This window comes from Gobius niger (genome assembly GCF_951799975.1).
Source record: "Gobius niger genome assembly, chromosome: 12".
NCBI classification, from domain to species: Eukaryota; Metazoa; Chordata; class Actinopteri; order Gobiiformes; family Gobiidae; genus Gobius; species Gobius niger.
In genome coordinates this window covers 15,315,905-15,443,005 of record NC_136863.1, presented here as the reverse complement: position 1 = coordinate 15,443,005, position 127,101 = coordinate 15,315,905, and the positions used below count along the sequence as shown (strand labels likewise).

Below are 127,101 nucleotides of genomic sequence, written 5' to 3'. Positions count from 1 at the left end.
AAGAAAATCTTCAAGGTCTCGTTCCAATTAGCACATCAAGTCGGGATTCATAACTGAATTCAAAATTATTTCTTTGGGTCAGGTCAGACCGATGTCCTACCACTTGATTAAAGCAGAATAAATGAGCTTTTTCCCAGTGTTGTTTGTTTATGCGGCAGATCTCCAGCAGTGATCACAGATGAAAATGCTAAAGCTACAGTCGTTCTTGTGAGACTTTTCAAATCCAAGCTGGAACGAGGAGTCGTATTTTGTGCCCATTTCTCTGCATGATAACAACCTCATTGTCCTTTTGGCAGTCATCGCTTGCCACATGGTTTATTAGCTTTAGTTCATCTGGTACTTGGCTTTATTTAGCCCCCATTTGCCCCGGTTAAATTCTTAGTTAGGTCTTGGTTAGATGTTGCCTGATTTAGTTGTTTGGTTTTTATATAGTTTGTATATTGCACACTCTGAAGCAGTGTTTCCCAGCCACTGGAACAGGGACCTCTACACAAGAATTACAAGAGCACTCTGGAGGGGCACCGGATAATAAGATAAGATAAGATAAGATGATACTTTATTGATCTCACAGATGGAGAAATTGCATTCGATGAGAGAGCATCCGGCAGCAGCACCCATTCAGTGCGCACCACTCTTTTTTTTTTTGGGTGAAAGATCGTTGTGTCGCGGCCGCCATCTTCACTGTTTTGGTCACAGGAGGAGCACTGGTTGATGGGAAATCCGTAGACGATGACCACGGCGGTGGAGCTCTTGCGCTTGGCCACGATGTTCTTGGCCACACAGGTGTAGTTGGCCGTGTTGGACAGACGCGCCTGCTTGATGATCAGGTTGTGGTCCACGGTGATGTAGAAGTTCCTGTCCTCGGCCGGGTCGATGATCTCGTTGTTCTTCAGCCACTCCACCCTCATGACCTTGGAGGATGGAGAAACTGTAACTGCCCTCTGTCTCCTCTGATCATCTGAAACAGTGCACCGCCTCCTGGGCTTGTCCCCGTCTCAGAGCATGGTGTCCTGCACTAATAGGAACTATTGCAGATATTAAAGAGTGAAACTGGATACAGTATATCTACAATATTTTCAAAAGAAAGTTTGAATTTGGCTTTAAAATCTATGAATTTCAGCTTAATTGTAACACAGCACACTATTTAATAATGATCAATCTGATAGTTGATCACTTTATGAAGAATAGTGGCCCGCGAGGTTGGCTCAAGGGCACCACAAGCCAAAACAATGATTGCGCCTTAGTTACTGACATACCTGTGCAACATTTCATCTACTGTGAGAGCTTAAACCCCTCACAGTAGGCACTAACACAGAGACAAAGCCGTGCATCTATTTCATGAACGTTGCATCACAGTCCTGTTGAACTTTGCATATATAATACCCTATGAATAAACAACAAGACTGGTCAGCAACTCTAAAACACAGGCTGCACACAAATATTTTTCAACATTCTCCAAAGAAAAGTCAGTGAATAAACCAAAGGATAAAGGCGCAACACTGAGGCCATTTACTGACTGTTTTATTGTGGGTATAGCTTATCCAGATACAGTAATAGATGCACTACTGGCAACACCATCTATTGCATTTCTTCATTGTATGTTTTGATTTATTTTCCTGTCGGAAACAAACACAACATTCAAGGGAAAAACAACACAGACATCATAGCCATGTTAATAAGATTTCTTGAGCCCGCCGTGTCAGGCCGTGGCAGCATGTATAATTCACCAGGTGTGCATCTCCATACATAACGGTGCTCTCTGCTCCACAGTCATCCCCACCATAGATATATTATTTATACCAGCCAAGTCCATAAATCTTTAATGCCTTTTCGGAACACCCATTGGGGATGTATAATTCAATGTTTTGCTTCAAAAGCCGTCCTTTTCATGAAATCTCCCTGGAACATACTTTCACCAGTGTAATCCTTTGTGTTATTATGTAACACGTACAGTAGCTGCATGTTGTTTAAACGGGCGGAGCCACTCTGATGAACAATTGTTAAATGAATTAAAACAATAAATCGTTCTAATCCCTGCTTTTGTCTCTGTTTGAGTTTATCCAGGTTGAACTGACATATATTTTTGGTAATCAGACTCCGGCATTAGACATCGATATATGGATTATAGTTAGTATGGATGGGTAGGTTAGCGTTAAGGATGACTTCCCCCGGAGCCTGGATGCTGGTCGTGGTATCGGAGATCGGTGAAGGATGAAACAGAGTTAAGCTGTGGATAGAAGAGGCAGTGAAGGGGTGGAGGTGGGTCACAGTACAGCTGGGAAGCGGACGTGCCATGACGCTGGAGGCTTAAACGCAGATCCGAGGGCGATGATGAGACAAAGGTATGGCTGTGCGGAGTGTGCGCTGATGTACTGAGGTGGAGGTGTGACCCTCGCAGATGCGATCATCGGCTGGAGGTAGGGGACGCTGAAATTAGTTTTCCAGGTTGAATTAATGCCTAGGCTTCATAACTGCAACGGGCTGTGATGTCATGGACTTGATGTTAAGATCTTCAATACCGATCATAATTTGATATTGAGGTGGCAGGAAATGCAATCATGATCTTCATCACATTACTGTAATGTGTCCCTTGCATGATTTTACAAAATATACTAGAAAAATGCATGGATGTGTGCAAACTGCAAAGAAGAAAGCTGCATGTAGCTGTTGTCGGCTATTGAATTGTGCTAATCAAACTATGTAATGGTAAAATGTGCAGATGTGAAGGCAGGTGTATCAGCATCTTTGTATTGAAAGTCATTATGATCAGTGACTGTCCAGAATATACTCCGCTTAAGCCCCATAGTTACACAACTATCCTGAAAATAAACTCTATTCTGACATTTTTTTCTTGGAAACAGAGCTGATGGGAGTTCAAATGCTGCAAACCCCTGTGGCTCAGCAAATCTTTAAACAAGTCTGAGACAAAGAATTACATCCCCATAAGAAAACATTTCTTCTGAATGCAGCATGTTCCTGCACTTGTATCGCCACACGACTGGTGGCCCAGTGATGATCACAGGGCCTGAACTGCTGTCTGTGAAGCGGCAGGAGACGCGTGTGAGTGAGAATACCTGATGGTTCATGAAAAAGCTCGCTGGACGCCCTGCTGTGTGCAACCAGCTTCACAAACAACACTGCTGTGGTCGTCAGAGGTTGATCTCCCCATGTGGCTGTTTACCCTGTACCCATTAACCGACGGGGCTGGACTGGCAGAAACAATCGGCCCGGAACTTCTGGGTCAAGACCGGCCCACTATAAAAATCAGTCATACCATAGACGCTGGTTTATGTTCTTCCCAGTGGGTGGGGGTCAGGGTTGATCTCACAAACTCATGGTTATGAGCCCCGCGCTCTACCTCGCCAGGGTGCCCAAAGATTTGAGTGGGTGCTGACTGAAGTACTCCAGCCCCGCAGCACCCATGGGATCGGCGCCTATGAGTCATACAGTATTCAATGCAATAGTCGAGGCCATTAGCGATACAATAATCCCTTGAACTAAACCAGTACAGTATAAGCTGCAAAACCAAAGACAATAGCTGCATGTTGTTTCTGCCGAATTCAATCGAACACCTCAGAGCACTCACCACTTTAATCTTGTCATTTACAAATTGCTGCAACTTTGGAAAAAACATCTAAACAATCTTAAAATGCGCGTTTCGTTAAGATAAGATAAGATAAGATAAGATAAGATAAGATAAGATAAGATAAGATAAGATAAACCTTTATTAATCTCACAAAGGAGAAATTCACTTGTTACAGTCGGCGTTACTTCACAGTCTTATTGTACAGTCTGACAGCAGTGGGGATGAAGGCTTTGCGGTAGCGCTCCGTCCTGCACTGAGGGTGTCTCAGTCTGCCACTGAGAGAGCTGCACAGCTCTTCTACAGTCCCGTGCAGTGGGTGAGAGGTGTTGTCCATGATGGAGGTGAGCTTGGCTAACACCCTCCTGTCCCTCACCTCCTCCACAGAGTCCAGGGGGCAGCCCAGGACGGAGCTGGCCCTCCTGACCAGCTTGTTCAGTCTGTTCTTGTCCCGCTCTGTGCTGCCCGGGGCCCAGCACATGGCAGCGTAGTGGAGAGCAGAGGCCACCACAGAGTCATAAAAAGTCCTGAGCAGAGGCCTGCTCACTCCGAAGGACCTCAGTCTCCTCAGAAGGTGGAGGCGACTTTGGCCCTTCTTGTACAGGGCGTTGGTGTTGTGGGACCAGTCCAGTTTATTGTTGAGGTGAACACCCAGGTACTTGAAACTGTCCACCTCCTCAATGTCCTCCCCCTGGATGTTCAGCGGTGTGTGCGGTAGTGGCTTCCTCGTGAAGTCGATCACCATCTCCTTCGTCTTACTGATGTTCAAGCACAGGTGGTTGCGCTAACACCAGTCCACAAAGTCTATGATGACTGACCGGTACTCCAGGTCGTTCCCCTTAGACACACAGCCCACGATGGCGGAGTCGTCGGAGAACTTCTGGAGATGACAACTGTCCGTGTTGTATGTGAAGTCCGATGTATAGATGGTGAAGAGAAACGGTGAGAGGACGGTGCCCTGAGGGGCCCCAGTGCTGCAGACGACCACCTCAGACTCACAGCTGCGCAGCCGCACATACTGTGGTCGGTCCGTGAGGTAGTCGATGGTCCATGCGGTGAGATGTTCATCCACTCCCGCGTCCTCCAGCTTCCCCCGCAGCAGCGCCGGCCTGATGGTGTTGAAGGCACTGGAGAAGTCAAAGAACATGACCCTCACAGCGTTCCCGGCGTGCTCCAGGTGCGTGAGCGCCCGCTCCGACAGGTAGATGACAGCGTCCTCCACTCCGATGTTGGGTCTGTAAGCAAACTGCAGCGGGTCAAGGGTGGGGCTTACCACAGAGCGGAGGTGGGTGAGGATGAGCCGCTCCATCGTCTTCATCAGGTGGGAGGTCAGGGCGACTGGTCTGTAGTGGGCCGGTTCCCTGGCGTGCGCTGTTTTAGGAACTGGAATCAGACAGGAGGTCTTCCACAGGACGGGGACCTTCTCCAGGCTGAGGCTCAGGTTGTAGATGTGGCAGAGGACCTCGGAGAGCTGGTCTGCGCAGGTCCTCAGCAGCCTGGGACTGATGCCATCTGGTCCTGCAGCTTTCCCCCGCTTCAGTCGCCTCAGCTCCCTCCTCACCTGGTCCGGTGTGATGGAGAGTGAGGGGGGGACCGGTGTGGGGGTGGACTGCCGGGGGTGGGGCAGGTGCTAGAGGAAGTCCGTATGATGGGGGCTGAAGACGTGGGTGCAGGGGTGCTGGAGGCAGGTGAAGGTGGTCGGGGGAGGGGGGCAGTGTCCACTGTGCTGGAGACGCGTGAAGAGGAGGGAGTGGGGGGAGAATCAAACCGGTTGAAATGTTCGTTGAATTCATCCGCCCCGCGCTGGTCTCCATCAGCTGTCCCTCTGGCACTCTGTCCAAAACCGGAGATGTTCTTCAGTCCCCTCCACACGTCCCGTGCGTTGCCCTGCGCCAGCTTCTGCTCCAGCTTCTCGCCATAGTCCTTCTTGGCCTTCCTGATCCTCCACTGGAGTTCGTGCTGGACTCTCCTCTGCTCCTCTCTGTCCCCTGAGTTGAAAGCCCTTTTCTTTTGGTTCAGGAGGGCTTTAAAGGAATAGGCCACCGTTTTTAAATACTGAGATATGCTCTTACCTCACTTTAGCCAAGTTAATATATCCCCGTCTGGTCTTTGTCCGTGCGCTCTGCCAGGCAAACTGAGCACATACGCAGCCTCTCCCACATGTCACATAGCTCCAAAAAAGCTCACGATAGAAGCTACCAAGCTCTTCCACGTGTTCCCTATTTAAATAAAGTTACGTGAAGTGTTTTCATGCGAAGTATATTTACACAGAAATGTAACGTGTCGATTTTATAAGCAGATAAAAAGGGGGACTATATTGTGAGGCGTAATGATACGAGGAGCAAAACGTCCGCGCAGTAACTCCTAAAGACTTCCCCCGCTCACTTCCGTCAATAACCTTTAGGAGTTTGGAGCTATGTGACATGTGGGAGAGGCTGCGTATGTGCTCCGTTTGCCTGGCAGAGCGCACGGACAAAGACCAGACGGGGATATATTAACTTGGCTAAAGTGAGGTAAGAACATATCTCGGTATTTAAAAACGGTGGCCTATTCCTTTAAGTTCAGGGGTCACCCAGGGGTGGTTGTTGGAGAAACACCGTACCTTCCGGGTTGGTACAGTGTTTTCCACACAGAAGTTGATGTAGTCTGTGATGCAGTGGGTCAGGCCGTCGATGTCATCTCCATGAGAGCTGCAGATCATGTTCCAGTCTGTGGTCTGGAAACAGTCCCTAAGTCTCTCTTCAGCCTCTTCACTCCACACTTTCACAGACCTCTTCTGTGCTGGCTCCCTTCGCACCCTGGGTGTGTAATCCGGCCGCAGTAGGACGAGATTGTGGTCTGAGCGTCCGAGCGGGGGGAGGGGGGCAGAGGTGTAAGCGCCCTTCACGTTAGCATACAGAAGGTCCAGGGTCTTATTGTTCCTTGTGTGGCACTTAACATACTGCGTGAGTGTGGGGATAGTGGCGGAAAGAGAGGCGTGACTAAAGTCACCGGTGATGAGCAGCAGGGCGCTGGGGTGACGCATCTGGGTCTGGGTCACGGTACTGTGGATGCGCTCACAGGCTCAAGGAGGCTTAAGGAGGTTCCTCTCGCGACTTTGACACAACCAAATGATCGCACTGTAGGTTTAGGTAATAAAATGGTAAAACTCACCGCGGAATGGAAACTAGAAGCAATTTCCCAACTGCGCGCACTGAGACATGGGGCTGGAGGGCAAGTCACCTGACAACTCCCAACATGCACTTCTTTGCATACATTTGTGTAAAATGTATAACAAATAGAGACTTGAGGCTCTGTGAGTCCTAGAAGGTGTTACAATAACCACGTTTCACTTATAATGGCTTATATGATGTGAGGTGTAGGAGTAACATTTTATCTGAGAGGCCCATTGCTCATTATTTTCGAGATTATATGGGAACCAAGAAAACATGCCAACAGAGGGGTATAAAAGGCGCCAGATGCCTCTTTTGGATATACTGTGTAATTGCATCCAAATAATGAGGAGCGCGTCAGTAGAACATGCAGCAGCTCTTGTGGGCCAGAGATACGGGTCTGATTTCTTGTCAGGTCAGACCGGCCCCAAAGTACATCGGCCCACTGGAAAAACTCCCAGCATAGCATTGATAGCTTATGTTTTAAACCTTACCAATCTGAACAACTCCTGTAACGCTGTGTGGACGTCTCATCAACAAGGACAAGTGTTCTGGCCTAATGTCATGACTGACTGAAGAATTGCTCACACATTCCTGAACATGACCAAAAGCTCATGCAAGCTGTTTTTTTGTTAATAATCTCTTCAGCCTCTTTAAGTTAGCCCACCCCCCATCCTGGCCCTACAGCCTTGTGGCTGCAGCCTTGAAGATTTATTTTGCGTCCTCACTGTGTTTGTTTGCAGTGGAACTTCGACAGCTGAGGTCATCGGCACGTGCTGCAAGAAGCTGCTGCCGAGGCTTTGAGCTCTGAGGAGCGATAGGTGTTGACGGTATAGAAAAATGCACAAAGAGCCGGAGATGCGTTGGGAGTGGACGTCAGAGGCATAGGAGTCATAAGGTGAGATTCAAAAATGTTATTGATTATCTGGTTGAAAGCAGAAAGATACATTTCATTAGGTCATTTGTTAGTTACAAAACATGGTTGCACATAGGCACATGGTACAGTCATATCAAGTCCATGGCGTGCAGACTTCTAGAGCAATATAACATTTGACTTCTACTTTGGGAATATTATTTTGGAGTACGAATAGACCTACTCACACTTAAGTTAAATTAAAGGGTGAATAAATTCAATTGACAAGGCTTTGTGTGTGATTTTCATTTTTCACATAATTTTACATAATTCTCAATTCTTCAACAGCAGTTTGTTAGACCTTCGGTAAATGGTTACTCAATATGCTCTAGAAGCAGCATTAAATCTACGACTTTTATTTAGGTACGGCTACGTTTTTTTCTTTACCAGTACTTTAATGATACTCGGTTTTTGATACCGATACTTGAACGATACCATTTCCAATATCTATACTAAAATAATGGACGTCAAGAGCCAGAAAACATAACAATAATGTGTTCTGCAAATTTACAATAACGGGTTCATCTCCAGTGTCAAGAAATGTGTGAAAATTAGGAAATCATTTGGGGGAAATTGGGGGTGATTGTGACAAAAATGAGGACAATTTGTGTGAAAAAATGTTGCTATGAAGTGTGTGTGATTTGTTTTATGTTTTTATTGAGCCTCCTTGACAATCTAAAGTTCAATTAAGGCAACTCCCCTGTTAATCTTTTACATAACCTTTCTGCTGAGTAAATGTTGTCTTTTTACTACTACAACTCTTTTTTACCTTTGAACCTTTTATTTCGGGAGGAGCTTTCTGCCGCAGCTTTCTAAAGCTTTAGATCTCTAAAGTCGCACTCAGTGACTGCACACCTGTGTCTGCTGCAGGTTAGGACACATGACAGGAGGCGCATGTGGTCACAAGGAGCAAAACAATACTTGCTACTTAAAAGTAAGGTTCCATCCCTTTTTTTAATCTACAATGAAAGCTTAGAATGTAATAATACAGTGTTTGTGCGTTTCCTTGACATCTGCTCGCCGAGGTCAGAACTCATTCTGTTCTGTTCTATACGAGGTGAACTAGACATAATTGTAATCCTTGAAAACCTATTTCACCTATACATTTTATTTTTTATACTATGGTATTTCCATTGAGCGTTTGCTTAAAAGTACTAGTCCATGGGCAGACCAGATACCTGTACCAGGCAGCCAAGGTGGCAAAGGCTATCAATGATTTTTAAGTAGGTCCATGTCTGAGGTTTTTATATAAGGGCTAATGTATAGAACGCTGCTCATTATCAGGAAAATAAGAACCGACAGGACGAACCGGTCTTGTTTCGCCCTGAAGCAAGCGGATTCCAGAGTGACTGAATGTCTAGCTGTCACCTCACAGCAAGAAGTTCCTGTGCTCAATATCCCAGGCCATGTGGGACCTTTCTGCATGGAGTTTGCATGTTCTCATGTTCCTCCATGTCCTATGAGTTAATTTTCTTAATTTTCAAGAACACTTCAGTACTAACCTAGCTTCTGGCTCAAAATCTAGAGATGGTTCCCCAGGCAGCGCAATGGCTCTGCTCCGAAAGGGTTTCTCTGAAGCTTGAAGGATGAGTCAGATGCAGAGGGTACATTTCGACAAATACAAATTGCATGATAAACTGGACTAAAGAGCACTGAAAACATTCTCAGTAATGGAATAACTCAAGAGAAATGCCATCAAGTGGACTGAAAAGTGAACCACACAAGGCGCAGACTTGATCTCCCAGACTGGGTCATCTGGATAGAGTGTGTAATGTAGAAACAAAGAACACAAAGCACACAGTGACACCAGGAAGGTCACTGTGACGTGTCTGAGTTGTACAATTTATGATATAGTTTATATGATACAGAATTATTGCAATTTTTATAAATGTAATTTCAAGGTGCATTGGACCTGTCCTGGACAGAAGGTCTCACAAGCTGTTCCAACCTTTGAATGGCAGATATAGGCTTATTTCTACAGTAGAGGCTCATATGAGATGGACATTCTTTTACTTCATGGCTCACAGCAAGGCCTTGAGCTGAGAAAGTACAAACATGTTATTCAACCCTCAGAGTCTAGAGAGTTACCCAGTATCAGACATGTGTGTCTGTAATGTTCCTGGAAGCCTCAGTGTTAAATGTAGTATAACAGTTTTTTTGCGAGAATGGTGAATGAAGAAGTATGGTTACCATGGTAATTGTTACAGAGTTGTACATGTGGGCTCAAATGAAACATGAAAATGTCTTGATACCAAATAGTGGCCATTGGTGTACATCGTTATCTCATGGGCTGGAAATGGCTTTAACCAAAATATGGACCAGTGTCAAATGCAACTTTTGTGATATAGCAGTGGTACGGTTTAAGAGCTGAAAACTCTGATAAATCTGTAACTCTGAAAAGGCTATCATACAAAAATAAAAACCTCAAACGGACCTACTTAAAAATCATTGATAGCCTTTGCCGATATGCCAGATTTTGGAGTTTGACCCATGGAGAGAAGGGAAAAGCTGCAGACCCGGAACCAAGACAGAAATACTGTGAAGCGAATCCACCGTGATAGTGCGCCCTCTCCTGGTAAAGACGGATATACGACGGCATTAGGTCTTGGGAAGATTGATTTTGATCAACTCAACATACGTGAGTAGACTTTAACCGAGCTTTTCGTTTTTTGATTTCTTATGAACCAATTTTGAAATCGTAGATGCGTAATTGAAAATTAGTAAAAACAATTAAAAAATCCCAAAATGCAATTGCAGGCTGTAAAGTAGCCTATATATAGTTTATTCATAATGATGTATTAAGGGTACCTTTTACTTTCTGTGGCAAATTATTGCATATTTTAATTTTAAATAATCTTGGCCTGGACACTCTTGAGATTTTTAATCTCAACGAGTTTTATCCTGGATAAATAAAGGACAAATATTTTTATTTTTTTTTAAAGTTGTGGCATCATTATTAATGGCACATTGTTGCATGTATGTCATTTCAGACTAGTTTTGACCGTATTATTATTATAATCATTATCATTATTAGCCCAGAATTACAACATTTGATTTTTACACATTAATGACATCAGTCACAAATTGTATTTTTTACTTTGTTATTGCATCTGCAAGCTAACATTATTAACCCAATGATTTCTCTCCTTTCTTTACTGATTACAGCAATGGCCTGTTACCACAATAAACATTTTATTTTGTTCCAAAATATTGTCTGTCCCTTATTGAACAAATGAAGGCACTGTCCTACAAAATACAATGAAATATTGGAGTAAAACATACAGTTTTAATTTAATAAAATAACCCAAATAATAGTACATGTAAACTAAGTTACATGTCAACACTAAATTACACAAAATAATCCCAACAATACAACTGTAAAACATGAGCTAATTGCCGTCGTATATCCGTCGTTACCAGCAGAGGGCGCACTATCACGGTGGATTCGCTTTTCACGGTATTTCTGTCTCGGCTCCAGGTCTCCATTATTGCCCATGGACTATACAGCAGATTTCACTTTTATACTTTTAAGTGTTGTAGTTATTAAAATTATTAAAGATTAGATTTCTTAAAATAAATACCTTCTCTATACTTTAATTCTGAGGAGGTCACATTCATTTACACAGGTGCATGTACTTGACTAACACTGTGAAAGCATTTTACATTCATGAGTAGTTTTATTCCACAGTACTTTTCACTTGAAGTTTAGTAATATCATTTTCTATACGTTTCAGAAATATAAGTTTTGTCTGTCAGGTTAAGTCAACACATAAATCATAAATCAGTTACTCACTACTTTTCGTCTTTTCACCAAATACGTTGATACTTGAGTTATTATTGATGACTTACTACTTCTTTTGAGTCAAATCTAAAATAATTACTAAAGAGTAAATATTTAGGCTGCTCTTTTCCCCCTGCAGACCTAAACTTTTGTGTATCTCTTGTAGAAATGTAAAATGTTGCTGGAATAGCGACCTTTGGACATGGACTTGAAGAAGCCGGGGACGAGGGGCGCTATGGGCCCTCCGGCTGATGTTCCTGATGGAGGCTACGGCTGGTTCATCGTGCTTTCCTGCTTCACAGTGTTTGGCCTCACATTAGGGGTCATCAAGTCTTTCGGGGTCTTGTACATTGAAGTTCAGCAACACTTCAACTCATCAGCCACAGCAGCGTCCTTGGTCACATCCATCATTGTGGCGACAGTTCATGTTGCATGTGAGACAACGCGAGTGAGCTTTAAAGCAGAGTGATCGAAGTACTTGTTATTCTGTATAATCACCCATTATAAAACATTTTTTCCAAATTAATAGGAAAATTATCCCCTGGTTTATTAGATCTGTTCACTCAATTCAGTGCTCATCTCCACCATGATACTGTGGTGCTATAGAGACTAGATAACAGGCCTTTTTTGTGTTGCATTTCTTACGTTTGTTTTCTGCTAGATGAATTATGATTAGATTGGACATGTAATTCTGTTTTCAAAAGGACATTTTGTTTCAAAGCTCTTACGTCATAGATACAGACACCACTAATCTTTTGGGAAACACAATTTTCCACTCTTTTAGCCTCTTTTTTTTTAACTTATTTATCACAAATAAATAAAGTCAAGTGTAAATGGGGCCCATATGGATATTTTCTCACAGCAGATTGTTCAGTAGAAGTGAAAAAGCGGCAGTCGTAGCCAGCGCTAGCTAGCCGTTAGCATTAGCACGACGAACATGAAGCACCATGTTAGCATTCTCTGTTATTTATGTATCTATGGGCTGTCCTCTCCATGTCTTTGTATCTTTATTTAGTAGAAAACTATATTCATAATTCAGCGTTTGTTAAAGTGTTTTTTGAATAATTAGAGAAAGTTTAGATTTTTCTCCAAATTGTTTTCCCCTTAACTGTTTTCAAACATGACCATATATGGGTGATTCCAGAGATGCCGTCTGTATTGTTGTGTTGAAATGTGCCTTACATTACATTGCTTTAAAGGAACAGGCCACCGTTTTTTCCATACTGAGATTATGTTCTTACCTGAGCTTAGACGAGTTGACACGTACTTGTCTGGTCTTTGTGCATGCGCTCCGCTCAGTTGTGCAAAACGACCAAAGATGTTGTTAGCATTTAGCCTCTCCTAATGTATTCCTTTACAAAGACCAGACAGGTACGTATAAACTTGTCTAAGCTCAGTTAAGAACATATCTCAGTATGGAAAAACGGTGGCTTGTTCCTTTAAGCGCTCCATATGTGTGGCTCCTCTACCCACCATACCAAGAGTGTCCTGAGTTAGCATCAAACTGAAAACTGGCGCCAGTAAGACTATGGTGTGAGACAATGATACACCGAGGGAAATAAAGCAAAGGTCATAGATAAAATTGCATAGATAAAATTTCCCACAAATAAACTTTAACACAGATACCACTGTGGAGCACGAGCGAACCTCTCCAACTTTTCTATACATGTCAGTGTCTTTTAACATTTATCAAACCCTTTTTTCCATCAGCTTTACTTGCAAACCGTGTCAACACTACTTCAACGCTGCATGCCCCCGCTTTTAAAACCTACTCATAAACAAAAACAAAACAAGCTAGATCCAGTATGAAATTGTATTGCAAACCTTTTGCTCGACTGTGATATACTGTATACAGGAAATGCTTTCACTCTGTTGCCATCATTAAAAACGCCATGAATAATTCCTCAGTCACTTATATGTTCGATAGTTTCCTTGCCTTTACAGTCGGAGCAGTAAACTACAGTACATTATTTGTTATGCATCTGTGTTACAGCTCCATTAGCCTCCGCGATCAGCGCCCGCTTCAGCCCTCGCTCGGTTGTCATGATTGGTGGACTCCTCTGCAGTGTGGGAGTGACAACTGGGTCATTTGCCAGAAACATTTTGGAACTCTGCTTGACAATGGGCTTTGTCAATGGTAAGTCGATTAGTTACGGTGCCCCATGCTAATGAAGGCGCCTTTAATATAAGAAAACAAACAGCGCTGTATTATCCAATTCATGTGTTGTGTTATTATGTTGTATGATACTTAAAGGGTTAGCTCTGGCTTATGTGGTGACTCAGTCTTTCTGTGTCATCGGTAATGAATGGATCTTATCACAGGCCATAAACTTTTTTGAATTCACTTACAGCACTACCGTTTAACAATACCAGTCTGGTATCGAACAAAAAGGTTTAGGTACTACTAGTATCTAAAAAATAAAAGTAGCGAAATGTATGTATGTAGAGTTCCACAATATTTACATTTTCATACGTTTTCTCATCATTTGCTTCTCTGCAGGTTTAGGGAATGCTTTAACTTGGATACCCACAATGACCATGGTGGGCGTGTACTTTGACCGAAGGCTTCCCCTGGCCAATGCTCTGTCCAGTGCAGGAGAATGTGTGCTCACGTTAGTCTTAACGCCCTTGTCCCAGTGGCTGATTGACATTTACTCTTGGAGAGGCGCTATGCTAATCCTGGGCGGGCTGGAGCTTAACCTGTGTGTGTGCGGGGCACTCTTGCGACCTTTGAAAACTGGCAAAGACTTGAAGCATGCAAAAGAAGTCGAGGCTGAGGAAGGGCACCAAGAGGACCAAGGGTTCTTTAAATCAAAAATCCTCCCGTATGTCGACTTTACCTTGATTGCTAATGCAGATTTCATGATGTACTCGATGTTCGGGTTGTTCGCTGCGCTGGGTTTCTTTGCCCCAGCCTTGTTTCTAGTGCCATTCGCCCGCAGCAGAGGTATAGAGGAGTACCAGGCAGCAGCACTCATGTCCATAAACTCCGTTCTGGATCTCATTGGACGACTGTCCTTCGGATGGGTGGCAAACATGAGAATCATAAAAACAGTATGAAAGCCTTTTGTTGAAGCTCAGTTCAATCAACCATGAGTGAAGCTATGCATGGAGCTTGAATCTTGTAGTTTGTTTTCCATCGACTTCATGACATATGTTTCATAATCAGGAGTTAGTTCAGAGATCAGTGGTCACCATTCGATTTTGCCCTTGACACTTTAAAGGCCAGCAGCTCTTGCAAAATTAGACTCTATAGGAAACTTAATACATACATTAGATAAATATTTGGTTTACACTGAAGCTTCATTTTAAGAATTGTAACCAAACTGCAAATGGGACCAAAGATCTGCATATGGGATAGTCTGAGCAAGTGCTAGATGGCGCTATCAAATGATTTGGCTCCTGGGCTTCCGATTGGTGATCACTGTCATAGCCAATAGGCCTCTGTATAACTCTTAAATATATTTCAGGATTATTGACATAGTGCCTCATTTCCTAGTTATCCAGAGTGTTGTTGATTTCTGGAGATATTTTGTTTTTAATTCATGCAGTCCTTTATTTGAAGAGTTTAGTGGCGCTAGGCTAGTGCTAGGCTAGCGCATGTCTGTGGTAACAAGTAGCCTGCATTAAAAACAGTCTCCACAGTGCACTTGAGGCAAATCACTTTTAACGCCAGACCACCGATATAAATTTTGGTGTCGATAGAATAATTATAACCATTATGCATTGAAATTATTCTTATTATACTTATACTTATATTTGAGCAGCATCAGCGTCGTGGTTCAGCTAGGCAGCGGAAGAGTGATCTGCTAGAAAATAGTCCCTCAAAATGCGATAATTCATTTTCATGCTAGGTCAGTAACATTTCAAAAATGATTCTATCGACACAGACATTTATATTGGTAGTCTGGTGTTATAAGTGATTTGCCTCAGGTGCACTGTGCTTGGGTCAGACTGTTTTTAATGCAGGCTACAAGTTACTATAGACGTGCACTAGCCTAGCACCACGGGACTCTTCAAATATAAGGACTGCATGAATTAAAAAATATATATATCTCCAGAAATCAACAACACTCTGGATAACTAGGAAATTAGGCCCTATGTCAAAAATCCTGCAATATCGATTTATGTTGATTTTTAAGAAATGTGATTCATGATCTCCAAAAAGGAGGGTGAAACCAGGAAAAAACAAATCTGCTCCCAAACCACCAGATGGCACCAAAATTTAACACACAAACAAGTTGACAAAACTGTCTTATTAAATAAACTGCAAATTTACTTTTGGCAAATGCTTCTCACATGATATTGTATTTGCCCAAACCTAATCTAGGATCACAATAACTCAACTCTCTTCACCTGTGAAATCAATAATATGCCATTAGGTTGTTTTTTCTAACAAAACGACATGTAGTGGTAACTTTAGTCTGTTCTTCATACAGGTACACCTTTTGGTAGTAACAGTCATTCTCCTTGGTGTAGTCCTCCTCCTGTTCCCACTGGCCTCGTCCTACGTCGAACTAGCCGCCTGCAGTGCTGCCTTCGGTCTGGCGTTTGGTGGCACCGTGGCCATCCACATCACCGTGCTCGCTGAAGTGGTGGGGGCACGCAGGCTGGGCAGCGCACTCGGGTTCTTCATGCTAATTCGTAGCTTCGGAGGCCTGCTGGGTCCGCCCATAGCTGGTGAGAGAAACACGCTTTGATTTAAAGTCAGCCATATGTATAATAGACTATGCTGTAAAAATCCCTGTGATCCTTTCAAGCGTTACACCGGGGCAATACGATTTTGTCAAGGTTGCAGTGTCAAATGTGGTGTAATCTAGTTCTCTGATGGGATTAGGCTTTCTGCATGATCACCACAGCCGACTGAGCCTTTTTACTCCACAATGCACCTTTATAGCGCCTTGACATCCAGTTGTATTAATCCTGGATTTTGTCAATCTATTACACTGAGGTTAATATATTCAGAAAGCAATTTATATAGTGATGCTAGGACTGTATTCATTTCATGGGCTGTTGCGTGTGAATGATGAGTTATTTTGTACCTTTTTCCCAGCAAAAATATCCATGTGTTGGTGAATGCACAATGAATGATGCAGAACTCAAAATGACAGATCAAATTATAGGAGAGGAAGAAATAGTAATTGGAAACTAGGCTACCTGTCTTTCTCTTCTATCTCAAACCAAACAGAGATGGCCACATTGATTTTTTTTTGTTCATATTTTTTACACTGACTTTTATGTTTGATTAGAATCCTTCTAAAACCAAGGGTCTGACCAAATCATGTAAAATTGCTCTCACTGCCCAAAGCAGCAGTTTATCATGTGTGAAGTTTGACTGAAGCTTACAAATCTCAGTCATTTTTCTTTTCTTCTTTCCTGTGTGAGGCGACACCAGGTCAGAGTATTTGAAACTGGAGGACTATTCCATTATTGAGGTTATGACCCATTTTCACACACAGCTCAGTGCGATCAGCAGCGTGACTTTGGCAGCCAGGCATTGCACCTCTGCCAAAAGGTCTGCTGGCTCTGAGCACAGCCACCTGTATATCAGCTGGGCAGGGAAACCTCCACAAAACTCATCACACAGTTTCTGTTGTACTGTCCTTTTTGTGTTCACTGGATATTAGGGCAGTAGAATAATTTATAATTTACAAAATCGCATATTAAATGATTGGAGTTAGTATTTAGGTAATAATTATAATGTCTTGAAGGAAACATTAAACAACAGGCTATATGGACAACACCTCCCACCCACTGCACTGGACTGTAGAGGAGCTGAGCAGCTCTTTCAGTGGCAGACTGAGGCAGCCTCAGTGCAAGAAGGAGCGCTACGGCACGGCGTTCATCCCCACTGCTGTTAGACTGTACAACAAGACACTAAAGTAACATGTATGCAGATATATACATGCAATAATCCCTGTATTTACATCACTTATCTGCGTCACTTTATCAACCACTTGCACTATGACTGTAACCTGCACTGCTAATGACTATAACAATATAACAATCTGTTATTATTTACTGTTTATACTTTTTGTCCAAACAAAGTCCTTGGTAGTCATTGTATCTAAGATACCACTATTTACTATTTAATTTTTTTAATTTTTTTTTTAAATCTTATCTTGATGATAAAGTTGTGTAGATTAATGTGTATTCAGTGACAAAAAGTTATAGTCAAGGTCCCCCATGCTTTCTTTAAACTCTCTAAATTTAGATTTATTAGCTATAGATATATTAAAAATCTTCAGTCTCAGACTGACCCCAAAGAGGCCCAATGCAATTATCTTGAGACACATTTATCTTTGCACTATTTATAACACGGCCGCTCCGATGTGCAAACTTATTTACTGGTCCTCCTCACTGCTTTGAGCCTGTCCACACTTTGAAGACCACAGGCCTGACTGATGTAGAGGATGCATCAAAGTGTGCTAATTATGTTTCCTTGCAGGGAGGCAGGCTTCAGCATCAGCAGTAAACCCTTTGGGTAAAATGAATCTTTGTACAATCTTCACTTCCGCAGCCTTTACTTCCAGAATGAAAAACATTTGATCTCGCTGATTAGTGCATGTATGCAGTCTAGACACTTACCCTGTTTCTCTTTAGGGTCCTTTATAGACCAGATGGGTGACTACGGAGCAGGGTTCTTCATGGCCGGAGCGGCTCTCATCATCTCTGTCTTCTTTTTGATTCTCTTGGAGGTCAAAAGTCAAAGATCAAGCTCTAACAAACGGGGGGAACCTAAAACCAAGACAGCATCAGGTCACAAAGCTGAGGAAGAAGCAGAGGTGGAAAGATAATTATTGAATACATGTGGACTATGTTGAACAAAAGAATATTAAAGAGTATGCTCATGGAAATCCCTATGACACAAATGTGAAAATAGTTTTACATACAACATTTTGTTTATGTTTGGAAGTCTGGAAATGAAAAGAAATGATAACTATTGAAAAAGAAACCAGTGTGAATGATCTGTGTAAGATTACAATATCAGAATCCTATGACTTTAGCTCCCTCCAGTGGTTAAACTAAATCATTACATCCTAGATAATAGCCACATATACACACATAATTAGTTTAAAGAAAAGAGATAAGGAAACTGTTTTATATGTAGTAAGGTCAGTGACTGTTCCTAGGTTGAATGTGTTCTTAAATATACAAAGTCACACACAGTTTCGTAGTATAACAACACAATGGGGAAAATGGGGAAAAATATTACAAAAAACAGGGGGAAAAAGGCCCCATGATCCCACTGAGCTTTGATAAGGAAACTGTTTTATATGTAGCAAGGTCAGTGACTGTTCCTAGGTTGAATGTGTTCTTAAATATACAAAGTCACACACAGTTTCGTAGTATAACAACACAATGGGGAAAATGGGGGAAAATATTACAAAAAAAGGGGGGAAAAAGGCCCCATGATCCCACTGAGCTTTGATCTGGCTGACAAAGCCAAAGACCAAATCCATGAAAAGTCCGGCCTAAACCCACAGCCAAGAAAAAGAGTAGCGGCTGTATATATCATGTGGGATATGAGGCCTGCTGCCCGGTAAAACAGAGTATCAAATCAGAGAGCATACTTTCACTCTAACACAACTAATGCTCCAAAGAGTATTCATAAAGCAAAACATATAGTCCAGTCACCTTGTATTACAGACAATCAGCACAGTCCACACACCCACATGAACGCTGCCCTACATGATCAGGCATATGAGCAACATACAACAACAACAGTAGTCGTAGTAGTCTTTGTTCTTCAAAGATCTTGGGGACAGTGAATCTCCACAGTTCAGAATTGCTACACCATTTACTAATAATAACCACTTCCTTCTCAGGCCTTTCCCCCCCGAGCATATCTCACGTACTTTTACTTCAGCAGCTACATGCCATACGGACCTTTGCCCTCTGTGTGCCCTTTGTGTGTGGGAGTGCGCAGCAGAGAGATAACTCTTCTTTTGCAAACCCATCATCTCGGATCTCGCATAAGTGCTCCTGTATGAGCTTTGAAGTCCACAGCCATCACTGCAGCTACACCTCCAGGCATCACTGATCCCATACTGGAAAGGGATGGGTCAGGGTCACCATGGAAACAGCTGAAATAGCATTTAAATCTTTTTGTCTTTCTTCTGAGCTGACCCTGCACTTGAAGGGGTCATGTTGTGGAATGCAGCGCGACTGAGCACTGAGTGAAGGGAAGCTGTAGAAAAACAGAGATGAGGTAGTACATAGTAAAAGTAGTACTGTTACTCTGACTGCTATAGCTACTCTGCTGCTAGCACCACTGCGACAGCCACAGATGCCTATATCTACACATCTAAGGGCATCATGCCACCAATTATCCTACAACCAATAAGTGCTATTACATCAGACTCATGGACAAAAGCAAGACCCAATAACTCAGTTACAGACTCGTGAATGTAATCTGCTCTATTGCACTATGTGGTTTGTCCGCACTCATATTTGCTGCTGACACTCAATGTACCTGTAAATACACTCACACTGTGGTTCTATGTCAAATCGTTGTTGTCTTTATCACAGTTTGAATTTAATCTTCTTGCACATGCCCTAATAGTCTTATAGTCTTATAGTTTATTAAGTTATATGTTTATTGTTTCCTGTTGCTCAATCGACAAAAAAAATAAAAAAAATCCTAGTTGTGAACCTGTTCAAAACCATGGCAATAAAACCAATTCAGATTCTACTAACGTATCGCAATACTGACAACTACCACATTTGAACCACTACAATCAATTTCTATTGTGTATTATAGGGTGGAACGGTGGCACAGTGGTTATGGCTTTTGCCTCACAGCAACAAGGTTGTGGGTTGAGTCCCAGGACAGGTGATTCATGTTGTTAATGGTTACGTTTATGTCTGCAAAAAACATGTACAATGATCTCCCTTCTGGGATCAGGACTGCCATGAAAAACAGACTCTAAATCTCAGTTAGGGTTCTTCTGTGCTTTGCCGGTTTTAAAGTTTGTTTTCTGCACTCCTGGCCAGAAGTAGTTTTAAAGGCTTGAGTAAAACATAACATCGGTCCTTCTATTATATTTTCTTCCAAGGCGAGTGCACTAACTACTAAAGTGAAACAAAATTATGCTCAAGTTAAAGTACCTGAAGATTCTCTTGCCAAAAGAAAGTCAAAGTCTTGCAACAAGATACTCCACAGTGGCGAAGGTGGAATCCCAAATTACAGTTTGCAGTCAAAAAGAGAGGAAAAGTGGAGTGAAATACTATGGCGTGTAAAAAGTGCAGAGTGGTGGTTAGACCCACTTAAGACGTAGGCAAATCCAGAGGCGGTCTTTGTGCTGTTCAGGATTGTTAGCAATGGGAGGATAATGACGGCTGTGGTGAAGGAGAAACAGTTGTGGTTTAGGCCCGGTTCAAATCCTCACATCAGAGGAGCGGGGAAGGCACAGGGGGTATTGGGAATGCTTGAGAGTGCTGCAGGGTTTCTTTGGCCCGGTGAGCTAACGAGGAGACCAGACCAGAGCCACAGCTTACACCGACACAGATGGCAACAGGTCAGAGTCGTAAAACCAAGAGAAAGGTTTATCACGAATAAGAAAGTGCTAGCAGATGAACATCACTCTGGGGTTCATCATGTTTGTAGCTTAACTATTTATTGGAGCATATTTTTAGACAGTATTTTATCTATTATCTATTAACAATGTTACTTTACTTCCTAGACTGGAATATTTTTCCACTAATTTGTGTATGGGGGGCAACATGCTAGTGTTTTGATCATGTTTCTGTGGCGCAGACTTGGCCCCGCTCTCTTTAACCCCTTAACCCCCGCCTTACCCGAGCACATTATGCCCAATTTGGCTTTCCCCAAATCCAAAAGCTTCTTGAAAAGAAAAAGTGACAAAACAGCAATGAAAACGAGATAAAATGATGGTGAAAACGCAACAAAACAGTGACAAAAACATGACAAAAGAGCCACAAAAGAGCAACAAAAAAGTAAAACAGATTATAAAACAGAAAAAAAAAAAAAAAAAGAAAAGCAAAAAAAAAAAAGACCAATAAAAAGTGACAAAACACAATAAAAGAGCATCAAAAATGTGCCAAAAATGTTTTTAAAAAAAAGTTTTTAAAAAAGTGACGTCAACAACGTGAGAAAAAAGATCAATTTAGATCAATTCTGTATCTATCTTTCAAATGTAGATACAGGGGGTATTTGCTTGGCAGATGGGGCCGATTTTCTTCATTGTAAAAAGACCAAGGGCCGGACCTGCCAATTTTAGCCCAAATATTACAAGGAAGTGACTTTGTTGTTTCAGCTCATATCAAATTATTTGTCTTTCCCATTTTTTCAATTTCTTGCCCAATGTTTGCCCCATTTCACCCAATTTTTTATCCTTTCTTATTTTTCCCTTTTTTTTTTTACCCGTTTTCGCAATTGTTTTTTCCTTCTTACTAATTTTCCCAAATTGATTCCCTATTTTTGCCCCTTTTTTCCCCCAAAACAATTTTGACACGATTTTTTCTTATTTTTAGCCACATTTCCCCCCAAGTTTCATACATTTCCTGTCATTTGAGATGAACCCGACATTGTGTGCAGATCTTCCACACATTATTATTCTGTTTTCTGGTTCTAGACAACACATATTTTAATATAGCCTAGATATCAGCTAAAGCATTTTTCCAATATTGAACTGTACCCAGCCCTATACATGACCTAATTGGGTGTTTTGTTTAGAAATTTTGAAAGATTTTACTGTATTTTGCACATTTTTCGAGTATTCAAAGTGAGACCTCTGATTTGTGTAGTAATATCATCTTCAAAATCATTAAAAAAAATCCTGAGGGCTATGCTGGAGGGCCGGATTTGGCCCTTGGGCCTGACGTTGCCTATCCCTGGCCTATAGGCTGTACACTCCAGTCAAGATGCTTTTGGATTTGGATAAAGCCAAACTGGAGAAAATGCACTCAGTTAAGGCAGAGGGTTAAAACTGGCGCTGGGGCGGGACCCATCAATATAAATCAGGAGCTGGACAGTGTTTAACTCACAGTGGGAGAAATAGTTTGTAGCTTGTGTTCAATAAGACGAGAGGAGAGCGAAGAGGAAGCGCGCCTTGTAGCCCACCGTGACTTATGTGTTAGAGGTAAGCAATGCAATTTGAGAAAACATAAAATGAATTCATGTTTGCACTTTTTCACTTTTCCATCCATGAAACTCTGTCACGTTTACTCAGAAAGGGATTTTTTTCTGTCAAAGTTAGACATATACCAATACCGTTGCAAAATAAGGTCAACGTCACTCAGCAGCTTCTAGTCGGATTGTAGTTTATTATAGTTCTCAACCTTTTAATTTGAATAAGTTCTGCCTCTTCATTCAGCGTTGCATAAACGTATAAACCATAGTTCAGATGGAGGTATGTAAGCTCAGTGCTTGTTTAGTCTACTGTATGGTGGTCAATCATCTCTTGTATCAACACTCTGTCATCTAGCCCGCTGTTTGTTCCTCTAATCTCGCTGCCGTCTTTCCCTGCAGCCCACACACACAATATGGCGACTGTTCAAAGGCTCAATATGTTACTTTGAAAAGCTACTTGTAGACACAGAGGCATAGTGTGAGATAGTATTACAGACTTCTGCTGATATCCAGTTGAAATGAATGGTGCCAGTCATGCCCGCATTCTTCCATCGCAGTGAGAGAGAATGTATGGGAGCTGTCCTCAACAATGTCCCCGCAGTACATTAGTCGGTGTGTACGTGGGACTCTCAGGTTGTTCAAACACTTCCATTGTGCTCCTCGTAAAACAGTCATCGAGCGAGTCCTCAGATGCTCCAGGCCTATGGCTAAAGACAAGCTAAAATAGAAGGTTTTGATACTTTGAAGACCATAAAGTTACACAAATTGTTTCCAATCCACTTTATTTGACATTCATGGAGGTCAAAGTACTAGCGGATGCCACAGTAAGGGCTAGCAGATAACACTGATGTTAAACCAAAAACGGTGCTTTGCTTTTATATATTATCATTATGTCTACAGGGTGTTGCCATGGCTACTGACCGCACAGGATTGATGTATACAGTAAAAGATACTTTGCTTTTTCTAGCTCCACCAATCCTTACTAAAATAATAGAAAACAGGGCAAGTATAGTCAAATACTAAATACAAGTATATAGGTGCATAAAAACTGTGGAAGTAAAACTATAAAATAGAAATAAAACATAAACAATAGACTAAAAAAATACATCAGTCTAAATGAATGAAATTGAAACACAATAATAAAAGACATCCAGGTACCATACAACTCATGTGTTGTTAAAGAGAATAAAAGTGAGTTTCAATTGTAGACTTGTCAAACAAAGTAACACATGTTGAAGTGTGTTACATTGGTGAAGAAAATATTGTGATAAATTACTGAAGACCATATTAAATCATTAACATTAACAATCACAATAAGTTTTTTGCAAACCCAAAACACGTATTAAATGAATTACTTTTTTTTAATGTGAAGCACAATACAACCCATGTTCTTCACTACATTAACGACCTATGTTCAAAAGTCTGCACTCATAAGTTCACAAAAACGTTTCCACAAGTGCAAATATAATTAAATAAATGATAAGCCCTCGGTAGTGATTGCTTATTTGTAATATCTTGAACATATGCTGCTTTTTACATTCATGTTTTCCAACTGGGAAACCTTGCATACTTGCTGTACTAGTATCACACTATCTGCCTTTTCTTACAGCTATAACTTACAGCTGAACTATGACCCAAACAGCTTAAACCAAATGGCAGAAGATCCTCTCCTTATTCAGTAAGTTAAAACCTGCCTGCCCTTTACAAACATGAAGTATTTTCTCTAATCACAATTACAATACTGATCCAAATTACTGGATGCAACCTACTCCACATCAGGCCTATTGTTAGTCTATTACCAGTTACCGCGCGTACTTTAAGTCATCCTTATAAAGTTGATCACAGTCTGTTGGTCAGTGTGCTGAACAAAATATACTTAATACCATGCTATGTCTTTGTACGCTTCTTGTTCAGCCCATATTCAGTCCAGATGGCCCAGACTCCATTATCAAACTCACATGTGTTCTCATTTGATGGTGCAATCCATATAACTATGCTTGTTTAATTGTCACACTGAAGCGTGAATTCAATCAGGAAGAGCGTATTTTAAACCTCATTATGTCTTGTCACATGTCTGTCAGCCAATTACCGCTTTGATAACAACAAATGACTTCCCAATTAATTGATTCTCTCGCTTTCTTCATCCTGCTGTTGCAGCTGCCGCAACCCTATTCGGCCCTATGTCCACCACAGCAGCAGAACCATAAGCCCTCTTAACCTCTCCAGCCTCTTGCTTCACTGACTTCTCTGCGGTTGATTTGCATGTTAAAGAACAACAAAAGCATAAATAACATGAATATAAACTGATCAACAAAAAAGAAATACATGCCACTATATCAATTCAGATGTACATAAGAGACTTCTTGCTATTTGTCTGCATTCTTTGCTTATTGGCAAGTACCTGTATTTGTTTTGACGTCCATATGGAAGGGGGGGATTGTAATCTATTGCGCAGCCATATCTGAGCCTAAAAGTATCTCATATAGCAACTTTCTCATCTTACTGTGAGGCTGGAATGTTTTTGTTTCATATCAAACGGGGAAAAAAACAAGCCCCCAGAGACACTTGCACACACTCCACCCAACAGAAAGAAGGAAAGAAAAAACTCTGGCGCATCAATGTCTCTGAGTGGCTCAAGATGAAAGGGATTTCTATCGTTAGAGAGTAGAGTCTGTCTCTGATCGCTTGAATATTCTTATCTCAGCGTTTTCCTTCCTCTTTCACCCATCAAGATCTTGTTTGTCTTTGAGGACACTGTTTACATGCATCCGTAAGGGCCATTCGAAACAGAACGTTTGTCATTTCCTGTTTGGTCATGGCAACAATCGTGAGCCTGCTCGGATTTACAGTATATGTGCTGCACTGTCTCAATGTGTTTAGCTTAGTGTGTGTTTGTGTACGTTCCACATTTAACAACTCAGTAAGAGTACATGGATGATGTGTGTGGGAACATGTGTGGGAATACTGTGGGTCAGTGCTGCAAGACGTCCAGCTGGAATTTCACACGAGGAAAATGAAAAACAGCACAGACTGATAATAAAGTCCAGATCCAAATATTATTATTCACGCTGGATTCATTTTTTTGACTCTATGGACAGAGAATGGCGTTCCATGTGTTGCATGTCACCAGAGCATGTCTGTTATTTGCATTACACACACATTAATATATGGGGCTAAGCCCATTTTAAGGTCATGCAAGGTGCATGACCTTAAAATGGATTTCTTAGTCGTTGATATTCATGTTTAAAGGAATAGGCCACCGTTTTTACATACTAAAATATGTTCTTACCTCACTTTAGACGTGTTAATATATCCCCGTCTGGTCTTTGTCCGTGCGCTCTGTCACGCAAACGGAGCACATACGCAGCCTCTCCCACATGTCACATAGCTCCGAAAAAGCTCACGATAGAAGCTACCAAGCTCTTCCACGTGTTCCCTATTTAAAAAAAGTTACGTGAAGTGTTTTCATGTGAAGTATATTTACACAGAAATGTAACATGTCGATTTTATAAGCAAATAAAAAGGGGGACTATATTGTGAGGCGTAATGATACGAGGAGCACAGCGTCCGCGTAGTAACTCCTAAAGACTTCCCCCGCTCACTTCCGTCAATAACCTTTAGGAGTTTACTGCGCGGACGTTTTACTCCTCGTATCATTACGCCTCACAATATAGTCCCCCTTTTTATTTGCTTATAAAATCGACATGCTACATTTCTGTGTAAATATACTTCGCATGAAAACACTTCACGTAACTTTATTTAAATAGGGAACACGTGGAAGAGCTTGGTAGCTTCTATCGTGAGCTTTTTCGGAGCTATGTGACATGTGGGAGAGGCTGCGTATGTGCTCCGTTTGCGTGACAGAGCGCACGGACAAAGACCAGACGGGGATATATTAACACGTCTAAAGTGAGGTAAGAACATATTTTAGTATGTAAAAACGGTGGCCTATTCCTTTAAGAGAGGTACTCAGCCAAAAAAAAAGTAGCCACATCAAAAAAGGTCACATGCTCTAATATTTAATTTAGCTTTCACTACAGCACACATTCACTGTGGCATTATAAGCTTCTGCAATGTCAAAAGATCCAGTGTTAAATTAATTAATTGCAATAATAAGATCTTGTATTGTATTGATGATGGGAGAGTGTGACCACTGCGCAAAGCCTTCTCCAGCACATCCCAAAGATTATCAGTGGGGTTCAAATCCTGCCTCTGTGTCGGCCAATCTGGTGTCTCAAGTTCCCTGAAGCACTATTTCACAATGTGAGCCTGATGAATAATGTCGTCTTGGAATATGCCCATGCATCAGGGAAGAAGAAATCCATTGATGGAATAACCTGGTCATTCAGGATGTCCAGGTGGTCATCTGATCTCATCATTCTTTGGTTTGATCACATAGTGTTGCTGAACCTTGACCTGCCCAACTGCAGAAAACCCAGATCACTACAGTTAGTTAAATCCAGGTGGATTTTTTTTTTTAGGTCAGTGATTAAATGCAGAGAGAATATCTTCTGCAGTATTCCTTTGATGGTGCAAGTTTAAATGCTATAACTTTGATGAATATTATTGAGGATCACGGCACTACTAATAAAAATGATCAGAGGTTTCCTCACCGGATGGGAATGTTTTGAACCAGTTAGTAATGGACAAAAAGAGTGAAGCAGATCCCTGGAGAAGCTGCTTCTAATCCTGCAGTGAAGAATAAAGTGAGTGAGATCAGCTAAAACATATTGACATATCATTTTAGTATTAAGGTCATTTTTAATCTTAAGGTTGATGCCAGACATTACAATTTCACAGCATCAAATTGACTGGATACGCTTATTAAAGGAACAGGCCACCGTTTTTCCATACTGAGATATGTTCTTACCCGAGCTTAGACAAGTTGATGTGAACCTGTCTGGTCTTTGTGCATGCGTTCAGTCACGTAAAAAGACCAAAGATGTTGCTAGCATTTAGCCTCCCCCAGCATATTCCTATGGACCCAAACGGCTCCTAAGGTGTTAGAACGCCTTACAATATTGTACATCCGCTTTGAAAATCTATGTTTAATTGTGTGTAACTATACTTGGATCATGTAACTACCCATGTAACTGTGTTTAAATGGGGGAAACGTGGAAGAGCTTGGTCGCTTAACTTCACCCCCGTTTGGGTCCATATAATATGCAGGTTGAGGCTAAATGTTAACAACTCGTCTAAGCTCAGGAAAGAACATATCTCAGTATGGGAAAACGGTGGCCTCTTCCTTAAAGACATTTTTTTTCTTTATTTTTGGTCTGTATTTTTAGATCTTTATTTATATAGCGCCTTTCACAGACATGGTCACAAAGCGCTTTACATGAGACAATTGTACATTCACTCCACACTCGGTGGTGGTAAACTACGTTTGTAGCTTCAGTTTCCCCTGGGGGAGACTGTCAGAAGCGCTTTCGCGACTACACACGTCTGCGCCAACGGACCCTCTGACCACCACCATACATTCACTCACACATCATTCATCCTGGCCTATTGTGCATGTTTTTAGTGGTAGGGGAAACCGGAGTACCCGGAGGAAACCTACGCAGACACGGGGGGAACATGCAAACTCCACACAGAAAGGCCCGTCCAGGTGGGAATCGAACCCGGACCTTCTAGCTGTGAAGCGAGAGCACTAAGCGCTGCGCTAAAACAGGATTTAAAACAAGATTTAAGATTAAATCCTGTTTTAGTTGGACTTTCGGTCTTTTCCAGTCCGGTTTCAGACTTGACTTCACATTTTCAGATCCTGGCACTTGTAATAAGATGTTGGAATAATAAATATTATGTGAGCTAATACTGAGCGTGAAAAGTTGAGCTCCACTTCCTCAGGTACTAATGTCACGATAATAGCATACTTCTGCACAATGCTAATGCTAACTAGGCTCATCGCTCCCATTCATGTTGGCCTTGCTCGTCATCCACCATCACCCACTATCTCTCCCTGTATCTTCCCCTTTTGTGCGTGCTCGTTTTTGGGCCATTCTTTCTGCACGCTCTGCCCTTTGTGTAAGTCAAGCTGGGGGCCTCTCAGTAGTTTGAGCCCCGTTCCTGTAAAACTAATAATGACCGAGATTTGTGCTGGCTTAGCATTCTTTCACTGACCGTATAGGGGAGAGCAGAGTCTAAGACCGTACTGAGGGGGGTGGCACATCATTTTGGGGGAGTCCGAGTTTGTTGTGAGAGAGACCAACTTGGAAGATGAATATATGGAAAGAGAAACAACAGGCAGTGAAGCAGGGGATATGCGGAAGCCCCCCCGTTTCCAGCACCACATGCTTTTCATGGGTCAGTGCCACCAAAATCACAACTCATCTTCTGAAAACATTATGGACAAACACAAGTTCGTCTGCAGCTGCTTGTGCATTCCAATATTCACTTTTGCACCAGGAAGAGTAGAGAAAGCCAGTGTTTTGGACACAACAGTCAGCAAGTTCTTCAAAACCTATACTTAGGCAAGCCGTTTGTTTTAGCATAATAACAGATGCAAGTGACAGTGATTTAACATACATACACAAACACCGACATGTTCCCAGCACTGAATTACATTCACGGTAGGCAAAAATACTTTAAGTACTGCACCATTTGTTTACTTATTATTTGTTTAACGGATGAAAATAAGTTCTTTGTAATCATAGTTAAACTTTATCAAAGACGAGCCAAAAGCTTTACAGCACAGTGAAAACAGGGTATTAGGATGATAACAGGACACGCAAAGGCAATATATGACTAACCATAGCCGTAACCCAGTAAAGAGACAGTATTTTCTTGACAATAACATAGAAACAGTACTGCAAATTGCCTCACCCGTGCTTATCCTTAAAGGAACAGGCCACTGTTTTTGCACACTGAGATATGTTCTTACCTGAGCTTAGACGAGTTGATGCGTAACTGTCTGGTCTTTACGTATATGCTCAGTCACGCAAAAACAGCAAAGATGTTGTTAGTATTTAACCTCTCCACTTCGACTTTACTACGCCTTACAGTATAGTACCTCTTTTCTCTGCTTAGAAATCGACATGTTTAATTTCGTGTGACTATTCACCATATTCCAGAGGCTCGCGTGGGCGCCGCCATTAATTGTGCCCGCCCCCTTTCTCCTATCTGTTAACATGGGACTGGAGAAGTCCACATAAAATCAGTTACTACACGAAAACAAAGCCGTTTTTAGGCCGCTCAGAGAAACGGTGCAGTGTGGACTTGTTGGTGCAAATGAACATTGGCCATTTTACACAAATCAATCTACTAAACATCAGATTCACCCCCGTTTGGCCCCATAGAGGAGAGGAGGAGAGGCTAAATGCTAACAACATGTTCGGTGTTTTTGCGTGACTGAGCGCACGCGTAGCAACCAGACCGGTACGCATCAACTCGTCTAAGCTCAGGTAAGAACATATGTCAGTATGGAAAAACGGAGGCCTATTCCTTTAATAATTACCATGCTATTTCCATCTTATTATCGTACTGTAAAGTAAAGCGCAGCCTCATGATCCCACTAATTGACTATTTAAGGACAGTGAGTGCCTTAATGGGAGCTTCTTGTCACAACTGTAAACTGTTTGCCAATATATTTCCATCCATCCTCGAAAGACTGGCAAACCAAGCCAGAAATCACAACCACTGTACAATCTTACAATCTGACTGAGTTCCGTTACTGCATATGTGAAATCATATGTCACACTAATGTTTAGGGCAGCTTCAGCCATATTTCATTTGTGTTTTAAAGTGTTGTTTTGACCTTTTTCGGGACGCATTGTGTTGAAATGGTTGGTTAAAACACATTATTGCAATACTTCAGACAGTTATTGAATATTGCAATGTTTTCCCTTACTGTGCAGCCCTAATACTGTTGTTCCACTTACTCCAGGATCACCAGATGTGAGGTGCAGCTTGCTCTAAGGGGAGGTCTCACTCTCCCTCACCCCACACACTCGCTCTCTCCCCCCCGTTCCCATGTGAGACTGTGTGTGTGCCAGCAGACACTTCCAGCTCTGCTCTCTCCGCTACTGATGTCTCGGCAGCTGCACTTCCTCCCTTCCCCTCCCTAACCCTTTCATTTCTTACCCCCACTCCATTCAGCCTCTCTCGACACACTCACTGTCACTCTTTGCCCCACGCGTTCCCCCGGCGGACAAGAAAGCCGAGTCTGTTTGGAGAGGGGGGGGGACAGAGAGAGCGAGAGAGAGGGGGCTTGTGTAATCTGCGCAGCACACGAGCACATGAGAACCGGCAGCAGCAGCAGGAGTGGAGTTTTTAAGCACTGTACCGGACAAACTGAACAAGGATTGTAAAAGAAAAGACAAGAGAGGGGCTATAGGGCTTTTGGCACGGGACGCACCATGGCACACTGTTTGGTGCTGTTGGTGTCCCTGTTAGTGCTGACCACGGGAAGTGTTGGCCGGAGGATCAGGAAAAGAGGACTCAATCATAAGGTGAGACTGCGACTTGAACTTGTGCTTTCAAGTGCTGCAATTGTGCAGTGTAACAGTGGTGTCCCATCCGCAGAGGGCGTGTGGATGTTCGCACTGTAGGAAAACTTTTGGGGCTGATGTGAGAGGCAGCTGAAGTAACCTGAAACTGCAGTGTAAATCTGACTGGACGTTAGTGTGGATTAGAAAACAAGCTGTGGACACAGTCTGCGTACCTGCGAATGTGTTCTTCGGAAATCCTATATCAGTGGCAAACATTGAAGTGGATCACAGGACAGGTTGCCTAATCAAACTACCTATGTATATTTTTTTCAATGTGAACCACAAAAATACACTGGTAATGGACGTTTGGAGTTCACGGACAATATAACAAGTATTTCCCAGCCCAACCCTATCCTATCTACTTGTACTAATAGTTGAAAAATGCACTGAAATGCCGAGCACAGATAACACTTGTCTTCTGAAGCGTGATAAATGTCCATTGACAGGTGAGCTTTCCCATTTCGTGTCAGAGATATAAGACTATACAAAATGCAGCTGGTGTGTGCGAGCCACTGCTTTCCTAATTGGTGCCTACAGTTGATGCACAGTGCGGGTTTGGGTGAGAAACGTGGGGTTAGGATTTTGAACTGCGTGGCCTCGCTGACTAATTCAGTTTAGATCGGCTGATTTAGCAAGCCGAATAGCAGTTCACTGAACCATAGAGACCTCTTAAAAACCAGTGCCGAATATGCATTTGATTACTGAAGTGCTTTCCTTACTAGTTTGCCAGAATGTTGCCATTATACAGGTTTTCCCACAAATTCCTTTAATGTAGCCTATATGCTTTCTTGTCCCAATCCCAAAAGAGTTCTTCAAAGCCTGTGTAATTGAGCAATGCTGAGGCGTCTGCGTGCGCTATACATTTGTCTCTTTTCTTTTAAACCTTTTCATCTCTGCAGCTTTTGTTCGTTTTTTTTTTTTTTTTTTTCAAACTCTGCATCCTCATTCGTAGACACACAAATGTGCACTCGGAATCTCGTATCATCCCGCCTGTGCAGAGAGACAAATTATAGTCACAGGGGACTTTGTGTGGAAAATGAGACCTGAAATGTAAATTGCTTGCTTACAGTATCAAGGCCAACAGCAGAAACAGCGTTCTTCTTTGGTCTTGTGATATTTGCAGTGTGTGCAAGATTTTACCAGAACAACTGCATTCTTGAAGCCATTCTTTGTGGTTAGAAAGCCGTTTATTGCGAAGTCTGGCTGAAGGAAATGGCCGTAGGAATCTTGTATAACTCAAATGACTGCCAGAATTAATATTAAGATCCAAGTGTGGGAAATTGGCAAGTGGCAAGTCTCTGGAACTGTTTTCTCCTTAAAGCAGATGTTGTACTTGGTAGGTTTGCCATCTTTTTATGCATAACTGAGACTAGAAGCAAATGCATTTCAGTTCTCCCCACATTGTCCACAAAGTGTAAAAGTTTTGGCAGAAAAATCTGAAAACACAAATCAGGTAAACACAAATCAGGTAAAAGGAGGTTGATTTATAAGATACCGATTAAAGTGCAAATACCAAGAGCCAATGATTTTTCAGCACAATCTTAGCCCAAAATACCAGTCAGATTTGAACAGAACATGGTTATTATCATACACTGTTGTTATATATATGCAGCATGTTGCCTAGTTTTCTCTGACACTACCAGATAATCGAAGCTCGCTAATGCAAATGACTTAAAGCAGTACTAAGTAACTTATTTACCATAATAAATCCTTTCCGTAGTGCCTCTGGGGGAAATACAAGTGTTAGTGGGATGATTGGGGGGTCTTTCATCTCCCCCGGTGTCTCTGGCCAGAAAACCACAATTGCAAACTTCGCTGCCTCCAGGTCGGAGGCCCCAATACACACTAATAGAATCACGAAGAAGAAGCTAACAGGCTAACGGGCAAAGCTAACTGCGGGCTAGGGCCACTTAAACAGTATTTACAGCCAAGTTAAGTGAGAAAAAAAATATCTCATTGTGTAATTGGATGTACAATACTCTCTCCCTTTGTCTTGTCTATCAGCGTAGTATTTAGTCTCACGCTCAATTAATGGGTAAAACCCACAAAATGCTACGACACCTGCAGTGGCACTTATCGCCTCTAGGGGTAGACTGCAAACAGGAAGGACTTGAACGCAGAAGAATCGGGCATGAACATCTGTTACTTTACACATTCTCAAATAGAAATATTGGAGGCAGCATATTCTGATAACTTCCTAACTATGCAATTTTGCCCCAAATTCACAGCACGCAGGGCACACATGCTCACACAAAAACAGTACTTAGGACACCTGCCTAGGCCTGCCAGAGCGCTATCATAAATCTGCCTCATTCATTCAGTGAGATGTGGGCGCCTCAAACAGCACCTGATGATGAGGGCCGGTGCACACACTTCCTGGGCTGGGGCTGGTGCTAGACTTGGCCTGGGGCTTCAAAGTCAAACATAACAGACTTCAAAGTGAGACCTTTAAAGCGGGAGGCGATATAAATCAAATCGCTCAACGAATTAGTAGAGAAAGCGTACATGCTTATAGTCTGCATCCGACAAAGCCAATGTTCAGTACAGTATTGTGGCTATGAAAAAAGCCTTGAAACTAAAAGGCTTTAGTCATTATGGCTGAACTGGTTTACATAATGAATGAATAAATAAAACTAAAGCAGAAATAAACAACGACAGAATAGTTCATGTGGGTGTTCCTCGTAATCCTTCAGTTCCCTGAGTTCACATGTGCCTCAAAGCAGGAATAATCCTCGTCAGATGATCTAAAGTCTACAGTTTGAACTCACTTGGCCCAATATTGTGTACTACTTGTGGCTTTGTGTACTTCAGCCGGTATAGTTGCATTATTTTACAGTAAACTTACTCCAAACAAATGTAATGGTGCATACAATGACCGTCACCCTCACTTTAGGCAATACATGCTTCTCCTCAACATTTACTGGTTTCTGTCAGTGTGATTTACAGCAAATATTCATGCACTTTTTGCATGCACTTCAGGACTGCTTTGATGTGGATCATTCCGCAGCCGGAGATTACTGCCTACATTCCTATCATTCATGCAAACTTTTTTTGGCACAGTGTCCTAAAGGTGCTGCGTGTGAGAGTGGGTCTTTTCTGTCAATCCACATCTGCTATTAACAGGAAATTGGCATTGACAAACCAAAGACTAACCAGATGTGTGCTGTGAGCTACTTGCATGCAATGCAGACCTGGCAGCTATGAGATGAAGCAGTGTTAGCTGTTTACGCGTAGTGGAACACATCCTTGACCCTACATACATGCATGTCTGGGGCGCTCAATAGTAAGTGTGCGAGTAACAGAAAATTACGGCATCTGTCTAGGATCTGCAGAATCATGACAGGGGTGAGCGGCGCAAGTCACGGTGCCAGATTTTTTAGCCTGTTGTGTGGCTGCTTTCCTCAAATTCCCCATAAACCGCAGGGAAGGAAGACTTAAAAGAGCCAAATCGAGGAGGAGGAGACATCAGTCCGGACAACTTTCCCATCATGTCATCGCTTGTCAGCACTTAAAAGAAAGGTGCTCTGGGAGGATCAGAAGAATGCATTAAAGGAAATTATCAGACAGACAACACAAGCCTGAAAGATGTCAAGTGTCAGTCAGCAGGGTAGCACGGCAGATGTTGAGAAAAGAGCGATGTAGGACAGGTATAAACCGACACAGAAGGCTCAGCGGGCGAACAGAGTCAACACACCAGGCTTTGTCCGTGAGACCGACACACTTGACCTTCTGTGTGGACATTAGCGAGATCGGATGTGAGACTTCAAGCAATTATCTAATCGCCCGTTCCTGTGTCATTAGTAGATAAGGATCATCGACTGAAGCCGGCTGTCTGTCTGTGTTTTGTGGTTCGTTTTTCCTCCGCTTTTGCTGTTCACTGTTGTGATTAAATCAATCTCAATTTGTAAGTAAATGTCGATCTAATAAGACAATTCAATTTATGTGATCAACTGCAATTCAAGCTGCAGTGCCTTACTTCTTGATAAATCCATAATGGAAAAAGCTCAATATAGGTGTGATAAATACCTTGAACTTACTAAAGCACAGTAAACACCCACCCACATTTCTATACAGATTGAATATTTAAACAATATACATCCCCCTTGGGAGCTAACAAGTAATAGGTTGCGAAATGCAGTCTTTGAATTGAAGTAAAGGGAATGTCCGTAATCATTATTAAACTCGCAGTACAGTGATATCAATTTTGCCCTCTTGCAGGATTTTCTGTTGACAGAAAGGAAAGAGGCCACTGAGTGCTGTCCACAGTGTATTATAAGCAATCGTAAACCTGGATGGGCTGCTGAAGATCATTTGGTGAAGGCAAAAAAACAACAACTAAACATTACCAATCACTTAGCTGAGAAACATACACGCACTTATTCCCATGAAGAATCAGGAACAAGGAATGCACTGGACAAGTTATGAATGAGTTTGGACAACAAAAACAATTTAAACCCTTCTTTGTTTTGCTAGCTGGGAAATTTAAGCGCAGGGTCTTTAATCAATGGTAATCATTTGTAGCTGCCAAAGTGAATTAGTCACAAATTGCAAAGGAGTTACACAGCCCTCACTTTTGTTTCCCCAGTCGTGTGAGCGTGTGGTTAGCCTGCCAAATAAACAGTGCAGTTTAACGATTGTGTGCAGACCGCAAGCTCATTACCTAATTACTAATTTGCTCTGAAAAATCAAACCCACCCGTTTGTTACACAGACAAAGCGCCATGGATTGCACAAGGAGCTGGCTTACACTGACATTCACCCTCAACGAGTTCGAGGACATAAATCTTTTGAGTACAAAGTTTGGACTTGTCACTGACGTAGCATGAGGTCTCAGAGCAAAGGAGATAACCATCACTGTTTAAAATAACAGTCTGAACAAATTTTCCATTGTGTCTTCTCTGGGCGAGTAACTCTATCACAAATCACATAAATGTCTTAATTTGTGCAAAGCTGAAGCAAATTTTTGGAGTACTGTGTTAATTCTTTTTTGTATAAACCGGATAATGTGACCCAGGTGAAGGCAAAATCACACATATGCGCTTAAAGGAAACATAGTTTCTCTCCATTTTTTTGTCTTTCTGTTTGGACTTCATCCAAACATTTGAGAAAATCAGATTCCCTCTGCTTTAGGTGAGCATATGCAATGTGTTACGTTGATTTTACGGTTGACCTGTACATGCTAAGGCTCATTTTGTACCTATCAAGCAATGGATGAAAAAAACCTAACCCTAAACACATGGCTTTACAATACACTGTGCGGGGAAACCCAGAGCAGCTGTGGGATTCTCTGCCAAAGTGATACTTAATACCAAACATGCAGTTCAGCAGCAAGCATCCAATAAACTATAAAAACATGAACGTGTCATACACATAACATTAGCAAAGCCTTCCGAAGCATGGCCAGACTGTAGGAAAGTGAATGTGTTGTGTCTGTATTGTGCAGCTAGGGCTCAGCTCGCAGTTCTTTGGCCTACTTTCCCTCTGAAACTCACTGGGAAGTGTCAGCTCCCCCACTGTGCATCACCTTCTCCATTCAGGTCAAGCTTTTTCCTGCACCCAGACCAACCTCTCCTGACCTCTGCTGGTAACACGCCGCCATTGCGTTATGTGTCTTTCAAGGATTACGAGTACCCAAACCATCCCCAGTCCACGCAGCAGAAGAGTGACCGGTGCCCCCCGCCCCCGCAGATGCTCCCGGACCGGGCCTGCGAGGTGCCCGGATGTCGCTCGGACTCAGAGTGCGAGAGGCACAAGCGCTGCTGCTACAACGGCTGCATCTACGCCTGTCTAGAGTCTGTGCAGCCACCACCAGGTCACAACATACTGAGTTTACGCTCTCCTTCATATGACTTGATTACATTTATCTCTGTATTTAAGGGATGCAATACCCGTATCACAAGACGCTATTATATCATCATTGCGATAGTCTGGACAGTTATCAAATACTGCCATTTTTAAACCAATAACTAATACCTCCTTCTTTGTGTGCTGCAGTTCTGGACTGGTTAGTTCAGCCCAAACCCAGGTGGTTGGGAGGTAACGGCTGGCTGCTGGATGGCCCTGAAGAGGTTCTACAAGGTCAGTGGACACTCAGTACGATTTACACTAGGCAAAAGACAGATTGATATTAAAGGTGCATTATAATTATTATTATTACTATTTATGTGGGGGAAAAAAGTTGATATTTGTGTGCATTAAACCTTGTAGTGACCCAGTTCTGTTTGAGTAGTCAGCATGGTGCCTCTACTTTCCATCACATTGGTCTCTACAAAGCTCCAGGATCAATTGTTTGGAAGGTTTTCACTGCTGACGGACCCTCTCACCAGAAAATCGACAAAACAAGTGATCCTGGAGTGTCCTAGAGACCACCGTGATCGAATGTAAAGGCCCCACTAACCACTGATACAGCCACTGGGTCACTACAAGATAACTACCGACAGATATCAACTTTTTTTTCTGCATAAAAAGTTCCATAATCAAACTTTGAGGTTTATTAAGTGCTTGCTGTTAATGTTCAAATGTGTGACAAATATTGCAGATCATGCCACTTGACTTAACTTGAATGAGTAGATTTCTAGAACACGTTTCTAGTAAGGAGACAAAAAATAGTCTTATGTAATGGATTGGGAAGTAAAAAAAAACCCATTAATGAACAGAGAAGTGCCCAGTTATTGCCCTTGCTGGTACAATCATGGTTTAGAAAGGCATAACATGGCATTCTTGATTACATAGCTAGATTAAGGTGCTTGGCTTTTTAAAATGAGCAACCAGAAAGATTTCTGTAAATACTGGAGATGGTCTTAACCAGACAAACCAGCATAAGGAAAGAATGAAGGACCAGGTGAATACCAAGCTAAAGCCGATAAATACTCTCATATGCTCTCTTTTTGCTCACATGTGCTCTGTTTACCGTAGCTGAGGCCTGCAGTACAACAGAGGACGGAGACGAGCCCCTTCATTGTCCCACCGGCTACGAGTGTCACATCATTAACCCAGGGAACCCAGCGGCTGGCATCCCAAACCGCGGACAGTGCATCAAGCAGCGCGGCAACTCTGGTGAGCAAGGCCTCGCTGTGGGGCAGTTATTGGCATTGACCAGGCACAAATCATCTCCTATTAAGTGTTGTGATGATCTTACGATTATTTGATCCAATTAAAGCCATCTTAGATATGTGTCTTATTATACGCACTAATGACAGACACAGGGTGTAGTGCCAAACCGTAGCAGCTGTTTGAAGCCTGGCCGGGCAGCTCCTGGCACAGCAAACCCAGCACAGCGCCAAGTCCCTCCCTGTGAAATGAAAGAGCTTATTATTAGCAATGCTGATAGCTTTCATTATGAATTAAACTCACACTCTAAAAGACACTGTAATACGTTTATTGGTGGGCGAATCTCAGCGTGATTTTTTTTGGTTTATGGTTTGTGTTTTATTTTGAAGATTTGGGTCATAGTGCACATTTTAAACACCAGGTACAGGTACATGAAAGCTGAGAGAAGAGGGAAACTGCAAAAAAGACTTCCGTAATAAGAAGCCAAGGAGACAGGTTTTTTTGTTGTTTGCAATTACAACCATTCAAACTGCGAAAGGTTCATTGTTTTAACTGGGAGGTTCTGGAAATAAGGATATTTCTAAGTAGATTAGTGATTGTTTTGTTACTATTTTCCATAATTACAGATGGACGCAGTCTGAGGCACAAATACTTCAAGGACTACAAGGATTACTTAGGCAAGACAAAATAAACATCATGTATCACTGATGTATTGTGTACAATGTGTCTAATATTGAGCTTCATTTCTTTAAGGAAGCAATACCAACAATGCAGTAGGCTATGAAAAACATCACCACAAACACCTGGGATAAAGTAAGGATTTCAATGTTTTAAAATATAATATCATTGTATAATAGCCTAAATAGCAGTTTATACATAAGAACATTCAACAGAGAGAGATTAGTGAGAGAAGTCTATGCTAAAAAAAACAACATTTAACCTCATCAGAGGGCTATGATACAAGCAAAAAAAACATGCAAGTTGCTTTTGTTACACATGACCCATTGATATACTCCCATTGTATATCCTAAGTGGATTATTTTGTTTCAGACGATACTTATATTACCTTAGACACAAATTGAAATGAAATGTCTCTTGCCTTTTGTATGTAAAACAACTCTTTTTTTGTTTAACCCTTAGGTGATCCACTTTAGTCTGGATACCAACAATAACTCAACCCCCATGGGCTACAACTGCGCTGAAAGCTATGCTGCTACCTCCATATCAGAAGATCCACATCCACAAAACCAAAGACTTCCTACTAAGGGGCTGAGAAGACATTTTTACCCAATCATTTACATTGTGTTTGTTTTTTTGCTGAAGAATTCTCAAGAAAAAAAACGTGTTAATTACATTTTTGTTGGTTCCAAATGGTGCTCATCTTTTATACTGTCTGACTATGATGGAATAAGCTCTTCGATACAAAGACACACAAGCTATAATCTGAGTGTATAGGCTAACTGGTGCTTATCAGTATAAATAAACAACTTTGGAGTCTGTGCTTTGCAATTAACATTCAAAATAAAAGGATATAATTTTAAATCTATTTCATGTGCATGATGCTATTGTCAGATTATATGATGGCTGCTTGATAAATTGAAGGATTTGTGTTACACTAACGCCACGAGTAACATTAGGCATACTTTTCACATTTTCAATAGAGTTAATTCGAGTCTAGTTACCTTTCCTCTTCTCTCTGTTTACTACTTTAACTATGGCCAACCTGAGTGACAATACACTGGCCAAGCTTAGTTCACCTTCTTTGAGGAATAAGTTACTAGATCTACACTACGGTTTGTATAGCGCTCAATGATCCAGGGGTGTACCTTTATTGTAGCAAAACCAGCCCATGACTATCTTTTTAAACTTTTGCCATAATACACTACTGCAGCAGCTCTCAAACACATCACATAATATTTAACCTTCTGATTATCACCATGCACAGTTCAAGTGAAAATAAGAAACCAAGTCTAAAATGGTGTCATGTCTAAACCAGGAAAAAAAAAACACTTTAAATGCATCATCAAAGCATAAATTAAAGGATCTGGATAAAGTATATCTAAAATTGCAGATGTAGCTTTAGCCAAAGACTGGACTAGGCCAGTATTAGTAATCTGAAGTGACATGTCTGGTTACAACAGCTATTGCTGCACTGAGTTTATCTTGCACACTTGTGAACTGCGTGTGGAAAATGTATAGCCCAGTGGGTGCCTGGCTGTGTACCTCGTGCCCTCTCTTTCCCCTTCTCTCATAGGCCCACGCTGTTGCGCGCTCATGCACGTGCCTATTGTAGCACCTGCCGAAAAACTGCGTCAGAAAAAAAACCTGCTTAATTGATGGCGAGTACTTACAGTGATGGCTGTTATTGTGTTGGGATCATGAGCCGGTGGCGGTCACGGTACAGCAGCAGACTGTCAGCGTGAGCAGTGACTGTGACTGTGGACTGAGGCCGACAAACGCAAGGCCTTTTCGGGATGTTGTTAATGACCGCGTTACAACTGCCTTCATCCTGTTGATCTGTCACCATGAGCGCGCCAAACAAAGCACCAGAGAGAAGGTTAGTGGGCTTACTGTCTCACTGGGCTGCAACTTTATTCCTGTGGACTTGGCTTTATTCACTGTTAGAACTTTACAGCCTTAACGTTGATGAAAAACATATTTTGGGATATAAATATTATCATATCACTGTTCCTTTCAACTTTTTTTTTCCATTGCCAAGGCTTCCTCTTTGTTTTTACTGAGCAGTGTTTAATAAAGAGTGTGTCCAGAAGATGTCACTGTAGATCACAGCCCTATATAGTAAATAGTAACAGCTGACGTGATGCAATGTAGCAAAAATATATGTAGCCTCACATTATCTCTGTCATTCCTTTAAACAGATTTCTTCCTAAAAGTAAATTGGAGCGATTACTAAAGGACAGAAAAAGAACGTTTCCTCTTCTGATCAAGGTAAACCCTTTTTATATTGTACTGTTTTTCTGGTCATTCACACAGTATGTGCTTGTATTTTGATTACATAAGGTTCCAAGTAAGTATAGGCTACACCATGTGTTGACATTCAATAAATGTCCTTTAAGTGATTTAGTACAGTCAGCAGAAGTGATTTATTAGAGAACACTCTGCTCTGTGTTATGATCCGTACTACTCAACCTACTCCAGACGGTCTTTGCAGACGTAATAGACAGACCATCAAATATAAGACCAAAGTTGACCACTGCAAACTCCATAAATATATTTAAAGAGACTGAGATAACCCTGTGGCCCGCATTTACCTCTAAAGAGAGGAACGGTTTTGCAGGTGTGGACAGACCAAAACCACATACCATAGTCCTTCATGTTGGCTGAGTTTATTAAAAAGATGAAAACAATCCTCAGAATCTGGGCAGGCTGTCCAGTCTATTTGAGGTTTCTTAATAGCTTCCTTATTATTCTAAGACTAGTCACTATATCAATGGACATCATTTGCGTCATGGCAAACTGCAGACGTAAGCGACTGCTCTCCTCAGCGAAGCACAGAGACAAGTACATTTCAGGGGGGGTCATCTCAGCAAATGTCATCTGTTCCTTCTACATAATTTCTACCTCATTGTTTGGAACAAATTCTACAGTAATTATTTGTGACATATTGTAAACATACACAATGATGCAGTGATCCTTTACTCTAGTTTTCCGATGTGATGTTGGACTATAACCAACAGTATTATTTTTATCAGAGCAAACATGTGCCCATTGACCCCTGTGGAAGTGTGTGTATGCCCCATTATTGTGATGAACCCTGTCCCTGATAGAGTTTCTCATCACAGCTTTGTGCCTCGTTGACACCAGAGCCCTGAATTAAAGCCGACTATTTAGAAAGAAGGCTCTCGTCCAGTGAATTACTCAGTGATATCATTGTTACCGGGCACAGAGTCCACTGTGCCATTCAGCCCCTCCCCATAAGCATGGGTCAGACCAGCGCCAGGAGAAATTTTCTATGTATATCCACAAATTATTCATGCATGTGTGCGTGCTCAGTTATCCACATAGTGTTGTTGTAATTCATGCATGCAAACATCGCTGCATGTGACTGTGGTCACATGGTCCAAAAGTGTTTATGGTGTGTATAGCTGTTATAAGCCCCTTCCGCCCAACAAACGTGTTAATGCAGGGCACGTTTCTGCCCCACTCACTTTAGCTCCACAGTTTGTTTCCATGGTGAGGTGGTTCACGGTCCCTCTTTCTAGATCAGCTGGACCAGAACCCTCCAACAAAAAGCTGTTTAAAATGGCTAAGAATGTGATGCAAACAGCCACCCGGGGAGTTTTGTTAATGAGTGCCTGGCTTGTTCACGTTTGAGTCATGCAACACAAAGCTGCTAACCAGAGTATGCCAACGGCCGCCCCCATCACACCCAGCCTCTCCGTCCATAGACTCTGCAGCATTGTTGTGATGTAATGTATTCAGTCCAGATCTATTTGAAATGAAATACACATTATTAAGATTATTTCCCAATATTCAAAATGAATTGTATATTGCAACAAAAAGCAGAATAGAGTAGGGATGTTGGCTTACGGTGTGTGTTGGTAATTCGTCAGCCCTCAAGTTGGGCTGAGCCACTTACCATTAAACCCTTGTATTGAAAAAACATTTGACCAAACCATTATCATTTTTTTCTAGCCCACAAAACAATGGCAGTTTAACTTCTTTCGTCAACACCTTTTGGACTAATTACCAACTTAACCACAGCAATTTACTTTCATTGTTCCAGTTCAAAGTCTTTCCACTGTCAGTCAGGCTCAGACAGAGTGATCTTTTGTAGCCAGTGGTTTACAAAGGTGTGTCACCTTGCAAAGCTTGTTGTGTGGACAGCTTAGAAGTCAGAACTGTAGACAGAACCAGCTGACTGAAGGGACATCAGAGTATCAAAGGGGTGCAAACAGAGATTATCGCCATCAAAGTATATTGTGGCGCAACTTAATGAGGGGGAAAACGTTTAATAATGAGCACACTTTTGCACCCCTGTGGAACCGCAGACTGTAAACGGGTGAACGATACTAAGCTCAGTGGATAAGCCAGAGTGATTTAAACCGTATGAGGGGCAGTATATGGTAGTCATGTGTTTGTAAGGTGCGTGGCCCCTAGGTGCCTGAGATGCCGGCCCATCATCACTCAGCAGAGGCCTGGCCCGTGAGCTGGGCAGCTCCATCCTCAGGCTGTCAGAGCTGGCAGAGCCTGGTCTGGGGCAATCAGGTCAGCAGCGCTCACATGACAACACCTCTCACGCTGGTATATTTCCCACAGCGCCCCATCATACATGCTTTTTAATCAGGGAGATGAACAGTTGATCTATGAACATTGTAGCCGCGCTAGCACTGGCACTCGCGAGTTAGACCACAGTTTGCAGCTGAAACTCTTATGTTCAGTGTCAGCATGGGGCCCTGGGTCAGGTCTCAGTCCAGGGATGTGAAGGAGCGACAGGCCCGAGATGAAAGGAAGATTAATGAGGTAAGGCTTCCACCGCCACAGTCATTCGGACACAAGTAGGTCTGCAGCTTATTGCTCAGCACATTTCTTCTTTGTTGACACAGATTCCGGGTTAGACAAAAAAGACATGCACATTTTCAGTTTAGTATAGTTTTACTCTTCTTCTTTGTGCCTCAGAATTGATCATCCACTATGGGATTCCTCATTATATTCCCCTGGTCAAGCAGAGAGTAAGAGTTTTTATTTGCTTGGCACATTAGCATGAAATATTGCCTTCTATTTACAATGAATATTTACGTATTCCATTTCTGCAAACAAGGCCAGAGACTATTATGTGTGACCTAGATCTGAATCTGGGTCTGATGCGAAAGGCAGACAGCTTTGTTTGTTGCGATTATTAGTTTTATCAGATTTGAGACAGAAGGGATTACACTGACTGGCCCAAAAACGAAAGTATGCCCGTATTAAATGAGTCGAACAAAATAATGAAAAGAGAAACGACAGTTGAAAAAGGCTATCTTTGCAATTTCATGTAATGATATAACATCTATTCTAAATTGGTCATATTCTGAACAGTCTGAGAGTGCTGGAGTGATTCAAGACTCTTGTTTGATCTTTGTGTGCCTGGGAGAGTCAGCACAAAGCAGTTCCAGTAAATGTCAGGGCCTGAAAGTGCAGAGCAGACTGTTTACATCAGGGACCTGGCTCACTCCGCCCCACCAGTGCTCTTTTTCTTCAGATAAAACTATCATTTTTATCCGCATTAGTCTTTGAGGATGATGAGTGCGATGGTATTATCTTGTTGGTGATTGGCTTTTTCATTAGGCTTGTAAAAGGATTTAGTATGGCCTCAGTGAGTCTTCTGTAAACGTGTGAACTTGACCTATATCTAACACGGCGACCCGCTGTTACTGAGGACACCCACAGTGCTGTGACTAAAGGTGCAGAAGCTTAAGTCCACCTGCCAGCTGCGGTCAAACTACCCAGAGTGTTCTTTGCCAAACAGCACTGGACACTGATACGGTCTGCTACGGCTGGCAGCACCTCTCTATCTGCCCCTTCATCTGGCACATGTAGCATTAGGGCAATGGCTCAACTAAATGCACAGTGATGGATTATAGTCGCCTGAGAGGTGATGAGCTTCAGAGCGGCTGCTGCGGCCTGCACACCTGCTGTTCACTCTGTTCACTCCGTCTTCACAATGAGGAGCTTTGGAGCAGGTTTAACCCTAACTTTAGCTCTGCTCTGTGTCTGTGAACTTTGTAGACAATAGTGTCTACTTAGATGTCCCAATATATTTGTGTTGGACATTGCTTGAATAACAAATAACACATACTATCCTGTTTCCTTGGGGCTCAAGGCAGCAAGACAAGCTGACAGTGCAGTAATAAAATACAGTAGCATGGCACTCCATGCTGCAAAAATAGACACATTTTTTCTGTCACCAAAACCTTGTGATTTACTGATTTTATTTTTGGTGGAGGGAACTTGTGCTAGTACTTTTCCCAGATGACATGTGTTAGGGAAACAGTTGTTAAACTTAATCTCTACAGCAAACACATGTTGAACATGATTTCTTTGGCACAACAATTACAGGAATGTGGACTATGAAGGTTGCAATTGCAACATTTATTAGTAGACTTTTTACGGCTATAATACTGTGGCTGAAACTGATTCTTCTTAATGCATTGTATTTAGTGAGTACATTTTCATGCACAACAACATGCATGTGAATTTGCATGTTGAGATTAAAACCCAGTTAATAAGCATAATAATGAATCCAATGTGTATTGCTATCATTTCAAAACTGTTGTGTATTTATTGCTATAAGAACTAGGTTGGAGGTGTTCATGTGACAGAGGCAGCCACATGGTGCTGGTAAACATATGTTAAAGAATTGAATTAGCTGTTTGCCTTTTAACGTTTCATGAAAACATTTTAAATTTCAATATTGTATTTTATTCCGGTGGCAAGTTTGGATTCACAAAGCATTGACACTAATCAAAATGTCTTTTACAAAACATTTCCAACATTTTCCATGTAATTGTTCTTTTATTGAGCTGCTGCAGCTGCTGCATTTTATTTTCATATTTTGTTTGACCTTTATTTAACCAGGAAAGTCCCACTGAGATTGGGAATCTCATTTCCAGGGGAGTCCTGGCACCAGAGAGGAACTTATTGTACATGTTATTCGGGGACACTGGAGTCACAGAGAGAACATGCAAACTCCACACAGAAAGGCCCCATCCAGGTGGGAATTGAACCCGGGACGTTCTTGCTGTGAGTCATGAGCACTAACCGCTGCATCACCGTGCCGCATACAGCAGGCAGAAGGCCAGGGGCTGCCGACCGCAGGGATAATCTTTCACACTGCAGCAACACTGTAGCATCCACACGAGTTTGTGGAAGCAGCGAGGCAGGTGCAGAGCGATGAAGGAGGTGATAGGAAGTAGCGATGGGCTGTGGAATATAACCCCAAAAGCATAGTCTCCAGGATACAGTGGCAGGTTGGGTGCTCAGGGGAGGCCTATCAGACTTACTCTCTCGTCTGACTCCTCTCACCCGGGAATCAGCTGTGCTTGCTTCACAGTCTCTCTCTACCTCATGCTCCCTGTGGCCTAAACAGCGGTAAGTAGCTGCCCTTACTGATGCATCAGCTCAGGATGGGTCCCTTGTTGGGCCCTTTGCACGTCACCAACACCCGCCTAGACAGTGAGCACTGCCTCACTGAGTATGACAATGGAATCAGCAGCTTTGTGTACTGGCAGTATGCATCCTTCAGGAAAACTGAGGAGTAAGACAACTCAAGGCAGGACTTAAAAGATGCTGCAGACAGCAGGGTTAAGAAAACCAGCAGCAAGAACATTGGATCCACTATCGACACATGCTTTTTTTCACGAGGAGTTATATGTTTTGAAACTCAAAAGTTCCTTGTCCATTGACTGATGAGTGTCTGAGGACTGTGTCCAGTGCTTGTGGGAGAATGGGGCAGCTCCACCATGTGGCAGGATAGAAGCTCATTGGTCTGCTGTGGCCCGAGCCTTCTGGGCTGCTGTCGCTGGGGCAGAAACAGGGTGCAACCAGAGGTAAGTCTGTAGCATGGCTTAATGTTCATGAGGTCACATCAATATGTACTTGTAATGGGAAATGTGTTCCCTGCATTTGACCCATCCTTCACATCCGTCGTAGTGCGCAGTGTAGCACTCCATCCTTGAACTAAAAATCCACATAACTTTGTGAGCAAGGCCTGGATAAGATTGAGGATTGATCTAAACGGCATCAGTCACTCACCACCTTTGTTTTGGCCATTTGCATGGTTGTCTTTTCAGTTGATTGTAACGCTTCTCTGCATCCCATTATGATTGTGATGCTCTGTTACCTGGGTAACGAAAATCCACAGTAAGTATCCCATGTGTAATGTGCCAAGCTTTACCGCTCCTGCACAGGAAATGACTGGCCTATTCACTGTGGACTATAATGGTTTCAGGTGTTGGTTTGTTTCTAGGTTATGGAGCTAACAGAGTATGGCAAGTTTACTTTTAGCTTTTCAGCCTAAATAATATAGCCTGACTCTTTACTTAATTTCCCTGAAGCTATATTTCTTTCAAGCTTTGTCAGAGAGGCGGTGTCAGAGGTTATACTGATCCTTTTGTGTTTGTGTCAAATTTGATTGAGGCTGAATCATGGGATCATTGATTCAAGAATGGAAAATATTTCTGGAATAGCAGAATAGAGACATTCTTTATTTTTATGCATCTACAAGAAACTGAGTATTATCTTTGGCTAAAATGTTGTAACATGGGCTCATAAAACAGAGGCCACATGTCTCTATTCCAATAAACATAAAGAAATAAGAAAGACATGGTAATATTGCTGATAATATTTATACAACTTTTGCTAATTCAAAGTATTATAAAAAAATATCTCTTTTAACTGAATAGATTGTCTGTTGAGACGCATTAGGCACCCTGTAGCCCATAAACAAATACAGTAACATGACAATACATCCACTGGTTCTAGTATACAACTTCCTCAATAGGCTGTGCTATCCTCAGAGTAATCTTGCGTTATGTAAGATAAAAGCCTTGCATCTCCTTATGCTTATTAATCAGGCCAGATTTAAAGGGGCCTCCAGGTTCTGAGTGCTGCCTCCCAGTGAAAGGTCTCTTCACTTTGTTGGACTCCTCCAACAGCTGGAGTCAGCCACACTCAGTCAATGTATTTATTCTTGCCCTATTACTTTATCACAGTTATATTTGCTCTTCACTTGAGAACAGAAATACATGGCTGGTTTATTTTTAATAGAGGGCAGGGCATGAGCTTTCCTTGTTTGAGAGCCTGGGGCCTGATTACTGAAGTAGCCAACGAGGTTGCATAAGGGTTATTAATCATCATAACCCCATCTCCTCGTCTCCTGGAGCAAACGAGTTGTGTGACCCCTGTGGTGAGGACTAGGGTTAGATGTCGTCTTATTAGACACTGCATCATACGGACTAAATATGCTCACATCACGTGTCGCACACTCGTAAAAAAAAAAAAAAAAAGAGTTCCTATAGGCCTATATATATTATTTTTCTTCCTGTGGACTCTGGTTTCTCCTCAACAACGCGCTTCTGCCGCTTCCGACTTGTGAGGTGGAGAGCAGTGCGCTACGTGCGTGCGTCGGTGTTCGGCGTCGGTGGTGCGCGGGGAGCATCATTCTCACAGCGCTGTGGAGGTGGACGAGAGCATACGATTAAAAAACAAATCTATATCTGGAAAGCCCCAGCTGTCAGCAGCAGTAACCTGAACAGGTGGCTGCTCAGTATCTTAGCGGCGCGCGTCAAGGCGCACGGACCCTCAACAGCTTGTGGTGCTCACTAATCTTCCCTCTGACGACAGCGCATTTACTCTGCCCGTGTAAAACCGGAGGCTCGGCAGGTTTGGATCCCCGACGCTGTTCACTCATCGGGAATTACCCCTCTCTCTCTCTCTCTCTCTTTCATTTACTGTTCATATGCAAGTTGGACTCAAGGGAAGTCTTGGATTTGGTGCGGACTTGCATACAATGCTTCTCCTGTGGATTGTATAATAATCACTTGGGTGTCCAGCAGCTGCACAACTGACTCAAAACTCAGCATGTTGCCAGAAATAAACAACAAGGTGAGACAATGACTTTTATTGTTGGATTAGTAATTCATGAACTTGTAGCCCATTGTGCCTGTTTGATGTGTTAGGGTTAGTGTTTTATAAAAATGGAACTGCTGAAGTTTTAGCCCTGTTCTCTATTCTGTCATTTCAAATGTATTTTGTTCTGGTACACACTGATAAGTGTCACCGTTTTTACATGGGCCAAGAACCTATAGTTCATTTGCTCTGATATGGTTGACAGTTGGAGGCAAAAGTTATTTTGTCCAAAACTCTTTTCTTCTGACGGTTTCCTTGGTGCTAGGCAAAAATATGATCCATTTCTATTTCAGTCGTTCTGTTCAGCCCACTTTCAAAAGTGGTCCTGTGTTGACAGATTCTGTAAGTCTATATGGATTCGGCTCTTTTTTCACACTTTACACTGTCGCCAATAGAAATAGCCTCTGTGTACTGAAAAGGCACATTTTACTGTCACCACATGACATAGAAACATGTTTGTATGCACTTTATGGAACAGACACCTGCATGCATGAAAAATAACAGGTCCGTCCGACCGCAATGCTGTAAGTGGACACACTTTAACAGTCTGTTTATGTTTACCTTACTGTGGCTTTTATTGCTTTGACCAAGTGACCCTGAACTTCCTTAATGAGCTCACATTTTTCACACTCTGTCGCGGAGAGGATTCCACTCAAACTTCAACACACGGAGCTTGAAGACCTCCAGATAGATAATAAACAATGAATTAAAGCACTAAGACAAGGGTTCCACAGAAGAAAAAAGTGTCTTTCTTCGTGATATCACAATCAAATGGGCGAAGGCAGGCTGATTGGGCTGAACCAGGCCTTAAATAGGAATAAACCTTGATATAACTAGAGACAAACTAAGCAGAGGACAAAAACATTCAGAAAATTATCTGAAAATACGACTATGTTACATGTAAGTTTGTTACAGTTGCTCATATGGTGGAGCGGATTATCTCATGACCAGGAGGTTCAAATCCCGACTCCCTCAAGCGCACATTGTCGTTGTGTGCTTTGGCAAGACACTTCACCCATCTTGCCCGTGTGCAGTGGTGGTCAAAAGTATCTGTACTTTTAGTTGAGTAAAAGTACAGATACTACTGGTCAAATATAACAGCAATAAAAGTTAATGTTGCTCAGTAAAAGGAAATACTTGAGTGAAAGTACTGAAGTATTCAAGCACCAACCGGTTTAAATAAGTGTTATGAAAAAAAAATGGCTTCAAAAACACAAAAATCGTGCTCAAAATCACTACCCGTACGGCGCACCTTCCTTGCTGTGGGTCCAAGGCATTGACAGAACATCCACACTATCATTCTGGAGTGTGCATTTTATGGCTTTTAAAATAAACAAAACACATACTCTTACTCTTGACTTTGGACTCCTTATAGAAATGAGTTGGAGTTGAAAGTATTATATTTCTCTTCCAAATGTAGTGAAGTAAAAGTAGTAGATGCCGCTCGACTGAAGTACAGATCCTCAAAAATTCTACTAGAGTTCACTAGCCTACTACAGGTTCATTTGCGTCATTTCGATCAGTCTACCCCAGGACAGCTGTGGCTACAAAACTTACTTAGTGTTAATTCTATAAAGTAAGCAAGTGGCTGTGCTAGAAATGGAATTCACCTCAGACTTAATTTTAATGTTAATGTTAAATTGTAATGTTAATTGTATAACATTTACAAAATTAAATCTGAGGTGAATTCCAGAAATACTTTTTATTTTTGTGTGTGTGTATTGGTTCCCTTTAGTTTTATCAGTCTCTAAAAGGAGAAAGAATATTACTTTCAGACAAAAGAACAAATGCAATTGAAATGGATCCAAAAACTCCACTGTAAGTCCACGGTTTGATGTCAAAGGTGTCCAGTGGCTCAGCGCTCATTAGCCAGGCTTACAGCAGCTGATGTTTGGGGCAGCCAAGCTGCCATGCCGTCTCTGACCTACATGCCTTGTTCTCACACCCTGATACTGAAACGTGACTACATTATTTTACTGTTACTGTGTTACCGAGGCCCAAAGTCAACATAAAGGCCAAAGACAGGGAGTGGTATTTTGAACCACTGCCCCGGGGAACCCTACTGTTTCTTGTTAGGAAAGGGTTGGGTCTTTTTTAGAAATCGGTGCAGTATTCCAGTAGAATGACTTTTACAAGTAAGTAATAGCCATCTACTGTAAATCACCACATGAGTAATAAATGCCACACAGGATACAAAAGCCAACCCAGATTTCACCTTTACCGCAGATCTGGCCTAACATCTATGTGTAAGATAAAGTTATACACATACTGTGAAAGACATTTGTAAGGAAATATGAAAGTAGAAACAAGCTCATATTGTCATTGACCAGTTGACCCAAATGTGGCAGTCCCATATTTTTTATCCCCATACTCAGCCTTGTTTTCCCATGTGTTCTCATACACTGATTAAACCGGCACGTGTCAGACGCTCCCTGCACAATCCTCCCAAATGCTACTGTGTGTTTTTTTTAGAACATCCCTCCGCTGTGAGGCTTTGTGCAATTTCCCCTCTCACCCATTCAGTCAAGTGATAAAGAGAATCAGTCGCACGTGTGCACTTGCCCTTGCGTCACAGCTGCACAGGTATAAAGCCACAACAATGGAAGCTTTCGTGGTTGTCATAACACAAATGTGACCAATGCCAATACAAAAAGTGTAAGAAGTTTCTTTTTTTTTTCCTCTGTACAGGCATCAAGACCAGAGGCTTTCCCTCATCCACACAGAATTCTCACAGACGGATCCCGCCTTGGATTGACTCGGCCATGCTCGCAGGTCAGCACTGTTTTATCTTAGCAAGTTCTCTTGTGGTCCATGTTAAACTCAGTTGTAACTGTGAACATCTGTCAGTTTCTTGTGCGTGGTATTGTGGTCTAGCGCATCAGACTTCTTCATAGTGCGAGAAGAAGGATACAAGCATATCTTATTCAGGCAGCATGCCCCGAGTCATGTACCGGCACGGAGCTGTATATACTTCCTTTGCCGTTGTGGCAGGTGCACACAACTATATTTAGCCCTATCTCTAAGCATCATAACCAAGTTGGAGAATCCTGAGCAGATCTCAACACGTGACGAGGTTAACATACAGCAACGTTTTTTGTTTTTTTTTGGAATGTCATTAATAATGAAATGAATGCATCTATTATATTGTTGATATGTCAACCGTATCAAACTGATGGGACAAGCCACAAATACACACTACGATGGTCGCATCTTTGGGTATTTTTTTCCAGAGCACTTGGCTTCTCAGGGAAGTCTAATTTTGCCGTCTTTAATGGGTCATAGCCTTGCAAGGCTGGGACACGTGTAATCTTGCTCCAAGAGCAAGCAGGATGGCAGCTTGAGAAAGACAGTCTCTGCTCATCACCTCCCCCACAGAGAGGCCGCAGACAGGCTTTGTGCCGCTCTCTCTCACCAGGGTCAGTAATTCCAGCGGCTGCCTGTGGGGGGTCCAGGTCACCTGAGCCTTCACATACTGTGGACGTCGATAAGCTTGGGCTGGTTCCAAGTGCAAACAAATCAAAATGCCTCTCTTCATAAAGGCTCAAACAAAATGACCTTGAATTAGTGCCTGGCTAATTTAACAGAACTGCTTATGTGTTTCTTGCAGAAGTTTGGCCCCAGCATTGGGACACTGCCTCAGCTCGAGCCCCCAGTGGTCCAAGTCGTGGTCAGTAATGCCAAAAACCAACATCAGCAGACAGACAGCATCCTGCCCCAAATTCCCACCAAAGGGGCTCTCAGCAACATGACACACATGGTTAGCATTTGCATTGCCACAGTATTGTATGTAAATGCTATTATTAGATTAGAATATTATTCTATTTTGGAGATAAGGGGAAATATTGTATGTCAAACTGTCATGTGAAAGAGAATTTATAAAGTTGCTTCTTTATTCATGTTTTTTATCAAATATTTTGACAGGATGAAAGGCCAAAACCAGCACAGCAGTTTGCCATGCGATTTGGAGCAACATTGGACAAGGTGCCTGTTTCACGCAACAAGATTTTCAGCAACAAACTAGAGAAAGAGAAGGCGTATGAAGGGCTACGGCTCCCAATGACACCCACCGGTATGTGCGTGTGTAGCATAGGATTATTTTAGAAATAAACTAAATATATCCCACTGATTCACAGTCCTTAGTCTTTGGCATGCTTTATGAGTATGAATTCGATCAGAGTGACTCATGCGGCCCTCCTCTTCATCCGCCCTGTTGCAGAGGCACTAAAGAACTTCCAAGACCGCCTGACGGAGTTTGAGCAGGAGGAGATCATGGACTACGCTGAGATCTGGTACCTGGGTCTGGGCGCGCAAAAGATTGAGGGGTCACAAGGGACACCACAGAACTCCGGATATGACGATGAACACGGCAGCTACATACGGGTATGCTATTTCTACTGAAGCTAAATGAAGTGTATCCATTTTTCTGTAAAGCTGTAGATGTCACGTAACACTATGAGTCTACTTTAAGAAATTACATAATTCTCCTAATCGATAAACTATTTTCTGGTCTGACTCATCCTCTCATGGGTTATCTGGGTTTAAATTTCCCACAAGTGATATAAGAATGCGCGGTACACTGAAATGTACATGAACAGATGCCTTCATCTGACCCTAATCCCTCAAGAGCCAACTTAATTGCTGACTTCATTGTCCAATATGTTGCTCTAAGGTTAAAGTCCTTGGTGGTTTTGAGTCTTGTCCAGAACAACTTTATGGAGGCATCAGTGTCTGGTACAGTTGTATAAGAGATTAGAACACTGTGTGAAATACACCGTGTATTTCAGCGCTATAAGGGCATGTACCAGTGCAACTTATAAAGGATCAGGGCTTTAATCCAGTCCACATTTATTATTTATACTAACACTTACCAAACACTTTCATATTCAACTTATATGAAAGGTTTATTTATCTGTGATTACCAATCTCTCTCGATAAAGAAGGGGATTTACAAAAAAGAAAACAAAATTCTACTGATGTATTACTCTTATGTGCATGTTTGAAGTGCAGTGTTTCCGCAGGGCACTACAAAGCATTAAAAGTTGCCAAAATGAAGGCCCTAAATGTCATTAAAAAAGCATTCAATTTGATTCAAACTGGCATTTAATTAAAATTATCACCAACAACAAAGCTGCAGTTGTGGTCAAAATTACTACTTTATTTTTTGCTAAAAGGTTGCTGTTTTTTTCCTCTGTTTGATGAAATATTTGCAAATCCTAAATGAGATATGAACACATTTTTTTTCTGCGCTTGTGCCATTAAAATATAGTCATTATAGACATTTTAAATGGCATTAAAAACATTAAATTTGACTTTCCATCAGCCTGTATAAACCCGGAAGTTGTACGGGAAAACTGATAAACCAGGTGGAAATTTACACAGAAACGGAGAGAACAGAGAAACTCCACGCATACTAAAGGGTTTCATGTCCTGGGATCGAGGCGCGAACACTGACCACTGTGCCATCACATCATGAATAGAGGATTATCAAGAAACTACCAGAATCCCTTGAACATCCTTCCTTTTTAACGACTATGTGCTTATATAGCAAGAAAAAGATGTACCGTATTTTCCGGACTATAAGTCGCTCCGGAGTATACTGTATGTCGCACCAGCCTTGGCAGCTGTCTGAGCAAGGACTGTTTACAAGCCTCTCCCGGAAGCCCATTGTTCAAGCACCCATTTGTGAACTCATTCCTCTAGCTGAGGCCATTTAGGTTTTAGCTCGCGATTAGCTTTTTTTGTTTTCTTCATTGCAGTAAGAGTAACCTCCGCTTTTCACCAGTCCCTCACACGTTTCTCACTCACCCAACACTTTTTCTCTGCTGCTTGATGATCGTTTTTTAAATCTTCAGTGGTACAGGAGTAACTGATACTGGTACACAAGCCGAGAGCGCCCTGTAGCGGTTGTCAGTATGAAAATTACAAACATGATTTTAATATATAAGTTGCACCTGAGTATATGTCGCACCCCCAGCCAAACTATGAAAAAAACTGTGCCTTCTAGTCTGGAAAATACGGTAGTCTGTATAAACAAACTTAATAATATATTCTTAATTATATTAATCTCAACATTTTGTCATAAAACTTTGTAAAAAATGGCTAATGCTATGCTTAATTTTCTGATGCTTTTGTAGGTGCTGCATGACCACATTGGATACAGATTCGAGGTCCTTGAAGTCATCGGGAAGGGATCGTTCGGGCAGGTCTTAAAATGTCTCGACCACAAGAACAACGAGCTGGTAGCCATCAAGATGATCCGCAACAAGAAAAGGTACAGAAAATATGAAACTGATTCCTTCAATTTCTGTCGTAACCTTTCTTGCAAATCCTCCGCGAGGGAGGTCAGCTTTTACACATTATAAGGTCAAGTACTTGTGAGATCCAACGCCGAACGTGTTATTTGTCACATTCGGTCAACTCCTCCCTTTCATTTGAGATTAAAGATCCCATTACGTTTCCGTCGTCTGCCAAATGCTTGCGATCCTTTTTTAGCATGATAAAAGTCGGCCCCCTGGGGTGTTACATTACCTGTCTGTCCTCAGTTTGTGTCACGGTGGATTCTTGCGCGTTAAATGCGGCAGCCACTTAGTTTTACCGCTCCTTGAATTATGCAGCAAACAAAATGGGTGCAAACTACCGCAGTCTAACCTCCATGCGCTCCACCTTGTTGTAGCCTGATCTGGTTTCCGCGGACACGCATGTATGGCCTAGTATTTATAGAGCACATATAGGACTCTGTTTAATGTACAGGGAACGGATATTGCATTTAGTATACATGACAGTCAACACCTACAAGTAAACCGATACACATATTTTTAATCCAGCCACGCCTGTTATATGTTCTGTGTGTCTTGGGACTCCCAGTTACTACACAATCTACACAGTAATCTACACAAGTGCATCGACTACGACACTTTTTGAAGTAACTTTATTTTTTTTAGCACAGTCTACTCTTTCCATTGTAACCATTTTTTTATGTGGACATACAAGTATTTTTTTCTTGCATCTTACCTGAAACAATAAATGAAATCCAATTAGAAAAATCAAAGACGATGAAAAGACAATGTAATAAATAAAATCACTATGATTGTTCTCTTGTTTTAAATATTTCTTCCTTTGGCTCGCTGCAGGTTTCACCACCAGGCTTTGGTCGAGCTCAAGATCCTGGATGTGCTCAAGAAGAAAGACAAAGACAACCTCCACAACGTCATCCACATGAAAGAGTACTTTTACTTCAGAAACCACCTGTGCATCTCCTTCGAGCTCCTCGGGTAAGTACCACAGAGAAGATTGAGGGACACCAGAAATTGGGTTCAGTTTATTGTATTTTTGTGTCCATATATTTGGGGATATTTTACATGTTAAGTATCATTTTGGCAGAATGACCTTTAGAGGACATCTTGGGCTGCTACCTTGTCTAACATTACAGTCACTGAATCCTTAAGTTAAAGCCTTGATTAGGGCCCTATCTTTTACTCCTTCTTGCTTCACGGTGTGAAGGTTCATGTTACACAGGCTAAAGACGTTTATGCTTATCACAAGCAGCAAGAAATAGCAGGAGCAGCGGGTCTGTCTCTGTCTTCCTCTGGAGATGAGTGCTATATAAAGACAGTGGGGCGTTTATAAAGGGGTTTTGCTATAGGCTCTAGCAACTAGGTAATGTAATAGTATGTGTAAAATCTCTTATCTCTGTGAAGGTTGAACAGTAACTCAGGCTATTACTGGAGCAGAAACAAAATGTAATTTGAGAAGGTACCTAAAGAAAGATTATCTGAGGATTCTTTAGGATATCTGTATTAAGGGGTGAGCTCTATTTTGTTTAGTCTATTGTAGGAGTGCTCTATTTTAAATTTTGAAGTTGTACAGCTTAAAACACTAGCTTTACTTGTAAAGAAAAATGTAAAAAGAAGACATGCATTAGTCTTTGTGCGCTATTCATTCACACCAAACTTGGTGGTGGTAATGTTTGTTGTCATAGCTGCCCTGCGGTAGCTTAACAAAAGCAAGGCTGCCAATCTATGCGTCTGACAACCACTTCACCCAACTCAGTTTTAATGGTTCTGTTATTACATTGTTATTTTAAAACCTATTTCATTATTTTCATCTTATATCTTTCTCCTCAGGGTGAACTTGTATGAGCTCATCAAAAAGAACAACTTCCAGGGCTTCAGTCTTGCTCTGATTCGCCGCTTCGCTCATGCGCTCCTCAGGTGTTTGCAAATGCTTCACCGGGAAAAGATAATCCACTGTGACCTCAAACCGGTATGGAGCCTCTGCAAATATAAAATCTACTTCAAAATATTTAAATGTTTTAAATATAGGCAGTTGGCCTGTTTTGACTGTTTTACATAGTTTTACACTTTGCATGTGCTTTTGTCTTCTCAGGAGAACATTCTTCTGTCTCAGCGAGGTCCAGGGAACATCAAAGTGGTTGACTTTGGATCAAGTTGTTATGAACAGCAAAGAGGTGGGTCAATACTACAGCATATTTGATCACTTCTTTATCTCATTTCCAAGCACGGCTTCTCACTCTGTCAACCTCTCCATGCGTTGTTTAGTTTACACGTACATCCAAAGCCGTTTCTACCGCTCTCCGGAGGTCATCCTCGGACACCCCTACAGCATGGCCATCGACATGTGGAGCTTGGGCTGCATTCTGGCTGAGCTGTACACAGGCTACCCACTGTTCCCCGGAGAGAGCGAAGTGGAACAAATCGCCTGCATGATGGAGGTACACAGCCACGCTTCAGCCCTAAACAAATGCCCCGACGAGTTACTGGGTTGTGCTGACGGTGTTCTGATTTTTGCAGGTTCTGGGAATGCCTCCGAATGATTTTGTTCAGTCTGCATCCAGAAGGCGGTTATTTTTTGGTATGTTTGACATTTGCTTAATATTTACTGTATGTCTGGAGGCCAAATAGAAACTGACCCCTGACTTTCATTTCAGATTCAAAAGGGAATCCCAGGAACATCACAAACAGCAAGGGAAAGAAACGGAGACCCAGTTCAAAGGAGCTGTCGGAAGTTCTGAAGACAAATGACGCCTTGTTCCTGGATTTTATTCAACGCTGCCTCACGTAAGTTAACCATCCTGTTTAGTATATTCACTTTGTTTACGACTGCAGCGTGACTCATATTTCTTGTTTCTTTTCAGTTGGGATCCCACCAAACGGATGACTCCAGATGAGGGGCTGCAGCACCCGTGGATCCTCGAGGGAAATTTCAACAAAGTGCGTCCCAGAGCCAGGCCAACTGTGAAGAAAGCAACAGACATTTCAGCCAACAATGAAAGCAGCAATGACAACGGTTACAAAAAGCACAACAGCAACAAGCCAGGTAAAAAGTGATCAGTGTTCATTTTAATAATCTTTGTTTTAGCCATTTGTCTTTTGAGAATGAAGTTGTTACTTTTAGTCTTTCTGTTTTGTTAGGGTCTAGTTTTATTTGCCACATTTAGTCAATCCAACGGTATCATTCAACTGCATTTCATCGGCAGCAAAAGATCAGACTTCCTGTGGGCGTTCGGTAGATTTTAATTAGATCTTTAGTGGGACAATGTGTGTCAATAAACACTATAACTGAATTAGCTTTATTCTTAACGTTATGGTCCATATTGGAAAACTCCCAAATAACAATACAATAATTATATTAACAGCTCATCCAAGCACTACTAAGCACTACTAAGTAACTTGTTTACCTTAATAAATCCTTTTTGTAGTTCCTCTGGAGATACTACAAATGTTAATGGGATGAGGCACAACACACACTAATAGAATCACGAAGAAGAAGCTAACAGGCTTACCGGCGAAGCTAACTGCGGGCTAGCGCCACTTAAACAGTATTTACAGCCAAGTTTTGAGTGAAAAAATCATCTCCATTGTGTAATTGGATGTACAATATCCCTCTCTTCCTTTATCTTTTCTATCAGGGTAGTATTTATTCTCACAGACAATTAATGAGTAAAAAAACGCAACATGCTATGACACCTGAAGTGGTGCTTAGCCTCTAGGGACATTAGTTACTTGGTTCTACTTTGAGACTGAAATAGTGGGACTTCGCTTATTAGTTGGGACTGTTTTTCGGTGCTTGGAGACTACAACGTGAATGACAGCATGAATGAATGATGTTTACCTGAGGGGAATAGTCAGCATCCATAGTTTAAGTTTTCTCTTTCTGATAATGTTTAGTTTGTTTTTGAGATATAGTCCTAGTTTTACTCTTCAAAACGTTGTTATACGTATTAGACGACCAAAGTAACACTGTAGCTAATCTCTGTTTTCTTCTATTACCCTCAGCCACCACTGCTAACGACAAACTCAAACAAGAAAGTTCGGCAGCAGGATCAAAGATGGCTCCTGCTGAACGTCTGCGACCAATTGGGGCTTCAGCAGAGGAGGAAGTCTGTGAGCACAATGCGAGTAACAAGCAGCAAGAAGGAGAGAGGCCTGTCCATATCATCATCAGGTCTCAGGAGGACGTGAGCAGCAGGGAAGACAGCGAAGAACCAGCTCAGTGTTTACCCCCGATCATGTAATTGTCACCAGGAGTTGAGTGCACGTGAGAGAATGAACATGAGAGATGCTCGTCAGACTGCTGTAGATGCTAAGATTATGGAAATGAGTTATCAAAAGATCATAACCCTCACATCTGCCAGTGTACTTGAATAATGTATAATGGGGCACAATCAACAAATAAACGACACATGCTCAAAGTTATGAATAATTATTCAGACAATGGCATAATGAAGTGAAGGCGTTTAATTGAAACTGAAGTTTACAACCAAAACTACTGCTGTTATTTTTCTGGGTATAAGTATACACACTCAAGACTAAGACCAGTTTAACTTTATACCATTGAAATTAAGGATTTTGATGATGTTTATGTTGAATATTGAATTTCATAAAGACATGAAAGAAGCACAAGGCTGGTACGTTAATGTTAATTTTCTTTAATTATGTTCTGTACTTTTGAAACCCAGTCCTTTGAACTATTTTATAAATAGTTTAAACTTTCATTGTCATTTTGATGTAGTTAAAAAGAAAGTGCATGTACGTACAAGTCACTGTTTTGTTTTAATATGCTTTATTTATATGTGCAAAACGGCTGAGCCAAATGATTTTTTTTTTTTTACATGTGTATAGCTGTAATGCACCTGTATAATGCTTTTGTGGATCTTTAGTTTTTCCTTGTTAATTGTTGAGCTTTTTGTTGTAATTGTTGTGAGCTTTTAATTTGTCTAAAGTTTTACAGTCAAACTTTATTTTATGTATTTGTATAATTGTAAATAGATCATCTGTTAAGTTTTGCCTGTATATGTGAAAGGCAGAAGATGTTATAGAGGAGAAAAAACTTTCAGAGCATCATTGAGGAATTTAGACAAGGTTTTACTTGTTGTGCTTATGATATGTGGACACTTTTTGTATGTCTTTTGAGACATTCATCTTTTTATACACAGGTTAATAACATACAAAAGACAATCTCATATCAAATCTAGTTTGTGCCTTGCAGTATTAGAAAATCTTGCACTACACTCTAGTGTATGAGAATTATATTAGAAAATCAAAGAAAACAGTAAATGGTTCAGCAATACAGCTATGCCCAAACTAAATAAGAGGTTTTTATATATAAAAAGATAAAATCTTATCTTACTTTGTAGATGTCTGTGCCCTGAAAAATAAATCCTGGAAGACTGCTTTGTAGCAATTAAAATGTCATTTGTATTTCTGTTATAAAATAAAATGTTTTAAACATTGATTTATTGGGATGTATATGTTTTATATTCATTATTGTTTTTTATTATTATTGTTATTTATAATATGATGAAGATTATTATTATTAATAATGATAATGATAATGATAATAATAATAATAAGAAGAAGAAGAAGAAGAATCTTGTCTCAGTTTATATACAATATTTATTCTATTTTGGGTTTCTGTGACAAGATCACAAAATTAGGGTCCTTATTGTTATTAATGGGTGGTGCAAAGACAAATAGCCGAAACACCCGTGTAGCTAATGGAAACTGGTTCATATCATTTGTTGGTTTGTGGGATCAACACACAAGTGTAGTAGAATCCAGTCCAATCCCGCCACCTTCTGTTTGATTAGTGAAGTAACAGCTCGGTCACATAATAAAAGGTCACATGCACATCTTGATTGTAATAATAATATGATTAGTAATTTTATATTATTGACTTTAAGTCACACACCAACATTTCCTGTATCTCCACAAACAAAACTACCTAATTGCACATTGTTGAGTGAACGCTGTTTCGCTTCACGGTGCCATAGTTTGACCCCACAGGCGTACCGTAGCAGTAAAGATGGCGGCGGTATCGCTCATTAGCCGTCCTGCGAGTGTCCTCTCAAAGATTTCCAGTGAGTAAACGCAATCGAGGTCACAATCGACTGTGTAATAAATGTTTGGGATGTAAAGCATTATTGCGGATATTTCAGATGCGTTTAGGCAATACCTCATTCGAGAGAATCGCGATGTATTATTGACCTTGCTCCCAAACTCTGCTAGCAGCCTGCTAACTGCAGCTCGAAAACACTTTGTTGTTGCTCACGGTAGCGTTATTTTTAATATCTGTATTCATGCGCTTATGAGCCTATACAAAGGGTAAATTGCTTTTACAAAATTAGTTTTAACATCGTTGATGTAACAGCTAAATGTTTTAAATGTCAGAACACAGAACTGTTGGCTATTATTTTGGGGGAAAGAAAATACTGATGAAAGAATAATGTACTGTCACTTTTTGACGCGTGGGTTCTTTTATTGTTATTGTAGCGAGCAGCAGCAACCCTGCTGTATGGACTCTTGCATGTACCAGCTCGGGGCAGCGGAGGAAACTGCATCATGCAGTCATCCCTAAAGGCAAAGGAGGACGATCTTCCTCCAGTGGCATCGCTGCGACCGTCTTTGGTGCTACGGGTTTCGTGGGTCGATATGTGGTCGGCAAGCTCGGTGAGATTAAAGGGTCATATTTAACTTAAGCAAACAGTTACTTTTGGTTTCCCCTTCCCAGATCTGATTGATGCTGTTAAAATTATGATTCGGTCCAGCAGATGACCTTCCAGCATATTATCAACAAATGAGTGTCAACTTTGAGTTAATTGTTTTGACAGATATCGAATGTTGAGTGTTCTTGTAAGAATAACAAAAACACAATTGTGTGCCCTCTATTGCACACACAGATTATATCTATTCCATATTGAGAGTTATTTTGTATTTGATTTTTGTATTTTTGTTTAATTTTAAAATATTTTAAAGGACAATACATTTACAAGTAGTACACACGATTGTAGTAATAATACTTACTGTTAAATGCAGGATTATTGACAAATCTACTTTCCATCCTCTGTCCCCTGTTGGGCCTGGCCCAGCCACCCATCACTCACCGCTCATCAAAATATCTATCATTTATGCTTCATTCTTTTTTTCAGGCCGAATGGGTTCTCAGGTGATCATCCCTCACCGCTGTGACCAGTATGACCTGATGTACTTGAGGCCCATGGGGGACCTTGGACAAATTATTTTTATGGTTTGTATTTGATCGATCACTCAGGAGGAACCATGGTCTTATAAAATGGTTTAATGTTTCATATTTATTCTGTTGAAGGAGTGGGACGCTCGAGACAAAGACTCCATTAAACGTGCTTTAGAGCATTCAAATGTTGTCATCAATCTGGTGGGTGAAGAGTGGGAAACAAGGTATTATTAAATACTTATTTTTGAATCAACAGTACCCGTCAAATGTTGGAAACACTTTTAATGTATCGGCTTTTCTTTATGTTCAATCTCATTGAAGACATTAAATGAGCACATGGGATTTTCCCTTCCTTTTATTCTTGGCATTTTCTCCATGGGCTTCATCAGGCAGTCTCCTGGAATTGTTTTCAACTGTCCTGTGAGGTCAAAACCATTTCAGGTGACTATATCGTGAAGCCCATTGAGAAAATGATGAAAGTGTTTATGCTATTAATCAAAGCAAAAGGCGACTTTTGTTGTTTAAAACATATTTCAATGTGTTCATTCATAAAGAATGACTTCAGTGAGAATTTTCAATGTAAATAGTCTTGAAATGAAAAACCAATACATAAAAAAGCGTTTTCAAACTTTTGATGGACACTGTATTTGTTTTTCATTATATGATGATTATGACAAAATACATTATTATTTCCTTTTACAGAAACTATGGCTTTGAGGATGTCTTTGTGACAATTCCTCAGAACATTGCTCGAGCCGCGAGAGAGGCTGGCATTACCAAGTTTGTGCACATGTCTCACCTCAATGCTGACATACGCAGTCCATCCAAGTACCTTAGAAACAAGGTAATGTGCTTCGTCTTTATGGAACTTGCCTCTGTGCACTTCATTTTAATACAAGTTGTGATTGTAATCTAGGCTGTTGGAGAGAACGCTGTGAGAGATGAGTTTCCTGAAGCCATCATCATGAAGCCTGCTGAGATATTTGGGAGGGAGGACAAATTCTTCAACTATTACGCTAGTAAGATTCAAGAGAAATATTTTATTTATTTTTTATTATTTTAGAGGCATTTTTTCATACTTTTTCATGTTACTCTGTCTTCTGTGCATTTACAAAGTTAGATAAACAGATTTACTCTTTATTTAATATTTCAGATATGCGTTGGTTTGGTAATGCCATTCCCTTGATGGGTCTTGGAAAGAAGACGGTGAAGCAGCCTGTTCATGTGAGTTTGTACATACACTACGTGTAGTAAAGTAAAGGGGTTAAACGCTGGGCTACTTTATTTATGTATGTTATATCTGTTTTATTGTAATTGATTGCATTAAAGGGGCTAGATGCAAGTTTGCCATTTTATACTCACTATTGCCACCTCAGGTCATATGTGTAACTGCACCTTCTATATTAAGCTCGTGCATGACAGCACTTCGGACCAAATTAACACCGTTTTGAGTGACAGTGCAGGATTTTAGAGGCAGTTGTGGTGAACAGGTCTGGACTCTTTCTACACATTAGGACATGGCTGGAACATGTAGGGAGAGGAAAATACATAATTTTAACATTTTTAAACTCTGTATAGTCCCTTTAAAGTGCACATGACATATTGGACATTTTTAACAAATTTGCTTAGAAATGTTTCTAGTTTTCAAAAAAAAATTGTGATTATGTAACTTCCTTATTGGACTCAGGAAGTGTCCAATAAGGTGGAATTACTTTCACGCATAATGTCAATAATGAATCCAATAATAGTAATAAATACAAATGAGTGCGACCGAATCTGTCCCTAAAATCAAAGTTAATTTGGCTATATTTTCTTATATATTTGTTTTCTTTATTCATTTGCCATTTCACTGATGTAAAACAATGATTTATGATAAACACAGATATTATCCATCAAACTGTCATCATTGCAAAAGATTTAAAACCATCATATTTACTGTATCTGACTGTGGGAGTAGTAGAGTGAACGCAGATCTTGTCCATCAATCAAATGTCTAGTAAAATGTATACAATAGTGCCGTTTTAACTATGCTTAAATACAGCAAAGCATGTATTGAAGTTACTTTTATCTTTTTTAGTTCTGTCTAATGCACTGGTTCTCAAACGGTGGTTTTCTTGGGTGGTTCTATTCATTTCCTTCAAGCAGAACTAAGTAACAGGCAGGGGAGTTGCAAGAATAGTTTTCGGGCTAGAGACATCAGGAGGAGATGAAAGACCCCCAATCACCCCATTAACACTTGTATTACCCCCAGAGGGACTACGAAAAGGATTTATTAAAGTAAAAAGTTACTTTGTGCTGCTTTAAGCAAAAGTGAAATTATCTTGTAATGCATTTGAGTTTTTTCTTCTGGTTTTGGTCGATTTAGTTTAGTTTAAATCTATTTAAGACCCTGCCAAAGGAACAGGTCTGTGCTTTGCCCATGTGGAGAACAAACATAGATCAGAGAACCTTAATTAAATATGATTATAATAAACATGAGTGCAAAGTTGACTAAATTAATCTTAGATTTAGTCAACAAAATATACATGCAATTTTAGTTGACTAAAACTACACTAAAATTGGAGAGAATTGTTTCTCTCTGACTTTTTCTTCACCGAGAAAGATTCCTAGTTTGTGAACCTGTTTACTAACAATGGCAATAAAAACTATTCTGATTCTGATTCTGAAATGAAACTATGTTGTCAAAATGAATGCTGGTAAGATGTAGTATTTACTTGTTTGAAAAGAACCCCTCGTCTAACAAGTGACTGTAACAAGTGAATTTCTCCTTTGTGAGATCAATAAAGGTTTATCTTATCTTATCTTAATGGAGACACACATTATGTTTTCTAGGTGGTGGACGTGGCGAAAGCAATTGTAAATGCGATCAAGGATCCGGATGCTAATGGAAAGACCTATGCGCTTGTTGGGTAAGCATGTTATAGATGTTTGAATTAGTCTAAGAAATTGCTTTCATTGATGTACTTTTTTGGTTTTCAGTCCCAACCGTTACCTGCTCCATGACTTGGTGGAGTATATCTACGCTGTGGCCCACCGACCTTTTGTACCCTATCCACTCCCTGCTCCTCTTTATCAGTAAGCTAATGTTTAGTTGCCATAAAATGTCGACATGAATCCTTCTGTAAACAATAGATGTATGTTTTGAACCATTGAGTTGTTTATAGAAAACAACATTTTCATTATATAATCAATGGGAATTCTGTTTTTAAAATGGTTTCATCGTTGCTTTTTTCCTGGGTACTTCTAATATATATATTTTTTTTTCCAATTTAGTCTTGCAGCTAAGATTTTCTCCATGAACCCATTTGAGCCCTGGACAACCCCAGACAAAGTTGACAGAGTAAGGAAATCCTCTCTGAAACCAGTAGTGTGTGTGTGTGTGTGGGTGGGTTTTCACTTGTAACCATGTCTATATTTGTGATTTTTGTTTTCAGTTTCACATAACAGACATGAAGTACCCTGGTCTTCCAGGCCTGGAGGATCTTGGAATAACTCCCGTCACTGTTGATCAAAAAGCAATCGAGATCCTTCGTCGCCATCGCCGCTACCGTTATTTTGAAGCCGATTTAGATGTGACGAAGCCAGCAAAGACGGTCAACTTTTAAATATAATAATACATTTCTCATCATTAACTGTGCAGCAGAAAGACTGTGGCCCTGGTCAATGCTTTGTCTTTAAATGTATTGTGTACATAAATAAAGATTTATCACCTAGTGTAAACTGTCCTTGTCTTTGTGGTATCAGTTGTGGTTATGCTAAGTCTTGGATAGCATACTGACTATCATAATGGCAAATCAAAGTATATAAACGTTTTGGAGCATCTTCCATCAACATTCAACAATCAGTTTGGGAAATCAGAACACGGCTGTCATTTTGTTTAACTTGTGGATTGTCTCATATAGATGCTTAAAGCAACAACATGACTTTGGCTAAAGCTGTTGGACTGTAACGATCACAGTTTATCTAAGCTGTGATTTACTATATGTTGTAAATAACTGGGAGTGACTGTTGGGGCAGAACTCCTCTGCACAGATGAGGAAGCGAAATGAGGGCACACCTGAAGAAAGTTGGACTTGTTGGAGCTTTTTTTATTTGTATATATTGGTTTTACTTGTTTGTTACCATAAACCATTCTCCAGCAGATTACCATAGAGTGGCCGATCACGAAGATCTGAAGAGTCAACTGGACCTGATTCAAAATACGCTCCAGAAGTTAAGTATGTTCATTTATTGTATTTATTCTGATCTTAATCAAACTACTTTTGTTTCTGTTGCAAACTATTATGGAGGTTGCCTGTACCTTTATTAAATGCATGACTGTACAATGTGGTAACCAACATGTCCACTGGAATTACAACTTTGACCTTATTTACAATCGATGAGTTTAACGTGTACGTACATAATTATGCTAAAGTCTGCATGTCCAACACAAACTTTTTTTCTCCTTTCTCTGAAAGCAAAATTAATTGAGGTCCAAGGAATCACTCAGAAGAAAGACCCCCCTACTGTGCCCAAACCCAAGGAGAAAACAGTGAAGTTTTATCCAAATTCTAGGCTTTTTGCCGAATGGGGTGATGGTCTGTCAGAGGAGGAGCAGAGAGAAGCTCAGGGTCTGTATGAAATATATGGTTACAATGCTTTCCTCAGCAACCAGCTTCCACTGGACAGAGAGCTGCCTGATACAAGAGACAGCAGGTACTATTTAAATCAGATCAGTGCTTCTAAACTGGTGTCGTTTTGGGACTCATCCTCAACTCAAATATAATGTTAAAGGTGCATTATGTAACCGTTTTGGAACAAAAAGTTGATGTTAGAGCATATTTATGACCTTTCAGTGACCCAGCGGCTGTATGGTTGATTAGCATTGCGCCTTGATTTTCCGTCCCGACGGCCTCTAGGACAGTGGTTCGCGAGACAAATTTGGGGGGTCGCCAGATCATTTAGATAAAATAGACATATTTTCATTAGCATATACTCTAATGTTTTATTGTAGCATGTGTTTGCTATTTTACCAGAGTGCCATTATTTGTTCATAGTTTGATGAATTATATTTCAGCCATTTGGTTTTTTTTCTTTGTTTTTTAAGAATTATGTAGGCTAGTGTTCCAATTTCTCGAGGTGTGACCCGGACGGAGGGTCACGAACCCCTTGACCGGTTATAATGGGGGTCGCGGCTCCATAAGGTTGAGAACCACTGCTCTAGGACACTCAGGATAAATTGTTTTTTAGGGTTTCTGGTAGGTTTTCAGGATGGAGCATATGCGTAACCATGGTTCCATCAGCAGAGAAAACTTAGAGAAAACCAGAAACACACAAATATTACTTTCCCCCCCACCACCTAAAAAGTTAAATAATGCACCTTTAATTGAAATGTATAAGACGAACAGCTTCTTGGATAAAAACTAAAACGGCTTCAATTCTCAACAATCCACTCGAGATTACTCTTATTATTGCATATATAAAAAATAATGTATTTCCTCATAAAGTTCTATTAATTTCAGCAGATAAGCCATGAAAAACTGTCATTGTCACATATTTAGCAAACACCCACTGAAACGTTTATCCGACCCACCAGAATGAGAATCCTTTTATAAGGTAGACATCACATGTCTTCCTTATGAAGGTAAAAACCTTTAGAATCATTGTTTCTAAACACTGACAAAAAGTCTACCACAAATACTGTGTTCTTTAGATGCCTTATCAAAAAATATCCAAAAGATTTGCCAACCATCAGTGTGATCCTCATCTACCTGGATGAAGCTCTATCTATCATCAAAAGAGCGGTTCGGAGCATCATTGACCGCACTCCCAAGCATCTGTTGAAGGAAATCATTTTGGTGGACGACTACAGCACTAACAGTATGTCCACAAACAACTAATGCATGTAATAAATCACAAAGCCTTCATTTTAGTCACTGTTTTTCAGATGACCTCAGGGGTATGTTAGAAGAATATATCGATGAAATACACACACAGCGGCCCGGTCTCATAAAGAAGGTGCGCCATGAAAAACAAATGGGACTGTCCCAGGCCAGAATCACAGGCTGGAAGAAAGCAACAGCTGATGTTGTGGCTGTTTTGGATGCTCATGTTGAGGCCACAGAAGGATGGTAGGTGTTAGGATCTGGTTCTTTTGTATCACCCGAGAAGAGATATTTTGAAAATAGCCAAAGCACACACTGGAGATAGAAGTCGTCTCAAAGATAAGGCTTTTATTGCCATTGTTCCTAGTTACAAAGCAGTATAACCAGCTGGTGACTTCAAAGAAAAAGAAGAAGTGAAGTCCAGAACTCCGTTGACAGTCTCCTTTTATCCTAGTCTTGCACTTCTCTGCGCAGAGAGGGTGACTGCCTATCAGTGAGTCAGTTGTTTGTGTCTATGTGTTTCTATTATCTGTAGCTACTTCTCGTTATGTTCAGAATGATTATGGTGTGGACCATTGTCTATCAGCTCATCTCAGTGACATGGTCTTCTTGTTCTGTAGCGTGTAAGCAAAGCATGAGTCAGAGGCTTGTTCAGATTTCGTTATAATCCTTACATAGGCCAAAATGTAAGTTTGCACCCCAGTAGGGAGAAATCTTTTACAATTTCCTTTGTGTTTCTTATTAAAGGGCAGAGCCTTTGTTGGTCAGAATCAAAGCTGACAGGACAGTAGTAGTGTCCCCTGTGTTTGATAAAGTTCATTTTGACGACTTACATGTGGAAAGGTACTACTCATCTGCTCATGGATTTGACTGGGCGTTGTGGTGCATTTATGAATCTTTTGCCCCAGAGTGGCATAACAAGCATGATGAGTCACAGCCCGGAAAGTAAGTCACACAATAGTTTGTCTGTGCTCCAACACAAAGTGTGAATTTGATTTTGCCCGGTGTCTTTTACAACAGGAGTCCATCACTCATGGGGATCTTTGCAGCTGACAGAGTTTTCTTGGGGGAGATCGGAGCCCTTGATGGTGGGATGAATGTATATGGAGGTGAAAACGTGGAACTTGGGGTCCACGTGAGTGGCTATATGTTCAGTCAACACAGGTTTAGACTTTTTTACTTCTGTTATTAACTTAAAAAAAAAATAGTGGAGGAGTGACAGTAGTAGTACACATGTGACTAAAAGCAGAACCCTTACTGACTTCTCCTTCTACCTAAATAATTCACACTTTCACATAAGCATCTGTTTCTATCCTGTGTCTGGCGCTCAGGTGTGGCTGTGTGGAGGCAGTGTAGAGGTGGTTCCTTGCTCCAGAATCGCCCACATCGAACGCACCCATAAACCCTACGCCTTGGACCTGAATATTCACATGAAGAGGAACGCTCTGAGGGTGGCAGAAACCTGGTTCGACCAATACAAGAGGAATGTGCTGATCGCCTGGAACCTACCACTTCAGGTTAGAAAGTCGAGAAAGCCCAAAGTGCTCAGTTATATTGTAATATCGTAATCGCGTTATTGCGCAGCTGTATCGCATGTCGCAAGTTATTCAATATGGTTCAACCCCATTACATAGTTGTGCGCTGATTGTGGGGCATTGCAAGGATGGAGTTTTGGGAATCTGTGTCTAATTGTGCTACACCAGAATCCATTCAAATGTAGGCCTATAATTTACAGAATTGTTGGTAAAGCCATTATCCTACAACAGGAGAGTTGGTTCATATTAGTGGTGGTAGATCAGGCAGCGATGATTGTCCCAGGGCTGGCTACAGTAGGGTGACCACCTGTTCCTCTTTTGGTTCTGTTTCGTATGTGCTTCGCCCTCTACAGGCTTCGCTATTGGTTATAACCCGAGGCATCCCCTCGAGCCTGAGAGATAAAAGCATCTACCCACTCCAATCATACCAAAGTGGCACCTGGGGTAGAAACCGCCCCTGCCCACCGCTCATCTCCTTTTACGACTCAGCTTTTGAGAGAGTTCTTTTCAGAACTCACTTCTACAAGCATACTTCTAACTTTCAAGATCTTCGGGGGACGCTGACTGTCAGGCGTGCTTAGCCAGTCCCTCCATGATTTCGCGATGTTGCGATCTCAACTATTGACCCAACATCAAGCAAACGTTTCCAAAAGCCCGCAACTTTCCCGCAACTATTCCAATATTCCGCAATTTCCTTCGCAACCTTTCCTTAACTCCGCAATTAATGCGCAACTAAAGTGAGTCTCTGATAATTGAAATATAGGCTACTTGTTACATTTTGCGCCTCAGACTGAAGGACTTGGCTTCTGCCCCGCCTCCTCTCACTCGGGCCTTTACAGCGTGAGCCGCTATGATCCTCCCGCGCTCTGTCCAAGTTTCTTCTCTGCTACTGGATCTTTATTAGGGGATGTATAGGCTTTATCTGACAGATAAACGCTGCGTGAATGATGCGGTGGCGTGTGTAGCCTGTGAGTGGTGCTTTTACAGCTCTGTTGAACCGGAGCCGAAGCTCAATGTGGATGTGTGAAATAAACATTCGTCCTTTGGTCTGTTCTCCTCGGACTCTCATTCGTGATTTGTGTGGAGTCAGACCCTGCGCTAACAGAAACAGGCAGAGCCCCGCCTACTTTCTGAGAGAGGAGGGGCGCACATGGTTCTGTTTTTTTTTTTTATGATACAATTATCTAAAATAACTGATAATTTAAGTCTCTTTAATTAAAACTGATGTAAAATACAAAGATGTTTTTTTTTATGTAAAAATGCATTGTTTTAAGTAGAAAATCAGGCGTTTTACAACAGCCGTTTAACAACAGCCGTTTTACCCCGCAACAATCACAAAAAATGCCCGCGAAATCCTGGAGGGACTGCTTAGCGCTCTCAGAGGAAGCCGCCAGGGTTTCATGGACCCGGGTTCACCAGAACGGTCAGCTCAGGACGCTGTGCCTCCGGACCAGGACCCTGTGCCTTCATCTAGTCCCAGGAGGAAGGATTGGAGTGAATTTGATGAGGAAGATAATCGCTGCTGTTACGAAGAAGATGCTGACTCCATCTTCTCCGAGACACCATCAGGGGTACAGAGGGATTGTTAATCCCTTGGATTATCTCGCTGCGTTGTTTGCCGGCCCTCCTTTTGAGCCCCTGGACAGGTGAACTTAGTTGCTTGCCGTTTAAGACAACGCTTCTCTTGGCTCTAGTCTCTGCCAAGAGGGTGGGGGACCTGACTGCGTTGTCGGTGCATCCTTGCTGCATGTCCTTCAGTGAGGATGGGGGCCTGCTGGAGATGTGGCCTAATCCGGCTTTTCAGCCAAAGATCGTCACCTCTTCTTTCAGGTCTAGGGTTATCAGAGTTAGACCCTTCTTTCCTCCCCCACATGCGTCTGTGGAGGATGAAAGGTGACACCTGCTGTGCCTGATTTGGGCCCTGCGTTGCTATCTGGACCGTTCGACGTTGTTCAGGTGGTCGGACCAGATGAGCCAAACAGTTGGCTCGTTGGGTCTGCCATTCGTATGGCATACGAGGCTCGGGGCCTTCCTGCTCCTAGGGTCATCAGCGCCCACTCTACACGAGGGGTGAAAAATATGTGTATGAGTTTCTGACTAACCTCTTTCTTCTATGGTACAAAAAGAAGAACTGTGCTCTCCCAACAAAATCATCTTCATATTACAGTTTTGTTCTTTTGTAAGGCAGAAGGTTTAGTTTACCTGCTTTACTAGTTTTGATCACTTCCTGTGATCTTCCTACTACTGCCTATGACACGTCACCTCCACCACCAGGTGACGCTTCTGAGAAAGATCACAGGAAGTGATCGAAACTAGTAAAGCAGGTAAACTAAACCTTCTGTCGTACTAAAAGAACAAAACTGTAATAGGCTTAAAGAAGACAGTATGAACCTTTTACAAAGAAAAATCATCTTCATGCTTGACAACGCACCAGGCCATACTGTAAAGTATACCTCTGCCACATTGGCTGCTATGGGCATAAAAGGAGAGAAACTCATGATGTGGACCCCATCCTCCCCTGACCTCAATCCTATTGAGAACCTCTGGAGCATCAACAAGCAAAACATCTATGAGGGTGGAAGGCAGTTTTCATCCAAACAGCTCTGGGAGGCTATTCTGACATTCTGCAAACAAATCCAATCAGAAACTCTCCAAAAACTCTCAAGTTTAATGGATTTAAGAATGTTGAAGCTGCTATGAAAGAAGAGCTCCTATGTTAAAATATAACTTGACCTGTTAAGATATTTTTGATGGAATTTTCAGTTAGTTACAAGCTTTAAAATGGATTGAAACCCTGAGTTGCATAATTATTTGGAACAGTAGATTTTAACTTTTTTACTGTATATATATATATATATATATATATATATTGTTAAATACTGTTATCACTGGGAGGTTTTTTCAATTTGTGGATTTTCTTGCTTAATAAAGCTTAAGAGAAGTTTGTCTAGTCAAGATGTGAAGTTTATTACACAAATGCATTTGCGGAGAGGGTTACCCATAACGCGGGGTCATGTTAAGCTCTGCTCTGCTCAGCCCTGGCACTACCTTTATAGGTGAGCACCACAGACAGAGCAGCAGGACAGGGGTCATGCACAACAAAGGGAAGCCCAGAAACACAGAGAAATGGTAATACAGTTGGAGATGTTAATGCGGCCACCAAAAGGCACTTTGCATGGGAATGAAATCATGGTGGCGTTTGGAGGCAGAAGGAGATCTTTTGCTGTTGGGGAGATGGGCCATTTGGGACCTTTGTCTAAAGGCGCGAGGGCCTCGTCTGGGGTCCAGGAAAGGCCGGTCTCTCTACCTGGTTTAGTCAAAGGCCCAGCAGGGGACCCAAGAACAGGACGCCAGTGTGGTTACTAATTTAACTAACTAAATGTGCCATAACAAACCACATTCAAATGATCCTCTAGCAGTTATAGACTTGAAAATTATGCTGACAGTCATTTGAGTTGACAATTTTGAAAATCTGAGAAAAATGTCATTTGCATAATAATTTGGAACGCAGTGTATATAGGGTGTTTGGTGCCTTGGTGCTCTGGAGGAGCAGCTCGAGGCCCTTGCTCTCATTGCCCATGGGCACGTCTGGTTAGTGACACTGACTGCATGACTTTGTTCTGGATGTGCTCCAATCATGGGCCATTGTGCCTGCTGGTAGTACATTAATCCCTATACGGCCTTCGCGCAGGTTTTAACCAATAGCGAAGCCCGTAGCGGGCGGGGCCCATACAAAGCAGAAATTACAGTAACTAGACGTAATTATAGTTCTGTGTGTATGGGCATAGCCCTCTACCTGCATGCACAGCAGGCCCATCATGTCTCCTATGGCTGAGTTTCAAAGGAGATGAGTGATGGGCAGAGGGGGTTTATATACCCCAGGTGGATGTGCCATCACCTCGGTATGAATGGAGCGGGTAGATGCTTTTATCGCCCATACTCTCTGACGTATAGTTATGTCTAGCAACTGTAATTTGTGGTGTACATCCCACCTATTTAGGTAATGCCCCATGTTATATTAGTGTCTTGTGAAATTTGTGTTATATTACATGTTATATTTGTGTTATATTATATTATTTTGGAATATGTTGCAGCCACATCACTGTAAATAGAAATCAGAATTTAAAATACATGTTTTGGGGAATAAACAGCCAATTCAATCGTCTGTAGGCCCGATGACATGCAGTCTTTATTTGTGTCCGTCTGTGCTCAGACTGTATTGCTTTTTCTACTGTTTGAGGTGGCCACCTTAAGTCAGTACAAAATCAACATGTGTGTGTTTAGGGAGGAAATCAATATTGGACTATGGGTTGCGTTCATGATTTAGAATGTGATGATGACATAATGTCAGGTGGAGGGCAGGTGTCAATTCGACTCTATGGGAGAAATTTCCAAAACGAACACTGTCAAATGTTTTTCCTCATCAGTATTTGACAGTGATTGGATTCACAAACCTGACATATTATCTTTTATGTCTGAAAGTCCTTTGTATTGGCCAACATCACGCTAATGTTTTCGAATATTGTTACCACTTTTGGACATGAAAATAGTTGGACATTAGTTCATATGTGCCACAGTTACCATAGTTACCATTATAGAATTTTCAGTTGCCCTCCACCTCAATTTTAAACAAGCCCTGATTATTATTTTTATTTTGATTATGCATAGACTCTAACATGATGGTTGTACTCAGGGTCATGGGATTGATGTTGGCGACATAAGTGAGAGGAAGCAGCTCAAAAAGAAGCTGAAATGCAAGCCTTTCAAGTGGTATGTGGAAAATGTGTACACCGGCCTGGAGACATGGAATAACATCTTAGGATATGGTACAGTAAGTGGAAATATGTTTTTAAAATGTCCACAAAAGTATGGCTGGGGACCGTTAAACAACACCAGTCTGGTATCGAAAAGAAATAATAAAAGTATCAAAAGCAGGCACTGAGAAGAAATATAAAGGTTTACATTAAAGTTTCATGCTGTTGGTCATCAAAAAAAGAAAAAAAAGTGAAACAAAAGTTGAAAAATATTGGGAAAAATGTGGAAGAAAGAAGAGAAAAAAAAATTGAAATTGGAAAAAACAGGGAAAATTTGGGGCAACAATAAAACAATTCAGGGGAGGAAAATAAAATTTGGATAAAACACATAGAATTTTTTTTTATTTTAGGGGGAATTTAGGGGGAAAATATGGAAAACTTGGGGGAAAACTTGAAAATTAAAAAAAAAAAGAAAAGCTTGGAAAGTGTTTTTTCTGCCCTAAGTTTCTTGGTTATTTCACCTCAAACAAATGATACAAATTGAAAAGAAATTAAATGAAAGAAAAAGGAATAAATTAACATTAATAATCTGTTTTTTATAATAAAAACTAAATACGTTCAGGTATCAGTATCGAAAACCAAGTATCATTAAAGTACCGGTATCGGGGGGAAAAAATAACGGTACCCAGCCCTACACAAAAGAAAAAAATCAAATCAAAGGAGCATATTATTTCTATACTGCATCATGACTTCACAGTTAAAAAATACGCTTTTTGTGAGCTACTGTCTGGATCAGGGAGCTGTTCCGGGAACCATTCCTGTATTGTACGAATGTAACTATTTTCAGCCACAGGTAAGTAAGAAAACCGACTGTACTGTAATCATTTCCCACACAAGAGTTGTTCATTGCTTTTGTTTGTTTTTTTTAAGCACTGCTTCTATAACACAGAAGGAGAAGTCATAGTTGGAGGGCTTAAATCCCACAATTACAACAACAACCGATGTCTGGTGGATTCAGGAGTTGGGAGCATGCCCTCACTGCAGGACTGCAAAGTGGCCAGATCCAACAAACTGCACATGCACTGGGATTTCAAGCAAGTAAGAACCTAGACTAGAAAGACGTTATATAGCCTATCCTATGGTCCCATCAAAGGGATATTTTAGGATTTTTTTTAAAATAGGGCCTCATTTCCTAGTTATCCAGAGTGTTGTTGATTTCTGGAGATTTTTTTTATTTTTTAATTCATGCAGTCCTTAAATTTGAAGAGTTTAGTGGTGCTTAGCAAGTCCTAGGCTAGTGCATGTCTATGGTAACTAGTAGCCTGCATTAAAAACCTCTTTGTGAATTCCACGTGTAGTAATGCTGGCCGCAGGTAAACAATCTACTGTAGATCCGGTAACCTAGCAGATCACTCCAGCTTACAACCAGGAAGCTGATTCAGCTCAAATATAAAAAAATAAAAATGATTCAGTCAACACAGACATTTATATCGGTAGTCTGGTGCAGACTCAGACTCAGGTGCACTGTGCTTGGGTCAGACTGTTTTTAATGCAGGCTAGTTACCATAGACATGCACTAGCCTAGCACAACCTAGCACCACTAAACGCTCAAATATAAGGATTTCATGAATTTAAAAATATATATATCTCCAGAAATCAACAACACTCTGGATAACTAGGAAATGAGGCCCTATGTCAAAAATCCTGAAATATCCCTTTAAAAAGGCACACACTATCCCAGCTACAAAAACAATTTTGAAGCGCTCCTCTTTGGCGTGAAAACAAGTGCATCATTATTGGGAATAATGTATAAAAACGTCAAATCAAACAAATGTATATAAATGTTAGTGTTTTTATGAGCTGCAAGATAACACATCAGTGACCCCATACCCTTTTCCAACGTGGCAAACTGTAAATTAAACTCATTCAAATTTGATTTATTCCTCCTAGTTCCTTCCTCTTTTTTTCAGAACCATTAGGGAAGTTTTAGAAACAGCAATTAGGGTCCTGACACCCAGGTTGAGAAATCATTGTTCGTGGGTGGCACCAAGGCTCTTGAAGGCTTGATTTTTTTCTAACATTCCGGTACACACAACTTTGTCTTTTTATTTTAATATTGCAGGCATTAAAATAGAGTACAAAAACAGCTGTTTATCCCTGTAATATATGTTGATGTAATGTATGTATGTGATATAATTATTAAATATTGATTTGAACTAAGGGCCTGTGCCACCCCTGACAACCCTAGTCTTAACGCTTTCTTGTCAGCCAGAGCTTTTTTGACACCTCACCAAGCGTTCCTAAACAAGGAGGCTTAAAGGAATAGGCCACCGTTTTTACATACTGAGATATGCTCTTACCTCACTTTAGCCGAGTTAATATATCCCCGTCTGGTCTTTGTCCGTGCGCTCTGTCACGCAAACGGAGCACATACGCAGCCTCTCCCACATGTCACATAGCTCCAAAAAAGCTCACGATAGAAGCTACCAAGCTCTTCCACGTGTTCCCTATTTAAATAAAGTTACGTGAAGTGTTTTCATGCGAAGTGTATTTGCACAGAAATGTAGCATGTCGATTTTATAAGCAAATAAAAAGGGGTACTATATTGTGAGGCGTAATGATATGAGGAGTAAAACGTCCGCGCAGTAACTCCTAAAGACTTCCCCCGCTCACTTCCGTCAATAACCTTTAGGAGTTACTGCGCGGACGTTTTACTCCTCGTATCATTACGCCTCACAATATTGTCCCCCTTTTTATCTGCTTATAAAATCGACATGCTACATTTCTGTGTAAATATACTTGAAAACACTTCACGTAACTTTATTTAAATAGGGAACACGTGGAAGAGCTTGGTAGCTTCTATCGTGAGCTTTTTTGGAGCTATGTGACATGTGGGAGAGGCTGCGTATGTGCTCCGTTTGCGTGACAGAGCGCACGGACAAAGACCAGACGGGGATATATTAACTCGGCTAAAGTGAGGTAAGAGCATATCTCAGTATGTAAAAACGGTGGCCTATTCCTTTAAAGAATTATGGTTTTGAAGGATTATTACAACATAACATTCCATTTTGCATTTGTCTTTAAGGGTGGAGCCATAGTAAACAGAGGCACAAAGCGGTGTCTGGAAATTGCTCAAGGGGAGAACTTCTTGTACCTGCTCATCATTCAGCACTGCAGTGGGCAGAGCTGGAACATAGAACATGTTGTTTCAGGTCTTTAGTGACACATCACAAAGCCACACCTGCCTTTATTTAAATGTACAATGCCTCTCGAAATTCTTAATACACCTTGATTTTATATATATATATAGAAAAGTGAAAAGTGGGGCGTGCCTAAGTATTAATACAGCATTTTTCTGAGTGCATTAAATTGCCTTTATAACAGTCCTCATGACTGCAGAATGTTCACACCTTGCCCTAACCATTAAATAGAGGCCACCTGTGCGTAATCTACTCTCTCTATGGTCAGAGTGTCTTGGTCACTAAACAAGATCATAAAAGCCAAGGAGCACCAGAGAGGTCAGGGATAAAGTTGTGGCGAAGTTTAAAGCAGCGTTAAGTTATACAAATATTTCCCAAGTTTTGAACATCTCACGGAGCACTGTTCAATCCATCATTCAGAAATGGAAAGATTATAGCACCACTGCAAATTTACCAAGAGACGGCCGTCCACCTAAAATATCAGACTGAACAAGGACAGCACTGGTAAGAAATGCAACCAAGTGCTCCAAGATAACTCTGGAGGAGCTGTGAAGTACTGCCGCTGAGCTGGGGGAATCTGTACATGGGACAACTATAAGACTTACTCTACACAAATCAGGCATTCAAGGATGAGTGGCAAGAAGAAAGCCATTATTGAAAGGAGGCCATAAGAAATCCGGTTTGCTAGAAGTCATATAAGATAAGATAAGATAAGATAATCCTTTATTGATCTCACAAAGGAGAAATTCACTTGTTACAGTCGGCATTCAAGAAGATCACTCAGAGTTAATAAAGTGCCGCTGATACAGAGATTATTGCACATGTTACTTTACAGTCTTATTGTACAGTCTGACAGCAGTGGGGATGAAGGCTTTGCGGTAGCGCTCCGTCCTGCACTGAGGGTGTCTCAGTCTGCCACTGAGAGAGCTCTTCTACAGTCCCGTGCAGTGGGTGGGAGGTGTTATATGGAGGACACAGCTCCATGTGGAAGAAGGTGCTTTGGTCAGATGAGACAAAAAATATCCTTTTTAATCTTTATTTTTATGGTTGTAAACATGACAAAATGTGCAAAGGTTCAAGGTGTATTAATACTTTCGAGAGGCACTATTTGACGTCTACTGAAATGTGCACACGGTTAAAGCAGGTAGCCTACCGTTCCTGCGTCTGAGCCAACAGGTTTATCAACATTACGTTGCATTCACTTCATGAAACGTTCATGACTCTGATTGTAGGTGGAGTAGAATGATTTACCGCACAGACTCACAACAAAATAATTCTTTTTTTTTCTGGCAAAATAATTGATAAAGCAATCAAGTGGCAACCACCAACCTGTGAAATCCATAGCTCTTTGCCAGAGGTAATTAAAAGGGGGAAAAAAGCAAAACCTCCACTCATAATAGACCTCTGACTGATCACAGTTTACCAAAGTGAGGTGGTTGTTAGTAAAGTCTTACTTAGGTTATTCTTGTCACCTGAAAAAATAATGATATGCGTCCTCATTTATGAAATATGTGTAGTAAAAGCTGTTTACATAAGTTCTGTGAACTTCAACCTACTCCTTTTGAGTGTGCAAATGCTCTCCTTTTTCATGTGAAAACATCTATTGTCTTTACCTTGTTTGCTGCTCAAATTAACTAATAAACTAATAATAATATGTAATGTTAATAATAATGTTTATACAGTAACTTTTATAACACAGATTGTGAAAAGGGATTTGGAGTTTTAGGATACAGTACATGGCAACAACCAAGATCCATGCAAAATGCTGACAAGATAGAATATCATAGAATTGATAAAATCAATTTTTTTGTACATTTTTGCCCCTATACTGCAACGTAACGCTGCAGGGCATATGGTTCCTACACCTTGCATTTTTATTCTGTGCTCTTTTGGGAAAATGTCTCTCCTTGTGCTCTATTAATCATATTTTGTATGCCACTGTATTGTCAAATAAAGCGACCATATACACAAACATATTCAATGAAAGCCATGACGGTTTGATATGACAGCATTGAAAAAGGCTTGTCCATTAGTAGCACCAATAGTTCTTGTTGTCACTAATCCTCATAATAGTGTTCATGGGGAAGTATCAACATTCACTTTTGTCATGAGCACATCAGGTTTGTCAACATTTTCAACAGGAGACTGATGCTTATGGCTTGTACTACCACGCTACAGGTGGGACATGTCAATCACATCATCATAGTTGAGACACTTTGAAGAACCTACTCTATAGCCAGTGATCTCTGCCAAGACAATAATAATGATCAAAATAATACTTATATGTTTTTTTTATTAGAATTTTATTTTCATTTGTGACCTTTGTTTGTGATGCTCTTGTCCACAGGGAAGACAATGTCCCAGCATGTGATACATCCCTGAAATCCTCTGGGAGTCTTCTTTCTTTATCTAAAATTTGAAGTTTGTGTGATCTTTGTTGGGGTTGACAGAGAGCAAGGTTTTGGGGGTTGTGTTTGGTCATGCTGTTAAGTCATTTGGGACAGGTGGGCAAAACAATGTGTTGCTTTTTTATGCAGTTCAGTTCCAATAAATTGGTGTTTTGGAGTCTCCAAAAAGGAACCAGAACTGAACTGGACATACATTTAGTCTCTTAACTTTCCAATAATCCAAATAAATCCTATATATCAGAACAAAAATCAGTCTGAATAAGAATTAAATCAGGACAAAACACAAAAATGTTGGTAACGCTGTAGAATACAGCCCACGAGTTCCAGGTGTAGGTAGTAACTACGTGTCAAGTAGTAAAGGTATTCAAAGAGCAATTAATGGTGCTGAGTTTTCACATAGGTGTGGCAAAAGGGAATGTGGTATTATAAATTGTGCATTCATTTTAATGTTGCAGGACAATATTGCTGTTGTGAAAGTGAAGAAGTCTTGACTCCAGGCATTTTATAGATTCTTTTTTATAGTGAAACACCGTTGCCTGTAACAAGCAGAAGCAAGGAACAAACAAGGAAAAGTACCATGTTATCAATGCGCATGTATACTGTAACTAATGTGTAGGCACAGAAGAGCACGGGCTGTAAAATGAAGTTAGACACTGTTGCATGTAACAGTAATACTGTTGTCCTGCAACATTAAAATGTATGCACATTACCACATTCCCCTTTGCCACGATAGCTCAGCACCATTATTGCTCTGTTTCATTCATTATGTATCGGCTTGGCGGTTTTGTTGTGATTGTATGGTGTCACTTTTGAATGAAATAAATAAAACAATTAAAATGAATACCTTTACTAAACCGTGACTCGTTGTTACATGTTGTACTACCTTTTTACACATTGTTCCCCCTTGTTGCACATTGTTCCCCCAATAACTTTCTTGTTACCCATACTTACACCTGGATCTCGCGGGCTGTATTCTAAAGCGTTACCAAAATGTTTTAGTGAAACAAATGTTATTTTTGTGTTTGACTCCTTTAAAGGCAGTCCTTGCATGGTTTAAGGTGTTAAGATCACAACTACAAAAACCTTCTTGCACGGCTGATTCAAACCTCTTTTTGCAAGTTCCACAGCATAATTAGCCTACTGCGCAGATTGATATAATGACTTTTTTTTTATCATCATGAATTTATAAAATTGTATGAATATCCAGGTGAAAAACATAATTCTTTTGCTATTTCACACTGTCTCAAATTATCTGAAATATGCTGTCATTAATGAAAGTGTTAGAATATACACAGACTTTTGAAATAGTATAATGTTTTGCTCCATAGCACAATGCATGATTATATATAGGTTAAATATGCAGTGTTTTCATCAGTTTGATATCAGACCCTTATGATTAAATTAGGCAGATGCAATTTCTCAGACCCCATGTTTTTTTTGGTTTTTTTTTTTGGGGGGGGGGGGTTTGATGTTGGCCACACACCACATGTTACAGGATAAAACTTTATGTATCCTTATGATAAACCCCCCAAAACAAGAATTCAAGGCTATTGACTTATGCTTACACTTTTTAGGACAGAAGTAGGCTAATAGGTCATTTGCTTATGTCCCTAGGTCAGGTTGACTATAGGCTACGTTAAGAGGCGACATTTGCATTGGACTAGTTAAATAGGCCAGTGCATTTGTTTTTTGGGTGTGTGAGTTCCTTATGTGACGGTTCGATCCATACTTGAGGCCCGCATTGTAGGCGGTTATGGGGTTAATAGAGGAAAAAAAAAAGTTTTTGTAAAGCAGATCGCCTCTCAAGACTTAGGAAAACGTGTTGATTTGATGAAACAGATGGCCTATATAAAAACGAGATAACAAGATATCAAAGAAACGTTTTATCCTCGTATCAACAGAAGTGAATAGCCAAAGGACAACACAACATGTAATATGAGGAAAGAGTCAAACAGGGAGTTACCAACCGCGAGGACAACAAAGACGGATCTTGTCTGAGGTTATGGATGTGTGTGATGTCCAATGTCGTGCAACCTGAGCCTTCCCTCGTGTAGCTATATTAAGCTACAATGAATATACCGTTTGAAACCAGTAGGGTGAGGTCCTCTCCTCCTCCACCATCCTCTGATTAAAGGTATGATTGGCATGATTCATGTTGCCAAACTTGTTGGGCCAGTCGGCGGCAGAGTTCGCTGCCGCCGTTCACTGCATCACAGTCTCTGCACTTGACGGGCTGTCACCGACGGGCACGCAGCGCTTGGCGAGATGAGAGTCGTGTGGTTGAAGAAGATTGCTCTTGCCTTGGGAGGAATTGGGATATTATGGTACATCGGCACGTTTCTGAGGTCAAGTAGCTTCTCGTTCGGTTCCGGAGATGTGGAGTCGCCAATCCTGAAGAGCTTTTCTAACTTGGAGGCAAGCATCAACAACCTGAGTAAGTTTTTCAATCAGCCCATTAGTAGAGCATCATTTGTTCAGTGGCGCGCAATGTTTTTCAATCTTTTTTTGACACTTGAACCTTTCAAATAATAGGCTATAATGTGCCACTGTGCCTGTTTTGGTTCAAAACGGATTAAAAAAGTGTGATCAGGACACACAATGTTTATTTTTTAATGCTAAACAATGGGGAATTTTTTCAAGGCACGTAGGGAATCTCATAATTAGGCTCCCAGGCCTTGGTACTGTGGCTCTCAAAGTGCCACCTCATAAAAGGGCTATTTGTCCTTCCAACTTTGTCTTTAATCTAATCTAATCTAATCTAATCCAGATCTAAAAGAACCCGACTTTATTGTTATAACCTCATTTTATTCTTCCCTTCTCGTCCATGTGTGTAGACGGTGCCATTAAAACATTTGGAATGAAGCAGGATGTCATGCATAAAATGCTATCAGAGGACCAGGCGCTCCATAAAAACGCTGTGGTTAACAATCAACCACCTCCTGCTGAAATACAACAGGAGAACCCTAAGGTAGAAGAGCAGAAGGAGCCTGAGATTCCCAAGAAATCTTCAAAGCTGTTCCCACAATCCCCCTTGTTTAAAGAGTGGGGCACAAATCTGTCTGAGGAGGAGCAGAAGGAAGCACAAGCCTTATTTCAACTGTATGGGTATAACGTGTTCCTCAGTGACCGACTCCCTCTGGATCGAGCCCTTCCTGACACCAGAGAGAAGGGGTAAGGTGTTTCCTATTTATAGAGGAGATGTTAGCCCCAAATAGAAAAAAAAAAGAAAGAAAACAATTTCAAAAAAGCACTGCCACAGTCTCTGCAGAAATCGATGTGACACAATCACTGTAAGGTCTGAAAAAGCTAATGTACAACTTTATTTTCAAGCTCAGAAGAATTAGGCAGTGGCTGATTATAGTCATTACATCAGTATCAACAGGCTTTTTTCCTGATATACAGTTCTGGTGATAAAAGCATGTCTGTTTTTGTAGGTGTCTAACAAAGACCTACTCTAAAGACCTGCCCAATGTGGGGGTTGTTCTGATCTACCTGAATGAAGCCCTGTCTATCCTAAAGAGAGCCATCCGCAGTCTTGTGAACCGGACGCCTAAACATCTGCTGAAGGAGATCATTATGGTGGATGACAATAGCTCCAATGGTGGGTTGACAACACAAAAACAAAATTATATGGAACATTACATTGCCTATATATTAGCAGCCACATCAACTTTAAGCATTTCCCCTCTATTATCATGGCTCTGTATCAGCATGTTGGTAACAAACAGGTTCAACTGGATTCTGTGAGTGTGTATCAAGTTGACACACTTTGCCATTCTGGTTATTACACCTTGTATCACGTGTAAACACTCTTTCAGATGACCTAAAGGAGCCACTTGACCAGTATATAAAGACCATTGAGAAGGAATACCCGTCACTTAAATTTATAAGAGTGAGGCACGACAAACAGGAAGGCCTTGCGTTTGCCCGAGCATCAGGCTGGCGGGCTGCTACTGCGGATGTGGTGGCAATCCTGGACGCTCACATAGAAGTCCATGAGCTGTGGTAAGGACGCCACACACACACAAGCACACCCCAATCTTAACATCTGTAATCACTTCTGGTTCCTGGACTCGGGGCGCATCACATTTTCACACTTTCACACTGTGGAATATCCCAGGCTACATAGGTCACAATAGCTACCCAACTGGGTAACACTTTACATTACGGGCCGGTAAGTCCGTGGTACTTACAGTGGTACTTACAGTAGTAATTATAGGTACTTAATGTGGTACTTACAGTGGTAAGTACTAACATTTACAGTGGTAATTCTAGGTTCTTACTGTGGTACTAAAAGTGGTAATTACTAGTTTTTAGGGCTAGGGGTTAGGATTAGGGTTAGGGAGACACAGAGTTATCACTGTATCTCTCATTACTAAGAGATACAGTGGTAATGCCCTTAGTAATGAAGGTTGTACTTCTATTTACGTTGGTACTTTAATTGATAGTTTCTAGTAGTTACAGTGATACATCTATGGTACTTATTGGTAATTCAAGGATACTACAGCAGCAATTCATAGGTAGTAAATGTGGTACTTCTACATACAGAAGTAATTTCTAGGATTGTGTGACTATAAAACAACATAAATCAGCATTAGAGAAAACAAGCAGTACAACCTTCATTACTAAGAGTTACCACTGTATCTAGAAGTACATACCTGGTAATTCTCACTATAGTATCCTTTAAGTACCACAATAAGTACCTAGAAGTACATCTATTATTACTAGTATTTTCCACTGTAAGTACCACCATAAGTACCACTGACTGCGGAAGGATTTCGCAGTCAATCATTTACCTAGTAAGCAAATATGCAAAATACTAAGGACAAATCCATGGAAACAACGGAGACTGTGGTAAGACTGAACTGGTTATTATACTCCACTTCCTCTTCTAAGTTTTGTCTGACACCAGGCTACTCTGCACACTGCAAAAAGTCATCTTGAAAGTAAATTTGTCCTTGATTTGAGTTTGGAGAAATCTATCCATGGGGTAAGATATTCACACTTAAATTAACTATTAAAAAAAAACACTGACACCTTTATTTCAGCTGAAATGAAAATTATTTATCCAATTTTGAGAGCATTGAAATCTCCTTTTTAACAAGCAAAAATCTTCTTGAAATTAGTTACAAATTTACTTACTTCAACATTGATTTTTACAGTGATTTTTTGTGATACATCTTTGCCACACAAAAATTACCTTTTGCACCGCAAATGTTTGAGGACTGGAACACAATCAGACACATGACCTGATCAAAGCCATTAATGAAAGAAACTGTTGCTCTTTATCAGCTATATTCTGAGGACTTTGGTATAGCACAACCTTTATCTTAACCCAAAAAGAAAACTGGGATAGCATAGTCTACATTGCTTAATGGTAGGATTGTGTTGCATGCACTATTACAGGTTTAAAATAAGCCTCTACGATTACAAAACAGTCTGGGTTGCCTTTACCGGCTTAACCAGAGTAGGCTCTACATGGACATGCCACAGCCTGCCTCATTTGAAAGCCCAGAACCTAAAGCCAAACCTTTACCTAAAAACAGTGGCAGTAGCAACCTCCCACCTCCATAATCATCCTGTGTGCAAATCCAATGTAGTGGATATATTTGCGTTTTTTTCCTTCTCATTAATTGAGATAATTTTTTTCACGCAAACTTGGCTGTAAATACTGTTTAAGTGGCGCTAGCCCGCAGGTAGCTTTGTCTAAGAGCATGTTAGCTTCTTCTTTGTGATTCTATTAGCTTGTATTGGTGGCTCCGCCCAGGAGGCAGAAAGTTGCAATTGTGGTTTTCTGGTCAGAGACACCAGGGGGAGATGAAAGACCCCCCAATCATCCCATAAGCACTTGTATTACCCCCAGAGGGTCCACGGAAAGGATTTATTAAGGTAAACAAGTTACTTTGTACTGCTTTAATATGAACCCATAAAATGATATACAACCCCTAGAACATCACACAGTTCAGGATGTACTCCACTATAGTTACTCAAATTACTCAAGTATTCTGAAAGCATAAGTAGTTTACATTACGGGCCGGTAAGTCCTTGGTACTTACAGAGGTAATTCTAGATACTTATTGTGGTACTTACGGTGTTACTTATGGTGGTACTTACAGTGGTACTTACTAGGGATGCACCGATACGAGTACGAGTACTTGGATTTAAGTACTCGCCGATACCGAATACCGATACGAGTACAAGGCATTTTCTTCAACATTCTTACTTTTTTCCACAGCAGATTGGTTTGTAATTAGCAAATTTACTCATTTACATTTCCTTAAGTAAAGTAGGCGACACTTTTAAGAGCCGTTATATTAGAATTGTGCTGATGCCATTTATTTATTTATTTTCATTTTCATTCAATATAATTTTTATTTTTTATTGCACTGTCCATCATAGACAGAAAAGCCCATGTCCAAAAGCTCCCCAAAGCCTATGTTTTATTCATATATTTTTATTTAACAATAGTATTGAGATGTTACTTAAATGGTCTCTTTTCGTCTTTACTTCAGCTCCGTGTGGATTTTCTCGTGTGTTTTGTAGTAACTTAGCGAGAAGCTACAGCGTTTTCACTGTTCTGCTGCAGCTCATTTTCGCTCAATATGGACATGCTGTATCTCTTTTAATTGGATTTTCTGAGGACCTTTTAGTCGCTGGGTTAGTTTTTCAGATGAATAAACCCCTGGGCATAAAACGGCGTCAGAATGGCCAAAACTGCGCTAGCCGCGAGTTAGCAACGTTAGCCTGTATGTTGTAAACACTGCAGACGCTGCAGCTCTAACAACATTTAGCTCTGGTTAAATCCAGCACAGACTCAGATTTAGGGAGTGTCGTCTGTAATAAAGTCAGCTCTATGTGGATTATTGTCTTTCCACTAAAGAATTCTCCAGTTTGTTGCTATTTTCTCTCCTCAGCTGAGAGGTGCGCCTCGTAGGTGCGCTCACCGCACGTCAAATGGTATCGGTTTCTGGTATCGGGACCTCATGAATGAGTACGAGTATGAGTACCAGCCTGTGGTATCGGCCCGATACCCGATACTGGTATCGGTATCGGTGCATCCCTAGTACTTACGGTAGTACTTATGGTGGTACTTACAGTGGTAAATACTAGTAATAATAGTGGTACTTCTAGGTACTTATTGTGGTACTTAAAGGATACTATAGTGAGAATTACCAGGTATGTACTTCTAGATACAGTGGTAACTCTTAGTAATGAAGGTTGTTCTTCTTGTTTTCTCTAATGCTGATTTATGTTTTATAGTCACACAATCCTAGAAATGACTTTTGTATGTAGAAGTACCACATTTACTACCTATGAATTGCTGCTGTAGTATCCTTGCCGATTTTTCCCATTGACTTATAATGGGGCTTCCGCAAATTGATGTTTTTCTGCAACTTTTTCCACATTTTTTGCAATTTCTGCAGTTTGTGCATGTTCAGGTTCCACAACTTGTCAGTTTTCAGAAAAAATTTGAGTTCTGCAGTTTTCCAGTTTTTTTCTACGGGCTTGGGAATTCTGCCATTGATTTGTATGGGGAAGGCTCCCCATTCATTCATTCATAGGATTTCTGATACAGTGAAGTCTGTCAGTGATTTAAACAGTTTATACAATGTTAAGACTTTATACAATGTGAAGACTTTATACAATGTCAAGAGTTTCTGCAATTTCAACAGTTTTTTACAGTTTCTGCAACAAAATAGGGATTTTTGCAATTACAACACAATTATGCAACTTAATAGGGATTTTCGCATGTAAAGCAGTATAATGCAACTTAATAGGGATTTTCGCATACAAAGCAGTATTTTGCAACTCAATAGGGATTATGCAACTAAATGGGGATTTTCACAATAAAAGCACTATAATGCAACTTAATAGGGATTTCCGCATATTAAGCACTATAATACAACTTAATAGGGATTTTCGCATATTAAGCAGTATTATGCAATTAAATTTGTATTTTCACAATAAAAGCACTCTTATGCAATTATGATTTTTTTTCACAACTTTTTAAACTTTTATTTAAAGTCAAACTTCACTCTACAGTCAATTTCACCACATGCAAAGTATGCACTGCATATAGTATAAACTGAAATTATGACATTACACAACAGGACACTCAACCGGATGCTTTTGCATATTACGATCACTCAACCAGATGGCAGATGGCTATCAGTACAAATGTTATTGTATGTTGTAAATGTACCTTTCCTTCGTGCAGGGCAGAACCCTTGTTGACCCAGATCAAGAAGGACCGCACTGTCATAACGTCACCTGTATTTGATCGGGTCAATTTCGATGACCTGAGTGTCATCCAGTACCTACCTTCCTCCCATGCATTTGACTGGGCCCTGTGGTGCATGTACGAGAGCTTTTATCCAGAATATTACGAGCTCAAAGACAGCTCATTGCCTGGAAAGTAAGATTTAAACCCTGTTAATACTGTGTTTTAAGGCCATGTGGGTAAAAATGTACTGGAGCATTTAGTTTATTTTTTTTCAGGAGCCCTTCCGTCATGGGAATCATAGTTGCTGACAGGAAGTATCTTGGGGAAATTGGAGTTCTTGATGAAGGAATGAAAGTGTACGGTGGAGAAAACGTTGAGCTTGGAATACGTGTGAGTAATCCACACAAATTAAAAAGGTTGTTCTTGTTTCTGTATTTACTCATAACTGTTTCAGTGGAATATTATTAATGGGAGGAAGTTAATATTTGTTTTGAGCAAGAAACGGTGACTGACACCCAGTGTTAGTTGTTAGTTTTACATTGTTCAACATTGGCAAGAAGCGTATTAACACACACACTGTCACACTTAGTGAGGATTCGTTCGTGTCATCCATACTCAGACTTGTACATATTCAACTTAGTAAGCAATGCTGATGTGTTCTTAGGAATGAGATAAACTCGCCTTACCGGTCTGTGTACTATACATGTTTTGTCTCTGCCCTAGGTGTGGACGTGTGGCGGTAGCATTGAAGTTGTCCCGTGTTCTAAAATTGCTCATATTGAGAGGAACCACAAACCCTACATGCCAGATCTCAGCATGGCCATGAAGAGAAATGCTCTGAGAGTGGCGGAAGTCTGGATGGACGAATACAAACACAATGTTAACCTCGCGTGGAACATTCCATTCAAGGTAATTGATTATAGTACATATAATATGTCACGATTTAAAAGTAAAAATGAAGAAAAGAACGGCCCAAAATGCAGACTGCAACAGAACTGGTTTAATAAGTGCAAAATCCAAACAAGAAACTGACAAAAACCCAAACTAAAACAGGTTCGGGTCCCGGCTTTTATCAGGCCTACATCGGCCGATAACTGATATTGTAAAATCCCGATATTGGTCGACCTCTAACGAAAAGTCCTCAGATTAATGCCCATAACAGGAAAACGTAATGTGACTGAAACCCATCCTTATAGTGGGTTTTATTTACAAGACTAGTGATGTTGCTTGACTCCAGTTTGTAACTTATGGACTGGAAGATTTTCCAGCGAGGGATTTGAGCTCTAGTTTTTTTCTAGCCCTGTAATCCAATGAGAAACAGTTCTAGTCACTGCCAATAGATGTTTTTCACTATTCTCCAGTCCAGTCCGACATTATCATTACATTTACATTATTCAAAAATGTACACTTTTCATTTCCATGTGTAATTAGCAGAGTGTTCCCTGATAGTGGATAACTCTACATGCAGAGTAAACCTAGAGTTTCTACAGTTACTGTGATTTTCACCTCTACTCAGTTAATGTAGCAGCATGTATAATGCAACATTACAGTACTCTAAAGTAACAATTTGAAAATTCACTAGATGATTCTGTTTGTAAATGTACTGGAAAATATAAAGTCCACCGTTGCTTTTGTGAATGGCGTTGAGTCAAAACGCACACTGAGATAAACCTGTGACAACTTTTGATCTGGTTTTGATCTGTTCTGTCAAAAAAGTAAATGAGCACATGAAACACATAGGAAAAGTTCAGAGAAATGTGTCAAAGTGATTGACAAAAACTGTAATTATAGATAAAAAGTTATAGTTTGTTCTCAACAACGAAGAACCCAAGTACTAGCAGTAGTACACATCTAGTATTTTGAAGGATGGGACAAATGCAGAGCGGCCAATAAAGTAAACCGGACCTAACAAATTTAGCTGGCAACCAGACAGTACTGCTATCTTTAGGACTCCCTTTCTTCAGTATGACATAATCCACAGCTCCTTTGGACAATGATGCAATATGAAAATCCTGTTTGCAATGTAAACAGATCTGTCTTCAAATCCGTATTTTGGGCCATTCCTTGATTAAGAAAGTACGTTTTTGAAGAGCATGACAAATATCAACTGAATTGTTGACAATTACAGGATCATGGAATTGATATAGGAGATGTTACTGAGCGTAAAAAGTTGCGGGAGAGGCTGAACTGCAAACCTTTCAAGTGGTATCTGGAGAATGTGTATCCTAAACTGGACCCCTTGGATAACTTGGTGGGATATGGAGGGGTAAGTAAAAAAAAAAAAAATCCTTTGTGTAGGGCTGGGTATCGTAACTTTTTTTTTCAGATTCTGGTACTTTAACGATACTTGGTTTTTGATACGATACCTGAACGATACTTTTTACCGATACCTATACTAAAATATTTGCCAAATAGAACCATAAAACAGATGTTTATTTATTCCTTTTCCTTCCATTTAATTTCTTTTACATTTGTTTAATTTGTTTGAGGTGAAACAACCAGGAAACATTATTTAACAACAAAAGTTTTTCTTATTTGCCCCCCAAATTTTCCCCAATTTTTGTGTTTCCCCCAATTTATTCTTAATTTCCCCCCGTAAATGTTTTCCCAATTTTCCCCCAAAATGTTCCCAGTTTTTTCCCCCCCAGGTTTTTCCACTTTTTTCAAAGGTTTTTCCACTTGTGTTTCACTTTTTTTCGGTTTAATTTTGATAACCAACACCATCAAAACTTGAATATAAAGATTTTATATTTCTTTTCGGTAACTGCTTTCGATACTTTTATTTTTTACCAGTAGTACCTAAACCTTTTTTTTTCCGATACCAGACTGGTATCATTTAACGGTACTCAGCCCTTCTCATGTGTCTGTTATAATTGAAGTACTTGAAATTCCTACATTGCAGATCAAAAATCTTGATGCTAAAGGGTCGATGAAGTGCATAGACCAAGGACCTCAGCCTGGTCACACGCCTATTGCTTATCATTGTTACTACTACGCTCCACAGGTAATTAAAGCAGTAATATAGAGCTCTTTGCCCGGAAAATAAACTCTAATTCAATTTTTTTTTTCCAGCATGTATTTTATCGTACAAATGGTGAGTTCTATATTGGCACCATTAAGTCCCACAAGTACAACGACAACCGCTGCTTAACCGACCAGGGCAACAAGGAAACCGCGCCAGGTCTCTTCTACTGCAAAGAAGCCATGCAGAAAGGAATGAGCATTCACTGGGACTTTTCACAGGTATGATCGCTACACATCTGAACCAAAGGATAGACTTTGCAGTGTTTCCATTATTGATTTATTTATTCATGGCTGTTTTTTCCCCTCAGGGCAAGGAAATAAAAAACAGAGAAACAAAAAGATGTCTAGAAATTCACAACAACAAACTTGTAGTTCAAGAGTGCACTGGCCAGAGGTGGGAGATACAAAACGTCATCAAAGACTTTTAGATGCTGTTTTCAGTCAAATTTGGGACTCTTGGGACAATTTTAATGAGGGGACAAGCGAGAATCTTAACAACATGCACTGTAGTAAGTTTTACACAAACCTCTGAAATGTTTCTTTGATAATACCTCAGGGCAAATGAAATGGTTCTGGCTTCATTGCTGAAAAAAACGCTTGCTTTGTTTATGTGCTTTTTTTTTCTATCAGTTTTTTTCTCTTCGATTATTCCGCCACTATTCTATTGCTAGTAACAACACACCTTGAGTTTGTGTGGTGAGACACATCATTGTGTGGTGAGACACATCATTGGGTGGGGAGAGTATGAATGCGACAGTGTGTTTGTATTTGTGGGAGGACGTGGGTGTGAGAGAATGTTTTTAAATGTGTAAAGCACTTTGTGTTACATGAAATGTATGAAAAGCGCTATATTAATAAAAATTGATTGATTGATTGATTGATTGAACACACAAATATGACAATATTCGGTGCCCAAGCTGTTATTTGGGTTTTTCAGGGGACACAATTATTTGGTTGCAGTTTTACATTCAATTTTAACATAGTGCCTTTAAAACTGAAAACAGTTTAAAAAATATTTTTAGAAAAGTACAGAATCCATATAATAATCCATCACTGTTTGTATTTGTGGTATCTTGTAAGTTATTTATTTGGATGATTATGCTGGTAAATTGTGTTCTAAAAAACAGTATTGTGTATGTATATGAACAACGCCTATTACATTGATTGTATTGGTGTTTCAAATTGACCATATTATATGTTGTACCTGAACGGAGCACATTTTCTCCATTTTGGCATCACTCAAATCTCAAAGGTTCTTCACAAAAACGCGTCAAAATAGCAACGAAAGCGAGGATAAAAACGCGACAACAAAGGAGCAACAAAACGTGGCAGAGAAGCAACAATAATAAAACATGAAATTGACTAAAGGGCGACAGAAAAATGACAAAAACGTGTCCAAAAAAAAAAGCAACACAAAAGACACCAAAATGTGACATAATAAATGACAATGTGACAACAAGAAAAAAGTTACAAGCAGTTCTAGGCTTTAGCTTTGAAATGAGGCATTTCACTATTTCTCTCCAGTTCAGAAGCTTTTAGATTTGGGTAAAGCCGAACTGGAGAAAATGCACTGGGTAAGAGGTTAATGTGGAAATGGAACCTCGGGTTGAAGTGTAATTTATGAATTCACTATTGAGTTAGGTTATATTTAGTTATAATTTGGTTAGATTCAATTTTAAGTTGGTACTTGGTGTGAAATGTAATGAGAACCACACAACTAGACCATGATCATAGAGAAGGCTGGGTGGAGAAAGCGTGTGTTATTATTATCATAATAAACCCATGGGCGCCATCTACTGGAAAACAAGAGCTTGCGTTAGTAGCATTTAGTGGTGCGTTTGAAGAGGACGAGAAAATGAGGTGATCTTTTGAAAAACCGCTGTTTACTGTAGGTCTACAAGTCAATTGGCATCAACATAGTGTCACCGTCAAAACGCATAATATCGGATGCCTTGGGGAACGGGATCGTAAAACACACATCTTCTGAATGAACTTCCTTGCGACTTGAAAAGAAAAGGGTTCTTGCACCTTATTTAGTTCTGACCGTACGTAAAGCGTCCGTCACCTAGCAACCATTTGTTTGATTTTGTCGGCACATTCTCTAATTGCAACCCAAAAAGAGAAGAATAGTAGCTATTTTAAGTTCATACTGATACCGGGAACTTAATAAAAGTCAAAATGTTTAACGGAGAATTGTTGCTAGACCGTGCGACTTCGGTAAAACTTCAGAACCGTGGAATCAGAGAGACTGAAAGGCGCGAGAGGATTTTTAACCACAAAGTGCGGACCATAGGGGTAAGTTAACAAACGCTTGCTCATTATGACACTGTAATATATCATATAATATGGATACGTGTGACTGTCGGCTCTCTCACAGGTTGACAAAGAAGCGTTAGATTTGCAGCTGAAGGAAAAGAAGTTAAAAGAAGAAGTCGAAAAGGAAATGCAAAAGGAAAGCGGTGAGTGTCGTCCATCATAATGTGCAGACTTGAGTGTAGACAAAATCAACTGTAGACTATCACACAATTTAACCCTTTATCACCACAAATGTTTTTTTTTAACCTAACATTTTCTCAAGATAGAATGAGCCCAGACCTATTCACCACAACTGCCTCTAAAATCCTGCACTGTCAGTCAAAATGTTGGGTCCGAAGTGCCGTCATGCACGAGCTTAATATAGAGGTTGCAGTTACACGTAAGACCTGAGGTGGCAGTAGGGAGCATAAAATGTCCAACTTGCATCTAGTCTCTTTAAGTAAGAATTTTTTTAATTATTATTCTTACAGAAACTTCAAAATTGATGCAAAGTAAAACAATATTTCACCACTAAAATAAAATGAAACGCTGAAAATGTTCAGTCTTTGATATATTTGAAAATGTGTCTATTAGAATGTATTGCATTTTAGGGCTTATGCATTCAATAAAGAAACATACATACGTCTTCTTCTTATTCAGGTAAAAAAAAAAAAAATGGTTTAATTGTACTAAAATTAAGTTATTTGAGTATTGTATTCATGTACAATGACTGTTTTATGTGCATTTTATATACATTGTCTATACATTGCGCATGCAGAAATGCCTTATGTAGCAAAAATGCTAAAAATTAAAACTTATAACTTATACGTCAAACACACAGTTTAGATAGCTTCACCTCCAAATCCGAGGCCATGGTTCTCCACTGGAAAAAGGTGGCTTCCCCTCTACAGGTCGGTGGGGAGTCCTTACCTCAAGTGGAGGAGTTCAAGTATCTCGGGGTCTTGTTCACGAGTGAGAGATGGATGGAGCGTGAGATCGATAGACGGATCGGTGCGGCGTCAGCAGTGATGCGGTCGCTGTATCGGTCTGTCGTGGTGAAGAGGGAGCTGAGTCGGGAGGCAAAGCTCTCGATTTACCGATCGATCTACGTTCCCACCCTCACCTATGGTCATGAGATTTGGGTGACCGAAAGGACAAGATCGCGAATACAAGCGGCCGAAATGAGTTTCCTTCGCACCCTTCGAAATCGGGTGAGGAGCTCAGTTACCCGAGAGGAGCTCGGAGTAGAGTCGCTGCTCCTTCACATCGAAAGGAGCCAGCTGAGGTGGCTCGGGCATCTGTTCCGGATGCCTCCTGGTCGCCTCCCGCGGGAGGTGTTCCAGGCATGTCCTAGTGGGACAAGGCCTCGTGGAAGACCCAGGACACGGTGGTGGGACTATGTCTCTGAGCTGGCCTGGTGTCGCCTCAGGAGGTGTGTGTGGATTGGGAAGTCTGGGCATCTCTGCTGAGACTGCTGCCCCCGCGATCCGGCCCCGGATAAAGCGGAAGAAAATGGATGGATGGAAAAAATGAATGGAGTTAAAGCTACTCTGCGGAGAGTTGCGTGTGTCACGCGGCCAATGCGCGAGACGCTTTCTGATAAAACATTTGCATTCAAGAAGGACTAATGTTTGCATGCAGCAGCATCTCAATGTAGATGAACTGGTGATGCCCAGAAAAAGTATAGTAGAGTCAGGTCTGATGAGAGGGCCGTTGACAGATCTGTTACAGAGCAGGTATGCGTTCTTTTCATTCTAAACAGAACTCTCAACCTTCTGGACTGTTTGGCAAACTCAAATCATTTAATAATAACTTACGGTAATAACCCAATATTGGCACTCAAACAAATTGTGTCACTCACTGTGGAGCTTTATGACATCACATACATCCTTCTATCCTCATCCTCCAGGCTTTGTGCCTGATAAAGGTAGAAAAGCGCGATATAAGTTGAGTCCATTTACCATTTACCATAAAACAAAAAGAGCCTCTGAGATGTTAACTCTGAAGGTACTTCATACTATTTCCATGTAAGAAACAATAGACCTACTTGACAACTTGCCTTGTAGCCTCTCTGCATGTTCATATAAATAAACTTGAGTTTGAATTTTCCACAGATGCAGAAAGGCTTAATTTCAGTAAGGTCGCCAGTATTCTGACCAATCGCCAACATAAGCAGCAGCGTGAAACAGCTCAAGACATTGTCAGGTTCAGGCAGCAGTACCAACAGCCGCCAGGTCGGAGAGAGTTTGACCTGAATGACTCTGAACGCTATAAAAATATGAGTCCTGAGGAGGCCCAGATGATGATTCCTGGTCTTGCGGGAGAAGATCCTAACAGTAAGGACCGACAACAGAGGCAGAGGGAGCAGCTGAGAGACTGGCTCATACAACAACAAGCAGAACATGACAGAGAAAGACACCGGCAGAAGATGGAAGGTACAACAAAGCCTTTTTATTGTCAATATTCTCACTTTACATTCATTAGAACATATTTTCAGATCAGAATGATCACAAATTGATGGTGGAAGTCAACAATACAGATCTGGAGCTGCAAAACCTTGAGATGGAGAACAGAAAAGCGACTGTCATTGCAACGAAAGATTACAATCTTGCCATGGTAAAACATCCTGCTCAGTACAATCTGATTTTGATATTTGGTGGAAAAGCACTTGAGGCTTTAAAGGCTTTAAAAACACACAATTATCACATCGGTATGTGTCGTGATTCTCACATCTTCATATCTGCATCATCTCTCACCTGTTAACCGCAGTTCTTGAACCAAATTTGAATATAGTCTGCAAGAGCTGGAGTTAATTCAAATTCAACCAAACTTGTATTTTGCCTGTTTACTTTTCTTGTATTAATAAAATTATACATTTGTAAATAACATCTATTTACCTGCATCAAAGGCAGAAGAAAAACAGCGTCAAGAATTCAGTAAGATCGAGGTTTTAGATTTCATGGATGGTCCAGTGACTAAAGACGACTCCCCTCAAAGCATTGCGGATTTAGAAAGGAGAGAGACCTTTAAGCTCAAAGAATTTCAGAAAGATCAAATAGAAGAAAAAGAGGTAAAGGAATAAAGACATTCACCAGTTGCACATAAGCTGAATTAATGACCACAGACAATGTTTTTAACCATAGAGTCAAAAACTGAGTGAGAGAAATGAGGAGCTTTACTACGACCGCATCCGCATAGACTCAGCTCGTGCTGCAACGCTCATCGAGAGGCAACAGGCAAAACTCAACAAGCAAATGAGGAAACACCTGGACAGCACCAACCTAGTGTTAGCAGAGACGAGGAGACAACTGTAAGACAAAATGTATTTTTTACATATTCTGTACATTCACTTTAAAGCGTTTCTTTTTTGCATTGTTAGGAAACCAGATATAGCAAGAGGCGCAGTCACTGAAAGATTTTTCTCCCAGTTCAACACTTGCAGCCGATAAAGAAGATGACGCCGCACTGCATTCGATGCGTATGATCAAAGACAAACAGAAAATAAACCAGTCTCCATCTGCATTTATTGTTGTTTGTACAGCATTAAGCCGACAACTTCTCATAACATTATTCCACACAGCTTTTTTTTGCACAAGAAGAAACCATTAAAAATATCCTAATAGTATTTCAAGTGTGCAAAAACATCCAAAGTGTAAAGTGCAGTTATTCACAACAACATTGAATTTGCCTGCCATCAGACTATCCTTGAAGTCAGGCTGTGTTTACAGATTAATTAAATGGCTCAAAATCGACTTTTGGTGCCACAATATGCATAAGGCCCCTTCGCATTTACAATATTAAAACACATTTACACACATTTCAAATTGTGCTTAATTGTTTTGCTTTCCTTCTGATTGCTGAAACAATTATTAATATTTATTTTCGGAGATAAACTTGTCCCAGCTTTTTTGCCACATAGCCAAGGCTTTTTCTTGATCCTGTGCAGTTAATGAGCTATACCTGGAAGACAAAACATGGATAATGTCAGAAATTACCGGTATGTACAATCAAATATTAAACATTGCTTTCTGAGCAGACATTTTTATCAACTATGCTCCCTCAGTACACCTGTAACTCAGGAGCCGTCACTTCCTTTTCTGTGAACATGCGCGCGCAGGGCGGTCCATTATTTTAATATACGTACGATTGAGTCTGGTCAGAGTCGGCATCAACTACATTTACAGGGCAGAGCACACGCAAGGAAAACAGGAAGTGGAGATAACCATTGGCAGCGTTACTAGCGGTTCTGTGTTAGTATTCGAACAGGACTGAAAAAAGCTCTCAGCTCTTGTTATCGAGGGGACTTCCGCATTAGAGTGACGCTGCTCACGTACAACATGTGACCACAAACGATCCTGCCCTGCCCAGACTGATTTCCCCGTGTATAAAACATAGAGGGATATCATTGTGGATGCCAGGCTGTAAAATAACTCAGCTGAAGTGCCCAAAAGTAGGTTTACATGCTGCAATTATGTATGACGCCTCCACTTTATATTAATCTCACCTGATGGAGTTCATCGCTAGTTCTTTGAGTGTGCCAATGTCAGACCTCAAGCCCCCAAATCCCACGAATGCTTGGTAAAAGTCATAGGACAGACCGGAGGAACCAAACATGGGTGGATCATCGGAGCCAATGACCAGAGGGTGGTCTTCTGCCATCAGTGCAGCACCAGGGTGGTTTCTTAAGTCATCTATCAGCTTCATAACCTAAACAAGACATACAGCACTCTCACTTTATTCAGAAGCAAATCAGGTTATGGTTTGTAAATGTGATATTTCTTCATGAACGAATGGCAGTGTAAGGGTGCGTTTCAGCCATGGACTTAACTGGTTTGACATCTATAATTTATTTGATCCAAAAAATAAGGTATAATTTAGGTTCGCAATTTTAAAATGATGTACCTGGTTGGAGATGGGGCAGATTTCCAAAGCGACTCCTCTTTTCTTGGACAACTCCTTGGCCAGGGGATGGCGTAGCAGAGCAAAGCCATGCCCAAGGCGCGATGTGTTGAAGAGCAGAGCATCCAGTATGTTCTGGTCCACCTCTGAGCCCTGCAAATCTATACACGCGAAGAAGGTAGAACATAAGCACTGTGTCCATTTCTGTTGCCTTTATTATGTTAAAAAAAAATATATATAAAGACATACTAGTTTCTCCAGCATGGAAATAGAAAGGAAGCTGCAGCCCTCTGTCTGATGGGAGAGACAGTTCCTTTCGGAAATACCACAGAGGTCTTCCCTGGTCCTCCTGACCCACCTATATGTAACACATCATCGTATTTACATAAATACATGAACGCAAACTGAACAACAAATGACTGATTCTCACCAGGTCAAAGCCTGCCATAAAATCTGGAAACTCTCTCTTCAACTCCATGGCCTCCTCTACAACGCTGCCCATCACGGTCGAATTCACTCCCCTATTAAATAATACTGTATCAGCTTTAGCAAGGCGGTCAGTGTAGGAACAAACCATAAATTACCTGTGAACGGTGAAAATGAGTCTAGCTCCAAAAAAGTCGGGATGATCTGCAGTGAACTGTTTCGTGACTTCCTGGTAAGTTTTTAGAGCCCAAGTCTTGTTGTGCGTACTGCCATCCAGCTCATAAACCTGAAAAGAACATGTTAAGATAATCATTAGTACATAATGCACACGACCACACCACCAACATATTTATCACCTTCAACTAACTTGTACCTCTGGGAGTAGCGCCCGCACTTCCAAGTACATGACGTTGTCCTTGTAAAACTCAAGGAGGCCTTGGTAATAGTAATCTGTGAAGACTGGAGCATATGAGACCAGACCCAACACTGCAAGGAAGGCCTGCTCAAATCGGCCCCAAATTACATCCTGGGTCGGGTATACCACATCTGGGTCCAAGTCAGTGAAGATGGTTAAGTTCCTCTTAATGCTGTGACAAATACATTTAAGAAAGAAAATTATTGATTTGTGAATAATAAGTAATATTGAACACATGTTTTGTTGTGCTTTTTTCGTAGCTTTTTTTTGTGTTTATCACTTTTTTTTTAAACTTCTTTGCCACTTTGTCATTTTTTGCTGGGTTTTTTTTGGCCATTGCTTTTTCAGTTTTTTGTTGCTTTTTTTATGCTTTTTCATTGCTTTTGTCGGTTGCTTTTTTGTCGTATCTTTACTGCATTATTGTTGCTTTTCCAGTGCGTTTCCGTCTCTATTGACGCTTTTTTCAAGAAGCTTTTAGATTTGGGTGATGCCAAACTGGAGAAAATGTGCTTGGTTCAGGTAGAGATTAAATGTGAAATTATATTATATTCTTCAGAGGTTTTAAAAATGGGGTGAACTACAAAATCTCCATCCACTACTGTTGCCTCCTTTGACCACTATACTGACCCCTACAGACTGGGAAACCACACAATGTAGCCTTGTAGACGCCCTGACCTAATCATTTATGTATTCATTACATTTACTTAAGTACTTGAGTAACTTCATGAGGTAAATGTATGTCTAACACATCGAAAATTAGAAAAAACTTGTGAGCCCCACCATTCGAGCCATGATAGGGAGATAATCGTATTACCTGTCATCTAGCTCAGTTGTGTTGGTCGTGGCCCTGAGCTTTTCCAGCAGAACCCAAGGGGAACAGTATGGCAATAGTTTGGGCCATTGAGAAGAGAAGATGAAGCGTATGGACTGGCTGTTAGTAAAACACATGTAGAGGTAAGGTCTGTATGTCACATTCTTCACCAGCCAATCTACATCCACCATGGCGAGGTCATGCACGTGAAGGTCTGCACCTAAGAGCACAATATTCAGACAATGTACAGCTCCATTCAATATACTGTTGTAGGAAAACACCATGGAACCTGTGTAACTCCAATTACATCTTACCATGTTCCCCATTTGTGGGATTTTAGCATAGTTTTAAAGGCTTTTAAGTGTATACTTTATAGAACAGCTGCAATTTTCCCTTTTCCAAATGCCTCGCGAGCAGGTGCAGTGACATTTAAAGCCACTGCGGGTAAATTTATGGCGCAGACTTAAAATAGGAACATGAAAGTTGCACTTCCCCTCGAAAACTGAGCATACCTTTAGGCACTTTTTGCAGCAGACTGAAGAGGGGACTTTCCTTGATAAGGTCTCTGGCTTTGAAGAAGTGCATGGCAGGTGGAAAGTCAGCTCTCATCAACTCTTTCTTCTTCATTTGTAAGAGCCGGGAGTTAAGGCGTTTCTCGTCCTCGTCCAACACCACCTGACCCCCTGTCTGCATGGACGCCTCAATTCGTATGAGGGCATCTCTGTAATTGGGGTCTGGCATTGACAGAACTCCCCACAGTAAGCACAGGGACATGCACAGGGTGACCACTAGATGGAGCTGCGGGAAGACCTCCATGTCAGAAATCCAGGAGTTGAAGCCTGCTAAAACAAACATTAATGCAAACCACTCGTTACGTGTGCATGGTGTAGATCAGAACAGGATTAAGCATAAAAAACTGCATTAAATCATCACTAACTATAACTGTTATGGTCAAATCTTACAGCGTTGTAGCACAAGTCCACGAGTCCTGACAAAGCGAAAGGTCTGTGAAGCGCCTGTCAAAAAACACGGACCAATTATAAACGACTGAAACAAAAGCTTAACTTTGACTTTAAATAAAATCGTTTTAACATAAGCTAAAGATTTCTGCCAGCTGGATAAGACACATATGGCCGGGTTTGAGTCGTCGGAAGAAGCAAATCCCGTGTCAGCTGCACAAGCGGACTCTGGTCCCGCCCCTGTGCTGTGATTGGTGGAGCTCAGAAGTAAACAAACGCTCGCGATCTCTTTATTTTGTATTCAATTCAAAGAGGAATCAGCAACAATGGCTGATAAGAAACCTTTTCAGATGGCCTATAATGTAGCCAACAAGGAGAAATGTTTGAGGAAGAAGAAAACACATCATAAGTGTAACCACGGGGCTAGGCTAGGGGTTCCCCATTTAAACAAACCCAATGCCCGAGGTAAGTCTGGTAACGAAAGGAACCAAAGCAGGAGGTAGTAAAAATATAAATTTCTTTTATTTTACATTGTAGTTCAATTTTATTAAAGCTGCTTAAAACATAACCCTCCCATAACCAAAAACCAAACACTTAAAACATAGCTAAAGTAAATGGGGAATTTAAACCAAATAGAAAATATTCACAAAAACAAACTAAATGTTAATAAACCAACTCAAACAAAAGAAAAATAGGAAACAAACGCAAACAAATCCCCCATAAACCAGCTAAGGTGCTGTAGTGCTTTGAGTTACAGGATTATTTGTCGGTAAAATTCGTTTGTTTGGCAAATTCGGAGCTTAAATTGAGCAGCGTGGACATAGCTGAAATACATAGAAAAACATCAGTTCACTGTCAAATAGCTGAACCTAGGCTGTATGACGGACACGTTTACCTTAGGCCGACAGAAGGAGCACAAGGAGCAGCATCAGCCCAGCAAACACCACAAAAACCCCTAACCAAACAGTTCAAACTATACCAGTGCACAAACAAATAGCTTTAAAATAACACAAGTTGGAAACGTTACTCACGAGAAAGGCGCCCACACGCCAGCGTACCAGCCCCGACACTAGGAACTCAAGCGCGCACCTTTTTGTAATCGCGCAATCAGTAGTGCGGCCGGAGAGTGACGGTGCGTTCATGGGCAGGTCGGAACTTTGAAACTCGTACCGGTAAACCAATATTTAACCACCCGTTGTTACATAAGTTAGACACACTTTTCAGAAAATATTTATTAAAAAAAAAAAAGAAAAGAAAAAAAAAAATCACCAGTCAGATATGAACTTAATTACTTGAAATCTAGGCTACAGGTATTGTTGCCATACCAATCAAATGTAAGACGCAGAAAACCGTCCAGAATGACAGCACATAAAAAACAAGTTCAAAATGTAAAACAAAAACAAAACAAAAAAGAAAATCTTAAAAAGAATAAATATGATTCACATTTTCTCACATCTACATGTTTCCCCTAGTGCAGAAAAGACAGCAGAAAACCAGAGCTGGATGGACCCATGTGTCATGTGATGCCAATTACGCACAAAACATACAAACTACAGCAGACAGTGCTACCACCTCAGCTCAACTTTGTTTGTACATCGCTCAAAAAGCTGCTGATAATGTGACCTGAACTAGCCAAGTAATTACAGATAATTCCTAAATTAACATAGTCTCTAGTATGTCCTTCAAAGCATCTGTTTACACTGTATATGTACATGTTCTAATAATGACAGCATAATCTGGCACAAGGCAGACAATTGGTAAAAGTGACCACAAGAATGTTAATTATGTGCTAATAAAACATCTCTACTATTATAAGTTACATTAAATAGCAACTTGTATAACTCCGTGACACTGGCCAATCAACAGAATACATTTACCCAGCTAAATAATTTAAGAAAATGGTGCTACAATCCTATTCATGTCATAAATGTCAATGCAGTAAGAGTCTGGCTAAACGGTAGAGAAGTGGCTATTCACTGGCTCATTGAGGTAGACTTGTTATAATTACAGAACTGCACAAGTGGGCTTCGCATGTGCTTCATAGCCATGATGGGGAAAGGGAAGGCAAAACGTGTCCAAGAAGACAAGCCCAGATTACAGAGAAAGCCATCACTGTCACTAAATTAGGGCCAGTTTTGAACTGAGAAAGTAGTAATGTGAAGTGCATCTTGAGATTGATTTAATAAACTTCACAAGAGGTTTTCATTACCCATGTTAAATCATTTAGTGATAGTACTTACTGTAATCAGACATTAAACTTGAATAGCGATTAAGAAATATACCCGTATAGAAATTGTGCACCCTGAGCAGAAGTTCAATAAAAGTTGGAAAAGGAAGCACTGACATTTAGAGGTCAAGATCAAAACAAGCATGTGAATGAAATTCATTTCACTGTTCAAAATGTCACCACATTTGTGCATATGTCAGCAAGCAAGGCTCATTACAGAAATCCCCTTTTGGGTGAATAAGAAAACGCTCTACAGTAGAGAGAGAGAAAAAAAAACTTTGGGACTGTGTAAGAACGAAATACATGTTTTGTTTTTGTAATGGCTTCCATCATGTCAAAAATAAGGTCACACAAAGAATAAAAAAGGTATTCTCCTGAACAGTAGATTTTTTTTATATAATTTATCAAGGCCACTTGTTTCCAGTACGTCCAAACTAGTAAATAGTTCATCATTATCTGGCTTGGTGGATAGTGTGTCATTCTTGACTCAGCAGGTAGAGATGATGCAAACAGGTTCTCTTGAGGGCACGTGTCTGATTCATATTTGTATCTACTATGTTGCACTTTCCTTTTCTGCTAAACATTCATTCATACATACATTCATTTATTTATTACGTAAAACAAGGCGTTTACAAGGGGGCCTTCAAGTCGGCTGGATTTGTCAAATAGTACCTCCTTTTTCAACCTGAGATAAGTGTGGACTAAAGTAGTATTATAAACAGTGTTGCTGTCTTCATTAAAGCACTCCAAAGTTCTCAAAATCCTACAGAAAAGGACAAACCAAAAGATGCCATTCATTTGGCATGGTGTTTTCACGATATCAAGCATTGAGAAAGACATGTCCAGTGTTGTTTAAGGCAGGGTTCTGTGGCACAACAGCCTAGTAGTTACAAATAGCAATATTCCTGGAAAATGCAACACCTGAGGAAGTCAGCGAGTATATCCACAGAAATCAAAAGTCATGGCTCAAAATCACATTTTTATCCATTCATGGCAATGTCCAGTGTCAGAGATTCTCTATAGAAGATCGCAATAGTCTTTAACAAATCTGTCAAAACAAGATTGAACAAGTTTTAAAACAGTTACAATTACATAAAAAAAACTGTTTTAAAATGTATAAAATTACAACTTACTCAGCCTCAATGGCTGTTTTAAGCGTGTTTACTGATAGAGCCACCAGGCAAGGTCATCTGTTGGCTGCAAAACAAGAGCATACAAAGATACACTTTTAGCTCTCCCTTTTATCAAAGTGGCTTATATGATCCCTCTACAATAAAATGGTAATAAAAATGCAAGCAATAAAACCTGTTACCTGGGTGGCATAAAGTGTTGTGGTGGCAGGCCTCTCTGGATCATCATGCCCTGGTAGTGCGCCCCCGGCTGTTGGGGTGCGTACATGCGGTTCTGCCCCGGAGAGTAGGGGAGCTGCTGCGGCCGCTGCAGAGCCTCCATCAGGTGTGGGTGAGGTCTTTGAGAATAGCGTCCTTGATCTGGGTGTGGCTGGCTGGGATAAGGTACTCTATTTCCCATCCCTCGAACCTGTGACATCATGTGATGTGGAGGGGCCCCGTTGTGCTGTAACGCTGAGTGCATGGAATGAGGGTTGTACATGAATCCGGGCCCCTTGTGTGCTGCAGATGGGTGATGTGGAGGAAGTGGAGGAGCACAATGAGAAGCTGCATTGTGGCTGTCCAGATCCAGGATTTCTTTTGGGCTTTCAGGCCCGTCAGATTTCTCATCCGAGTGTGTCGGCTCAGCTACACTGCCTCTGCTGCCATTTGCTCTGGATCGCTCCTCTAGCCCTTCACCAACAGGGCATGGGGACATTAAGCCAGCTCCAGAAGAGCCTTCAGAGCCCATTGGAGACATACTACTTTCCTTGGCCTGAATACTGCCTTTGGCACTGGCTCCGGGAAGGTAAGCATTAGTAACCATTTGTTGGTGAGGCAGGTAGGGTGGATGATGCCAGTCCTCTGAAGGATAGCCACCTCTGCCATTGGCCTGACTCTGTGCAGGGTAATTGTACTGCGGACCATATGCAGTGGGGTGTGGGTGTGGTTGCCCTGAAGCCATGTGATAGGGGTAAGTGGTGTTCTGCTGTGTGTAGCTGGTGTGGAGGGGGTTGTAAGGCTGACTCTGGTAAGGCGGTTGAGGACGATTTGTTGGGTTAAATGGAGGGTTGCCCATGTTATATTGACCCATGGTTCCATTCATGTGGCCTTGAGAATGAGAGGTTATTGGCATATGTGGACTAAATGATGGACCCCTAGGAACACAGTTAGCTCCCATGGATTGCACCTGATGGCTGTTGGGGCTAAAGGCCTGGTGCTTATGATGACCATTTACAGGGGACGATTTCACATCTTGCTCTGTGTCTGGTCTAGTGCTGTGCTCAGTAATCCTCTGTGTTACTTGCCCTGCTGTGCCTGGCTGGGACGAGGGTGTGGCACTCCTGGGCAGGAGGCTGTTCTGTGACAATGGCCTTTGAGGGGAACTGTGAGGGAAGGGATGAGGCTGTGGACTCAGATGTGGCTGTAGGTGCTGCTGCTGTTTTACAAAAAGGTGCTGGTGTTCTTGGTGATTGAGTGCAATATCAAAGTTATTGTCTTGTGTTTGGTATGTGGGGTTGGGGGGTGAAGAAGTCTGTGGTAGAACGGCTGGACTTGAGACTTTCTGTGGAGGAGTATGGAGTAAGTGTTGATGGGACTTGGCAATTTGATTTTGGGAGTTTAAGGGAGTTGGATTCTTTTTAATGCCCCCCTGTCCTTCTTCATCCCCTTCAAGTTTTTGTCTCCCAGATAAACCAAGTCCTGGTCCTGTCACATTATCACATCCATGTCTGGGACTGCGCATTTCATCAGAATGACTAGTTTGCTTTATGTTAGTGACTGAGAGTTTTTCTCGGTGCTCCATAACAGCGTCCTTCTGTGCTTTATCAAAACAACTACTGGGGGCCACTTTCCTCTCCAACATTGAACCTAGAATGAATATACAGCATGTTAAGAATTCTTTTGAGCAAAATAATTGTATATAATATGTAGATATACAGTACATCAGCTACTTACTAAAACTCTACAAAAAGGTGTTGTGTCTAATTGTTACAAGACAATGTGGATAAAATCTATTTAGGCAAAGAATTACAAAGATTCAGCATGCAAATAATACTATCAGTCAAAACGTTAGTCATGGCCACATACAGGACATTTCCTGTACTAAAACATACATGTGTGTGCGTAAAGGCGTACCTTTGGGCTGTGTGTCTGTCTGCTGAGATGGCTGTCTGTCTGGCCCATTGTCTGAAGCAGGATGTGGCAGCTGAAGCTCCTGACCAGGGGGAAGTGTTTGAGAGGGCTGGGCTGGGCTGCTGCTAACTGCTTCTGGGGGCCTAGACTGCCCAGAGTGTCCCATATGTGGATGAGAGACAGCAGAGGGGGGTCCAGAGGAGGCTGACAGCTGCTGTAATGCCAGCATTTCTGGGCTTTCCAGCATCGAGGCCATGCCGCTTCTGCCTGACAACTCTGGACGGGGCCCAGGAAGACGGGAGGGCATGTGTCCTGGGATGCTGCCTGTAGCAGACATTTGAAACTGGGCATTGGGAGGAGGGTGGGGGTATCCAGCAGCTTCTGGCCAGGGTTTGTGTCCCACTGGAGGGGGCATTCCGCCATAGCTGAAATTGCATTGGTTCATTGTACTGGAGTCCTGTATACGCATCCCAGCAGGTGTTTCCTGTCCACGCTGGGTCATGCTATTCCACAGGTGAGGCGGGCCCATGACAGGAGGCCTCATCCCGGGATAGTTGTGCTGTGGTGGCCCCTCCTGCCCAGGGTATCGGTTTGCCAGGGGGGGCATGATGTGGCTCTCGGGATGGTTGTGGGACGGGTACATGCTGGCTTCAGGAGGAGGACAAGGCTGAAGAGCCGAAGGACGTGGACCAAGAGAAGGACCGTGAGTGGGGCCCATGTAGGGATGATGGTGTCCTGGCTGCACAGGGTTAGGATTAGGGCCCGTTGGATATCTGGCACCCATGTGATGCCCGTCAGCCATACGCTGCTAATAATTAAAACAAAACAAAGAAAAAAATCCGTATTACATTTAAAAACAAATAAATAATTTGAATTTCGTATTGAGACAACATTTCAATACATGATGTAACCTGGAATGAGCAAAAATATAAAGATAACACAACAGGCCGACAGATATCTCGGCCGGCTTTTGCTTATAATTTCGGAACCGAAAGAGATAGAGACTCACCCTTTTTGTTTTGGAATCTGCTGATTTATGTCTTTCAAATGAGCTCCCACGGAAGTACAAGACATGAATGCCCTGAATAAATCAGCCCTCTGCCCCTAATAAAGCAGCCCCTACTGTCACAGTCATATTTTACAGATTATTATGATGGCCAAAACATTTAAGATAAATATCAGCATCGGCCTTAGAAACCCATATCAGTTAAATCAGTTAAATCAGTGTTTTTCAACCTTTTTTGAACCATGGAACATTGTTCTCATTGAAAAAATCACGAGGCACACCACCAGCAGAAAATAATAATAATAATAATAATAATGCATTGGTTTTATATAGCGCTTTTCTGGACACTCAAAGACGCTTTACATTGCACTATTCATTCACTCCATACTCGGTGGTGGTAAGCTACTATTGTAGCCAAAGCTGCCCTGGGGTAGACTGATGGAAGTGAGGCAACCAGTCTGCGCCATCGGCCCTTCCGACCACCACCAACCACTCACTCACGCATTACATTCGCTAGGCTTCCTGGTGTTACCAAACGGTCTCCCATCCAAGTACCGACCAGGCCCTTCCCTGCTTAGCTTCCAAGGTCTGACGGGATTGGGCATCGCACAGGCGGTATGTTCTCATCAAAGTGTCTTGACTAGGAACGCCGTATAGTCTCGCTAGCCACAATGCCTCAATGCATCACTAATTCTCTTGTCTCAAAGAAATTAACTACCTGATATGGAAGAGTATGGTTACTCTGCCGATCACTAGACAGCATAGACACTCGAAAACGGTACATTATTTGTGGATAACAGTGCACTTGTTTAAAAAAAAAAAAACAACTAGGTGAAAATGGATAATTTTCCAAGGCACACCAGACAATATCTCACGGCACACTAGTGTGCCACGGCACAGTGGTTGAAAAACACTGCTCTAGATAACATCATCGGCTACACTGAATTTCATCAAAAGCTTCAAACTAAAATGCATCTTAAGCCCTATGATGGACACTTCAGAACACTAGGTGGCACTATGCAATTGTACTGTCAATGCCAATGACTGAAGATTTGGCCCTGCTTTGCCGCCATACAAATGACATTTCAAAAGTGAAGAAAATCGTTCTGTTGGAGAAACAGGTGGGAAATTTGTACCGATAATCTCTGCATGTTACTTACAAGAAAAAAAACTCTGCAAGATACTTGGACCCCTAGTATTATTATTTACTTTTCCTTTATAACTATAATCTTTAGCTAATTACCTGAACCCATTACAAGTTATTCTTTTTTTTTTTTCAGCCTAGTTTTGTCCCAGAATGCTCAAAACCTATTTTTAGAACCTTCAGTTTGGAAGATGAGGCCAAAGATCACAAGCGTAGTAACTTTATCTGTACAAAAAAGACAATTGGCCTCGATATAAATTCCTTTATTCACTTTAATCATCAATATATAAATAAGCTTAGTCAACTTTACTTAAACCATAACAGTACGTACCTGCATGTTGAAGCTGTGAGGTAGCCGGTTCATGTTGGGGTCACCATTTCTTGGGATGTGCTGTGGATAGTTGAAGTTGGGGTTCATATGCATTCTTTGGCCATACATGTGTGGACCGTGAGGCCTGTGAAGCTGTTGATGGAACAAAACATTCAGTAAAACGTTTCCCATATTTAATTTAACAAAGGATGTGGTAGGAGCATAAGACATACCTGTTGCCCTGGGTGGTACATGCCGCTCATGTTGCCCCGATGGATGTGCTGCTGATTGGGAGGAAGGCTGAAGGGGGCTGCATTGGTCCATGGCGGTCGTGTTGATTTAACACTGTGCTCATCCATCGCCATGTTACGTTTTCGTTGTGCTTGCTCCGTAGCCTTAATTAGACTCTCTGGACCTGCACTTCTATTTCCACGACTGCGTTTTTTGTCCTTTCGCTCTTTTTCATCTTTATGAATTTGAAATTCTTCATCTGTGTCTCCGTCTTCTAATGGGAAATGTTTAGTCAAAGCCCGGTTAAAGCACCTCTCTAGGGATTCTGCCATGACAGTGTACTCTGGAGAAAACAACAAAACAACATTGCCATTAGCCACTTATTATATACTTTCATCCATTTTACTAAAACGGATACAAAACAGTTTGTCACTTGTCACTGTGTAAAACATTTTATCAGTAGGATTTCCAGAAAAAAATAGAAAACGAGTAGTCATCGCACCCTTTCACAAGATTATGGGCTTATCACAAGGATGTACCTATGGACACGTGTTGGCAGACTATTCTGACTATTCTCAGAGGGCTAATGTATCCAAAGCCTCCAAACCTTCCAACACAGGGGTCTCCAACTGGTGGGCCATGGTCCAGATCCAGACCTCCAGGAGTTTTAATCCAAACCCAAAAGTATTTTCATTCTCTCAAGGAACAGGCCAAAGTTTTTCCATACTGAGATGTTCTGCGCAGTAAAGTGAAGATATTACTGCACGGACGTCGACGTGCTCCTAACGTATTATTACGCCTTACAATATAGTACCCCCTTTTTATCCGCTTAGAAGTCGACATGTTTAATTTTGTGTAACTGGGCTTGGATCGTGTAACTACTCATGTAACCGTATTTAAATAGGGGAAACGTGGAAGAGGCAAGGCATGTTTATTTATACCACGCATTTCGTACACAAGGCATCTCAATGCGCCTGAGAGCTTAGTCGCTTCTAACTTCACCCCCGTTTGGCCCCATAGAGGAGAGGAGAGGCTAAATACACAAAGACCAGATAGGTACGCATCAACTCATCTAAGCTCAGGTGAGAACATATCTCAGAATTGAAAAATGGTGGCCTGTTCCTTTAAAGAATTAAATAAACAAAATGATTGATTCATTGATCAACTCTGCTAGGAAAATAAACAGCCTGTGCTCTTAACTTAAGAGCAATGGTTACAAAGGTAAAATGTGTGGACTTCGAGCAGATTTAGTTGGGGACCACTGCTCCAACATGTCTTGTCCCACCCTGGGCCTCAAAACCTCTCCTTCCCTGACCAATGAGAGACTGTTCATATGGATAGATGGCTGTAGACAGCAGGCTTAGTGGCTGGAATGTTTCTCTGGCACTAAGGGCTGGGATCCCTGTGAGAAGCAGAGCACGGCTCAATCACTCTCCATTAATCACTGTCAAAGTGCCGCTGGCCCTGGCCCCCACACCACTCACTCACACCCCTGCCGTTTCCTCACAAATACCCAGATTTACAAGTTCTCACAAACCTGTCGTTTGGATTGATAATATGTCTTGTTGACAAAATTCTGATAGGGTTATACAGTATATACATTTGTTAATGCAGGTGTTTCCATTTACCACTGTCTTCTCCGTTGTATTCAATGCAATTTTCAAACATGAGCTTCACATCTGCAACAAAGTCTTCTTTGCCAACATACTCTCCATCACCAAGCTTCTTTTCAATTGTAGAGAGATCCATGGGTGTCTAAAGTTACAATGCAGATACAGAACATTAGACTTTATGTCTAACAGGATTGTCATCTATCGTTTAATACCTCAATTATCTCGTGGTAATTGGGGGCATAAGATTCATCCACGGGTTCCAGAAATGGCCAGGAATCTTTATGGGCCTTTAGTGCAGCAAGAACTAAAAAAAAAGAACACGTAAATACAACTCCTGCTTTATACTGAGCAATAAATTAAATATGAAATGATTTACCTTTGTATAATGCAGTGTAGTCATCATCAATATCATAGCTGCTATAAAGGAGAAACATAGGGCATGTTATACTCTGGCATACCTTTGTTCAGTCTGGTGTAATGTAACTTACATTTCTTTATTCTTGCGTTTCCTCTGCACAGGAGAAGAAGGATCTAAGTTTAAGAGCTCAGGCGGCAAGTCCTTTCCTTCGGAGAGTAACCAGGCGCGCTCTTCTCGCATCTTCCTTCTGTTTGCACGCTCTACAACGAAAGAGGAAAAGGTTGCATACAGGAAATCAGTGCACACTCTTATGAGATATGGCAGAAAACTAAGTTGCAAGAAGCCCATGATTCAGTTTACTAGCGTGTTGTCAGAATGTCAATTAAGGCCAGACCATCCTTTAGAGACAGAATCAACTAACAAACTAGAAAGGGAACGATTCATCAGGCATCTTTCCTTAGGATCACATGGATCAAAAAAGCAGAGCCGAGTGGGAAGGGTGCATATGTATTGCTTTATCTTTGGACATAAAAGGCCGAGGCCTGCCAGCTCCCTGCCGGGTGGATTAAAGATGTTTGAGGACGGACTCCACATATGCAATCCACACAGTGAGCCGCCCCAGGTCCTGCTGTTCATCTATAATACATTAATGAGGCTCCTCCACTGAAGCACAATCAGCAGTTCATTAACCCCTGACAGATGACATCAGAGGGGGAGAGAAAAGGCAAAGTGATTCTGTGATTAAAGGCCTCTACATTCTCTTTCACAGTCTTGGTGTACTGCTCATAAATCACTGGATCCACTGATGCTACAGCCCTACAGATTCTCCAGCCGTTATGGGTCACACCAAAGCAATGGAAAAGCCTTTGGTCACTGCCTTTCACAAGTCATCGCTTGTCAAAGGCAGTGATATGTGAAGAAATGTGACCTGGGCATGCACTGAAAATATACTTTTCATAGTGATGTTGACCAAACAATTAAAGTGTGATTATACTCACCCTCCACTGCTTTGATTTTCTCGAACTTCTCTCGTTGGAGTTCCTCTTGAAGAAGTCTTTCCTCTTCTCGCCTCTGTTCTGCCAGCAGGACCTGTCTGTCAAAATCGTCATCTTTCCTCTCATCGTCAGCCAAATGATCCTGTGTACGCAGAAAATAGTCAGCATTGTGAAAAACCGAATGAATGGTCGTTTCAAAAATTTACTGGTTGGTACACACCTCCTCCTCTTGTTTCATGTGCTTTTGAGAGAACTTTTCAGACATTAGAACTGGGTTGGGGTTAAGTTGCTTCTGTTTCTGTTCTCGCTCCTAAAAAAACATGTGTTACAGTAACTACCATTGAGCTGGTGCGGGGACAATAAAGTATACAAACAAACCAACGAACCTTGTGCTCAATCATGTTGCTGATCTCAGGGAGGAAGTTCTGCGTGATGATGCGGTACAGGTGGCGGTCTCGTGAGCTGCTCTTGTCCTTCATGCTTTCTGCCAGACTGAGCCACTGCCCCTCCGTCTCACACACAAGAGACCAGGCACCCCGCGCACTCTCTGCTGATTAGAGGAATTAATTGATACAGACCCTTTTCATTATTATGTTACTGCTGCAGCGGATTTTTGACATTATCCATTATCTCAGTAACGCACTTACTATTGTATTCAAATCTAACGGGGGAATCCAGTGGCCCGTGGTCATTTTTCCCGTCACTTTCAGAATCACTTCAGGAGAAAACAATAAATAGTAAAAACAAAAACAAAAGTGCAAAAGATGTATAATCTGTAGATCCATTTCATTTAGCATTAATGCACTGGCAATTATGAAATCAGCTATGACACAAAGCACTACTTAGAAATAAACTTGAAGCTTCAATAAAATAGTTCTTAAACCTTTGCTGAAAGCCGTCGAATAGTCTCTTCTTTGATGGCCGTCCTCTCCTCTTTTTTTCCGATGATGTAGAGGCTGACGACGTGGATGAAGATGATATAGATGCAGGACTATCACTGTGCCAAAAAAAAAGTGCCATTTAACTGAAGGAACTACTGGGGAAAAAAAGACTACAGCCTTTAACGTATTAAATTAAATTGCTAATTAAGGGCAGACAAAAGTGTCAAAACACAAATGACCACATACACACAAGTTAAAAAGGTGAGACTTTAAATTACCTTCCCCTCTCGGACTTTCTCTTAAGAAGAGGCTCTTCTTTGTACATTCGAGTGCCATAAAAATACCAGTAGAGGGCTCCATCTCCATCCTGCCCCAGTGGTTCTACCCTCAGACTGTCAGCGTCCAGTCCCTTAATGACAGTGAGCACACATAGTAGTCATCATCTGTGCACAAGCTTCAGCTACTACTACTACTAAATGTTTGATTTGGCTTCCAAGTGAACACAGCAAATAAAGGCCAAAATGGCATAGTCATGGTTCTTCTGTAAAACACTAACTCCATTAGTAAAACCTTGAACATACCATTTTACTTAAAAGGTGCACTATGCAACTTTTTATGTGGGAAAAAAAAAAAGTTGATATTTGTGCGTAGTTGACCTTGTAGTGACCCTGTGGCTGAAGAAAACCTACAAAACCGTTGATCCTGGAGCGTCTTAGAGACCACTGTGATGGAAAGTAAAGGTGCCATGCTGACCCCTCATACAACCGCTGGACCACTACAAGATCAAATACGCACAAATATCAACTTTTTCTCTCCATAACAAGGATAATTTTTTTTTTTATTGCAAATGGTAGAAGAGGTATCCCATAAAATTTTAAATTGCTAGTTGTGACTGACTAACCATTTCTCTGGTTGACAGCAGGGTATAGTTATTGTGCACCTGATGAGATGCATCTTTCATGGTCGGCACACATGCAAATATGTGACAGCTCCATATGTGCTTGTACCTTCAGCAGGTCAAAAACATCAGCTGCATCCAGTCTGTAATCGCAGAGGCGGTGCAGCAGTTCCACCTGAGTGCGAGCGGGGAGATCCTCAAAGGGACTGTCTCTGAGTGGGTTGGGCTTTCCTTCTTCTAGCTCCCACCTGTAGCTTATGATGTCATTCAGGTAACTGCTATATCCGTGGCACCTGAGAAGGACAAAAGAGAGACTCTGCTTCACACTGTTGTACAAACTCATGCTGTGCTTTATATAGGGAGTACGTCTTTGGGTCAGGTCAAGCTGACTGAAGGACAGCTTCATCCTCCAGGCTGTCAGGAAGTGGTCTCTTCCTTCCCTGCCCTCCCTGCCTCTTCTTCCACCTGCATTCACTAAATGTGGTCCACTCCAGCCCCTTGAAGACACTGAACTCAGACACCCTCCCCACCTGCGTGTACATGTACATCGTATACTCTTTACATCAAGAGTATGAGTAATTCATAATTTCAGCTCTCTGCATGAGGTGGAATAAACAACAAAGCTGACTTGGATCTCTGAGACGATGGCGATAACATGTTGGGTCATCACACTGTGAGTATCAACAATTACAAACTACAATGGTGTTGCTAAAAATGGAGCTTGAAAAGAGTAGAAGAGTATCTGAGTCACAACCAAGAAGAGAAACAAAATGTTGGTTCCGGTTCAGGCCTCACTGATTAATCTGTACCTTTCAGTTCCAACCCAGCTGAACAGAACAAGGGCTTGGGGCAAGGGTGAGCATCTATGCAACCGTACAAAAAGGAGGGACAGAAAAAATGGCTTATCTTGAAAGAGCAGTGAGCACTTTTCACACAGACAGCTGCAGGCTCCCCTCCTCTGCTCCTTTCTGTGCCTGTGTTCCTCAACTGCGGCCCTCCCTTTTGGGCCCGCTCCGGCAGAGCGTTAACGCGTGTGGATGAAAAGGGCAGGTCTGTGAAAGGCCAGTGCTGAGCAGCCACCCCCAGGATGCCAGCGCCTGTCCAGTCCAATAAAGCAGCTTGTGCTTCTGTTAGCTACAGCAAGTCGAGTGGGACACGTGGATCCTCCTCCCTGACTCTGCCACTGCTCTACTCTTACAGGGCCACGGTGTCCTGAGCGTGGTTTATGTGAACAAAGAAAACTCTCTCTATGTGCAATTCTTAGATCATTATCGTGGAAAGACGGTAAGCGGGGCACAAACACTCATGATGATGTCAACCAGTACTCATCATGTCGGTGATGGCGTTTTGACTAAGAGAGCCACTGGGCTTCTGACTCACTCTTCCCATTCAAATAAGGTGGCAAATTATGGCTCCGACCAGGGTAGATACAGTCACTAGAGAATGATAACATGTTTTCTTGTTAGACTAAACTTAAATACGTATAACTATCATTTCCTTTTTTCTGACGCAGGGGTGTCAAAGTCGTTTTAGGTCATGGGCCGAAATTCAGCCCCCACGGCAGGTTGCGGGCCGCCCATATTGTAAAGGACTGTGGCGTAATAAATAACAACAGCATGCACATATTGCGCTTTATCAGCCCGTGTCACACGTTTCTCAAAGTGCTACATAAAGGCATTACTCATTCACTCCACAATCGATAGCTGTAAGTTACTATTGTAGCCACAGCCGCCCTGGTGCAGACAGACCATTTACCACATGGCTATAACATGCTGTTTATATCCTGATCTCACTGTTATTATGTCAGTGCCCTCTGCTGGACACTGTAGAATTCTTTCTTTTTTTTTTTTTATTTAAGCTGCCTAGTGGCAGGAGTGAGCATTCTGGCTATTTCTTTAAAAAATCATAACTCCACACAGGAATGGGCTAGAGACGTCCTTTAACGGATTGATTATAGAGCATTGTAAGCCCGTAGATGAATTTGGAAGATATGAACGACTTACCAATTTGGTAAGCCACCACTTTTAAATCACAGAACTACCTAAAACTATTCTCTCTAAAATAAAGTACACAATTACAGTTTTGTCTTTTTCTTACGTGATATCTCGCCGCTGGTAACATCCCTGCAGTAGACAAGCGATGAGATCTCCAAGGAAGTCCAGATCCTGCTCAGAGAGGGCCTTCTCCAGCTCCTGAACAACACACAAGAGAGATGCCACTTTATAATCCAGCTCAGTAACAGACTGGCTGTGCTTAATCGTGTTGGAGTAAAGATAAGCAGTGATTTTGGCTGGAGAAGAAGTTCAGCCACGACCTCCTGAGTAGTACTCAGTTACATACCATTTTGAAGTTATTCTTAGGAGTAGTTTTACCATATTGTACTTTACTTCTGCGTGAGACTATATTAGATTGAAGTATCTGTACTCTTACTTGATTAAAACACAAAGTTACCCTTTCCACAGTGAGAAAATCTTTAAGTGACAAAAGCCATAAAATAGATGTAGTTTGTGTTGTCTTAAAAATATATATATTTTAGTATATTTTTCTAGCATTTCTTTTGGAAATACTGGGATTTTACATAATTTTATGTCACTATATTTATGTCACTACAGAATCATATCAGACTTTCACACTCAAACCGTTACACAGTAAGGGAGAGCAGGGTGGGTTGGGTCATATTAGACACTTCTTAGCTTTACTGCCATGACAAGGGCAGGGTTGGTTGGGTCACTAGTCTGAAGGACAACATTTATCTATTTGATAGAATTTCACTTTCTATTGGGTAAATGTTAGATAATGAAACATGATACAGGTACTTCAAACAGAAAACATAATTTTTTTTCAAACAAAACCATAGTGTTCCATGGTCGCCTACGTCACATGATATGGCACGGTGAGAAGAGGTGTTCGTCACCACTGAACTTGATTCCTGCAGATGAGGGGTATCTAGTATGAGAACAAAAGTCTCTGGATTTAGAAGTTCTAATAAGGTCTTCCTTCTCTGTGTTTGCAAACAAAACAGAAGATCCACAATAACTTCACCGGAACATGTTTACCAGGTGTCAAGGATGAGAGGCTTGGGTCATCATCAATGTCTTCAGTGTGACCCAATGCTCCGCAGACGGCTATGTTCAATTTTTTTCACCTCCAGCCAAAAGACACATGACATTTAGTCAAATACTACCATACCTACTTGGTCTTTAGATTAATACTATTCATCAGTTAGTCTGTTTATTGCTCTGGTTTACTCACCTATGAGCACACCCTATGACCAACCCTCCCAATGACCCAACCCACCCCGCTCTCCCCTACTCATAGTACTCAAGAGCTCTACTCTTACTTGAATAAATGCATATTTTAGCTACTAATATTGTGTTCCTGACTTTGGCGTTTCTAGTGGAGGCACCCAGAGCCAGGGGGTTCCATTTACATCTGCCCTCTGTTTCTTCTGCTCATGACCAACAAAGACTAAAACATGTCTCCAAGACATTTAATCTAGATGATATAAAACGACAAAAACAAAGTATTTTAGACGTTTTTGTTTTATTCAAATTCAATTCATTCGCATAAAGCAGAATAACTTCCTGGCATTTTTCAATTCACATCAACCTGCCTCAGCGTTGCCCTAGCTCTACAACACACTCATCTCAACCTTATCTGATTCCTCTTCAACCCACAAGCTCTTGGGGTCATTAGAGTCATCAAGCTAGCAGCAGTGTTCGAGCGTGAGGGGGGGGGGGGACAGACCAGGGCCTGGAAAGTTGAAAAACAGGATGAGAAGGATGTTTCGTGCATGTGGTTGGAAAGGAGCGCGTGCTGAAAACAGTTCATGCTGCGGCGCGTGTAGGAGAGCAAGTTTGGCAAGTGCTGATACAAATCAGCCGCATGACTCAAAGGAAGTCTTGGTTTGTTGTGTTTAATCAGTCCGCTGCCATTACCGAGTTGGCACAAACTAGTCACTCATATGTGGCAGGAATAGGATTTGAGAATGCAATTAATTATCCAGCGGCAAATTACATAAACTCAACGTGATTAAGGTAATGATGATGCAAATGCTGAAGTAGCCATCAAATGAACTTAGACAATTTTTCAGTGCTTAATTGCAAATTCTGTACCGATGAATAATCACAAGTAAAGCAATTGCTAAAGCATGGAGGTGAACAAACTAGAGCAGAGTTTGTTTCAACAAAGGTTCACGTTGTGTTAAACATGGTAGGATCCCACTTGGCCTCATCTCCTGGTCACCTATCAGCGGCTTGTGTGTGACAAACGCTCACTGTACTTTGATCAGTGTAGGGCTGCCGCAGGCTGAGGCCAGCAGAAAGCGGAAAGACCTGTCGAGAACAGCTCCACACAGGAGAAATGAGAAAGCCTCATCCTCTAGGGCAGAGCAGATTGACAGCACGCTGGTAAACCTTATGCCCACAGCATCTCAAGACGGCAAAATGAATCAAAAGTGCTTCGTGTGCTTTTCTACAGCCAGCCATTCAGACGTCAATTCCAGAGGGCAGGGGGATCACAACCAATGTCGGGGGAGTGTTATTCAATGTAGAAAAGTGTACCAAAGCTTCACAAATGCTCTGAAGGAAAACAAGGCACAGAGTAGAACTTTGGCTGCTTTCATTAATGATCAATGGGCCAAACTGATAAGGATAGAAGATAAGTGATAAGCTTCGGAGTACAGCGTATAAATCAGAATAGGCTGTCATTCACCAGAGAACATTACTGTGGAGTGTTTCTTACAAGTGGGTGAGTCAGTGCTTAGTCAAAAGGTCTGTCATGGTCACAGCCTGTGTGTGTTTTGTCAGCCTTTCACCCAGCACTTTAAGTGGGCCGGTCCGCTCCAGTACTCAGCACCGGTACTCCTGAAAAGGCCTCTAAGAGTTCCTGCACTGAGCGGCAAGATCGTGGTTACCGAATCCTGGTGCCCCCCGAGCACGTCTGCGTTAAATGAATCCTACTCCACTACTATGCTGCCCCGTCTGCCGCTTGTCAGAACATTTCTCGGGCCAGAGCCTTTCACAACCACTCACAACTTCTCCCCACTGAGACTTCATCCCCCATAAACTGCACATAAAATAAAAGAAACGTGCATTGCGTGCTCAAGCGGTCATCAGTATAAGCGGAGAAACTGAAGCTGAGGATGGCGGCGTGGGCACAGCAGGAGAAGCTGGTTCAGACTTGAGTTGGACAGTCTACATTTTTATTTGTGAGGTCTTCATCAAGGATTTTATGTTAAATCCCATATTCATATCTACTCTCACTGCTTTCTCCAGGAATGTACAAGAAGCAAAAGAACTAAGAGTGTGTTAATGTTATGTTCTGATATTTACAAGGATAAAAGGAGATGAACTTGTGTGTCACATTCTTACAGATGTTGATGGACAAAATATTTCTTGTTCTCAGACTCCAAAATGTCCAGCTTGCATTAACTATACATATAATAGTAAATGTAAAGCTAAATCGCAATCAAACAGACATCTTAAAGACATCAATTAAAAAAACAGCAAAGAGCAGCATGAGTCTATTGTGGCCACAACAGCTGTATTTGAAGATAAAAGCTCCATGTGTCATTTACAGTGTGCAGTGAAGGCAGCCCATTGACACAAGAAAGAGCCGTCAGTTGTGTGTTCAAGGTTGTGGCATATCCAGTCAGCGCACAGTTTCCTCTGGGCAGAGACACTTCCCACTCTCCTGGTGCTAACAGCTCCTCCGGGCTCCATCTCGGCAGCAGTTGGAGTATGTGTGAGGCACTTTGACGGGGGAGGGGACGCCTGCTGTTTGTTGTGTAAAAGGCTCTTCTTTCTTTATTTCTCACTCCCCGCCCCCACTTTCATCTCACACATGGTTCCTCCTGGAGCTGTCATCTGACAACAGCCTCTGCTCCCACACGGAACCACATGACAAGCCACAGGAAGACGCTTGCACCCTTGTCAAATCACCACAGACAGAAGTCAACATCTCTGACTAAATGTCTACTCTTTGGTCTGCAGACAGAAGACTGCAGTCTCACGCCTGCCCTAAAACAAGCCGACACAGATCACCAGTTAAAGCCTACAGGCGTGGACACCATTTGCTCAACAAACTATGACAACAGGAAGACTGGCAGCTTGGGTCTCATGGCTACTGAGACGAGGGCTGGGTACTTAAGTACTGTATGTAGCACTTGTTTTGTACTCAAAGAAGGTTTTACATTGCATTATTCATTCACTCCACACTTAATGGCGGTAAACTAACGTTGTAGCCACAAATGCCCTGGGGTAGACTGATGGAAGCAAGGCTTAAGTGTCAATCTGACTTTACCTTTGACCACCACCAACCACACAACCACACACACACTTTGGCAGGGTGGGTTGCCCAAGGACACCTGCACCCCGGCTACAGCAGTTTAAGGGCGACCGGAGACAGTACTAAAAAAAAGATTGAGCTGTAATCTTTTTGTTTTTATAATTTATCTGACAAATGTATTCTAAAAACAAATGCCTGGTTTTGCTCAAGGCGTCTTCTGCTGTCTGATTATAGTTTGTTGTTATGCAAAGCCCTGAAAAACCAAACGCCTAGTCCAGGTTGGGTGACGGTGGTGCAACAGTTGGTAACAGCAACTCTCATGTCTCCAGTCCACTATGGTTTTTAATAAGGTTCAAGAACATAAACAAGACAGACTTCTTACTGTAAATAACCTCAGCTCTGCTCACTTCAGTGCCACGTAACACAAACAGAAAAAAATATCTAATTTATTCCACCAAGGTTCGAACTTCAAAAACACTTTTACTACCAAAGTTATGTTGATTAAACCTGCATGCCAAATCCAATATGTCGTGTTCATGTTACATGTAACACAACCTACAGTTGATGTGTTATGATGTCACATATAAAAGGTGTTGAAGCTCCCCAAGCCACAATATGCATAGCAGGAGCCAGGACCATCTTCAACATCATCATTAACATCGTCATTATCAACAATAACAAGAAAAACTTTGGTCTCTTTTGTTCTATCCACATGGATGTACCGTTCTAAAGTTATGAAAACACAATTCATGTAAAATCCTTTACGTGAGGTCTAAACCAGTTAACCTGGCTTACTTCAAATCTCCACACTATGATTCTTACATCTTGTTGCAAGATGTATGTAGATGACTTACTTTTTGAAACAGTCTATTTGCAGTTGAAGTTTTCATTGTTTAGCTTCAGAGTACGGGACCTCCAGTCTGGAGACAGTGAGAGGGAACCATGGGGAGCATCAACAATGGAGCAGCCTACAAGAAAGTGCCCCTGGGCCTCCCCGTGAAGTGCACTCGCTCCTCATGTAAAACCATCTGATGCCACGGCTGCTCCTACCTGTCAATCACTAAAGGGGGAGGGGCCACACTTAATGGCAAAGCACCTTTCAACCCTTCAGTGCCAGGAGGAAAAGGAATTGAAAAAACAAGCAAAGATGTCTTGATCTTGCAGCTTTAGCTGGTTGGAAAGAAGGTGTCAGAGAGGTTGTTGTGTTGGCTGCAGTAGGAAACTCCGGATGTGTTTGCAGGTAGGACATGAGTGAAGGAAAATCTAAGAGGCAAGAGCTGAATGAGCTGGATCAAAATGCTTTGGAAACAGGAAGTCAAGGTGATGGCATCGTCCTGCAGCAGAGAGGTGGATTAATGAGAGCCACTGGTCATTTTGTCATGGGCACATTATGCAAACAACGTCCTTTTTGTAAAGTTTACACAGAAAATATACTTTTTATTAAAGCAATGCAAAAAGAAAAGCAAAAAAAAAATGCAACAAAAGTCACTTTACATCACAACACTTGGGTTGGTTAGATGGTGGAAATATTTAAGTGACAATAGGCAAAGAGTTTGGCAATTAAGTAAGGGGTGAGAAATAATGTCAACAGCGTTACAATGTGAAATGCCCTTCATTTAAATTATGTCAAGAGGTCAGAGCAGAGTGACTGAAGCCTGATTATTGTTTCTCTTTAAAGTAGATAAACAGACTTCTGATTGTAACCATCACATACTTTTTGTAATTATTGAACCAATTGCGTAGAGTTGATTACATTACTGTGAAACTAAAACTAAAATATAGTGCCAAACACAGGCTAAAGAAATTGTTAGGCAGGGACTGTGCTTCATAATATTATTAGAGCCTTGGAATTGTAGCTAAGGCACACGTTTTAATTAACACTAAGAAACAGAGAAACACAGTAAGAAGAAACAAGTTACACTCCTCACTCGTAATCCAAGCGCTTTGTAGACAAGAGAAACAGGGACATGCTCTGAGGCAGGTTGCCCTCTTATTTAGCTGATCTAATAGGGCTAAATCCTTTGACAAGCACACTGGGTGCCTGACAAAAAGGGAGTGCAGAAGCACCCAGCATCAGGCGGGGCAAAGAACAACTGCCATCTGGGCTTTAGTCATGGTGATGCCAGGGACCGCTGCTGAGGGACCAGAGCGGGGGGTGAGAGGTGCTACCCATGAGCCGATGAGGATCACGCTGTTGTCTGCTGCTGCGAGCATCTCACTCAGGGCTCTGGTCCATTTATGCACGTGCATTGCTAAAAACCTTAAAAGTACGGTATGAAGCATGCATGTTTATTGCAGAGGAGGCTAAGCCTGTCAGATGTATAGGTTCTATAAGCTCTGACACTTGCTTGTTTCAAGGGAAAACGTAATCAGAAGGGCTGTCATTAGAGAGTCAATATAAGTTTATTCATTTATTGTATATTTTGACCCACTGTGTGAGTCGCACCGAGGGAAAAACACTCAAACTAGGCTCTGCTGGGCGAATTCTGTGGGACCTTAGTGACTTTCTGTGCTGCTCTAACTTAGTGCGGATGCAGTTGTGTAGCTATAGGTTTAATAATGGCTTACACTTGTATTGTACTTGACAAGCCTGTGTTACCAAGTTTCTCAAAGCACTACAATGTAGTCTTTTTTCATTCATACATAAGCTACTATTGTAGCCACAGCTGCCCCTTGAAGCAAGGCTTCCAGTCTGTGCCATCAGCCCCTCCAACGACCATCATCCAACCACTCACTCACTACATTCATTTTTAAGGGGAAACCAGAGCACCCAGAGGAAACCTACACAAACACGGGGAGAACATACAAACTCTACAAAGAAAGGCCCCATACGGGTGTCACCACTATTACTGCACTCCGAGCAGGGGCTGAGCTAAAAAGGGGGCCTGGGGTGGCACTGCCTCCCATCATGATCAATCTAAGATGCATGATTTACACTCTTCAGACTGCAAAGCAATCTGTACAGTCACAACAACACCAACAGAGATCGACCAATATGGGTTTTTCTGATGCCGATTTTGGGGGATTTTGATTGGCCGATTGTCGATAATCCTGTGACTGATGCTTCTAAAAGGTAAAAATGTGTCAGCATTGAACTGACAGGGGCTGCTTAATTAAGGACATGAGGCTGATTTAGCCAAAAATTTAGCAGAAGTCTCTCTTATGGTTCCAAAATCTTGGAGGTGAGTCTCCAACATAATAAATATACTGTGTTACTTAAGCCCTATTGCAGCAGATTTTGAGTATTTTATCCACAACTTTAAGCAAAATCCAGAATAGTCTACTCCCAGCATCAGTCTGAAAGTCCACCTATTGAGCACAAATGCTAGACAATAAAAGCCAGGCCTTACAGAAATCTTTCGACACCTCCCACTGTCATGACCACTGACAGTCACTTCCTACCCTCTTCCTTCTCTACCCAATTCTTGAGTAATTTAACCACTACATACAGTCCTGTATGATAGCAGCAGAGAAGCAACCTTCATCATGCCAACAATAACCCATACACAGCAAAGAGTGTATTTTTCTATTCACTCACTTCATGCCTCTCTATGTTTGGTGGCGTGCTCTTCTCTGTACCAGTACATTTTGTTTCGATCGAATTCAGGCGCATCAGTATTTGTCAATATTGTATTAAGAGGAAAAAGGAACTAAGAGTCATCTGCGGTCTCAAGAGAGAAGAGCATGAAAAAAAGTTGTGTTGACCCCACACTGTCGTTTTACACGCAATAAGCAAGAAACCTACTCAAATATGGGGAAGACAGAGTAGATTAATAAGAGAAGTCGGTCAGGTTCTGTTTAACTTCATGATGCAGGGTGGTAACGCAGGTTTACACAGTAAGATATCCCCGAGGTCTTGCTTTAATGCAATGAAGACGTTTAAGTTGAAACAAATTCATTCATCAACTAGACACAGCCGAGCCTGTCGAATGGTAAAACTGGCTTAACTTTCTCAGAGAGGTGGGTGCTACTACAGGAGCCCCCCATCTGTCTTGCACGTCGCACAACAACAAAGCGATGGCTGCGAGTGTGTGTGACCCGAGGGGGTGGGGATTCAGTGACGGAGACTGTTGATACGTGGTGTTGTGCTGACTACACCAATTGTGCCTGTCTGTTTTGATTAATTGAATAATGTACAAACTTAGGACGTTGCTCTGGCAGAGAAAGAATAGTTCCAGAGTAGGTAGAGTTCTCCTACATATCACCTAGACAAAAAAATTAAGAAGTTAAGGCTATATATTTTATAGTCCCCCCCACCCCACCCTCCGCTGGAAGTAAAATAAACGATATTGTCAGTGTTTTAAGTAGGTGTAGATTATAAATGATCCAATCAAATAACAAAACGGTGTTTCTTTTTCAGTAAATAGGGATTGGACGAGCAAACAATACCCCAACAGCATCTGCGTCCCCAGGCCAGATGGCTTACACCGCAAGACAATAACTACCACCACCTCACGCCATGAACTTAACTTTATTTGACTGTAACGCTACGCCACAACAAGCTACAGCGACGTGTGGGAGGAAAAAGGGTAAATCAAATTAAAAAACAAACAAACACTAGAGCAAGATCTGACGGAGAAACGAAGACGTAGATTTAAGCTAAGGTTAAATCAACTTTGACGAGCAGTTTTGAAACTCCCACAGCTAACAAACACTAGTCAGTCCTTCGGCAAGCGGCTGTTTCTCCGATGAAAACAAACGGAGTAGCGAGCACATGGTTTTACGTCTCGCTACGTTTTGATAAACAACCAGAGCTCATCGTGTTTGAAGCGACGTCGTGTTTCCAAGACGCTTTTTTTCTTCTTTTTTTTTTTAATGGCACTTTTATCCATCAATGAAACTATTCACATTGAAGTGTTTGTAACCCGACGAGAGAATAAATAATGCTCTTATCTAACAGCGCTTAACAAGGTGGCTAGTTACCTAACAGGATTGCCGTAACGAGACATTTTATAAAAGACGGGAAGTTAAAGGCAACGCCGCTAAGCTACTCGTACAACAACGCACCGGGGTAAAAACAAAAGTGGATTACAGGGGAAAAAAGCTGACACAAACAACTTTTCATTTCGGTTGCTTGTACCACTGCAGTGTGCACATTTGAAAACCGCTTGTCATTTACCTCGATTTCAAAGTCCGGGAGGTTGAAGGCTGTCCTGAAGAGTGAGCAGAAGTGGGCTATGGCGGGGACTTCCCACCAAGACTGGATCTCCTCCACAGAAATTGTACATCCCTGTGACATTTTCGGACCGAAGAAATGCCCCGGCGTTTATTTTTCACATCAGAAAGTAGTTCCGTTAGCGTGTGTCTCCGTGTATTCAACATTAATCAGGTTTAACGACGCGACAAAAGTTCCTTCTTCCGTCCTCTGTGCGTGGTTGCCATTGCGACCCGTGTAGCGCTACAATCTGTTTCGATCAGTCTCACCGGGGGCCGAGCAGATGGGAAGGGCTGTACCATTACGGGGCAACCGGGGGGGTGACGCTCTCTTATTAGAAGTTTGCTTTCCCGATTTAGCACGTTTTCAACCATATGCTACGATACGCGCGATTAATAAACCACACATACCATTACTAAACTACAGTTGTTCGCATATATCCTTCTGCATTACAAAGATACATGTAAACAAGCTCATAATAACCCCCGATTCATCAGAGCAATTACAGTTTAAAGGGAATACTGTATTTATGTTTTTGCTAAAAAGCTACTTTAAAGAGTCCACAAATGCTTCTGTAAATAAATGGTAAGACCTTAAAAAAAAAGAAGAAGAAAGATTCGGCCGATCCCTCCCTGCTTCAAACCCATTTAAGATTTAAGCAATAGAATTTGTCTCACCCATTTCAAACACACGAGCGCCCCCTGGGTGAAAGTGGTGCATAGAAATCTACAAAATAGCATTCAACAGGTGCATTCAACACACATGAGCCATCAGTAATAGACATAGGTGTGTCTCAAAGTAGGCCACTAGAGGGAATGACTGCCTACGTGAGTTCATAAAATAAGCCCACGACGTGTTCTACGCCGGTTATTTGAAAGTGAATTTAATATAGACTGCGGCATGTTTTTTGCCAAAAGGTGGCGCAAGAAGACTAGCGAATGGGCACTGACCACTGATGCATGGGCAAACCACGACCTTTTGAATCAACATAGATTAATTCAAAATGAGTGAGTGCTATTACGAGTAGAAACGTTCCAAATACTTTTTTTTGTATAATAAAAAAAAAAATCTAAATCATCACTGTGGTACAATACAGAATGTCCATTGTTTAACAAGCAAGGATTCAAACTACCAGCCTTAAAATTATACTTTCATACACCTTTCCAGCAGTATGTTCCATTAAATTGTGACAAAATTAACTAAATACTGAAACACTACTAATAATAATGCCATGGTTTAATATAGCCTAGAGCTTTTCTGGACACTCAAAGATGCTCTACTTTGCATTATTCATTCACTCCATACTCAATGGTGGTAAGGTACTACTGAAGCCACAGCTGCCCTGGTGTAGACTGACAGACTGTGCCATCAGCGCCTCTGACCACCACCAACCACTCACTCACTCACACACACACTACATTCACCCCAGGCTTCCTGGTGTTCCCAAATGGTCTCCCATCCAAGTACTAACCAGGCCCTACCCTGATCTAATAAATAACAAAAATGGGTCACAAAAACGGAACGTTTGAACAATTTTTAGTGATCCTATGTTTCAAGTTGTGAGCAATCTAATGAAGATGGAAGACCATATATTGCAATAACATCAGCGGTAGAGTAGTCAACATAGTAGTAGTAACCCAAACAATTACTCAAGTAAGAGTAAAAAGTACTTGGGAAAATGTTACTTGAGTACTGAGTAACTGTTTGAGCAAAAACGTCTGATTTATTCTCAATGATGCCCTAAATTGTGTGAAACAAGA

At 41.3% G+C, this 127,101-nt stretch overlaps 8 protein-coding genes across 9 annotated transcripts; 6 read left to right on the top strand and 2 right to left on the bottom strand.

The window, feature by feature from the left end:
- Positions 1–11,657: 11,657 nt before the first annotated feature.
- LOC306972017 (monocarboxylate transporter 2) lies at positions 11,658–18,249 on the top strand. Its single transcript, XM_079568460.1, has 5 exons — positions 11,658–11,863; positions 13,423–13,566; positions 13,930–14,483; positions 15,869–16,109; positions 18,033–18,249. Exons 1-5 carry the CDS (start codon positions 11,665–11,667, stop codon positions 18,224–18,226), a joined length of 1,332 nt encoding a protein of 443 aa, XP_079424586.1. The 5' UTR covers positions 11,658–11,664; the 3' UTR covers positions 18,227–18,249.
- Positions 18,250–30,559: 12,310 nt separating this feature from the next.
- On the top strand, positions 30,560–39,390 carry wfdc1 (WAP four-disulfide core domain 1). The gene is made up of 7 exons (XM_079568311.1): positions 30,560–30,971; positions 36,629–36,821; positions 37,004–37,087; positions 37,925–38,065; positions 38,686–38,736; positions 38,813–38,872; positions 39,200–39,390. The coding sequence occupies exons 1-6, from the start codon at positions 30,879–30,881 to the stop codon at positions 38,869–38,871; spliced, it is 621 nt and encodes a 206-aa protein (XP_079424437.1). The 5' UTR covers positions 30,560–30,878; the 3' UTR covers position 38,872; positions 39,200–39,390.
- Positions 39,391–40,411: 1,021 nt separating this feature from the next.
- dyrk4 (dual-specificity tyrosine-(Y)-phosphorylation regulated kinase 4) lies at positions 40,412–59,607 on the top strand. Of its 2 annotated transcripts, XM_079568283.1 has the most exons (15): positions 40,412–40,616; positions 40,939–41,008; positions 51,377–51,460; positions 52,296–52,445; positions 52,610–52,757; positions 52,905–53,068; positions 54,823–54,959; positions 55,819–55,959; positions 56,812–56,950; positions 57,074–57,155; positions 57,247–57,419; positions 57,499–57,559; positions 57,636–57,765; positions 57,843–58,024; positions 58,984–59,607. In XM_079568283.1, the coding sequence occupies exons 1-15, from the start codon at positions 40,585–40,587 to the stop codon at positions 59,220–59,222; spliced, it is 1,932 nt and encodes a 643-aa protein (XP_079424409.1). In that variant the 5' UTR covers positions 40,412–40,584; the 3' UTR covers positions 59,223–59,607. The 2 variants fall into 2 exon arrangements, with proteins under 2 accessions (XP_079424409.1, XP_079424410.1); XM_079568284.1 differs by lacking the exons at positions 40,412–40,616; positions 40,939–41,008 and adding an exon at positions 48,145–48,664 and having other exon boundaries at positions 58,984–59,605.
- Positions 59,608–61,012: 1,405 nt separating this feature from the next.
- On the top strand, positions 61,013–65,899 carry ndufa9a (NADH:ubiquinone oxidoreductase subunit A9a; the record flags this gene model as incomplete). Its single annotated transcript, XM_079568459.1, has 11 exons — positions 61,013–61,067; positions 61,480–61,656; positions 62,136–62,233; positions 62,312–62,403; positions 62,882–63,023; positions 63,096–63,198; positions 63,333–63,403; positions 65,012–65,088; positions 65,159–65,254; positions 65,453–65,519; positions 65,614–65,899. The coding sequence occupies 11 exons, from the start codon at positions 61,013–61,015 to the stop codon at positions 65,782–65,784; spliced, it is 1,149 nt and encodes a 382-aa protein (XP_079424585.1). The 3' UTR covers positions 65,785–65,899.
- Positions 65,900–66,211: 312 nt separating this feature from the next.
- Positions 66,212–91,616, top strand: LOC306972015 (uncharacterized protein; the record flags this gene model as incomplete). Its single annotated transcript, XM_079568458.1, has 23 exons — positions 66,212–66,245; positions 66,322–66,396; positions 66,637–66,874; positions 67,872–68,038; positions 68,106–68,289; positions 68,791–68,988; positions 69,064–69,178; positions 69,375–69,560; positions 74,272–74,409; positions 75,090–75,185; positions 75,263–75,430; positions 77,418–77,544; positions 82,249–82,374; positions 82,775–83,111; positions 83,375–83,541; positions 83,759–83,945; positions 88,159–88,356; positions 88,440–88,554; positions 88,888–89,073; positions 90,293–90,430; positions 91,067–91,168; positions 91,237–91,407; positions 91,497–91,616. The coding sequence occupies 23 exons, from the start codon at positions 66,212–66,214 to the stop codon at positions 91,614–91,616; spliced, it is 3,573 nt and encodes a 1,190-aa protein (XP_079424584.1).
- A 1,663-nt stretch (positions 91,617–93,279) lies between these two features.
- Positions 93,280–96,983, top strand: ribc2 (RIB43A domain with coiled-coils 2). Its single transcript, XM_079568304.1, has 7 exons — positions 93,280–93,483; positions 93,566–93,647; positions 95,598–95,918; positions 95,981–96,099; positions 96,392–96,553; positions 96,627–96,793; positions 96,863–96,983. The coding sequence occupies exons 1-7, from the start codon at positions 93,367–93,369 to the stop codon at positions 96,930–96,932; spliced, it is 1,038 nt and encodes a 345-aa protein (XP_079424430.1). The 5' UTR covers positions 93,280–93,366; the 3' UTR covers positions 96,933–96,983.
- Positions 96,984–97,135: 152 nt separating this feature from the next.
- Positions 97,136–101,033, bottom strand: ada2a (adenosine deaminase 2a). Its single transcript, XM_079568296.1, has 10 exons — positions 100,997–101,033; positions 100,547–100,873; positions 100,038–100,254; positions 99,182–99,395; positions 98,967–99,094; positions 98,813–98,903; positions 98,632–98,740; positions 98,386–98,543; positions 97,988–98,190; positions 97,136–97,443 (listed from the first exon to the last, which is right to left on the bottom strand). Exons 2-10 carry the CDS (start codon positions 100,848–100,850, stop codon positions 97,353–97,355), a joined length of 1,515 nt encoding a protein of 504 aa, XP_079424422.1. The 5' UTR covers positions 100,851–100,873; positions 100,997–101,033; the 3' UTR covers positions 97,136–97,352.
- Positions 101,034–102,266: 1,233 nt separating this feature from the next.
- Positions 102,267–125,590, bottom strand: cecr2 (CECR2 histone acetyl-lysine reader). The gene is made up of 19 exons (XM_079568317.1): positions 125,306–125,590; positions 115,996–116,090; positions 114,008–114,191; positions 113,279–113,409; positions 113,003–113,116; positions 112,767–112,834; positions 112,506–112,669; positions 112,340–112,429; positions 112,123–112,261; positions 111,255–111,384; positions 111,143–111,180; positions 110,979–111,070; positions 110,782–110,908; positions 109,156–109,496; positions 108,944–109,075; positions 106,466–107,270; positions 104,533–106,198; positions 104,354–104,417; positions 102,267–104,268 (listed from the first exon to the last, which is right to left on the bottom strand). The coding sequence occupies exons 1-18, from the start codon at positions 125,423–125,425 to the stop codon at positions 104,372–104,374; spliced, it is 4,482 nt and encodes a 1,493-aa protein (XP_079424443.1). The 5' UTR covers positions 125,426–125,590; the 3' UTR covers positions 102,267–104,268; positions 104,354–104,371.
- Positions 125,591–127,101: the final 1,511 nt, after the last annotated feature.

What these genes read in the sequence shown, in the direction of transcription:
- LOC306972017 (XM_079568460.1), top strand. Translation starts at nt 11,665, where the DNA reads ATGGGCCCTCCGGCTGATGTTCCTGATGGAGGCTACGGCTGGTTCATC. An exon ending in GACAATGGGCTTTGTCAATG is followed by an intron (nt 13,567 to 13,929) that starts GTAAGTCGATTA and finishes GCTTCTCTGCAG; the next exon opens with GTTTAGGGAATGCTTTAACT. An exon ending in GCTGGGTCCGCCCATAGCTG is followed by an intron (nt 16,110 to 18,032) that starts GTGAGAGAAACA and finishes GTTTCTCTTTAG; the next exon opens with GGTCCTTTATAGACCAGATG.
- wfdc1 (XM_079568311.1), top strand. Translation starts at nt 30,879, where the DNA reads ATGGCACACTGTTTGGTGCTGTTGGTGTCCCTGTTAGTGCTGACCACG. An exon ending in GTCTGTGCAGCCACCACCAG is followed by an intron (nt 36,822 to 37,003) that starts GTCACAACATAC and finishes TGTGTGCTGCAG; the next exon opens with TTCTGGACTGGTTAGTTCAG. An exon ending in GGACTACAAGGATTACTTAG is followed by an intron (nt 38,737 to 38,812) that starts GCAAGACAAAAT and finishes CATTTCTTTAAG; the next exon opens with GAAGCAATACCAACAATGCA.
- dyrk4 (XM_079568283.1), top strand. Translation starts at nt 40,585, where the DNA reads ATGAGCGCGCCAAACAAAGCACCAGAGAGAAG. An exon ending in AACAAAGCACCAGAGAGAAG is followed by an intron (nt 40,617 to 40,938) that starts GTTAGTGGGCTT and finishes TCCTTTAAACAG; the next exon opens with ATTTCTTCCTAAAAGTAAAT. An exon ending in TCAGCAACATGACACACATG is followed by an intron (nt 52,446 to 52,609) that starts GTTAGCATTTGC and finishes ATATTTTGACAG; the next exon opens with GATGAAAGGCCAAAACCAGC.
- ribc2 (XM_079568304.1), top strand. Translation starts at nt 93,367, where the DNA reads ATGTTTAACGGAGAATTGTTGCTAGACCGTGCGACTTCGGTAAAACTT. An exon ending in GGAAATGCAAAAGGAAAGCG is followed by an intron (nt 93,648 to 95,597) that starts GTGAGTGTCGTC and finishes AATTTTCCACAG; the next exon opens with ATGCAGAAAGGCTTAATTTC. An exon ending in ATCAAATAGAAGAAAAAGAG is followed by an intron (nt 96,554 to 96,626) that starts GTAAAGGAATAA and finishes TTTTAACCATAG; the next exon opens with AGTCAAAAACTGAGTGAGAG.
- ada2a (XM_079568296.1), bottom strand. Translation starts at nt 100,850, where the DNA reads ATGGAGGTCTTCCCGCAGCTCCATCTAGTGGTCACCCTGTGCATGTCC. An exon ending in ACAACTGAGCTAGATGACAG is followed by an intron (nt 99,396 to 100,037) that starts GTAATACGATTA and finishes TATTTGTCACAG; the next exon opens with CATTAAGAGGAACTTAACCA. An exon ending in TTATGGCAGGCTTTGACCTG is followed by an intron (nt 98,741 to 98,812) that starts GTGAGAATCAGT and finishes TGTTACATATAG; the next exon opens with GTGGGTCAGGAGGACCAGGG.
- cecr2 (XM_079568317.1), bottom strand. Translation starts at nt 125,425, where the DNA reads ATGTCACAGGGATGTACAATTTCTGTGGAGGAGATCCAGTCTTGGTGG. An exon ending in ATTACCACGAGATAATTGAG is followed by an intron (nt 110,909 to 110,978) that starts GTATTAAACGAT and finishes TTGTAACTTTAG; the next exon opens with ACACCCATGGATCTCTCTAC. An exon ending in ATACAACGGAGAAGACAGTG is followed by an intron (nt 109,497 to 110,781) that starts GTAAATGGAAAC and finishes TGTTTTCTCCAG; the next exon opens with AGTACACTGTCATGGCAGAA.